Source organism: Ruditapes philippinarum, unplaced genomic scaffold (assembly GCF_026571515.1).
Source record: "Ruditapes philippinarum isolate M1 unplaced genomic scaffold, ASM2657151v2 ctg3707_1_1_1_1, whole genome shotgun sequence".
In the NCBI taxonomy this organism is placed as follows: Eukaryota; Metazoa; Mollusca; class Bivalvia; order Venerida; family Veneridae; genus Ruditapes; species Ruditapes philippinarum.
This window is the reverse complement of record NW_026862631.1, coordinates 119,292-263,470: the sequence shown is the minus strand read 5'-3', so window position 1 is coordinate 263,470 and position 144,179 is coordinate 119,292. Positions and strand designations below refer to the sequence as shown.

General features: G+C 32.8%; 4 protein-coding genes and 2 long non-coding RNA genes across 14 annotated transcripts; 3 read left to right on the top strand and 3 right to left on the bottom strand.

Annotated features, from left to right (window-relative positions):
* The first annotated feature begins 12,664 nt into the window (after nucleotides 1–12,664).
* Nucleotides 12,665–13,996, top strand: LOC132719650 (uncharacterized). Its single transcript, XR_009624254.1, has 3 exons — nucleotides 12,665–12,849; nucleotides 13,546–13,629; nucleotides 13,871–13,996. It is a non-coding gene; the product is annotated as an uncharacterized LOC132719650 (long non-coding RNA).
* An 8,649-nt stretch (nucleotides 13,997–22,645) lies between these two features.
* LOC132719649 (transcription factor Sox-17-beta.3-like) lies at nucleotides 22,646–42,820 on the bottom strand. Of its 4 annotated transcripts, none has more exons than XM_060703457.1 (3): nucleotides 42,629–42,820; nucleotides 29,569–29,826; nucleotides 22,646–27,133 (listed from the first exon to the last, which is right to left on the bottom strand). In XM_060703457.1, exons 2-3 carry the CDS (start codon nucleotides 29,780–29,782, stop codon nucleotides 26,043–26,045), a joined length of 1,305 nt encoding a protein of 434 aa, XP_060559440.1. In that variant the 5' UTR covers nucleotides 29,783–29,826; nucleotides 42,629–42,820; the 3' UTR covers nucleotides 22,646–26,042. The 4 variants fall into 4 exon arrangements, with proteins under 4 accessions (XP_060559440.1, XP_060559439.1, XP_060559441.1 ...); XM_060703456.1 differs by lacking the exon at nucleotides 42,629–42,820 and adding an exon at nucleotides 30,486–30,839; XM_060703458.1 differs by lacking the exon at nucleotides 42,629–42,820 and adding an exon at nucleotides 30,381–30,400.
* On the bottom strand, nucleotides 40,280–40,616 carry LOC132719639 (uncharacterized). The gene is made up of 2 exons (XR_009624252.1): nucleotides 40,489–40,616; nucleotides 40,280–40,438 (listed from the first exon to the last, which is right to left on the bottom strand). It is a non-coding gene; the product is annotated as an uncharacterized LOC132719639 (long non-coding RNA).
* A 5,469-nt stretch (nucleotides 42,821–48,289) lies between the features above and the next one.
* On the top strand, nucleotides 48,290–71,437 carry LOC132719648 (thimet oligopeptidase-like). Its single transcript, XM_060703453.1, has 17 exons — nucleotides 48,290–48,630; nucleotides 49,827–49,966; nucleotides 51,764–51,879; nucleotides 53,744–53,875; nucleotides 54,255–54,292; nucleotides 54,940–55,052; nucleotides 57,629–57,683; nucleotides 58,586–58,750; nucleotides 59,734–59,895; nucleotides 60,317–60,382; nucleotides 62,284–62,388; nucleotides 62,943–63,050; nucleotides 65,831–65,904; nucleotides 66,562–66,793; nucleotides 68,126–68,257; nucleotides 68,570–68,686; nucleotides 70,236–71,437. Exons 1-17 carry the CDS (start codon nucleotides 48,319–48,321, stop codon nucleotides 70,329–70,331), a joined length of 2,163 nt encoding a protein of 720 aa, XP_060559436.1. The 5' UTR covers nucleotides 48,290–48,318; the 3' UTR covers nucleotides 70,332–71,437.
* A 6,066-nt stretch (nucleotides 71,438–77,503) lies between these two features.
* Nucleotides 77,504–142,483, bottom strand: LOC132719645 (epidermal growth factor receptor substrate 15-like 1). 6 transcript variants are annotated; one of them, XM_060703448.1, is made up of 22 exons: nucleotides 142,411–142,483; nucleotides 132,278–132,322; nucleotides 131,059–131,148; nucleotides 128,729–128,872; nucleotides 126,882–126,947; nucleotides 125,742–125,825; nucleotides 123,881–123,982; nucleotides 121,623–121,829; nucleotides 121,035–121,192; nucleotides 117,620–117,797; nucleotides 115,535–115,632; nucleotides 96,175–96,346; nucleotides 95,352–95,414; nucleotides 94,605–94,652; nucleotides 93,075–93,224; nucleotides 92,612–92,755; nucleotides 91,821–91,959; nucleotides 90,643–90,743; nucleotides 89,000–89,113; nucleotides 87,651–87,971; nucleotides 81,265–81,319; nucleotides 77,695–77,833 (listed from the first exon to the last, which is right to left on the bottom strand). In XM_060703448.1, the coding sequence occupies exons 1-21, from the start codon at nucleotides 142,435–142,437 to the stop codon at nucleotides 81,290–81,292; spliced, it is 2,481 nt and encodes an 826-aa protein (XP_060559431.1). In that variant the 5' UTR covers nucleotides 142,438–142,483; the 3' UTR covers nucleotides 77,695–77,833; nucleotides 81,265–81,289. The 6 variants fall into 6 exon arrangements, with proteins under 6 accessions (XP_060559429.1, XP_060559430.1, XP_060559433.1 ...); XM_060703449.1 differs by having other exon boundaries at nucleotides 87,717–87,971; XM_060703446.1 differs by lacking the exon at nucleotides 81,265–81,319 and having other exon boundaries at nucleotides 77,504–77,833.
* Nucleotides 102,412–107,271, top strand: LOC132719647 (uncharacterized). Its single transcript, XM_060703452.1, has 2 exons — nucleotides 102,412–103,144; nucleotides 105,657–107,271. Exons 1-2 carry the CDS (start codon nucleotides 103,034–103,036, stop codon nucleotides 106,497–106,499), a joined length of 954 nt encoding a protein of 317 aa, XP_060559435.1. The 5' UTR covers nucleotides 102,412–103,033; the 3' UTR covers nucleotides 106,500–107,271.
* Nucleotides 142,484–144,179: the final 1,696 nt, after the last annotated feature.

Below are 144,179 nucleotides of genomic sequence, written 5' to 3'. Positions count from 1 at the left end.
TTTGTCATGTGTGCAACTCGACGTTTTTCTAGGACATTCCTATACTCGTCTTTTTCGTTTTCTAGGGCATTCCCTTACAAAACAAAACAAACCAAAACAACCCCGCAAGACTTGAAAAGACAGACAAGACAACAGGTATTAGCATAACGGACACAACAGGTTATAACAACACGGACAAAGCACCAAGTCTATACAAAACGGACCTAGTAACAACAAATCTATACAAAACGGACAAATGATCAGCAAATCTATACAAAACGGACAAAGCAACAATAAATCTATACAAAACGTAAAAGCAACGAGTCTATACACAACGGACAAATCAAAAAGTCTATACACAACGGACAAATCAACAACAAGTCTATAAACAACGGACAAAGCAAAACAGTCTATACACAACGGACAAATCAACAACAAGTCTATACACAACGGACAAATCAACAACAAATCTATACAAAACGGACAAATCAACAACAAGTCTATACAAAACGGACAATTCAACAGTCAGTATATACAAAACGGACAAAGCAACAGCAGAAATATACAAAACGGACCAAGCAACAACAAATCTTCACAAAACAGCCATAACAACTAGTCTATACAAAACGACCAAAGCAGCAGCAAATCTATACAAAAAGGACAAAGAAACACTAATCAATACAAAACGGACAAAGCAACAGGTCTTGACAAGGTAAACAAGGTAACAGGACTTAACAATCTGGAATATCAACACGAACTCTTTAAGATCAGCAAAACAATACTAATAGATCCTATTCAAACTGCGCGATAGATATTCACTTTTTAAGAAGGAATGTATTCCGCTATGGATTTTGTTCAAATTCAAATGTTTTTATCGTAGTTAGAGACTTGAGCTGAAATTGATTTTGAAATTGTCAGTACATGTATTCGCACGATTTAATGACAAAACAGTCATATGTGGTCATTAGAAGGGAAGTTTATGCGAAATATTTTTATTGAACCCCTCGTTTGATTTTACTCAAGGATCTTTAAATTACATATATATATAATTTATTAAAAAGGCTATCAAAGGCCAATATTACGCACGTGAAATAGATTCGGCATTAGACAGATTCGGGACATTTCCGTCTGTTTTTTTAAATAATCGATTCAAACGAATGTTCAATCAGAAGGTTTTGGTAAAAAAATTTAAGATGACTGACAAATTTGGGCATATGCAACATGTCATCCACCGTATATGACATGCATGTCTTCATTGAGGTTCAGATAGTTATTGTGACGAAATTTCGTCAAATAAAGTACAGAAACCTCTAGGTAGAAAACACTTTCGTCGCTTTTACTGACATTGAAAAATAGAAACTTTACATGAATCCAATTTAGATTTTTCGTCTTGCAAGCTGTCCAAAAATCACGTGGTTTCAACACACAAAAAATCCGTATTGCATGCAAAAGTACCATGTAAACATCACATGTGGCGTTTGAATATATTACATGTACATGTATCTACAATTCAAAAATGTACGAAAATACATGCATATACAATAATACGATCATTGTAAAAATATAACTTGAATTGGCTCGGTCGGATTTTGCTTAGCCATAATGGCACGAGGCGGGAAGCTGTTAAAATAATGCTATTGTGTTTGAACTAGTATACTTCACTTTTAAAATGTAATACTCCATTTATAAGGTCAGTGCTGCAATTATTCGTTTCAATATATGGAAATTATTGTACACTTCAAAGTAAGGACTTGAGTATTTAGTCTTATTAGTAAGTGGAAATTGCATTAAAGCAAGTTTCGATTTCAGATATGATTCACCTTTCAAACCATCCCCAAGTGCTTAAATGCTCTCAATACGAAAGTTGGACGCCGGGTTCATACACATAAAGCAATTTTAAGTCACGATATTTCATTCATGAATTTACTTTTGACTTGTTACTATATCTTAACCTTCTGTTTTTACCATAAATGATTCAGGTAATTAATTCTCAGCGGATGTAACCACTTTGTAGTATTTGTCCGCATTCTTTGACCTTAAAGTTGTACAGAATAAAGAACCTGAATGAGGTCAAATATTAATCAGCAGACGACACTGCTACTGTTGATGCATTTATCGTGTCACCACAGATGTACAACATAAGAAATAATGAAACAAAAAATGAAACAGTTTAAAGGAGCTCCACTGAGGTAAAAATACCCGTATTATAAATTTTGTAATTCTTACAGAAAGATCAAGTGATCGAACACTTAAAATGGAAAGATCTGCAAAAAATACTTAAGAAATATACCCAGACTTAAATTGAAAAACGAACTTTTTGCACGATTTTTGTCAAATCTGAGTGAAATGCGTTGCAACACTTTTTCTTTTTTCTGGTATTTTTTCAAAATGAAAATTATCTTGGGGGAAAACTGAGTGAGGGAATTGTTCACACAAGTATTCTGACAAGACCTAAATTAAATACTACACGCGTCTCGAGAAAATGTTTCCAGTTCTTTCATGTAAAAATAACTCTGGGGAGTCCCTTTAATAAAATATGAAAATACGAAACAGATGACATATTAGTTAATGAGTAAAGGGATCCCTTTTAAAAACACAAAAACACAGGGTAGTATCAGGGTGCGAGTCTTAATAAATGATGTCAAAGTATATACACAAGAAATATACGTTGATAATTTGCAAAGAATATAGGATGATATTGCAGAGAATAATCCTAGCTATATTGCAAAGAATGCAAAGAATTTTGGTTGATGCATTGCAAAGAATGCACTTTACACATTGAAAATAATGCACGTTGATACATTTCAATGAATGTATGTTTGGCATATTTCAAAGAATGTACGTTGATACATTTCAAAGAATGTAAGTTGATACATTGCAAAAAATCCATTGATACATTGCAAAGAAGGTACGGTTAAACATTGCAAAGAATGTAAGTGATCAAAATGCTCAATTTGAGTCGTTACTTTGTATCACATACTCATGGCCATCATCTTAACTTTGTATCACATACTCATGGCCATCATCTTAACTTTGTATCACATACTCCTGGTCATCATCTTAACTTTGTATCACATACCCATGGCCATCTTCTTAACTTTGTATCACATACTCATGGCCATCATCTTAACTTTGTATCACATACTCATGGCCATCATCTTAACTTTGTATCACATACTCATGGCCATCATCTTAACTTTGTATCACATACTCATGGCCATCATCTTAACTTTGTATCACATACTCATGGCCATCATCTTAACTAGACGAAGGTAATTTTGATAAAAAGACGAACACACTTAAGGCACTTATTTTTAATCGACGAAAGTGCATATTCACACTCACTTAAGTGCATTATCTTGGACTGGCAAGGGTGAACATAGACCGATATGTTTATGCCCAATGTCTTTATGAAACACTGCTGCATACACTTAAGGCAATTACATGCATCTTTCATTGACAAAACAAATGAAACCAACGTACTTAAGACAGTGGAAATTATTTAACAAAGGTAATTGTTAGGCATATAAACACTACACTTCATGTCATTATTTATAATAGACAAACTGTGTAATATCAAACATACTCGAACTTTTTAAAGTTTATGATAATTGCACGATAAGATTGTTTTTATTTCATTTCCTGTCCTTATGATTAAGTATGATAAACACAATAATTATTCAAGATTCCGCTCAACCGTTTTTTGTTGATGTTTATATTTTGTTGTTGCTGTTTTTGTTGTTGTTCTTGTTTTGTTGTTGTTGTTCTTTTTTTGTTGTTGTTGTTGATGTTGTTGTTTTGTAGTAACTCAAAGATAACGGCAAACTTTGTTATTTCACTTATCTCTAACACAGTACCAAACGTTTATGTATATGCCACAAGAGCAAAGACAAAAAAATCTCGGTTATCGGGTCCTGAGTTTTGCATCCATCTGAATAAGGCAGGGTTCGGGCGCTTACTATTGGTTGGCTGTAGTTGATGCACTGCGCATGCTCAGTTTCGGTTATCGTCAGATCTGTTGGAAGCATATGCTCGGCAAGAGTAAATTCGTGACGTCACTATAGTTTAACCAGTGTAAGTTGTTCGGTATACTGTGACAATAGTTAGCGCCCGAACCCTGCCTCAATAATGCTGATTTTACATATCTCATTGACTAATCACATTATTGTATAAAAAGTCGGTTTTTATCTTACTAATACTATTAGATATCGCAATGGCATTAATAAAGCTGGGGAAAAAATCTTAATTGCTCAACTTTAATGTTATAATCATAAGTTCAACTGAATGAATACTTCATTAAGTCGCAAAAGTAAAAATATTCTTAAAATTAACTATGCAAGTGTTTTAAATAGTATGTTTGAGTTTAAGTGTATAGAACTTGAGAAACAAATTAAGGACATTATTTCTTACCAGCTTTAAGGGTGATAATTAAATTTCCATGCTGAAGATTGTCTAGGATCGAGGACATTTGTTTTTCTAAGTATATTTAATTAATTGCTCAATGAATCAAAGTTTAACATAGGTATGTAGCTATATGTGTTTTACTAATCCCTTTTTATATTTCAGATGGACTGTGATTGAAGTCGCCATATTCATCTAAAATATAAAACAAGTGTGGCCTAATGGTGAAAGTGTCTGCCTCTCAACCCAGGGATCTTGAGTTCAATGCCTCATCGGTCACGACCATGTTTCTTCATATGACACCAGTACTGGTTGTTTCCAGGAAGCGGACTCGAAAGTGATTAATATAAATTCGCAACCGAGCTTATATAAATATGTTTAAACTCAACTAAAGCATAAAACAGACTCTGAATAATGAATAAAATCACATGTAGGCAGCATATTATCCGAGCAATGGTTGGTACCCGATCAAATAAAAACAATGGTGTCAATGGTGAAAATATGCAGTCTTCCACTAGTTCTATAAAATGAATTAAAATATATACCTGTATGTTTGTTGGTTTGTTTGTTTGGTTATACAGGGCACCAACACGGTATAGGTCATATGGTGCCGATAAATAAAAGATGGTTTTGGCTTACTTCATGGTGTAACAAGCTTCAAAACAACAACAGGGGTCAAAACCACCTCACCTGCTGCCACTAAGAGATGCATAGACTCAAGTTATTTAGATATAATTAATATGAGTCGCGTCATGACAAAACCAACATAATGGGTTTGCGACCAGCATGGATCCAGACCAGCCTGCGCATCCGCGCAGTCTGATCAGGATCCATGCTGTTCGCTATCAGTTTCTCTACTTGTAATAGGGTTTGTAAGCGAACAGCATGGATCCTGATCAGACTGCGCATATGCTCAGGCTGGTCTGGATCCATGCTGGTCGCAAACCCATTATGTTGGTTTTGTCATGACACGGCTCTATTATGCAGTCGCCTCTTACGATCACGCAGGGATAAACGATGGCTGCAATTCTTATACCTCAACCATTAAAGGCCACCCCGTCAGTCACAAGGGGCAAAATAGGGCAGGGAAAGGTAAATGTTACAGAGCATTGTGTCGATAAAGGTTACTCCTATATTTTGAAATATCTAAACAAAATTAAGCTTATTCTTTTCTCAGTCCACCGGATATTATGGGGGCAGTAAAAACTTTGGATTTAATCTGGCTTTTCCAAATTTTTGCGACAATGCCCACTCAATCGTTATTTCAAATTTTGTCACGAAATACACTATTTTGTCCAATTTTCTTAGAACCTAGGGTGTAGAAATCACATTTGATAATAGTTCGATTGTTGTTTTTTTTTACAATATACCAGATACCGGCAACGGGATTTCACTTTAACTATTGTAAAGAATACAATTTGATTTGAATATGTTTATTGTTCCTCAGGAAGTGAAGGATTCAAATATCCTTAATACAAGGTTGTCAATTAGGGTTTGATCTTGCATGTAAACAATTATAAACATTGCCATAAGTGATACTTATCGTTTAAAAAAATCGCAAATCGTGACAGATTTTGAAGGTCATTACATATATTTAGGCAATATAAAAAAACTAAAATCTAAGAAACAATTTTTGTTAAGTGTTTCGAAAGATCGTACGACCGTATTCCCACACAAATTTCGTCAGTTCGGATTTCCCGTTTGATTTTGGTAAATTTGAATATTGTTAATTCTGGGACTTATTGTTGGTTGTTTTTGTTTGTTTGTTTGTTTTTTAATTCGTTTTATCACGAATGTATGTAATGTTAAATCATTTGATGATATGATGTAACAATATGATGCATTTTACTTCCAACTTAAATAATCTTTTTACTTGGGTGAGATGTTGTCAGAATGTCATTTAGTTCTCTTCTTTGTTGTCATATGACAAAGATTTGATGTGTTAACATTGTCAGATAACTAGAAGATACATTAAATGAGCCGTGTCACGACAAAACCAACGTAATGTGTTTGCGACCAGCATGGGTCCAGACCAGATTCAGGATCCATGCTGTTCGCTTACCAACTCTATTACAAGTAGAGAAACTGATAGCGAACAGCATGGATCCTGATCAGACTGCGCGGATGCGCAGGCTGGTCTGGATCCATGCTGGTCGCAAACCCATTATGTTGGTTTTGTCATGACACGGCTCAAATTAACAGTGAGTTTAACGCAAAGTTCTATCAAACCCAATGCGGTGAAAATGATCAAAATAGCAACAGATGAACATGTCCAAGTTTTTAACTAGTTTTTTAACAAGTAATTTTATGTGTAATGATGTAAATTAACTTGAAACGCGTATGTATAAAATTATGAAAAGTACAAATCAATTGTTCACAAAAAGAATGGTAACCCTCACGAAAAAATTTGGATGAGAAATAACAAGAAGGAAAAACAATTTCCAAAACGGCCAAAGAAGTTCAACTTAGCATCAGCGATGAAGTTCTGGTCTGATGTACTAGATGATTTCATGAACAACATGAAATAATGAGTGAAGTTTTGAAGACAATTACTTCTTTTGTCTGGTTCAATCACTTCCCTGCTGGAACCCGGAATTGATCAAAAAATTTCTGCCAGTATAGAGCCAGACCAGCCGGTATAGGTTTCTTTCAACTGGTTTCAGGTTGTCCTTAACTGTTGATTTTCCTGCTTCTTTGCTTTATTCTGCAAAATCATGGAAAGCATGCATATTTGGTTCCGTTGGATCTAAATATTTTTTATAAATATTGACAAAAGGGCGTTTGTGTCTCCACTTTTCAGTTTATTTTTGTGACTTAGAAAGCAATGAAGTTACTTTGCAGTTATAGCTTATTCAAACTGAATCGAAATTATATACATGTATATGTATTTGGAAATATAAAGTGGGGTCTCTTGTATCTTTAATAGGTTTTTACTCGGGGGCAATTATCTTAAAAATACAAGAACTTCTTTCATTGTTTATACTATCGTCATTGTTTAACGTACTTTTGTGAACATACCAAACGCAACTTATCAGCTCTAGCAATTCTAGTTTAAAGGACCTCGAACACAATAGTAAGGATACACCGATCGGAAGCCGTTCAAACCTACACAACGAAAGATGAACATTTAAACAAGTACCAAGATATAACTGGGTATTGTTTATATTGTTATATGGACGATCATATTTTAATGTATTGTATTATGTAAAAGTAACAAAGTCTGCGTTTTTCAACTGTTAGTTTTTGATTATTTATTTGCTCTCGATGTATCTTCTCTTCCTTTCATTTAAGGGAATAAAGAAGATTTTCATAATATGTACCTTACGTACGTGTTGAATATAGATAGAAAAAGATGATGATGATGAAGAAGATGAAAAGTTTATTTCCATCTTGTAGTCTTAAGTACCTCGTCGTGTTGGCGCTAGCGACAACAGGACAAAGCGCCGAACGGCGCGTTGTCGGACTTTCGTCCTGTCATCCTATCGCTTACGATGTACACCAAGTAATAATATAGCAAAATCAACAAGGTCACAATATATGTACATATGTAAGCTTATTCAACATAGTTATAAGGAAGTGTTACAATTGTATAGAATGTATATACAATGTATAAATAATTTTAACAATTATTAACATTATTGAACTTTATCAAAATCTGCATTTGATACGTCGTAATCATCACATCTAACATAAGGCCAAAGTAAATACGACTTCATTGGTTAAATTTACTGACAATACTTAAAAATATTCATTCTTGTATTTAGTAATAAACTGATTCGTGTTGTTGTATAAAGAACAATGTTTGAATGCCTTCATAAATGGTTTCAAAACTTTGATTTGCTAAATCTTTTGCTGAAGACATGTTCTTTGTCTCGGTTTGAACAGTATAGTTGTACAACCATTGCCTCAATAAAATCTTATCAACTTTTTAATTTCTGCCTGATTTTTCTTAAAAACTTTTCTTTAATTCTTTAATCTTACTTTCGTAATAATACTATCGTAATAATACTGAAAATTGACAGTTTTGAAGACAGTACTATAGTTTAGTGTTTTTAAATATTTATTATATTTTTCTGGTCCTTCTGGATCATTTATTCCAGCACTTTTAAGTGTTTAAAATTGAGTACCGCTCAAGCCGGTGCTAGGGTGCGTGAGGGATGTTGCACTTTATCGTTATCCCTCATGTACAGAGTCAATTTAACCGAGTCTGCAATTTTCGTGTAATTTTGTTGTGATTAATGCTTCCGAGGGATCACACTTTATTCATATTTTTATTCACCACTATGGCACAACACTAGCTTCAATAAATCTTATTTGAGCCGCGTCACGGCAAAACCAACATAATGGGTTTGCGACCAGCATGGATCCAGACCAGCCTGCGCATCCGCGCAGTCTGATCAGGAACCATGCTGTTCGCTTACCAACTCTATTACAAGTGGAGAAACTGACAGAGAACAGCTTGGATCCTGATCAGACTGCGCGGATGCGCAGGCTGGTCTGGATCCATGCTGGTCGCAAACGCACTATGTTGGTTTTGTCGTGACGCGGCTCATTTACAAATGGATGTAGTATATTATGTTTACTATTGCTGTATCGAACGAACATGTTGGTAAATGTGTATTATACATACATATATTATTGTAAGAATGAAAGATAAAATCTTGCATCTGATGTAAATAGGAGAAAAAAATCAACCAAGAGCAAGTATATATTTATACAAACAAAACATTTTATGAAAATCATTCATTTATAAAAACATCTTTTGGTGAAATATTTGTCCCAAATAAATGTGTGAATAACGCAGGTTTGATATAAAAACGATTTGCTAAACTTCTGTTGAATCTGTTGAAACTCGAATACAAATAGATATAACTGAAAAAATATTCTATCTCAGCTTAATAAAAACAAGTGTTCCAAAATAAGTTTAAAAGTGAATAAGTACCAAGGAAAGACAGAAATATAACATAACGTTCATTCTGCTAAAACTTTCATTTTAAAGGACAGGCTGTAAAACGGACTCGTGTTAAAAACATTTGTATTTCAGATAAGAAAAAAATATTTAAAAAAACGCTTCAGTTTTGAATTTAAAACAGATGATAGCATAAACAACTTTATTATATAGACTTACCAGCACTTTTATGTGTTGAGAATTGAGTACCGCTCAAACCGGTGCTAGGGGCGTGAGAGATGTTGCACTTTTTCATTATCCCTCATGTACAGACTCAATCAAAACCGAGTCTCCAATTTTCATGTAATTTTGTTGTGATTAATGCTTCCAAAGGATTACACTTTCTCCAGATTGTTTTACCATAATAACAATGATATTAGCGTATTTTCAAAATGTCAAACAGAAAATAAATGAAAGAAAATAAATATATCTCGTACCTTCATTCATAACTTTTATAAATATGACGAATTGTAATTAATAAATATATCCTTTGACAGCGAGTAAATTCCTTTGCGACAAAATCATCGATTAACAGATAGAAGAGAAATGTAACTTTATACATAAAAGATTAATACACAATGAGATATATAATTATACAAGCATTGTTTGCATTTTTTCCAAATTATTTTTACTATGCCAATTATTAATATGGGAAATATTTAAAAACAATATATGTTTCTTTCTTATAAATAATATACAATAAACCTGGTATACTAGTATTCATAATATACAATAAACAACAGATAATGTACAGTGTATTTCATAGAATAAGGAATAAAACAAACAAACGGACACATTTAAGAACTTACAACACTGCATATAAATCGAAATCATAAAAAAAATGTTGCATGCTAACTTTGACTGAGCCTGTCCACCCTGTAATCAGTATTCAACATGTAAGATGAAATGGTATTTTTTTAATTAATAAACATCCACAGATGTGTTCATACGGTGGTTATCATGGAACCTTTAATGTGACTGTCATTCCATGAAAAGCAGTGTATGGTCCTCAAGTTTAAAAAAATGAGCGTGCCCTAAACGATAAAACAATTGGCGAAACTAAATGAAATAGAAATATTGATCAGAGGTTATGAAGCCTGCATATCACAGACAACCTGTCAAAAGACAATTTTTAAAATGCAGGCAGCACCATAACCTAAGAATGATTTTACAGCGTTCAAGGATAGGAAATATTATATATATCCTCCACACGACACAAACAACACTAACAGACGATAAAATTGAGAAAAAAGAAATCCGTTTTAGAATGCTTACGCGGGCAAAATTGAAAATGTTGCAGGCTTGGCTTCATTTAGCCTGTTCATGGTCTGTACATGAAAGTGCGAGATACCATCAACGCCCCCCCCCCCCCACCGATTTAGCAGAATTGAAAAATGGCGTTAAATTTAGGACGCAGAAACATCTGAATATGTTTTCATTTTATTTTAAATTGGCCTATATTATTTAATATTTTGTACCACCCTTCGTAAATCATTTGTAAGTATTTGTATAAGGTGATATGTCCATATTTTAAATATGACTTGACAACGAACAAGATTACCTCCTGGGCTTTTAAAAGATAAATAACAATAAATAAATAAATAAATAAATAAATAAATAAATAAATAAATAAATAAATAAATAAATAAAAATTGTTTTCAAACAGTATGGTATTAGAATTATTTGGGACAACAACAAAACGATATCATACTTTACCTAATTTTATTTTATAGTCATACATAGTGGCATATGTAATTTATCTCACTGAGTAATGTCTTAGTTAATCTTTGGCATTTTATGGGCACGACTCCATTAATAAAAGCCAAAAGGTTTGGATACCGGGCATACAAAACCCTGTTAGGGCATCCATAGCAAAGCAAACAAATGACACAAAATCAAAACAAGCAAATGGAACAAACTGTATAGCTTTTTGGAACAGTATGTTCTAGAAAATCATTGATCAAAGCTGTTCAAGCAATACTAGTCTTTCAATTCTTCATTCACAAAATAGTCAATTTTCACAAATGTATATGAGCAACAACACAGCATTGACACTGTTGCGCGAAATTGGTTCTGGGAAGCAGAAACCAGTATCGCCAGTATCACAAAATGTCTATTCGCCGGCCGCAAAATGCAAATTTAGCAGACACAACAAGTGAAATCTAGTATTTGAAAGTTCATAGAACACATCTCTGGAGTCGCACCGTTGTCGAATTCTCTCTGCTGGTGGTTTTGGCCCAAGCAGTTTTCCTAAAGATACCTCTTCCGTGGTATTTAGTAGGGCTAGCTGTCTTGAAACACGTCGCTTATGTTTGCTAATCTGAAAACATATCAAAAGAGGACAGAAACAACGAAACAAGCATGACGCTAGTATTAAATTTAAGCTCAAATCTTTGACACTTCACACTCATAATTGACCGAGGAGGGCGGGTGGGTTTTTTCAACAATTCATTTCTTCCATTGTTACAACATTCGACGCCAGCGTTAAAAGGATATGACGTAGATACAGTACCTACGTCATAACCAGGGCAGGGTATAAGTTGTTCCCCAAATAACAGAGACTATTCTATAGAAATAGTCATCATTATTTGGGACAACAACAAAACGATATCATACTTTACCTAATTTTATTTTATAGTCATACATAGTGGCATATGTAATTTATCTCACTGAGTAATGTCTTAGTTAATCTTTGGCATTTTATGGGCACGACTCCATTAATAAAAGCCAAAAGGTTTGGATACCGGGCATACAAAACCCTGTTAGGGCATCCATAGCAAAGCAAACAAATGACACAAAATCAAAACAAGCAAATGGAACAAACTGTATAGCTTTTTGGAACAGTATGTTCTAGAAAATCATTGATCAAAGCTGTTCAAGCAATCCCAGCAAACACATGACGTTAAAATAACGTCAGATAACCGTTAGATTTTAGTCACGACGTCGGCGACCAAAATACGACGTAAATCTGACGTCCAAAAACCGATGTCTATTAGACGTTTCTTTTTGACGTCGTACTAACGTCAGGTTCTGGTCGGTTTCCTGACAGTAGGTAAAAATTAACGAAAGGTTATCCTTATTCGCTGTTGTAATCATTTAAACTTTTTTTTAATGTTATTTGGCTTACAAATTAAGTGTATATATATATATACAAGTGCCTTTCGAAGACCACGTGCGCGGCGCTGCAACCTAATAAAACATAAAGGTGGCGCTGTATATAGGTTAATTACATGTGTTATTAGTATGAAATCTATTTATAGCAACAGATCTGTTAACGAGTTCCAATCATTTAACGTTATGTACAGTATTATAATTTGTGGTAAATTATATGTATCAAAATCGCGATTATTTTTAATAGTTCTTTAGTATTTAATCATAGTGACAGGAAAAGGAAAGAAAACATAATTATAATTCGAATCTACAGTCACGTGGATGGAAAATTCAAATTCGTAGGCGTTTCGTATGTCAGGAATCGGGATGCATGGATAAAGTGAATATTCCAGATTTTCTTGAACAAAAAGGTCAGTTCAATTTATGTAAATTTATTTCTACTTTGTATTTGAAAAATAATTGCATGCATTTCTAGATTTAATTATCATTATTTGAACAGTTGAAGCAAAATGTCACACAAATTCGCGATAATGTTTGATAATAAATCATTTCAAATTTGGCATGTTTTAACTCTGCTTGTGAAGAGTTTATAATGTGCCTTTCAGTATAACCAAAGAGAATGCTTAGTTTTCATATTCTTGTTAAACTATGATGTTTTTGTCACTTAAAATCTGAGAATTGAGAATGAATTGATACGATTTCGAGCATTTCGGACCAAGACGTTTCGGTCCTAAATAACCCAAGACGTTTCGGTTTCAGACATTTCGGCATTTTCCCAAACGGTCCAATTTTTGATCAGAATAAATCTTACCTTAATGTGTTTTACACCAGATTTTAATATCATTCTAATAAATGAACGGGAAATAAATGAAAGAGCGAATTGATTGATTATGTAATATAGAATGAGGCTTCATATAATCATTAGTAGGAAAAATGTAATCAAAACAACATAAACTTTTTAACAAAACGTAGTACATAAACATACATTTATTATCAACAATTTCTAAACACTCTTTAATTTGAAACTATGAAAAATTTAAGACTTGCGTAACTGTTATATTTTAAAAGTAGAATATACATAAGTTAGAATATAATTTTCTTTTCAGGTAGTTCAAGCGTTTGACATGCTCTCAAAGGTCGGAGGGGCAGAAATACGTGATAATGTAAAAAGAAACATGAATCATGGGAAAGTAAGATTTTGTAAATTCTATTACATACTATAATCCATACAAAACTGGAGTTTTAAAGCGTTTTTTTTTTTAATTTTTCAGTATTTATGTTTACTTTTAATTTTTGTTAAACCTCACTTCTGAAAAGCTAGCAAAGTTGTTCATTAATTTAAGATAACTTTCAAAATTTCATAAGGGCAGATAACCATGAAAAATTTTTGCTTGTAATTTTTCCAATTTTCATAAATTTCTTTTTTTTCAGTGAAAATGATATCACAAACGCCATTGGACATTAACATGTTACATCCTCCGGACAGACGAGGGGTGGTGAGAGAAGGTCATATATCTAAAGGCATCACACCTCCAAATTCGTGCTAATTCTCGTGGATATTTAAAAGTACATTTGTGTATAACTTTGTGAAGTAACTAAAAGGAATAATTTATACGTTAGTGACAATTATCAAAAGGAGGTCAAAATATGAAAAATACCACTAAATGTTTTAGTAATGCTGTAGAAATATAGTTAAAATACTGAATATTTGTCATTAATGAAACATTATTATCCGAATCTTTTAACTTTTCTTAAAATTATAATATTTTCATTATTTTGTTTGATAAGGCAACTTTGATAGAAATATACATACATTGTTTTGTTCATTAATATTTGTATATGATTTCTTAGTTTCATTTCTGTCATTGTTTTTGTAATACTTTTTGTTTTGTTATTAAGTTATTTTATGTTTTATTTGGTTTAGTTTATGAAAAGTATTTAGCCTCGCAGAATTAACTAAAACTTAAATTGCAACTTTTATCTTAAATAAAAAAAACCATAAAAACATATTTTTGCTTTTAGTTTTTTGTTAAATACATTTCATTGGAGTGAAAGTTACTTAAAAGAATGAGTTACATTACATTTGATCAAATCAGGATTGGCCAGAAAATATTTAAAACATTGTAAACAAGGAGGATTAGGGAAATGATCAGATTAAGGTCAGAAAATGGTCAGGTTTAGGGCAGAAAAAGGTTAAGATTTAGATCGGAAAATGGTCAGATTGAGGTCGGAAATTGATCAGAAACTGGTTAGATTTAGGTCGGAAAATGGTCAGATTGAGGTCGGAAAATGGTCAGAAACTGGTTAGATAACGGTCAGATTTTGGTCGGAAAATGGTTAGATTTTGGTCAGAAATAGTTAGATAATGGTTAGATCCTGACGTCTATCTGACGTCAGATTATTACGTCAAAAAAACTTTCAAATCCGACCGTTTTTCCGACCGTCATCCGACGTCAGAACCTGACTTAAATCTGACGTCAGTATGACGTCTTGTGTTTGCTGGGATACTAGTCTTTCAATTCTTCATTCACAAAATAGTCAATTTTCACAAATGTATATGAGCAACAACACAGCATTGACACTGTTGCGCGAAATTGGTTCTGGGAAGCAGAAACCAGTATCGCCAGTATCACAAAATGTCTATTCGCCGGCCGCCACTAGACTTCGGATGGTGAACGGGAGATTTCCCGTTTTCCAGTCGAAGGCTCCGCCAATAACATAAAATAATGGCTTCGCCAATATCATATTATTATTGGCTCCGGCGAATTGAATACTTAAAAAAAATTAGTCGTGCCCAGCCATTCTATGATTTATAATACAACACTGCCATGTAGGTAATTCAACTTTAGCAAATAAAGCAGCATTCCAACAAATATGCATATACTAGCGCTCATAAATCAAATATGACACTATCTGAAAGACAATAATTTGGGTAGTAACCATCAAGATCTCGAGTTCAGTGCCATTTCTCCTGACATGAATTTAGCAAAAACATTCAAACTGCTCCAAATATGTGCTAGCTAAATGTATATACATTTGACAGTGCATTTTTTCGAGATATTAATTTAGCAATAACGTTCAAACTGCTTCAAATATGTGCTAGATACATGTATACAATAAGTGCATTCAATCAACGTGAACTATAAATTATGCATCAACACGTCAACTTTTCAAATATACATTTCCTGAACCACCCTATGCCATAGGTGTTCGGCGCGCTGATCGGCCACCCACCCCACAACCCTCCCACCCCCCAAAACCATGTCAACTGCAGTATTTTTCATTTGAAACATGTTTTAATATTTGGTATATGCTTTTAATTCAATTACCTTCATTTCCCACAAAAAATTTAAAAAAATTGATTTATATATACATATTTAGTAAAGGTATGCAACTCGCTGCACATTTTTCAGCACTCATCTTAATATGAACTCCATAACTCCAACGTTTTTTAACCAATTTTCAATATTATAGTTCTGAAAGGTTGGAGGGCCGCAAAGTGGGCGAGGGGCCCCCGGGGGCAGCCACCAACCAACGCGCCGAAAACATATGCCCAATACAATAGTGACCATCAAGATCGTGAGACCTGCATGACTCTGAGGGCAGATACTTCCAATTGCACTCCATGGGTTCGAATCCTTCCAATTAAACCAACATGTTTAATAATGATACATTAATCAGGTTTCCATTTGTTTTTAAATCGCATGATGTAAACACTTACGCTCCATGCGTATAGAAAACTAGCAACAATTTAATGCATCATATATTCGACAAGGCAGAACACTGGTATTACATTTTAAGTTTTAGCAGCTATTATCATTGGAATAGCATGCAATATAAACGTGTTAGAAATTGTCCTATTTTTTAACCCCACAATTGTACATAGGTTGCCACAATTGTACATAGGTTCGAGCTATATTTTTCAATTTGCAGCATTTCACACCACCCATCCTGGTCAGTCCTGGACTGTCTTTCTTACAACTGTGTGAAGCGCTTATTTAAAATAGGTACTTATACTAATATACTTAACTGAGCTGTAAAAAGATTTGAAACAATTAATAGATTTCATGGAATATTTACTAATAAAACATCTTTATTGGCCAAAAACATACTAAATTCCCAAACTCCAGGAATAATGGTTTAAGCTTTGTGTTGGACATAAATTCTACTGCCAGTGTTATCAGCAATTACACAAAATATTCTTTCACTGGTCAGTTTGCAGCATCCAGCTATACTGTCAGTTAAAAGTTGTTTGATTCTGTATTGGTTATTAGTCAATTCAACCAATTAATAGACTTAAATAAACATTGATTATAATAATACACATGTATTTACATTTTATTTTAATTGAAAGCCACATTCATTAATCTATCTGCAATACAGAAAGCATTTGCTGATTATCAGCCAAGACATTTTTGATTATCAAATTAAGTAGCTGCTGAAAAAAATAATAGCCTAATAATATGGTAATTTAAATTTTGAACAAAGTGAAATCTTAGAACATTGCCAAAGTATTTGCATCATTTTATTTAAACATTGTAAAGTTAGTGTTTTTATGTGCCTTATTATGTTTATTGTTAATAAAATAATCCAGACAGAAATCAACAAAGTTTATTACCATGAAGATAAAAAGGCAATCATTTTAAGAACAAAAATTATATAAATATCAAGAGCTTAGATGGACTCTGAAGTGCATAATAATTTATTACAAAATTATGAAAATATTTGTACATTTAATTGACACTAATATAATGTAAACAGTATTAAACAGATATTTTTGACATAATGCATAATGCCCATCCAAGGCTTTAATTATAATGAGTGAACAGGTGAAAGTCAAATAAGTTTAAATCTTGCCATAATTCCTTTCAATTTTATAATGTACTTTCCATTTATGAACGATAAATCAATGCCATTGGAAATTACCCAAAATGTTCAATTTATAAAAAGTTTGGGACAGTCTTTTTATATTTTAGGCATACCTATATAATTATTCCTAAACATTTTAAAATATCAGCTGTAGGTCAATAACCTTTTTTCAGTCAATTATTTGAAACATAAAGTCAATTCAGCATAACTTGACCATGACAAAATAGGCACAATGTCATTTTAATATTATAAGCATGTTATTTTGAAATTTAATAGGGTGTACTTTTTCACAATAAAATATTGTTTCAACACCGAAATTAAAGTAAGACGATTTATATTAAGTTTTTAAATATCAAACCTCACATCCTCTATTAGTTTACATAAAAATTGGTTTTGCAATTTAACCAAAGTTGTTGGGTATTATACTAAAGCCAAGAGAAAACTGTCTTGAATGATTTTCCTTTGAACAACATTCAACAAAGAAAAGTTAAACGTTGAATGCATGATTTTGTGTAAATATTATCAACAGTGTTTAACACTAAAATTTAAGAAGCGTGTTCACTTTTATCACTAGTTTAGGGGAATGAGTACCTATCATATAGCATGAGATTATAAGAAATCCTAAAGAAATGGAAAACTTTTAACCTCTAAATTTAAAACTTCTAACCTCTAAATTAAAGTTTTAAGTTTAATTATGTGTAGATCTATTGTCAAACTATAAGAAAAAATAAAAAGTAAACGATATACTTTCAAATTTAAAGTTTTATATTTGGATGGTGTTCACTATGACTAAATCATCAAAAGAGGTTCACAATCATTTAATAAATTAGCTAGTGATGGAGAATCGGACCAAAAACACAATCGATAATCGAATTGAATCAAACATAAATAATCGATTAAAATCGGTAAATAATCGAAAACTATTTGTAAATATGCTGGTTCATCTACCAGTTGGCTATAATTAGAAATACACTAGTACACATCTTTTCAAATATCTATTCTTTTATTTGCTTATAATATATGATCATATATTAAAAACCACAGACTAGATTTACATATCCATTGTTTGAAAAACCTGAAAATGAAATGTTTAGACAAAGCATAAACTCCTTAACAATAGCAATTTAACTCTTTTTAACCATTTAAATTCAAAATAAACTTTAACTATCACTAAGCTTGAAGAAGCACAAATCTAACAATAAGAATCCATGTTCATTTAAAAAAAAAAATATTGCTTTCACTTTCTCTGGACTAAGGCAGGTCTGGGCTCCTTGTCGCTGGCTCTTGGTACTGGTTCGGGTGGGGGCTGCGTTCATTGAACGCCACCTTTCCTTGTTGATCTTGTTTATCATATTTTGGACTAGATACAGTATGACTAGTTTCATCAGTGTTACGGTGAGGTTTGTCGAAATGCTGCATTACCTAAAAAAAACCAAAAAATATAATTTTCTCAGTTCATACTTTCCATTTAAAAACCACTACTTAAATTTTTTTTCTTTTTTTTTTAAATCATATTTTGGACTGTGGCTTAGTTTTCAAAAAAAAATCATTTTTTTCATTTTAAATCAACCTTACATTGATACATAAAACGTTAAACATAATAATTTACAAAGCATGTTATCATGTTGACAATTGCCTACGACAAAAACTGGTACAAGAACTACATGTTCGGTAACAGGTTATATCCGAAAAATGGAAGAAATATATCACATTTGTTTGCATACAACTTTGTTTTCAAAAGTATTAATTTTTAATTAACCTTACCTGGATACATTACAAGTTATACATTATCATTTTATATAGCATTGAACACGTTCATTATTTCTTACAATAAAAACTTGTACACGAACCACATGTCCGCTAACAGGTTATATCCGAAAAAATGGAAGAAAATATTCACCTTTGTTTGCATACGACTTCATGTATTATCGGCAAATGACGGTCGTCATGTGAAGGTTGTGCTTGACTGGCGGGCCGTCAGAATGTTTTTTAAAACCAAAGACAACACCAAACTGACGAGCGTGTCTTCCCTGGGAAGTTGAAAATTTGCTCGTCCGACTTTACGATGAGAGTAACGTCCCTTTGTGATTTTCTTTTAACCCAAAGAAATGTAAGTAGCAACATCGATTTTACAGTAAAGAAATCGATTGTCGCTAACATAAGCGGCCAGCGACGATTATTCGATTCTACTCGATCATCGTGACATCACTAAAATTAGCTATCCATTTATTATATTAAAATATTTATCTTTTTAGGTTGTGTAAAGTAAATAAAAGGTGCAATGGAAAATGAATTTTACAATGAAAAGTGAACTACAACTTGTCAACTTAAAATTGCAATAAATTGTGTGACAAATATAATTTGTTATAGATCTGTACTGTAATGTAGCCTAGACCATGAATTATAAACAACATAGTCAGACAAAGACAAATATTTAAAATTATTATTATCATTATTAATTTATTATTATTAATAATTTATTATTATTTTTTTTAATTATGAATTCATGATTGTCTTATTATTATCATTAGATCACATCATCATTATTATTACTATTATCAATTCATTATTATTATTACTAATTTATTAACATTATTATCATCTTTAATAATTTATTATTATTATTATTATCATTATTATCATCAAGGCATTATTATTATTATTACTATTAATTTATTATTATTATTTTATTTTTATATAATGTTTATTAATTTACTATAATTATTATTATCTAATATCTTACTCATGTGACTGATGTTGCATTGAAGTCTGCATCTTTTAATTATTTGTGCATTATTAATTTATCAATTTCTATTTAATGTGATTTTAACCCCTTCTTATCTAACATATGATAATTTGCTTATTATGCATACTTAATTTTACCATTAAAACAATAGGCCCTAAAATAAGGCAATGTATTCACATCTATGATAACAAATACTGAAATATAACTGAATAATTAATTTGTTCAACATGTAGATCTAAACCTAGGTTCCACATTGTAAAATAATGTATAAAATAAACATTTAAACAGGAAATACCTCACCTAATACTGTAAGGAACTAAACTACTAGCTCTACTAACATCAGTCACCAATTTATCTCATACAACAATTCATCAAATGTCAGGAGTCATCACAAGACGCTGCTGATCACCATCGCATGCATTTCCACATTTCCCATACAGACCAGTAGTGTATTGTCTTTAATCACATTCTTCCAATCTCGTCCAACAAAAAGAAAATTATTTAAAAGCAAATAAAATGTATTTTAAAACTGATTAGCTAATAACAATTGATTTATTATGAACCTGTTAGATTAATAGACACATTTTTCCTAATTCAGGACAATTAGCACAAGTTAACAAAAATTTCTTGCTTCCACCATTCTTAACGCCATTGAAAATAGCAAAGTGCACCTACTGACCTAGCTAGATTATCGTATTATTTTTTTTAAAGGTTTTCATTACAATCATCATCGTTACCATCATAACTAATACACCGCGAATGATTTAACATATAGCGAAATACAGACATAGCTAAATGAATAGCCGTGGTGAGAGTAGATCCATGGATCGTCATAATAAAATTGTCAATTTACGGCAGCGGTCAGCATAAAGCTAGACAAAGTACAATTCACAAAACAATGAATATAAATAATTTAAATTTAAACTGTTCTCGACAACAATCTTTTGAAGATCTAAATCTGAATTGAATAAGAAAACTTCTCTGTCCATATAATATCCTGCTTGATTCAGTGTTCCATGTTCCCACCAAAGACATCAAGAACAAATCCGCTTCAATCGTGGAAAATATCAACAAAATTGCTGCTTATAGGGCACACAGAAAATCACCGACGTCTTATCGATTCATATCTAGAAGATATTACTATCGATTGCTGTTTTGATCAGCGATTTTTTCCATTTTTTTTTTCAACAATTCATTTCTTCCATTGTTACAACATTCGACGCCAGCGTTAAAAGGATATGACGTAGATACAGTACCTACGTCATAACCAGGGCAGGGTATAAGTTGTTCCCCAAATAACAGAGACTATTCTATAGAAATAGTCATCATTATATACCTTTTTAAACAAATAAACACCTCAATCGTGAAAATGAAAATATGTGTGTGTGTTCATTGAAAGTGCATATTCCTATCTGAACTATATTTCGTTTTTGTCTTTTCCTTTTCCTTTTTTTCATTAGAAGGTAATTGTATGTGCTGAAGAGGACATACACTGTCTCAAAGTTTCAAACTTAGAAAAAAATAGCAAAAAAAAAAAAAGAATAAAAAACCCATAGAAAACTGCATTTCAAAGACACAACATTGATTCGACAATAAATTCTGGTCGTAACGTCGATGAAACTCATTTCACCATACACATAACCTGTTAAAAATGATTATGATGATGATGATGATTATTATTATTATCATCATCATCATCATCATCATCATCATCATCATCATCATCGTTATCATCATTATTATTATTATTATTATTATTATTATGATGATGATGATCATCATCATCATCATTATCATCATCATTATTATTATTATTATTATTATTATTATTATTATTATTATTATTATTATTATTTTTATGATCATCATCATCATCATCATCATCATTATCATCATCATTATAATTATCATCATCATCATCATCATCATCATCATCATCATCATCTATCATTATTATTATTATTATTATTATAATGATCATCATCATCATCATCATTATTATTATTATCATAATTAACATTTTGGACAAGCAGGAGTTAACATAGAAAGATAAAAGGTCAAAGCATGAAAAATACAATTCACAATTCTATTTTTAATTTCGGCTTCTTATTGTCATTTTTTCTCTCGAATATTTCGAATATTTATTGTGACGCTGACGATGATTTCATTATTCTATTATTTCATTACTTTTTTGCTTTTTTAATCTTGTCTGTCTTATCTATATTAAAGCAAATCTGATTGCGTTCTTTTTTTTAATTGATAAGCATAGACAGACTAATATTTATACCTTACATACTAAAAAAAAATGTATGTATGTATGTATGTATGTATGGATGGATGTTAACCACAGCTATGACACATATTTTTGCAATGTCAGTTGATGTATAAAGAGATACATGTACCTAAATAGTTGAGTTGAATATAAATTTTTTTCGTCAGCAATTTAAAATTGGATCTTAAACTTGTTAATTTAAGACGGAATAAGAAAGTGATACTGAAATCGTTAGCTTTTCTGGAAGGACATCCCACTTCCATTTGTGGCTTCAAATGAAGGCTAAACAGCTTAACAAGGAAAACAAAGACATTCACAATTCTTTTTCATCATTTTTTTATTTCAAAGGAGCAAAAAATCATAAACATGACATAAGATATTTTTGTTTGTGTAAATAATTAAAATAAATATAAAACAAATCTCAATCTGAAATTACCTATGGCACTGTAAACGTTTCAATTCAAACGACGACAGTACACAAATTTTTGATACTTTTATGAAAAAGAAAATAACACAAAAATATTAATAGTAAATATTTCTTTTTTAGAAAATAATCATGATTGTATATTGTAGAATTTCAAAGAACTCATTTGCATATTATCGTTGCTTATAACTATTGTTTGATAGATGACATGGTTTTGCAAGTTAAGGTAAGTTAAAGTCATTTTCACTGTAAGCATTCAAAATTTACATATTCTTTAGTGTGTGTCATAAAAAATATAATATGTTTTTATATTTCATTGTCTCTTATGTACATGTATATCTTAAAAGTTAAAATCTATTTACATTATAAAATAAAGTTACAAATATAATCTCAAAAACAAAAACAAACAGACAAAAAAAGAAAACAGACAGTTCTTGTCAAATAAAGTAGGAACATGTTCAGATAATCTGTTCAATATAATATATACATGTATTAAACATATGACAAAGAGGGACTTTTTAACCAAAAATTCATTTTTTCTCCACTTATTAAAATTACTGATCTAAAAATATAAAAGTTTTATTTACTAGCGTTACAAATCGTAACCTATTGATATATATGTATAAAGCATTTTCCCAAAAAAAAAAATATATATGAAAAACCTATTAGTCAGGTACAAAAATAAATATATGTAGTTTGATAAATTATCAAGATAGCAAGAAACTTGTGAAAATATACAGATAGATAACAGAGATTACATAACTGCGTTGTATTTTTTCATAAGTGAAGTAACATGATATTTGTTTTAAAAAGTCAAATTAAAACATAATGTAGAAATTTATATTGAGTGAGTTAAACTGAAGTCAAAATGTCTGAAACATAAAATTTGAAATTCATACATTGATCAAATATAGCATTCAAAACGGAAATAATTTGCAAAGGATAATAAAAAGATATACTCAGAATTGAATATCGTTTTTTGTGGGATTCTGAACTCGATTTCGAGTGAAATGCATTGCAACGCTTTTAATTTTTGTAGTCATTTTGCACAATAAATTATTATTTTGGAAACATGGGATGGGGGAACGACCTAAAAATTTGCGCACAAGTTTTATCAAATGGTGTAATATTTCAAATCCCATCAAGTAAAAATCCTCAGATAAAAAGTCATCTATGTACAGTAACTGAAAGGTAGGGGAAAAAAAACATTATTGTTACAAAGTCAAATTTGTTTGAAACTCATATTACTGCGTTGTGAAATTTCTATATATAACTTACATGACATTATTACTATAAATAAAAGTCAAATTAAAACATAGCATAGAAAATTATCAAATTGTGCATATTATCATATTTTTCAAAATACAAAAATACATGCAAATGTATATGTATGTACAATAACTAAAACAAGAATGTGTTCGTTGCAAAGTCAATTTAGTATGCAGCAAAATAAATCAGATTTTTTATATAACAGATGATCTTGCAAAAGAAAGATTTTAATATCAAGTGATCTTAATACATGTATAATACAAAATCAAATTAATGAAATAACAATTAATGTGTAATGAACCGCATTACAGCTAACTCATTTCCAACTTTTTATACCTTTCTGAATATGTAATCAAAATAAAATAAAATAAAGTTCTATGTTGAAGAAAAAAATATCAACATTAAGTCAAATTAAAATTCAGAATTGAGTCAAATGAAAATTCATTGCAACAATAAGAAAGACACATTGACGTTTATACGCGTTTGTAACGTTGAAAGGTTTTTATGAAACAAGTGAAAAACTAAGCTGTAAAAACTGAACCCTGATAAACTCCGATATATTTGTTTTTACAATCCTGTAGCTTCGTTACAAGAGTTTCTTCAAAACAGATAAAGTAATAAATCTAAGGCTCTTAATGTAGAGTGTCAATGGTATATAAAGTTTGTCGAATAAAATATTGCTTTATACGACTTATAGGAAAGCAAATAACAATAAATAACATATATGTCAATTATAATCACTTTACAGATAATTTAAGCTGTTATTAAACCTAGTTGGGCTGATCGATGTATAAATCATGAACAAACATATACATATTGACTGTGGAGATTAAAAATGAGAACAAATAAATATATGTTAGTTTAACAGGTGCAAGATATAAAAACAAACTAAACACTGAACATGAGTATACTGTATGAAACTTAAATTAACATTTTATTGACGATTTCCTGATAAATTTTAACATTCAAGTGCTTTCATATGAGCTGGTGAAGAGGCCATTACTAAGTTTTGAGGAGCATATATAAGTTTATCAACATATAGACATAACGGCAATTGACTAATTGAAAGGTGGTTGACATTAAAGATTCATACACGGGACCCTTTTGCAAGAGTGAAAATCAACAATTTATGAATTAGAATACAGTTCTCTAGCTTTATAGCAGGTTTTATTATTATATTGTTGAATAAAGTAATACAAACAAATCACCCATGGTTCATGATGTTTCCTTTCATCAACATTATATTTGCTATGATTTTCATGAAAAAAAACTTAATGAACCCACTTTCAAAGTAAAACCAAAGGTGGATTTCTATTAAATCTGAACGCGGAAAATGGCAAATTCTATTAACAGGAAACAAAACAAGATTTGCAGAGATCATTTCACTAAAATGATATTATTGCCTGTTTCCACGCCCTGATTGGAAAGAACATGGCAAATTTCATTGCCGAACAAAAAAAAAACAACAAAGGTAAATGTATCTTTGTTTACTGTATATAACACGCGTGAGCGTATTTTATTGTAATGATTTAAAGACGTAAGGTAGATAGTTAATCAGAAATATGTGGAGAAACGTGCAGAAAGAATGCAGCTCGTAAAAATGTAGACTAAAAGTAAAACCGTATTATCTCTATAGGCAGTTTTCAAGAAGGGAAAACTGTGAACTAGAAAGCTTTTGCGATGCTTTTATTTCACCAGATCTATAATGATTTCTGATATTTATAAGTTTTATGTCTGCAATATTAGTTTGAATATTGTCTAATTCATTAGATGTATCAAACGTTTTATAGCAAAAAATGGTTACAAGAAGAACAGTATAATTACCAAAATCTCTATAAATTTTAGTCAAACCTCTGAACAAGCCAGTTTGACTTACTTAAAATGAGTAAAAGCCAATATAGAATGTTCATTTATGTGCCTGAAATTGCAATCTTTTGTATGTTTTACTTAGGAAATAATTTTCAAAAAATGTAATCTTACAATATTTATCAAAAGCATTCCTCACATACTTTCATTGTTCCATTTACCCGGTTTTATTCGTAATGGCGTTTATCATTGGTTGTGCATCAAATTCAAAATCATAACATACTACTGGAATATCTCTGCACTGCTCCGACTCGTGAACCATCGATGACGCTTCATCATAAACAGCAGTATTTTCATTTTTGTAGTCATTTTCATCATGAACGTCTTGGTATTCGCGTTTAATCTCACGGTACTTAACGTTACCTAAATCGGCACGAGCAGAAAGAGCGGGAAGGCATCTTTCAATGGCGTTCCTGTTCAGATCCAGCCGATTGTTTGGGTTGATGTATATTTCCATTTCTTCCGGTTTGATATCGATCACGTCATCAAACTGCTCTTCATTCTGATCGTAAAATTGAGATTTTACGTTTTCAGCGTAATTGCCGTACGTAAAACCCTGAGACGTGCGGACCAAATTGCCCTGCTGCAAAGACATGTCAGAAGCATACATTTCTGATTTTACCACCGTGTTGTTGAAACTTTTCCAGTAATTGTCATTATGATCAACTTTAATCCCGACGTTTTGTGGTTTTGGTATTTGTTGAGAGATCATTGTGTGGGGAGTGTACGTTTTAGAATATTCATAGTTCCGACCCAGCACTTGAGAGTCAGAAAACTGGCGAGATTGTTCGTAAGAATTCATTCCAGTCGCCTGATAATGACTGAATGAACAATGACCTGCGTATGCGACGTTGTCATGGCTTGCCTCCTCCGGGCTGCTTGGCGGAAGTGACTCTGGAGATACAGAAAGGCGAGTAGCACTTATAGGCACGCTGGAGCTCAGCCGCTGAAACTCGTTCTCGGATTGTCTGTTTGGAAAATCACTGTAGCTAAAACTGTTCGATCTTGGGAATCTCCCCATTGAATAGTGAGGGCTGCAACTGGATGCCCTGTCGTACGCTAAAGAGCCTGAAGAATGTTCAGTTGGTAGAGATGTGTTTGGGTTATTGTTGGCCTTTTTTGTGCCCTTCCGTCGGCGTGGACGGTATTTATAGTCGGGATATTGTTTCATATGATCCTGTCTGATCCTCTCCGCTTCGTCTATATATCGTCTCTTCTCGTCTGCTGGCAAATTCTTCCAATTAGTGCCTGAAGTAAACAAAGCAATTAAAAATAGATGTTTATGTTGACACAATTAAAAATGAATAACAACAAAAAGAGATAAAGAAAAAAACAACAAAAACAAAGAATAGAAAGAAAAGAAAAAACACATAGAAAATAATTTCTTTCTGTCATTTGAGAATTTTATTTTAAAGCATATTTTCTAATTTTAATGCAATGGCTTGATTTGAACTTAAAACCTCCTATTAAAAGTTAAAAATGAAAGAAATGGGGTAAAATAATTGTGTGCATATTTATTGAATATCCCATATCTTTTTTAATTAATTCATTCGTAATCTGATTTTTGTTTGAAGACATATGTAAATTGTGAAAATAAATATGATAAGATTACCATTTTTTTCAAAAGTGGGAAAAATGTCGGCAATTCAATCACCATAAAAATATTTTAAATTATTTTCATATTCCGGACTTTTATTCCAGATTTGAAATATCACCAATATGTATCCGTATGTATGTATCTTTTAAATAAAAAGTATACATGTAAATGACTTATTGCTACTGGTACAATATAAATCTATGACTATACACATCACAATTTTAACAGTTAAACATCAAACTATAGACTGAACGTAATTTTTAAAATGATTTAAAAAAATCCAAATAAATTAAATATTTATTCTGTTTCAAATTATTAGCAATAATTATGGGCGATGCTAGTATATTTTAATGTTCCAAATATCTACCGCAAGTTTAGGTTATAGGAAAATGTCCGGTAGAACTTATTTAGAGAAAATTAATATTATAATATTATTCGCGTAAAACCAAATTCATAGAATCCGTGCCGCACTTAACTGATTTCTAAAAAGTTACCACATCTACCTCTTAAACAAAAAATATAGAATTTAATTTCTTAATTCTTCAATGCACATTATTCCTCAGATATAAAATATTTTTTTTACATTTTTGGAAATGGCAAACATGAGTTTTATAATGTTTAAAAAGGGTTTCAGATTATGTTAGATGCTGGTCACTTGAGGAAAGTAGCATGTCCAAGTATTTGTTTATAAACATAGCAAAATGTAAATAAAGCAGTATTTTGACCTTCAAACAAAATACTTTAGAACTATAACTGAACCCATTGCTAAAAGGCAGCTAAAAATGGAAAACATTTTGAGAAATAAGAATAACAGTATAAGACTTTCACTTTAAGTTGATTATTTCAAGTTTCGGTCGTGAGTCATTTCATTAAAAAAAAGCCATCAAGGAATTTTGAAGTCTGCTTCCTAAGCAAAGCCGACTAATGAAATTTATCTTTGCCACCTGTAAGCCTCCACGTGCCGAGGTTACGTGCATTTCACAGGTTCAGATTAAAAACCATGTTTTTAGTTAATTAGGCTATATGGAGCTACTAATTGTCAACTACTATCAGATTAACAAATTAAAATTATCACCGCTTTTTTTACTACAACATAAGATAAACAGGTACTTTTAACTTAGCCTCAGAAAGCATTTTTTCTTCCTTTCGCTTCTTTTCGAGTTTAAGTTTAGTCATGTGTTTTATTCTTTTATTTTTCGTACAAAAAGACACATTTTTTTCAGATTTAGGGTACTGTTGTGTGCTGTTAGTCTAACAAAAAAGCATTTTGCACAGCGTTTAATTCAGATTAACCACAATACATTGTTGTAAAAAATACAAATCCAGTCATTTTTAAGTTATATTCAGTTACGATAATATAATATAATACAACAATTTTCATGGTATGATTTACGGACATACAAACTAATGGATAGTTTGCGTTTGTACTTGAAAGTTTTAGATTTTATCAAGATGTCTTATTATGCGTCCTGAATTATTTAGTCCAATATCATTAAAGGATGAGTGTAAATCCTGTATATCGTAATTTTTAGGGTTTTCTATTTTTCCCCAGAATTTCACTTTTGAAAATTTAATATCAGTACTATATATCAATAATAAATTAAAACTCTATGTTTATAAATTATGCATTCAAAATAATTTTTTATGAGTTTTACATTTTTTTTATCTAGGAAACAAAACCAATATTAATGAATAACAAATGGGTAGGATTTTATTGTAATTAAGTCTTCACGGGAAAGAATATTATATACCTGCACTCGGTGCACGGTGTATAGCAATATAACACCTTGTGTTAACAATGCATTAATATAACAACTATATGTCTAGCATCTCTGTACATATACTTAGACAAAATGAGAATGCCAACTGTTTTATTGATCTGTTAAGTCAGTAATTTTCAAGTTAATAACATCACGAAGGAAATTTTTTTCGTTTCAGATTACATCTTATTGCTTCTGAAAATGTTACACAGGTAAAAGTTAATTTAGGCAATCATATATTTACAGGTTATTTTCTACGCTTATTGTTCTTCTAAACGATTGTTATAATTAGACAAAAAAAAACAAAAAAAACAAAACCGACTTACCTAACATTTTACTCAGCTCTGCATTATGCACGTCTGGATTCTCGTCTGCTAGCCGTTTTCGCGCCGTTTTTGCCCAGACCATGAACGCGTTCATAGGTCGTCGAATACGCTGCTCCTTCTTCGGAATATTCATGGCAATGTGCTCTCTCATGGTTGCCGGATATGCCACTGAGGGTATCCACTGCTGGTAATTGTACCCACTAGAATGCGTCATAAAGGAGTTCGTCTGCTGTTCGTGAGGCGTGGATGTGGTATAACCTGGAATAACATTTCCATCCATATTTATTTTCTTGTTATCTTACGCTTCATTAGCAATTACACTTTTGTTGATTTCTAGCGAATTAGACATCTGTGAAACGCGATAATCAAAGCTAAAAAGATTGTGGGTTTTTTGTTTTGTTTTATTTTTAACAAAGTAATCTTAAAAATTCCAAGACTGTTGCTAACGCTTCACTTGCACAAATTAAAACCATACAGAACGCGCGTGCTGTTTTTATTACTTTGTTTGAAAAAAAAATCCCCAGTCACGTGAGTATCTTTTTTTAAATTTATTATTAAGTCGATTCGTAAAATTAGTCGTAATTAGTAACGTATATCTACCACATTAGATCACTATTTGATACTTTGATCAGGAAAATTATCAAATCACCGATAAAGTTCAGTTAACGTACGTATCTATCATCCGCGGTGATTGGCGAGGTTTTATGTACATTGAGCCTTTAATATTAATTGAATATGTATTCGATTAACGCGCAGAAAACAAAAGATATTTCTATAACAAACAAGCAAAGCCTGAGAAAAAATATATATACCGGCAAGCGAAGAAACTTATATCCCAGTTATCTATTATCAAGTTGAAATTTTACGCTCGCTAAGTGTCATATATCAAATTTATCGTGCGAACATGCAAACCTTACCTGCAAAAATGCACGGTACTTGACGATTTATTAATTTATTGCTTAACAATGCAAACTGAATTCTCTACTAACAGTTTGCCGACTAAAGAGATAATGCTTATCACGAATCGCTGTCCTCCAGTTTCGAGCTATTTGAAGACCCTCTTTCACTTTTTTAAGGAAGATAATTGGAAAAACCGGAAAGTACAGGTCGTGGAAAAATCGAAAAACGGAATTTTAATAAGCTGGGGGCGTAAACTAAGGGTGACCCATCTGTCCTATTGCTTTACCGCGAAATGATTGAATTATACATCATGCTAAACTTTCACTTTTGAAGAGACACTTCACTGAATCATTAACAATCATTTAGTAACCACTTATGTACAGATGCTTTGCAAAGATAAACGATTTTAAGTGACAAGTTTTAAATTGCTTAACAGTTGTATGTAAAGTTAGTTAATGATCTAGATTTGGACATGATGTGATTTATTATGGTTATACCTTATACTTATTTTTCAAGAATTGATATACAATGTATTGATATCAGGAAGAGATTCATTCGTTATCACTGGTTAATGTAATTTACAAATTTACAAACATTTTGTACAAGTGACTCTGTGTCAAATGATGATGATGATGTGTATAAATATGATGAATTATTGATAATGATAATAATAATATTTAAAAATGGAAAATGGTACTAACAATAGTAATGATGATGATGATGATGATGATGATCAGAGCTGCATTACTGGTACTGGTACTGCAGTACGTACTGCAGCGATTTTATAAGTACTGGTTCTGATACTGAATTACTGTCTTAAAAAGTGGTACTGCTACTGCATTACAATGCAGTACTTTTGGTTTTGATAAAAATAACATCATTTTTTTCTCATAAAATATCATTGATGATAATAATAATAATAATAATAATAATAATAATAATAATAATAATACCAATTCAATTCAAATCTAATTGCATTTTTCGGCAACCCATTAAATGCCTTTAGCAATACATACAAAACATACATAAATCACTTGAAATATGACATACATTCAATACAAACATACAATGTTCACATACAACGCAGAAACATAATAATAATGATAATAATAATAATAATAATAATAATAATAATAATAATAGTAATAGTAATAATAATAATTGATACTAAACTAATAATAATAATAATAATAATAATAATAATTATTATAATAATAATAGTAATAATAATAATAATAATAATAATAATGATAATAATAATCATAATGATAATAAGTTAATAATAATGATAATAAGTTAATGACGATGATGATTATTATTATAAGAATAGGAAGAGGAAAAGAAGAAGAAGTAGAAGAAGAAGAAGAAGAAGAAGAAGAAGAAGAAGAAAAAGAGTTATAAGAGTGATCAGAATAAGATAGAATAAAATGACAGATAAAATAAAAACAGAAAAGAAAATATATTAAATAAAATTACCAAGATTTACAATAATTATTATAAGGTTCGGTTTATATAGCACCAACAAGAAGCTTTTTAAAAAAGTAACCAGTAATATTTTAGTCATGGACAGAATCATTTCACATGTACAAGCGAACTGAAGTACAGTGTACTTGTTTTGTGGTCTGCGATTCTTAGTTTATACTAAATTTATCTAAGTTCGATTGTGTTGCAATCTATGAGCTTATTGAAACACTCTCCAGTTCCTGGAACAAACAAGTGCTAAGCAATGAGTGTACAGTTTCTTGCTCAAGGAAACAACAGAAGTCCGACCTATTTTCTCCTTTACATATCGATTTAAAGCGCACATCTGGAGCAACGGAAATTCACATATATTTTTTACCGATGCTTAATTTTTGGAATCCATATGGGGTTCTGCCCAGTGCTGTTGCAATGATTCAAACGGTTAAACATTACATAGCATAGCATAGCATAGCATAGCATAGCATAGCATAGCATAGCATAGCATAGCATAGCATAGCATAGCATAGCATAGCATAGCATAGCATAGCATAGCATAGCATAGCATAGCATAACATAACATAACATAACATAAGACAACATAACATAACATAACATAACACACACAACACCACACAACACCACACAACACCACGCAACATAATAGTTTCTTGCCAATGCTTTTATGACTTACGAGTATATCTGACTTTTAATTAAGTTTTGTTCGATATTATGCCACTATATCTTAAGGATTGTTTGAAAACCACAGCGCTTTTTATTAACATACGGTTACATTGAAGTGTCATGGCTAGATTGACCACATTCAGAAATCAGAGAGGGTTCACGTTTTCCCGCCTGCATTGAAAATGATAGAAAATCATTTCCATTCATTTTATAAGTAGCCGGCATTTATTATATAAGTAGATTATCAATTAGTTAGGAAATACTTGATTAATTTTCTGGATAATACTGAAAATGTACTGGTTTACTTCACTGTGCTCCTTTTAACCCTTACCACGCGGGCCTGTTCCACGAAATTACTAGTATTCATCATTTTAGGAAAAAAAAATCATATTAAGAATTGACTGAATATCGAACGGTGTCGTCTGGTCATGGCGTTGGTAGAATCAGTTACCCACCAGAAACTAAGGGTGAATTGATTACTTTTATCATGTACATGTTTATATTTGTTTAATTTGGTAACATTCCGGAACTGAATTGAAAACCGTTTATGAATATTACAGTAGAACTGTGTTAAGGAATTATCATTTGACTTATGAAACAACCTTATGAGTTTGTTTGAGATGTTTGTTTCATTGGGTTTTACGTCACACCAACACAGTAAAGGTCATTTGGCGACGTTCCAGCTTTACTGGTGGAGGAAGACCTCAGGTGCCCTTCCGTGCATTATTTCAGGCACGAACGGGAACCTGAGTAGAACCACCGACGTTCCGTAAGCTAGCTGGATAGCTTCCTCACATGAAAGAATCCAAAGTCCCTGTCGGGATTCGAACCCACAGCGGTGAGGGGCAAGTGGTTTGAAGTCAACGACCTTAACCACTCGGCCACGGACACCCCATTTGAGATGTAGTTTGAACCGATAACTCCTATTCACCATATGGAATAGTCTTGACGTGTTTTGTTACAGGTTGCAAACTGTTGCAAGTATTTCTATCAAGTATTTTTTACCGATGCTTAATTTTGGGATCCATATGCGGTTCCACCTCGTGATGTTGTAAGAAGACGAAAGCGGCTTCGACTTAATACGGATATTAAAACTGATATTATCGATATCTAGCGACTTCATTTCTACTTACACGCGGGCATGTTCACGAACCTTTCCATTTTGGAAAAAGAACTGATTCAATGAATTCGAAACGGTGTGACTGTCATGGCGTGGAGAATCAGTTACCAACTAGGAATACATACTTTGATCATGTATTTTGTTTTTATTAATTTGGTACATTCGAACTGAAATGTAATACTATGATATTACAGTAGAATGTGTTAAGAATTATCATCTTGACTTATGAAAAACTTGTTTTTTGAAGATGTTTGTTGATTGGGTTGTACGTCACACCGACACAGTATAGTCATTTGCGACGTTCGCTACTGGAGGAAACTCAGGTGCCCTTCCGTGCATTATTTCAGGCACGAACGGGAACCTGAGTAGAACCACCGACGTTCCGTAAGCTAGCTGGATAGCTTCCTCACATGAAAGAATCCAAAGTCCCTTGCTACTAAGTGTAACAATAAAATATTGCTATCGAAATATTGCCCTCGAAATATTGTCATCGAAGTATTGCTATCGAGTTTTACTAATGAGTATTACTATCAAGTATTGCTGTCAAGTATTGCTATCGGAAATTTGCTATCGAAGTATTGCTATTGAAGTATTGCTATCGAGTATTGCTATCGGATATTGCGACCAAATAATGCTACCAAGTTTAGCTATCTTGCTGTAAAGGATTTATATCTTGCAAAAGGATTGCTATAAAATATTGCGATAAAGTATTGCTATTAAGAATTGATCTCTTGCTATCAAGTATTGCTAACACGTATTGCTATCAAGGATTGCTACTTTGCAATCAAATTTTGCTATTTTGCATACAACTCGATGAAATAGATTCTGTATTTAAAGAAAAAATCTTGAATATTCTCTATGTATAAAAATATAAAGTGTATATTTTATGGCGGCTGATTTGGCACGCTTTTGTGCGTCTAGTTGGAGCTAGCGACAAAACGACAAAGCGCCAAACGGCACGTTGCCAGACTTTCGTCTGGTCGTCCTGTCTCTAGCGCGGCTCGCCAAACGGCGCGTTGTCGTGCGGCGCGTTGTCGAGATCTCGCCCTGTCGCTTGGCTTATAAGCCAATCCTTCAATTTGAACCAAGCGACATTGTGACATCGCGACAACACGTCGCACGACAACGCACCGTTTGGCGTGCCGCGCTAGAGACAGAGCGCGACAACGCGCCGTTTTGCGCTTTGTCGTGTTGGTGTTGTCGCCAGCGCCAACGCGACGCACAAAAGCGTACCAAATCAACCACCATACATTTTATTATATATTAATTCATATAAAATAACCGGAAAAACGGAACATTGCGAATATTCAGCTGAGTATCATTTAGTTTGTATTGTTTTTAGATGAATAAATATCGATATTTCTTAATGCTGTTGTTATTAATTATTGATTAACATTTACCACACTTTGCTTTTTTTTTTAAATCTATGGTTACATGAAGCCGACCATAAGTAATTGAAAGTAACAATCTTAAAGGCACATTGTGCCTCATAATTCAATATTTTCTTTTTTTTTTAGAAATCTCAAACATGTATTTTATAATGTTTTAATAATGCTTTTAGAGTATGTTAGAAGCTTAACAACTGAAGAAAGTAGGCTTGAAATGTGTTTGTTAAGGTAGCAAATTGTAAACAAAGTAGAATTTTGAATTCCATGTAAAATATTAATTCACTATAGTTATCCTAATTCCAAACTGAGCAAAATTAGCAAAAGCTAATTCATCTACGTAGCAAATCAGTTTTTTTTTTGGAAACTGTAAACATTATCAATACTTAAAACATTTTGAGAAATAAAAATAAAAGCCTTTCTGGGACATGATAAGCCTTAAATATCTTTAGTTTGAGTATATAACTACCGGGATATGTAAACACTTCCTCGTCTGTATGTAGAACTACGGGCATTACAAATTGATCTTTCTCGGAATTCAATATTTGGATCACTTTTAAAACCCACTTGTCTGAGTACTTCTTATTATGTCTTGCTACAAAATATTTGGACTACCTGACCCCAATTTTAAGGACGCACTTCGCCAATTATTTTCAAGAAGTTTGTATGTATAAATATTGCAAGTCAATGATTTGCATGGGTTTTTCAACAACTTTGGTGTTAAATAACGAGTTGACTGAGGCAAGTAAACAATATAAAATTGTTAATAAACGTTAAATACATGCAAAATAATAGTTTTTAATACACGGGGTTTTTATTTAAATTTTGGCAGCCATTTTGACGGCCATTTTGGATATCTTCTTTGCCAATTTTACACCTACATAAATGTTCATATTTCTGGAAATAATAAACCAATTTTCAAGAAAATTAGCATCATCAGTAGCATTATGATTTTGAAATAAACTCGGACTTTTATTTGCATTTTTTATCAGTTACATAGACAATAAAATTACTAACAATAAAAAATAAAAGTTGAATTTACCGAATTCACAAAATGCACGATTTCTACCAAATTCATATGGAAAGAAGTGTTATTATGGTCCAAAAAGATTTATTTCAAAGTATGCGTTAATGAAAATAATAGTAATATAGGATAAACGCACTTTTTTCCGTGTTAAAACATCTGCAGAATCCCGAGGAACGGTTGGTGCCAGAGCCCGGTAAAAAGAATCAAGCGCGCTCTGTGCTTCACGATGATTAAGTGCATCGATGACTTTGTTATAATCGTTATAATCAACTACACTTACATATATTTTAAATGGCTGGAATGTCTATTTTACACGGGGCACATGCCCCACGGTATGACTCAAGCCGGTCAAAAATATCACCCAGGAAAAAACAAATGATCATTATTATTGTATGATAAATGTTTGACTTCTGTGCTTGTCCTTGTACCTTTATTTTGAATTATAAAAAACATGAAATAGTGATACAATTTCCATTTCTGCGAGAGGCTCTATTGCGAACTTTTGAACAAAATTGTTTATTCAGTCTAATATACATTTAGTGCATAATTGTGATACTCTTAGAGACTTAGGATTTGGAATGCTACAATTATTTATGAGAAATGTATATGACTTGTTACCTTTTTAAGCATATGAAATATAAACAAAGATCAAAAGTATTTACAAATTCTTAAGAAAATTAACAGCCGGGGAACATGAAAACATTTTAAGTTTGCTTGACAATTGCTTTATTTCGATTGCATATTTCAATGACAGCCCCGCCATGATTGCTTTAATGAAACGGAGTCTGTTGAAGACAAGACCTTCATACAACTTAACCTTTTTTGTTTGTTTGTTTGTTTGTTTGATATTTCCAGCTGCATGTCAATATCTAGATACAGCATAAATCCTGTAGAAACCGTATGAATATGGATCTGTATCAGCTGTAGGTCAATATCTAGATACAGCATGGATCCTGGAGTAACCAAATAAACATTGATAGGCATCAGCTGTACATGTATGTCAATATCTAGATACCGCATATATCCTGGAAAAAAACGTATCGGTATATCTTTTCAAAACTATTTAGTGTCGGTTTTAGAATTACAATATAAATACTAGAAATCAATATCTATAAGTGTGTATCAAGTACTTGATGACGCTGAATTATAACGCATTATTAGCTTTTAATTATGCGGTCACTGCCCCATCGACCAATCAAATTAAAGACAAGTATCACTTCCGGTTTGCTAAATTCAGCATTTCTTTCTACAGCGCGGGTCACAATTGGCTTTAAGCATATTAAAATTATGTCTGAAAAAATGTTAATGTGAATTTATATTCAATGATTAAGTCATTTATCACATACCCGTACAGATTTTGCGACCCCGTAAAAATGGTATTGCACGGTCGTGCATATATGACCTGACATCATTTCAGTTACATAAATATAGCGGACGCGCTAAATGTTAGTGTTATACTATAGGCGCTGCAATGTAAAATGTTTCTTTATCACTTCAAACGGTCTTTGTTTTTGGTTTGTGATAAATAGAATATTAAATTCGCAGTCGTGTAAGTTCATTATTAAATTTATTGAACTCGTTGAATAAAATATTATGCTCGCATTTTTATTAAATTCAGTATTGAACTTACTCTCATTCAATACCCTCTATTTATGTAATCATAAAGCGGTAAAAAGCCTAAAATTTACAAGCAGTTGTACTAGAGGTTTAATTTTCTTTTCTTTTTTTTGTACAAGCTCATATTGATACAGTGAAATATTTATGATCTTGACTGTAGAAACAAAAACGCAAATTAAATGGATGCAATTCATAATTGTTTTATTTTTAAAACACTATGACATCGAATTGGTGTCATTTTTTATGTTACGTAATAATTTCTCGCAAAGTATTCGTGAATTTTGAAAATTTGCATACGCGGGAGTAAAAAGTAACACCAGCTATATTTCATCGTTGGATATCGTTCAGATTGACTAACTATATATATGTAAATGTAATTGAACTTGCGGATTGTGTTAAATTCAAATATCTAAACTAATTATGTATTAGTAATCTAGTAATATAAGATAAATGTGGAGCTCTATAGGGACATCATATCACATTGGCTTATGTTTTTGTCACATGAAAATACATAATTAAATTCGAGCCAAAGAAATAATAACAGATAGAACAAATCTACAACCAAGACAAAATTTCAAACGTATTACATTTTTATAGTGCAATACACATGCTGTTCAACTGTGAAACTATCTAGTGATTTAATTAACAGTACCATGAGTACAACAAAACTAAATAGGATCTGCTTCAGGTCATACAAGATCGATATTAGATTGACATCCTCCTAAGTATGAAAATTATTGAAAACTCATCATTAAGTTCAATATGAGGACATTTTCCAACATCTATCAATAATAATTAACTTTTTTTTGGAAAAGAAATGTATTAAAGTGACGTGATGCCCATCCAAGGTTATATAGTAAGTTAAAAGGTGAAAGTCAAAATAAGCTTTTATTTTGCCATAATTCCTTTTAATTTTATAATGTACTTTGCATGAACGATAAATAAATCACGTGGTTTAAGGAAATGTCTGTATATATCCATAGGAACGCATGTGTGGCGCCGTTATATGTCGCAACGACGCTAAATGTCGCACTTGCCGCCAAATTGCACTATTGTCGCTAAATGTCGCAAACGCCGCTAAATGTCTCAAATATTATGCCGTTAAATGTCGCAATGATGACATTAAATGTCGCACCATTTTCCCTTATCGTTACATGTCTAACACTACCATTAAATGTCGCAATATCTAAATTCGTGTTAAAGAACTCGTATTATGTCAATATAAACGTTATGTACTTGCTATCTATCAGATAGGAAGGTACAAAGTAATTGGATGAAATTAGTCGGTATTACAATCTGGAAACAAAGCGATCCCTCAAAAGCATTAATCACAACAATTACAAGAGAATTGCAGACTCGGTTTGATTGAGTCTGTACATGCGGGATAATGAATACGTGCAACATCCCCCATGCCCCCTAGCACCGGCTTGAGCGGTTCTCAACTCTCAACACTTAATAGTGCTGGCATCAACGATCCCGAAGTGTTACAAATTGACGATCACAATTTATGCCAAAAAGCCCATTGGTGTTTAAACACATTTGTATACATTTTTTATTCAGCAGCCCAGATGTCGTGGATTCGAGCTACGACATCAGCTTGAGATGAACATTTTAAAATCTGCCCTGTAAAAAAGGGGAGGACAACTCTTTGTTCATTTCTGGTAAGAGAAGGGGGAATCCTGTGATGCGTGTATCTGCCCACACTGTCACTATCCTGTGTATGCAAATGGTCGAAAATCTCTAATATATGAGCCGCGTCACGACAAAACCAACATAATGGGTTTGCGACCAGCATGGATCCAGACCAGCCTGCGCATCAGGATCCATGCTGTTCGCTTACAAACCCTATTACAATTAGAGAAACTGATAGCGAACAGCATGGATCCTGATCAGTCTGCGTAGGCTGGTCGCAAACCCATTATGTTGGTTTTGTCGTGACGCAGCTCAATTATTGACAACGTTTTTAAAGGAGTTTTGGTATGAGACCGTCCGGTGCAAAATCTTAATGTTCTTAAAAACTGTTGAAATCGTAATAAAAAGTTATAAAAACCTAATTAGGACTTTGTTACTTCTGTTAGGTGGTTTTTAAAGTCTAAGTTAAGGACTTTTTCAATGTTTAGAAACTATTAAGGACTTAATGAATAAAAAATTCTTATTTTTTCTTGGTATAAAAAACTCCAAAAAAAAAGAAAAGAAGTGAAAAAAGTGGCAATGAGGCTTTTAAAATCCTTATTACGATTTCAACTTTTTTTTAGAACATTTAGAACAGATTTTGCACAAGACGGTTCCATACCTAAACGCCATTGCATTCGTTTATATTTTTGTAATTTTCGACCATGCGACCACATACATGCATCGAGAACATATAAAGAAAGTGACCGTGCGACCACATACACGCATCACAGGATTCCCCTCCTCTTACGAGAAGGGACAAAGAGTTGTCCGCCCTTATGATAAAGGGCAGACTTTAAAATAATGCCAACGCCTTATTGCTATCGATAAGGTGGCTATTTTAACAAGTTTTTTTTTTTTTTTTTTTTTGAGGCGTTTATTTAAGGTCGCCGCCGGAAACCCATATGGGCGACCGTACACTCAAGTCGGGTCATCCTAGAGCGTCCCGCCGAGATTTTTCGTCGATTTTTTTCCAGCTTTATTGGTGGAGGAAGACCCCAGGTGCCCCTTCGGGCATTATTTCAGGCACGAGCGGGCACTTGGGTAGAACCACCGACCTTCCGTAAGCCAGCTGGATGGCTTCCTCACATGAAAGATTTCGACCCGAGTGAGGATCGAACCTACAGTGGTGAGGGACCTGTGATCTCAAGTCAACGACTTTAACCACTCGGCCACGGAGGCCCCTTTTTAACAAGTTTGTCTTGAAGTGGTTTATGTACGACAATAGTTATGCAAACCAAGCGGGGTATCAGTTTAAGTCCTTTTAAGTCCGTTTTGAAATGTTAAAAATATTATATTTGATTTATTGGGAAATTTTGAGTTTAAAGTTTTTTCTACTTTTAATTCTCTGTGTATGACACAATTATTTTAATTTTGCAAAACATGGACGTTTCAGAAACGTTTTATATTGCATTAAATATTGAAGGTATATTTCACACTTTGTTTTCAAATATGAACGCTTGACCTGGGGGGCATTTTTGCCAAAGTACACATTCCATTTCTATATTAGACTTATTCTACTTGTAATAAAAAGGTAATGTGATAGGCTGCAAGAAAAAATAGATTAAACTTGAGCAGCCGACAATTCTGAAACTGGTAAGACTGTATATATTTGCAAGTCTCACCTTCCCCGCTGAATTTTTAAAATTCACTTTTCAAAGCTCCCATTTTTCAGAACTGTCTATAAATCTGGCATATCAAGATAGAAAATTCATAAGTTAGCCATAAGTACAGAGCCGGTTGAGTCTGCATGGGTGATATACTGGTAAAATTATTTCGGTTCCAGAAGTGTAAAAGGTTCAGTGTTGATAACAGTGGTCATATTTACACAATTGAGCCGCGTCACGACAAAACCAACATAATGGGTTTGCGACCAGCATGGATCCAGACCAGCCTGCGCATCCGCGCAGTCTGATCAGGATCAATGCTGTTCGCTATCAGTTTCTCTACTTGTTATAGAGTTTGTAAGCGAACAGCATGGATCCTGATCAGACTTCGCGGATGCGCAGGCTGGTCTGGATCCATGCTGGTCGCAAACCCATTATGTTGGTTTTGTCGTGACGCGGCTCAATTATTCATTCAAAGTCCAAATTCAACTTTTTTGATACCGTTTTCAATCTGCTTTTATGCCTACGTAACTGTAGCTTATGCCTTTAAAATTTCATTTGTTATATTTTCTCAAGATGGAAAAGTAACCAATGCGATAATACAACACTTTTTAAGGACACACAGTAAACTTAATTTCAAATCACACGGACTCCATCAATTAAATGCCATTTCATATTACCTGAAAATATAACGAATGACCCAACGTCTATGAACTCAACACTGAGAGACCTAACATATAGGAAAATTTGATCGTACCGTAACTCCGTGTCAATAAAAAACTTTTTCGACATTTTCCTATTAACATTGTTTCTGTCATTAGGGATGTTTTAACATATGATAGTTTAAAGCCCCCATTATTAACAAAGGTACAATACGAATAAAATGAGCTTGATTTTCTGTCCGTATGTTAGCAAGTTAAAGAGCATTTTCCGTCATCATGGACAATCTCGAAAATACATAACTGCCTACAACGACAGTATTTTCACTTCCTACGCCTGTATCATTCTAAAGAACTCAAGAAAAGACACAGTTGGTTGATATTTTACATATTTGACCTTAAGTGATGATTGCATCAATGAAATTTATAAAATTGTAATCTTATTGTGACAAAATAATAACACATATGTTATAATACCTTTAATAACGTTAAAACCGCAGAAGGTGAAAGACCAACACAAAATAAAATAAAAATCTGATCTGAGATTGAATTTTTATTGAGTCTTTCTAAAATAAACTTCCCTGTGAGCCGGATCCATCTCAAGCTCGAATCCACGACATCTGGGCTGCTAAATGAAAAACGTAAATGTGTTTTATCACCAAGGGGCTCTTTGGCATAAAGTGTGCTCGTCAATTCATAATACCGACTACTTAAGATTATCTCAATTTCATTATTTTTATTATTATTATTATTATTATTATTATTATTATTATTATTATTATTATTATTATTATTATTATTACTTCTACTACTATTATTATTATTATTATTATTATTATTATTATTATTATTGTTATTAAATCTTAGGAACACGAAAGAAAGTAAAGAATCATAGAATTCTAATAGTATATAATATATTGATATATACTTACGAATTGTTGTGAAGTCAAACAACCTCAATACAGGATAAGTCACTTCCTGAATTACCAAATATAACACTGTAAAAATATACGAATATTTAGACTATACCTATTTTTAAAAAAATAAATACATTCATTAAAAGATGTTCACTGTTATTGACTTTGTAATTAAATTTTGTCATTTACGATATGAATATAATATATATACTAATATATAATTCTAACTCGAGACTGAAAGTAGAAGAAATAAAAATAGAAACATATTAAAAGGATCATATGATGAAGACTGGACAAAAATGCGCGTGATGAATAAAACTTTCCAACTTATTACATGATGAGAAAACCTTTAGAAATATAATTATATGGAAGATTGTAAAGGCTTAAATTTATTAAATACGCAAAAGGATCACTGATGAAATGAGGGCATATTAAGTGTTTAACACTCGTGGGAAGATGTCAGTGTGTTACTCATCCATTTTTGACGTTTTTTTCGTCAGTTCCGTTTTTAGTTGATGTTTTTACTATTAATTCCTTTATTTTGTAAAAGTGTTGATTTTTATGTATTTTTTTATCCATGATCCTTTACTAATTAGTTTTTTTAACATCCTCTAATTTTTTTAACATGTATATTTTCTTTCTGAAGAATGGATGTGAGAACTTAAGAAGAAAGGGCAGGGGGTCAGTCATATATATTAACACTTCTTTCACACTTTATTTTTGCTAAACTATTAATCACATACATGTATGTATACTAAGCAATATCTGATAATTAATCTGATAATTAATCGGACTGACGAGCGTGCATTCTACTTTCCCGCCAAATCATTGGACTTTATCAATTCTTCGGCCCTCTTCACAATTCGGTAAACTATAAACTACGCATAGGAGTCCCTTTAGTATATCTTAGTACATTTTTCGTAAAAATGATTTACTTGGAATTTTTCTGGCAGCTTAAAGACTGAGAAAGCAAATGTAAAGTTTTGTGTTGACACATGGGACACAAGTAAGAAAATGAGTAAGCGTATCAAAGTTGACTCTCAATAAGTCAAAATCGCTTTACTCAAAATTCCGCGTAAGTCGAAGAATTTCTTAAGTCCCGTCAAATTTCCTTCTTTATCTTTGTATTTTAACTCCGCTTAGGTCAAATTTTGACTTACCGCGATTCCTGTTTAGTCGAAAAGAAAATTCTTCGACTTACGCGGAATTTTGAGTTAAGCGATTTTGACTTATTGAGAGTCAACTGTATAAACATATTTAGCTCCATGAGCGTATAAAACTATTACTAAGAATAGCAAAAGTGTAGTTTACTAGACGCATGCAACTGTCATGAAGATCAGAAAAGTTTAGTTTGTGAAGACGCATTTATAAAATTACAACTTAAAAGAGAAAAAGTTTAGTTAGTGTAGACATATATTACCACTGAAAAGCAAAGATGTAGATTGTGTAGATACACCTGCTTTGATTTTTTATATGAAAATGACCATATTTTGTGTAGACCAAGACACTTACTGACTATATTTCTGCGGTTAATGTTCTGGCCAATAGAATGATTCGTTCGCGTTGAGAATATAAACCCGGCAATAAATATATAACCCATTATGGTTGAAGGGTTCCCTAAACAGGTTGAGATATCAGAATTGCAGTCACCGTTTAACGCTACCTGAGGTGACTTAATGAGCATCTCTTAGCTTCTGCAGGTCATATATACAATTGTGTACAGATCTAAAACATTATTGTTTTCCTTATTAACATGCCAGGTTTGGACAAAAGTGACTTTATGACTCTACTACATAAGTTTACATCAATAGATTCTGTGTGTCAACACAATCTAAACTTTTGCTCTTTAAAGTGTTGAGTATACACAAACTAGCCTTGCATTTTTCTTAATGGTAGTTGATGCATTTATGCATTTTCATATTTTTCCTTCTGAAGGTACGTTGTGAAATTTATGATAACTTAACTGAGTTGATTATATATAAAGAGTGAATTGGTGATTTTATCCTTTAAGTCAATGTGTCGTTTCCAACTTTGTCTTACACCATACGTGCCGAGTATGAAATTTACTTTCAACAATTTATCATCTTTCTGACTGTTTTAATGGGTTGTGAATACATGTAGTTTCAAAAGAAAACCCTCTAGGAAATGGCGTACAGACGCTATGTGTGTGTCCTTGTCACACATAATTTCAACTGTACTTTTAGAGTGAGTTTTACACTTGTTCATTCAAAGTGATTTTTTCGTACATCTCAGTATCCGGGTTAATGGTTGGTTTTTCTTAAGTGATATTTTACTTTCATTTTCTATTATTATTGCTAGTAGGGAGTTGTGAGTACATGTATTTGAAATGTTGCAATGACGTACATTTCTATAAACAATTGCACTGCGTGTGTAAAATTTCCAGACCAACTAGCTGTTTACTAACAAAACGTACTTGTACAAGGTTTGAAAGTAAAGATGGTTTTTGTTGAATTTATTATTGGGTGGTAATAAATATTTTTGAGAATTGCACTAAACAGTGCACGAGCTTCTCGTGTAGCCAATGAAAATAACTTTGCAGCATGTCATTTTTTTCATGTACCTTTGCTTCTTGGTGCTTTTGATATATACAAATGTATGTATACATAGTTATTTAAAAATTGAATCATACGGAATAACTTGTTTCCACCTTATTCCACATGTCTTAAGCTTATCGATCACTTTAATATACAAATATCAATAGGTCTCTTTAACACAAACAAAACAATGCTTTCCGGGTATCCAGTGTACTTAATAAGCACGGAAATTGGCGGTTTGTTTTCAATTGTATACTCCGTGTCAAGAGTCAAGGTGACTGCAGTCCAAGGTCATCAACTTATCTGTCTCTACTTGACAGCACACCTAAAGCCACATATCCTGGGATTCAAAAAGCACTGTCTGTATTTAGCGGCAACATATTGGCTCGGTTAGTTCTATGCGCCGTATCAAGCCGTACGATGACGGATAAAAGGCTCTCGGATATCGAACACAAAAAAAGATGTTGACGTTCATGTTATTAGAAACAAATTTACATTTGTTAAATGCAGAAACTTCGACTTAGTTTAACATTTAACAAGGTTTACGCATGCGCACTTAAGCTTACATCGAATCAAATTTCTAGTTTACAATAATTGTTTTGATAATTATCTGGAACGAGCATTTTGCTCTTTTTGATCACCACTCTATTGGCCTACCAGTTGAAAAATAGCTAACTACGCCCCTGCATATGCAAAGTGCTTTATTATTCCTTAAGATTTGGAAAACGGTCAGAGCGAATGAGCTTTCGATAATTAACAACATTACATGTGTAATTGAATATTTTCAACTTTTAAAACCACCTACGTATTCATCCCGATAACCTTGCAGATTACCAATAACCATTTATTTAATAACATTCATGATTTGTTTCAAATAATTTCATTTCAGCTCAAAAATCTCAGCCTCTACGCACTGTTAATAACTTTTTCTTGTTTGCTAATCATGTGACTTTTCTTGTTATTTGTCAGATGCCCGTATTGGTCTTGACTCTTTTTCCAATAAACTAAAAGATGTAAATTTTAGTTTGATGGAAAGGGCTTGCGTCGCAATAGGAATTCCGCAATTACTAAAATCACGTGGCTCATTTTCCGATGACAAGCAAATCTCGTGTGACTGAGTATTAAACGAGCAAAACAAAATTGGACGTCGAGCATCTTATGACATAGTGGTCGCTCAAAACACGTGTTGTTGTTTTTTTAATCATCTTAACATGGGTTTTGTTTTGTTGAACCGTTTTTAAAAACGTAAAAAATGTATGTTGCAGATATAAATATTTGTAGTACAGGTTACCTTTGTGAATACTAATATTTTAACGAATATGCATGAGCTTACAATAACTATATTGAACGAAATTATTTCGAATATCTAACTCATCTCATCAGTATTTAACCCTATGTAATTCTTTAAGGTATATCTGTTTGCGATATTAACCTTACACAGCCGAAATCAACTTCAAATTTTATAGTGATATCCCCAAATTAATAATGGACGGTTCCAAAAATAAAAAAAATGGAAAGCTGGACAAGTCTATTTGAAAGTCAATAGGTTAAATTTTAAACTTGTGCAAATTATTGAACTGACAAAGGATGATTATTCTCATGGGTGTACCGTGCCATAAAGAACGTATATAATGACATTTCATAATTGCAATTTCCCTTAAAATTGGGATAAACTTATCCGGAGTTTCCAACAAAAATCTGTGCATGTTTCTTTTGATTTTCTTGAAATTGAAAATTTATAACATTATTTTATTTTGCAAGAATACTGAAATTTCAAGTGACTAATATAACATGGATACAAATACGGAAAATAAATATTTACACAAAAATAAACATAAAAAAATGAATGAATGATTTAATAGCTGTAATGCTTTGATATTAAGTGCGTCCATCTTATTTTATCTAAGTACATTATTCACAAATAACCTTGGTATAATATATTTGAGCCGCGTCACGACAAAACCAACATAATGCGTTTGCGACCAGCATGGATCCAGACCAGCGTGTGCATCCGTGCAGTCTGATCAGGATCCATGCTGTTCGCTTACAAACCCTATTACAAGTAGAGAAACTGATAGCGAACAGCATGGATCCTGATCAGACTGCGTGGGTGCGCAGGCTGGTCTAGATCCATGCTGGTCGCAAACCCACTATATTGGTTTTGTTGTGACGCGGCTTATATATTTAATTTTGTAATACTCGTTAATTACGTAGGCGTATATATAGGCACGCGACTTTATGGTAATTTACTGTCCTAGATAGTATCTACCACTTGAGACGCTGGCCTATTAGCTTTCCAACAGTTTCTGTTTTGAAAAACAAATAATTATTCATTGATTAATATGGACCACGACCTTAACAAAGGTCATCACGCACGTTTTTTTTCTTTGAATTTCAATACTGTTTAATGTGCTTGTTTATTTTCATTTTCTAAAAAACTTGATCACGATATGAAACTGTATTTGAGACAAAAATAGTAAAAAAAACAACAACAACAAAAACAAGAACTATATATTTATTATAACAATGCATGAGAACGCAGACGGAATTTTAATATTATGTTCCTATGATATTATTCTATACGAGAAGATTTAGCAATTGAATTCGGATCAACAGACATTTAATTTAACATGTAATCCAAAATGAAATGAAAACCACCTGATAGAAAGGAATTGCTATCAGGACGAATGCAAATGTATATATAGTAGGGTATATCAATAATTCCTTAATCAACTGGGCCGGGATAGATATGTTAACACACAATTCATTTAAATGTCTAATGGCTTTCAAGGAAATCATGTGGATGTTTTATTTTAGGGAAGTGGTTATAAAACTTGAAATTGTTAAGTTAGGTTTCAAACTGTAGGCTATACTGTATGTAGGCATACAGAGCTCTTCAGAAAGTAGCACTTGATGGTTAAATTTTTCTCGCTTGCCTATCTAAAAAACTTTTGATTAATCCACAGTATCGGTATGAATAGTAAAACAAGATAGTTTAGTTTATTTTTTGAATAAAGAAGTGAAATCGGTATGATCTGAAAATTTGCGAAAATAGCTCTTTTCAAACTGAATGAGATTATGAAGTTTGTTCGATTAAGACACAGAACATACTTCCGCTGTTGTTGTTGTTTTAATCAAATATACCATCTTATGGCAACATCCATTCGGCGTCTCATTTCACACCGAAATTTACAGACTTTTTCGTCTGTCAGTCGTGTTAAGTTTTTCGGATCTCCTAAAAATTGTTTGTTTAGCAGACTTAATCAAATCGTTTCTAGAAATTTTCATTTATCGGCCAAATATTTGAGAATGACGACAGCATCCAGTAACCGGCTTAGTTGGAAAATCACCGCAGATAAGATCGAAAAGTCTGCCGAAGAACTCATTACAAAGAACAAAGCTATATACGACACCGTTGGTGCTGTCAGTGCCAATGATGCTTCGTATGAAAATGTTGTCAAGGTATCATTAAATGGCGTATTATACATTTGTTTCAATAATTAAATGCAGTGATTTCGGATAGTCCTATAAATATGACGTCGCTTTGAGATATTTCTGCTTCTGGGCAAAGCAACGTCATATCGAAATTGCTCAAAAACCCATAGCATGTTCCGCCAGAAAATCGGGCGGAACGAAAAACAATAAAAGACAGCGTGTATTTACATAATTTTTTGACCTATTTATGAACAAAACTAAAAAATAAATACCTTTTGTCAAAATAATTAAACTGTCACATCCGAAAAAATCATTATTAAATCCTCTCATGTATTTCAATTCCTTTTACAGCCGATAAACAAATGGCGGCCGTAAAGTGCGCGAAATCTGATTGGCTAATTCAAATGCAAGCGTTTCACTGAGTCAGAACAATCTAACGGAATATTTTTTAACGAAATAATTGCCCATGCACCGTCAGTGTGTTCGAATATATTTTTTTCCGTTCAAAAAAATTTGGAATCAATCTGTAAAGCACCTTGCTTAACCAGTATGGCTGATAGACAAAAATAGATTGATGTTTATATTTTATTTAAATTGATAAGTACATCGTTTGAAAGTTTTTTGTGTATGATTGAGCATGAAATTGAAAGAAAACATGATAAGCTTTTGAATAAAGCTTGAAAGGCAAGACAATAGACATTTTTGGAATTCTTTATGATGCTACGCGTTTTTGAGCAATAACTATTAGACGTCAGGCTTGACCGACAAAAACTATAACAAGCCTGTAACGTCTAATATATTGGACTATGATTTCGGATAGGGATTTGTTCGGATACTTCTAATGCAATTTTGATTAATATGCCTCTTTTCCAGCATTTACTTGTCCAATTTTGTTACGTGACAAAATAACATAAGGTAATCTAAGGTTTAATGCAACTGCTTTAATAACACTTTGAAATGAATTATAAAACAATTTATAATTGATAATTATAATTCAACATGAAAATAAAAGTCATTCTTTGAATATTAAAAAAATGACAAAAAAACTTATATATAACCTCATTTGGATTTAGAAAAAGAATGTGCAGTTGAAACTTGAAAGAAATAACATTGACTTTTAAATGAATAATAAATCAATTTAGAATTGATAGCTTAATTTCAACATTAAAATTAAAGTCATTCTGAAACATATTAATAAAATTACAGGAAAACTTATTTTTCAGCCTCTTTTGGATTTGGATAGAGAGTATGCAGTTGAAAGAAACAACATAGACTTTGTTCAACATGTTTATGCTGACAAAGCTCTCAGAGATTCAAGTGTGGCAGCTGACAAGAAACTATCCGAATTTGATGTAGAGATGAGGTAATGTGATGGGTATATAATTAAATACAATGTCATGTGATGAATATTTTTATTCACAAGACTATAAGGACTGATCTATAGCCTTACAAAGTCGACATGATGTAAAACTTATGGAAAATATACTTAGAGGTTAACAAATTTATAAATGTCCACAAATGACAATTGATTTGTCACATAAATGTCATTGTGACTTGTCTCTTGAAAAATGAGTGAATTCTTCTGACATACAGTTCTGAGGAGTGTCTGTTGTCCACTGTACCCCATCTGCTATCCCTTGTTAACCCAAAATTCTTAAATGGTTCCAATATTGTTCCTATAATATAGCTTTTGTAGTTTCTCCATCATGCTTGCAGAAATTATGACACAATGATTTCACATAATTTCATCAAAATTCTGCGGCATAGAGAAAAATATCTGCAAACATAAGAGGAAAGATTAAATAGCTATAACAGAAAGTTACATACCATTAGAATCTTGCCTTGTTTGCCTTGAACATGGTATTGTCTTTATTATTCAAATATTAAAATGATAAAACAAAAAAATCACCAAGTATCTTTAAGGTTATGGTTGCAGCCATTAGCCTTGTCTTAATTATTGTAAAACAATTAACAAATGATCATGCAGCCTGAGAATTGTGAAGATGGTTTGGACCTTTTTAATTTGATATTCTTAACTACATGTATGATTTTCAAATGTATTATGTCAATTTGTTTGCTTCAAAACATTGATGAAGGGTTTGCTGTATATTATATGTAGATGCAAATGTTTTAATAATGCAACTGGTATAAAGCTACAGTCTCACTTACATCCCGGCAGAGCCCCGGTAGACGTCCGGGGTGATCCGGGAACGACCGTGGTACGACCGGGAACAACCGGGGTACATCCGTAACTCTGCTGGCAACGTCCTGGATGATCCTGGATGATCCGGGAAGATCCGGCATTCGACCCCGGATGGAATAAAATATTTAATATCACCGGGGTGGTCCGGGATGATCCGGGAAGGTATAGCTTTGCCGGCATCATCCTTAGCTCTGCCGGGAACGACCAGGCTGATACCGGGAAAGCACCGTAGCTCTACCGGCACAAACCAGGGATGATCCGGGGTATGATATAGCCGGTAGAGCTACGATAGAGCTACGGTAGAGCCCCGGTATATGCCGGCAGAGCCCCGGTAACTACAGGCAGAGCCCCGGAGGATAAAGGTAGAGCTACGGTTGATCCCGGTAGAGCCCCGACAAAGCCCGGATCATTTAAAAAAATAAGGACAATTTTTGATGATTGAACTTGTTCTGATTAAAAGCCTTCCCATTTCCCTTCTATCCAGTATGGAATAAGGATTTTTCAGAAAATCATCATGAATTACTATTCTGGAACAATAAATATTATATTAAATAAAAATTACGTATCAAAGTTATCATTTTCGGGTGTTTTCAATCCACCGGGGTTCCACCGGGGCTCTGCCTAGATCGTCCTGGGCTCTGCCGGAGCTCTGCCTGGATCGACCGGGGATCTGCCTGGGTCAACCGGGGCTCTTCCGGTGTCATCCGGGAACGACCGGGGAAGCACCGGCATGAACCGTAGCTTCACCTGGGCTCTGCCTGGATGATCCAGAGCGCATCCTGGGTGGTTTGTAGGGAACTACCGTAGTGCTGCCGGGGTAAGTGTGACCGCTAAAATAATTTCATCCCGGATCGTCCCGGATCATCCCAGTAACTTACCGGGATGGTCCTGGGCTCTGCCGGGAGTAAGTGAGACCGAGGTTTTACAAACGTATATAATTATTGTTATTTCCAACAGCATGAGGAAAGATGTGTTTGATGCAATGGTTGCATTTGAGAAGAAAGGTACAGATGGACTATCAGCTGAGGTGAAACGCTATGTTGAAAGACAAATCAAATTGGGAAAGAGAAATGGTATGTATCAAACTAAATGTGAGACAGTTTTAACACATGAATTTTCTGAATTGAAAAAATATTGAAAATGCAGTGTTAAATCTTGAAACTTGTCAATATCGAGATTTCTTTACCTGCTTTTGTCTTTCTGGTACAGTTGTATCAGCATAATGAACATTACATGTATGCAAGTGTGTGTTTTTACTGATAAGTGAATATTTAGCTTATACCGTATTGTTTCTATTTATAGCCCCGCTTCTAATTAGCGCCCCCTGGGTGAAAAATGAAAAAAAAAAATCTTACCTGACTTGAAAATTTTAATATCCGAAGTGTATTTAAAAAAATAAACAGAAAAAAACTAACTGTTGTAACTTCCAAGTAACATTCAACTTCCAGTTTGAATGCATTCATGTACGTTTTCTTAGAAGTGCAACCTCCCATTGTGGTGTATTGATTAAATCATTAAATCAAGTTTTTTTACACACAGGTAAACTGATGTGTGTTACGTCATAATTTCCCGCCAGAGCAGGAAAAATCAATACTTGACAAACTTTATCTCGGTCAGCGGACTACCGTATTTTCTACAATAATTTTGTGCTGCTTATTTATCATACGTGAACAAGGGGTTTATAAATAGGACGAAAATAGTTGGGAGATTGTTAGATATTTTTAAACATAAAATTAATTTTCATTTTATGCAAATGTGCTTCTAATTAACGCCCCCGTTTCCGTTTTTGCAACGCCCCTGGGGGCGATAAATGGAAACAATACGGTAGGTTTTGTTTCGACATTTTGCACAATTTTTAACAGTTACAATACTAAATTTACCGTATTTGTTATGCAAAGCATAGGATGCTTGGAAATATAAGTGTGAAAAAAATCACAGAAAGTGAAAATTGTTTTGTCTTGATTTATAGCTGCAACATTCAACATGTTCAAAGTGTTATTACTTTTTAATATCTATTTCTGTTGTTTGAAATATGTAATATGTTTGAATATTGGCTTAATTATAAAAAAAGAAATCTTATAAAAAAACACTTGATTTACCAAAGTTTTTGTTGAACTTGAAATTGTAGAGAAAGTCTATCAAAAATTAAGTTCCTGTATTTTATAGGACACTTAGATTTATTTACCTTTTGGTTTGATTTCATATTTAACCTTTTGGATCTGAAAGTGACTATCCTTGGCATCCAATATAGAGCCAGGCCAGTCTGTACATCAACACAGTTTTGACTAGGCTCTGTACTGTCACTAGTTAAATTTTAGTTTTTATCTTTATTATTCAGAAAGTAGGGAGAGCCATTGTACTCGCCTAGGTGTTGGCAACAAACTTTGGTTAAGTAACTTAAGTTTTTACATGCAGCTTGGTGTCTCCAATGGGGAGCGGTGGCCTAGTAGTTAAGGTGTCTGCCTCTCAACACAGGAATCATGGGTTTGAGCCCTAATCAGGTCAGGGCCATGTTTCTTCATATGACACCAGAACTGGTTGTTTCCAGGAAGCGGACTCGAAAGTGATTAATATCAGATGTCAGAACTCGTTTTGCAATCAAGCTTAAATAAATATGTTTAAACTGTGTTTAAACTAAGTTGGTATCTCCAAAACTACTAAAATGAATGAATTGAAACTTCACATGTTTATTTCAGAGCATAATTGGAGGTCACACAGCTGTGTACATAACTCTAACATCAATTTTGAGAAAATTATTGCCCTTTTTGGACTAAGACATTCAGGCAGTTGTTTTACTATAGTGTAGCATGCTTTTCTACCAACAGCTCTTATTAAATACAGAAATCCCTCATATTTTGAATGAACTGTTCCAAATTCAAAATTGGGACAAATCATTCCATAAATTCAGCAGTTTTTGGATGAAATATTTACTTACAGGTTTACATTTACCTACGGATAAACAAGATAGAATCAAGGCAATTAAGAAGAGAATGAGTGATCTGTCGATTGACTTCAGTAAAAATCTGGGAGAAGAAAATACAATTCTAGAGTTCACAGAGGAAGAGTTGGGTAAAGAGAAAAAGTTTTATATCTGGATTAAACATGTAGGCTATGTTCTATTTGACTTTTCAAAGAATAATGGAACTATGGTATATTGCTTCTGCCAGCATTGTTTGTATACCAGTTACAGTTTCTGTTTGCATCTATATTTCTTGTTAACTGCTGAGGATATTCGTTAGAAACTTGAGACAGGTCTTTATGGTGATAAGTTTTGGCCATTGATCAAAACCTTTTCATAGTTGGTAGTTTAACAACCCTAAATAACTGAAGACACTTGTGTTTTTTAAAATAAGTTTCACATATGAAAGGTGTATTTATCACTCATTTAGAAAATAGAAATGCTAGACATGATTTAAAATAAAAGTTTTAATTTTTCTTCTTTTACTAGTTGGACTACCAGAGGACTTCATCAAAGCACTTGATAAGGTATGTACTTAATAATATATATTGTCAAAGACTAAACTTACCCGTTGTGTTGTTTTAAGCATACTTTTTCATATGAAAAAGTCATGTTTCTGTTCTTTCATCATTTGAGGTTTGACAATAAAGAAACCTTAACATGAAACAGAGGAATAATAATTGCAAATCTTTTTGTTGGGTCTAGTAAGGGTATTTCGTAATAACAACCCATGCCCTGCAAACTTTTAAGGTATGTAATAAACTTTCTGATTTTACATGTGGAACTATCCTTTGGTGATTATTTAAGGGATTTTAACCTTTAGCATTCTAGTGGCATCTGTTTTTACTTAAGTGTGCATGATGTCTGATAATAGTCTGCACTGTTTGCTATTCAGTCAGTGCATTTTTTATTTCTATTTTGCTTTAAAAATGTTGAATGGTTTGGTCCTGATTGAAAGAATGGCTAATTCGTTGAAGATATTTAGGACGGTAAGGGTAAAATATAAAAATAACCACACAATTTAGCAGCCAGTTGTATAGGGACTTGTAAGATTGAGATGTAGCACTTTCTGTCCTTACTCTATATTGTATTAGTGAACCAGGGGAAGTAACTATTGCTAGTGACTTTCAAAGAGTTTATGTAAATTTACATTCTTTCAATTTTTTTTTTTCAGACTGAAGATGGCAAGTGTAAAGTGTCCCTGAAATATCCACACTACTTCCCATGTATGAAGAAAGCTCGCAATCCTGAAACAAGGAGAAAACTTGAAACTGCTTTTAATTCCAGGTATAACTTGCTTTACATAATGTATATGTAACTTAGAGAGCCTTTAAGCTATAGATTTACATAAACAAGTTTCAGTCCTTGGAAATATTTACCTGTTTCACATATAAGAGGTTTAATGGCCAAATTGTATGCTTATTTAACCCATTGCAAGGGGTGGGTTATATCAAAGAACCATTATTGAATGGACAAAGGCTAATTATGCCTCAGAAATGCTATAGTTTTTCTCAAAAACATTTTATTTTTGTTATCTTTTTACAGTTTTCAAAAAAAAAACTAAACTCATTTGCCACATAGATGAACTGTCTGTTACTTCTTTTGTTCTCTTTGCAATCTGTATTATCATAGTGAATGAGTATTTTGTATGAAAGTAAAAATACTACTCAGTTGACATTTTGCTACCTTTACGACAAACTACTTTACATTCAGCGCAACTTCCTTTAGTTGTTAAACATCTAATATTCTCTAAATCCATTATTAAGACATTATTAAACACATGTCTCGCATTTTATAAAGAATATTAAAAAAATATGGATTTCTGAGGCATAATGTGCTTTAAACAGGTTATGGGTTAATTTTGTTGGACATATAAAATGGATTTAAAATGTACATGGCCTTTAATGAGCTTGTTAATGTATGAAGTGTATGATTCAGCATGTATAACTTATATTGACGGTTTTGAGGTTGAAACCTCTTTCAGGAACTTAAAGGAACTCTACTGAGGTTTAAAGGCCTATAAACATAAGATCTTATTATCCCCCGCCGATGGAATCGGGAGGGGGATATAGTTTTGGCGTTGTCCGTCCGTCCTTTTGTCCGTCCGTCTGTCCGTCCGTCCATCCGTCCGTCCGTCCGAATTTCGTTTCCGGAGTAGTTCTCTGCAACTAATGGCTGGAATTCAACGAAACTTTATGGGAATGTTGATCAGCATGTGAAGTTGTGCACCTGGGTATTTTCGTCAGGATATTTTTAGTATTTTTAGAGTTATTGCCCTTGACTCAGTAAAATTTTGTCCGAATTTCGTTTCCGGAGTAGTTCTCTGCAACTAATGGCTGGAATTCAACGAAACTTTATGGGAATGTTGATCAGCATGTGAAGTTGTGCACCTGGGTATTTTCGTCTGGATATTTTTAGTATTTTTAGAGTTATTGCCCTTGACTTAGTAAAATTTTGTAATTTTCAACTTGTGTCACATGTAACTCAAAAAGTATTTGACCTAGAGTCATGAAACTTTACAGGAATGTTGATCAGTATGTGTATTTGTGCACCTGGGTATTTTCGTCTGGATATTTTTAGTATTTTTAGAGTTATTGCCCTGGACTTAGTAAAATTTTGTAATTTTCAACTTGTGTCGCAAGTAACTCAAAAAGTATTTGACCTAGAGTCATGAAACTTTACAGGAATGTTGATCAGTATGTGTAGTTGTGCACCTCGGTATTTTCGTCAGGATATTTTTAGTATTTTTAGAGTTATTGCCCTTGACTCAGTAAAATTTTGTCCGAATTTCGTTTCCGGAGTAGTTCTCTGCAACTAATGGCTGGAATTCAACGAAACTTTATGGGAATGTTGATCAGCATGTGAAGTTGTGCACCTGGGTATTTTCGTCTGGATATTTTTAGTATTTTTAGAGTTATTGCCCTTGACTTAGTAAAATTTTGTAATTTACAACTTGTGTCGCATGTAACTCAAAAAGTATTTGACCTAGAGTCATGAAACTTTACAGGAATGTTGATCAGTATGTGTAGTTGTGCACCTGGGTATTTTCGTCTGGATATTTTTAGTATTTTTAGAGTTATTGCCCTTGACTTAGTAAAATTTTGTAATTTTCAATCACAATCATCAGTCACACGGGGCCAGAAAAGGAGTTTCAAAAATGCAAAAATAAAAAATCTTGTCTGACAGTACAAGGCCTAGAGCTTTGATATTTGGTATATGATATAACATATAGGTCCTCTGCCAAAATTGTTCAAATTTTAGCCCTGGGGTCAAAATTGGCCCCACTCCAGGGGGTCATAGATTTTCCTTATATGTATATAGTGAAAACTTAAAAACTCTTCTTGTTTGAAGGTACAAGGCTTCAAGTTCAAAGAATTTTACAGTTTATGCCATGATTAATATATAAATAAAGCCTTATGTCTTCAGTTGTTGTGTTAATAATAACCAGTACTCGGCGGGGGATATAAATTCAACGAATTTGCTTGTTTTCTTACATACACCACCTTGGGCACTTAAACAGAATGATAGGCAAAAGATAATTAAGAAATATACTCAGAAATAATTTGATAATTGTATTTTTGCGCTATTCTTAGCCCGATTTAATTTTTGGTCTTTTTCCACAATCAGAATGATTATTTTGGAAAACCGGAGTGAGCTAATGATCTGAGATTTTGCATACAAGTAATTACTCCAGACCTTTATTAAATGGAACATAAATTTTGAAAAATTATTTCCAGTACCGTCATGTCAAAATACCTCAGTAGAGTCGCTTTAACCATCAATATTTGGAAGTTTCATATGGATCTTTATCAAAATAGATTTGATGAAATTAAAGGAGTAACATGTAATTGTTTATTCTCCAGGTGTGTAAAAGAAAATACTGAGATTCTTGAAGAGTTAGTCAGGCTAAGACATGAGGTATAGTTTCTTTTTAATTGTTTAAATGTTAAATGGAAAGAAAATAAAGAATTCATTTCCATATGTATAAGTTAACGTATATGAAATAGTTGTTATAATGTTAAATTATGTGTGCCTGTCTTATTTAAAGGTAATTATAACACTATAAAGTTTTACTAGATGATTTATGAATACCAGTATACATAAAGTAACAATACCTTCTACATATATTCGATTTAAACTTCACTCGATCTGCATATACACGTAAACTATCAATATAAAGTAATTACAGAGGAAGGTAGTCTAGTACTGGTGTAACTCTCCAGGAACGATGGTTAGGAAAATACCCGCCTATATGACTGAAATACTGTTGGAAAAAGGCGTAAAATGAAACAAACAAACAAACAAAATAATTACAAGAGTTGTCAATGGCTAAGTGTTTATGTTAGGAAGCTATCCTGCTAGCTTACAGAATGTCAGTGGCTCTTCTCAGGTGCCCGTTTGTGCCGGAAATAATGCAAAAAAGGGCACCTGAGGTCTTCCTCCACCAGTAAAGCTTGAATGTCACCATATGACCTATTCTGTGTTGGTGCAACATAAAAGCTAACCAAAAAAAAAAAAACAAGAAAAAAAAACAACACTTTGTAGCTCTGACATATCCATCTTTTATGCTCTCTCTTATACATGTAAGAATGGGAATTTAGATTACCTTTATCAGTTTGCCCCACTGTCTGCCTGTAGAGTGACTGAACAGAAGAGGGTGGGGACATCCATAGCCTGTGGACACATTTTGAGTTTCATATAAGTTTACAGCATAAATTGTTTATAAATACATGCACAACATTTACATGAATTATTGTTAAGTCCAAAAAGCTGGGAAAGTTGAACAGTGTTTGTTATATCTTAATTCTTTCGCCTTCCAGAAAGCACAGATACTAGATTTTCCAACCCATGCTGCTTTTGTACTGGACATGAGAATGGCAAAAACAGCAGAGAAAGTTGGCTCCTTCTTGAAAGATTTAGGTCAGAAGTTGAAGCCTTTGAAAGACAAAGATATGGAACTATTCTTACAATACAAAAAAGAAGATGTAAGTGAAAAATTTATTTAACTGGTCATGTTTGAATATTTTGAAATGTTCATTGTAAAATTGTTATGTGTTTTAATTCTTCAAGGATTTGTGAAATTGACTTGGCCTGCTTTGAAGTCAGTTCTGTTAAATTATGAGTTATTCAGTATTGCTTATACCAAATTTTTTTAAGTTTTCAGCACAGAGCCGGATAAAAAAAGATTCATGAAATAAAATAATGTATGGAAATATGTTCTGCTGTTATTTTCTTCTTCAGTTTATAGGGTAAATAACTTAAGCCTATTGTCAGATTGCATAAAATGTGCAGACTGAAATGACTATATACTGGTCCCATACATATAGATAAATTATAATTGTTGATTGCACTCTAGAATTCTTGCATGTTTTGTTTTGTTCACAGTGTGATCAGTATGGTTATGAGTTTGACAACCAGATCAACATGTTTTGTTTTGTTTACAGTTATGAGTTTGACAACCAGATCAACATGTTTTGTTTTATTTACAGTACAATCAATATGGTTATGAGTTTGACAACCAGATCAACATGTTTTGTTTTGTTTACAGTTATGAGTTTGACAACCAGATCAACATGTTTTGTTTTGTTTACAGTACAATCAATATGGTTATGAGTTTGACAACCAGATCAACATGTTTTGTTTTGTTTACAGTTATGAGTTTGACAACCAGATAAACATGCTTTGTTTTGTTTACAGTGCAATCAGTATGGTTATTGAGGTTGACAACCAGATCAACATGTTTTGTTTTGTTTACAGTGTGATCAGTATGGTTATTGAGGTTGACAACCAGATTAACATGTTTTGTTTTGTTTACAGTTATGAGTTTGACAACCAGATAAACATGTTTTTTTTTTTTTTACAGTGCGATCAGTATGGTTATTGAGGTTGACAACCAGATAAACATGTTTTGTTTTGTTTACAGTTATGAGTTTGACAACCAGATAAACATGTTTTGTTTTTTTTATAGTGTGATCAGTATGGTTATGAGTTTGACAACCAGATAAACATGTGGGATTACCGTTACTATATGACTGTAGTTGAGGAGAAGAAATACACTGTTGATCAAAATAAACTGAAGGAATATTTCCCGATGAAAGTTGTAACTGAAGGATTACTGAATATATATCAGGTATATAGCTTGCTGTGATTTATCTTTCAACCTGCTTACCCCTTAGATATCTTTAATGGACTCGTCCATGTTTAAATCTGGACAAAGCCATTCATTATTTTTAAGGAAAATTAAAAAACAAGTACTTGCTGAATAGTGATCAGTGCAGACAATAATCAGATGGCATTCATGTGTTGGATAATCCTGGTCTTCACCGGTCGCATGGCTAGCATATTGAATTGTAAAGATTTGATTTGAAACTTCATTTACACCTTATAACAGTAAACACATTCAGAGATTAAATTTTTAGGATAGTTTTCTTGTATGATTGCTTAACTTGAAGTAAAGTAAAGGAACCTTGAGGATATGATACCTATTTTGTTATGTATGTTAACATATATATATAGTGAGACCTAAGTCAAATTATCTTCTTCAATTTCAGGAGTTACTGAGTTTAGAATTTGTTCTCATAAAAGATGCAGATGTCTGGCATGAAGATGTCACCATGGTAATATAGTCTTATTTCCTTCTTTTCAATTTTACCTAAAGTAACATTAAGATAAAAAAGTGTGCGTTTTAAAAGAAGTTGAAACCATAGCTTGCTATTTTAATAAAAACTGCCTTAGACAAGATATTTGATGATATTTATTATTGATTGGACTGAGTTTTATTCAGTCTACATCATAGATGACTCTCATGGTCATATAACCTGACAATTCTTTTAAGAAACATGTCAAAACAGTTCAAACGGTTTAAAAACATCAAAGAATTTGAATCTGTTTTATTATTTAGGCTGCTTTTGGGATTGTTAGGTTAAAATTTGAAAAAAAAGACGACTATTTTTTATGGGAATGGGGCCCTATATCAGTCCCTGGTGATAAGTTAAAACAACCAGAGACATGTCCTTTGGCAGGTCACTTATTTCTGTTAATATTTTAATAATTTTACAAAAAAAAATGAAAAAAAAGGTTTAGGATAAAATATAAAAAGGTCGCCCCACTCTTTTATCAATTAAAACCTATACATGCCATAGGTATTTATAGAATTTCCCACAAGGCCTGTGTGAGGTCGGGAGTGATGTAAGGTTATTGATTTTTCATGGGAAGTTCAATATCAAATTAAATACAAGTAGTAAGATTAGTTTGGTTTTTACCTAAACAATTACCATTTACACTTGCATGGGAATAATGTCGCTTTAAATATTATGTAGCTTTACCATTACTGATATTCACTATTAATCTCATCTGACTCAACTGGTTTAATAATACGCTATTAAGATACTTTTTGTGTCGCCTTGAAAAAGGCGACATATAGGGGTTACTTTTGTCGGCGGTGTCGGCGTCGGCGTCCCCTTAAGCTTGTCCGGAGCATAAGTCAGTCATTATAAGTTGGATTGACTTCAAACTTGGTATGTATGCTTCTTATAATGACCCAAAGTGCAGTGCATAAGAACTGGTACTCTGCACTTCTTAATTTTTGAGTTATTGTCCTTTGTTCATTTCATACTTTATTTTTGTCCTGGCCATTTCTCCTAACCTATTAAAGCTATGGACTTGAAACTTCATAGGATGAAAGATCTTATTCAGAAGAAGTGCAGTGCACAAAAACTGGTACTCTGCACTTTTTGTTTTTGAGTTATAGCCCTTTGTTAATCTTCATATTTTATTTTTGTCCGAGCCATTTCTCCTAAACTATAAAAGCTATGGACATGAAACTTCATTGGATTATAGGTCTCATTGAGATGAAGTGCAGTGCATAAAAACCGGAACTTCATGATTTTTGAGTTATTGCTCTTTGTTAATTTTCATATGTCATTTTTGTCCCGGCCATTTCAACTAAACTTTAAAAGCCATGAACTTGAAACCTCATAGGATGATAGATCTCAGTGAGAAGAAGTGCAGTGCATAAGAACCGCATGATTTTAGAGTTATTGTCCTTTGTTTATTATAATACTTTATTTTTGTCCAGGCCAATTTTCCTACACTTAAAAAGCTATTGACTTGAAACTTCATAGGATAATACATCTCATTGAGAAGAAGTGCAGTGCCCAAGAACTGGTACTCTGCATTTCTTATTTTTTGAGTTATTGTCCTTTGTTTATTTTCATACTTTATTTTTGTCCAGGCCATTTCTCAATAATTATAAAAGCTTTAGATATGAAACTTAATAGGATGATAGATCTTATTGATAAGAAGTGCAGTGCACAGAAACTGCTGCTCTGCATTTCTTATTTTTTGAGTTATTGCCCTGTGTTGATTTTCAAATTTCATTTGCCATTCCTGGCCATTTCTCCTAAACTACATTGTTCACAAGGCGACACATCTGACTCGCGGAGTTCTAGTTTAATATTTAAAACTTTTACCTGTTTTGGTTGTAAATGAAAATTAATGAAAATCTTACACTTTACAGTATAGTGTGACAGACAAAGAATCAAAGGATCTGTTAGGATATTTCTATCTAGATCTTTTCCCAAGGGAAGGAAAGTATGGGCACGCTGCTTGCTTTGGACTACAGGTATCTACCTTTCACATTGCTTACATGAATAAATGATGAAATTATTCAGACCAGATTCGGTTAGCAGTTAGTGAATTTACTTTCTACTTAACTTATTATTATCAGCACTAGAAAACATTTTAGACAACTAAATTTTCTGAAAAGTTTAAAATAAAAATTTGCAGCACTTCTGTAAGATGTAATGGCTGCAATAGTACAATTGTAAAAGTTTAAGACATGGGACTTGTTTCGGTCACAACATTGTTCCCTGAAATGACATTTGTTAATTCTAGGAAGTAGAGTTTTTAAAGTCTTGATAGTGATTAGTGTCATATTACCTTTTGCATAATCTGACTATAAATGCGTGAAGCCTCCAGGGAGTTTCAGTATAAAGATGTTGAAATAAGATGTGAAGAATATTGAGTTCTATATCAGTACTGATCAATTTATTGAATTTTGGCCAATTACAAATGTAATTTATTGTTTTTTTTTTTTTATTAATTGGTTTATTAATTTATTGGTTTGTAAATTGATTAATTTATGGATATATATGATTTATTTGATGACAATTATAGCCTGGATGTTTATATGGGGATGGTACAAGAATGGTCAGTGTGGCAGCCATGGTAGCCAACTTCACTAAACCCACAGCTGATAAACCATCCCTACTATCACATGATGAGGTAAGCAGATATATATATATCTTGTCATTTGTCCTTCCATTATAGAGCTAGTATATCCATGCAGTCTGCCAAGGTTCTACTCAGTCGGCTGACTCACTTAAAATTTTCAGCTTCATAATTCTGAAATTGGTAATGAAAATTGTGTCGGTGTTGGTAGTTTAACCTCCTGATCACAACAGTAAGCCACATTGAATTTACCAGTGTACAGTTCAGCCACCGCATGATAATGATGGTTCTAAAATTATAAGAAAGTTGACTTTGGAAGTTAAATAAATTCAACAGGTAAAGGGTTTATGAAGAATGGCAAGGAAATTACATTTTCATGCAAATAATTTTCTATATGCCCGAAAGGGCATATTATGTTATACGTCCGTCCGTCCGTCCGCACTCACAGGAGAGTAATTATGTGGCTAGAGGGACAATAGGTTCTCTTTGATGTCATTCATTCCGTAATGCTTTTATGTGGCTATTTTCTTTTGCGTGGCTAAAAAGAACAATAGAGAGAACAATAGAGTAGCCACATAATTATTGTCCTGTGAGAACGTCTGTCCGTCCGTCCGTCCGTCCAACCGTCCGTTAGCAATTTGTCCGTTAGCAATTCGGTTTCCGGAGCATAACTTAAGTTCCATTTGGCCCCCAATGTTCAAACTTCATAGGATGATTGTCCATATTGGGTAGATGACCCCTATTGATTTTAGGGGTCAAAAGGTCAAAGGTCAAGGTCACTATTACCTTGATACTGAAAACATGTTTTCCGTCCGTTAGCAAATTTGTCTGTTAGCAATTTGGTTTCCGGAGCGATTACTTTAAGTTCCATCTGGCCCACAATGTTCAAACTTCATAGGATGATTGTCCATATTAGGTAGAAGATCCCTATTGATTTTGGGGGTCAAAAGGTCAAAGGTCAAGGTCACTATTACCTTAAAACTAAAAAACAATTTGCGGAGCATAACTTAAGTTCCATTTGACCCACAATTATCAAACTTCATAGGATGATTGTCCATATTGGGTAGATGACCCCTATTTGATTTTGGGGTCAAAAGGTCAAAGGTCAAGGTCACTATTACCTTGATACTTAAAACAGTTTCCGTCCGTTAGCAAATTTGTCTGTTAGCAATTTGGTTTCGGAGCATTACTTAAGTTCCATCTGGCCCACAATGTTCAAACTTCATAGGATGATTGTCCATATTAGGTAGAAGATCCCTATTGATTTTGGGGTCAAAAGGCTCAAAGGTCAAGGTCACTATTACCTTAAAAATAAAAACAATTTGCGGAGCATAACTTAAGTTCCATTTTGACCCACAATTATCAAACTTCATAGGATGATTGTCCATATTGGTAGATGACCCCTATTGATTTTGGGGTCAAAAGGTCAAAGGTCAAGGTCACTATTACCTTGATACTGAAAACAGTTTTCCGGTCCGTTAGCAATTTTATCTGTTAGCAATTTTTGGTTTCCGGAGCATAACTTAAGTTCCATTTGGCCCACAATGTTTTCAAACTTCATAGGATGATTGTCCATATTGGGTAGAAGAACCCCTATTGATTTTGGGGTCAAAAGGTCAAAGGTCAAGGTCACTATTACCTTAAAACTGAAAACAGTTTCTGGGAGCATAACTAAAGTTCCATTTTGACCCACAATGTTCAAACTTTTCATAGGATCATTGTCCATGTTGGGTAGAAGACCCCTATTGATTTTGGGGTCACAAGGTCAAAGGTCAAGGTCACTATTACCTTGATACTGAAAACAGTTTCCGGAGCATAACTTAAGTCATTTGACCCACAATGTTCAAACTTCATAGGATGATTGTTCATATTGGGTAGAAGACCCCTATTGATTTTGGGGTCACAAGGTCAAAGGTCAAGGTCACTGTTACCTTGATACTGAAAACAGTTTCCGGAGCATAACTTAAGTTCCATTTGACCACCAATGTTCAAACTTCATAGGTTGATTTGTCCATATTAAGTAGAAGACCCCTTATTGATTTCTGGATCAAAAGGTTCAAAAGGTCAAGGTTCACTATTACCGTGATTACTGAAAACAGTTTTTCGGAGCATAACTTAAGTTCCATTTGACCCACATATTCAAAAACTTCATAGATGATTGTCCATATAAGGTAGAGAAGACCCCTATATTTTAGCGGTCACAAGGTCAAAGAAGGTCATTATTAATGACTTAAGTATTAATCAACCTACATCTGTAAAATTTTATAGGATGAACAGCTAATTCCCATGTCTAATGAATGCTTCATCCTTACTAAAAAAAAAACACTTTCGGGCATATAATGCTCCGCCTAGCGGTGCTCTTGTCAAATCATTTTATGGATTTGTTAAAATGAGTATATAATTATGTGTAAAGGGCAAATATGGTACAGTGAGTAACAATACAGGAGTTAAGTCGGATAAAAATTGAGTAAAGTGTATCATGAGAAAATTGAATGCACTTATTTGTTCTGAAAATCAAAAGTAGTCTTTATCTTGGACAAATCAGTATATTTTGAACATCTCCACTGTCCGGCCTTGATAGCTCCTTCACATGAAGTTTATTCAGAGTTTGTAACTTGATTTAAATATATTGAGAAGCAAGTGATATTAGGATTTTACCACCAAGTCATTTAGGCCCTGTTTGGCATCCTAACTTGCTACCATGTGTATTTAGGGAAGCTTTTGTCTTCATTGACAAGTTTGAATTTCCGCCTGATCATTTTTCGCACTACAACTTGTTATACACTACCAACACTGACACCATGTTCATTATTTGGTTGTCCTTTGTTTTCTAGGTAGAGACATATTTCCATGAGTTTGGTCATGTGATGCATCAAATTTGTGCTCAGACCGAGACAGCTTTCTTCAGGTAAGGTGCAAGAATAAATTCCCTTATCTAAGTAAATATGGTCAAGTTAAGGTGTAATTTTTAATCTTTTCATAATTTTGCATCATCTTTATAAAGTTGTAAAAGAAAAGCCTTAAATTTACTTTTTCAGTTTTTCTCAATAAATAGAGGATGTTGAGTGTAAGTTTAGTACTGAATGAAATTATATTATGTAGCCTCTGGCATGCTTTATATTGTTTTATTCAGAGTTCAATAAATTCAGGAATTAACCTACATGAATATAATACTCTTTTCATCATCCACTAAAAATAAAGACTTTCTAAATTGACAAAGAATCTTTTTACATTGACACGCCTATAGTGTAATGCACACATTTATCTCGTCTTTACACTATGTTAGTATAATGCAAATGAGATCCTTATGTCAAAATGCACTACCATTTTTACCAGGTTGCAAAAGTGGCATGGGTATGTGATAATGTTTGTAATTTAAACAGATCTAAGATAAAATAGTAAAATAGTAAAATATATGGCTCACCATGTTACATGACAAATGATATGGCACTTGTTCTTCACAAATCAAAATGTAATTGCTCCCATCTTAGTGGGACATACTCAGACTCTATAACCATGTCAATCAAACAAAAAGATCCCATCTATATCAATGCTTTATTTTTAGTGGTACACATGTTGAGAGAGACTTTGTTGAGGCCCCGTCACAGATGTTGGAGAACTGGTGCTGGGAGCGTGAACCCCTCAACAGGATGTCTAAACATTACGAGAACGGCAGCGCTATACCGGAAGATATCCTTGATAAGCTCATACAGAGTAGGAAGGCTAACGCTGGTGTGTTTAATACAAGACAGATTCTTCTAGGAACATTTGATCAGACCATTCACACTTGTGCTGAGGTTTGTGATAGTCTAGATCAATTTTAATGCATGTATATATATGTAATTAGATTTACGAATACAAACTGTTTAACATATAGAAAAGTTACTTACTTTTTGTGACGTTTTATTTTAAAGCTGCTTATGAAGGAAAAAATTAAATAATGTAAATAAAAAGATCTTAATTTGATCTTGATATTACAACCCTGATTTTAGACTAGGATTAAATGCATGCATCTCAATGATTAAACAAAAACTATGTATTTTTTCTTGAATTTAACAAAAACTATGGGTCAATTTTACATTCAAGCCTTAATTTAATCCATAGTATTTGTTAAGTTCAAGAAGGGTATACAGTCAAACGTGTATTAAGCGACCGCGCAAGGGAAACACCTAAAACGGTCGCTTAATGAAACGGTCTCTTAAGACAGTCAGCATGATATAAAAGTCAAAATTTATAAATGACATCTTTCTTATGACATGTATGAAGTGGGAATGTTTTTCAACTTCATTTTTATATAAATGTTGAATAATTTGAATAATTTGTACGCTCCGATAATCTAAATGGATGCAAATGTAAAACATAACTTTCTGATATTTATTGACAAATTACGTACAAGTTTGACATTTTTTCCAGAGTTTTTTAACTTCTCCGTTGTTTTTCCTTGTCCTCAACACGAAAACCCTATTAGAGAAGATGTTTTCTGTTGTGTTTTTTTTTCATTTGAAATAAACAAACTCCATCTAATTGTTACGATTAATTTAATTGCTGATCAAGTTCAAGGTCAATTCAATGCAGTCTAAATGTCAACAAGCGAAGCGTATACACCATCTCAGTAGGGGTGAAGCGTTGCATTGTTTATCCTATATTATTGGATAATACACGTCACAGGTATACTTAACTTCATTTGCATACGCTAAAATGGTTTGGGAAATAGAATTTTTCACACGTTTATTTGTTGTGTTTTGATTGTTGACACTTGTGACGTTACGAGGTGGCATTCTCTAAAAACACAATTACTTGACAGGTAAAAGTGGTCGTTTAACGAAAAGATTGATCTCAATTAGGTGACTAATTAGCGGTCGCTGGTCGCGTTGAGCAAAAGTCGCTTAATACATTAAAGATATAGAGAGAAAAAGATCGGGGGGAATTTAAAGTGGTCGTTTAAGACAAAAGTCGCTTAATACACATGGTCGCATGGGCAAGTTAGACTGTACATAGTTATTGTTTAATTTAAGAAAATTACAAAGTTTTTGTTTAATTAAGAAAACAACAGAAAGTTTTTGTTTAATTAAAGAAAACACACATGCCAGTAGTATTTGTTTAATTAAGAAAAAGAAATTGTATTACAGGCAGATACTGCAGCAACATTGTCAAGGTTGACAAAAGAGCTGATGGGATTTTCATCAACTCCAGGGACCAATATGGCGGCTTCCTTTGGCCATCTTGCTGGGGGATATGATGCCCAGTATTATGGTTATATGGTAATATCTGTATTTTCGTATATTTATCAACATTTAATTTGTAAGAAATGAGCTCTAGCTCCCCCGAATGCTGGTTATGTCAATAACTTGTTTGTGCCACTCAGTAGAAGTAACTAAATGTATATTGCTTCTGAGTAAGAAATGAATTTTAGATTTTTGAATGGTCATAAAGTATTACTAGCCTGTCCAGTATTGAGCTAGGTAAGGCAACAATTCCATTCAGTCAGGCCAGATATATGCAAAGCAGGAAGAGTTGATTGTACAAATTTAGTTTGTAAAAGCGTTAAATTTTTTATCAATCATTTACTTCAGTGGAGCGAAGTTTTCTGCATGGACATGTTTGCATCAAGATTTAAGAAAGAAGGGGTAATGAATGTGAAGACTGGAGCCGATTACAGAAGGTGCATCCTTCAACCTGGAGGGTCACTGGTAAGTTTGGAAAAGTATAAGTTTAAAATATAGGGATGGTATGTTTTTGTACTGGTTTTAAATTTCTGTGTAGTTTCTGAATGGGAGAGAATTTAGCAGTGGTCTACATATAATCTGTACCTGAAATATTGTACATGGGAAGCATGAGTAGGGTGGGGTAGATGTGTTTTACTCTAAGGTAAACTGGAGAAATTTAATTATCTTGAAATACTCCAGACAGTGTTAACAAATGAATACTGTACTATGTGGCTTAAAAGGGTGATATTTATTGTTTAATAGCATTAATTTTCTATACTAGATGGTACAAAAATTCTGTTGGGAGTGTTATGTGCCAGAATTTCATCTTTCTGAATAACATGTTAATTTGAATGAATATCTAATATCTTGTAAGAAGTGTCACATTATTCAATTATTGACTAATGAGCCATTGAATATGATGTGATATTCACAGCAGATGACATATTGACCGAGGCAATAGCCATGGTCAATATGACTTTCTGCCGGTGAATATCACATCATAATTCATGGCCCTCTAGTCAATAATTGTTTTATTATATCAATAGGCTAAGAATTTAAAAAAATCATAAAAAAGTACAACCTTATGTACATGTACAAATTTTGCCTCATTGAAGCGAGGGAAAAAAGACGCACGTGTTAGGCGTTCAACGACTACGCGAACGCTGCGCATACAAAAGTAATTCAAGTTTATACTCATAATTGCGGTTTAGCCTTTAAGTATAATAGTAAGTAATGATATGTCAATCAAGAAATATGCCATAAAGAACAAAACGCAACAATTATTTTTAAATTAATACGCATAATTAACAGTCTACGGTGTATGATTATTGAATATGAGTCTCAATCTATTTTTAGACTGGGAAAATCCAATTCAGTCAGTGAATATGATACTACACCCAGTGAATATTTTTAAAAAAGTTCTGTTGACTACTGTTTGGACTAATGAGATTGCAGCTATATTTAGATCATATAATAAAACAGATTATTCAGTATGACACAAACATAAAAAGTCATGTGACATAAACAGATAATACAGTATGAAACAAACGTCTAGTGACAAAAAGACAAAATATGTTGTGTGACATAAACATATAATACAATGGGACAAACAAATAAATCAGTTTGACAAATGTCGTCGTTCTGTATGACCTATGTAAGAAATAGAATTAATAAAAACATCACATGTTTTATTTTTAAGTTAAGAATATTTTGGGGCGTCCGTGGCCGAGTGGTTAAGGTCGTTGACTTCAAACCATTTGCCCTTCACCTCTGTGGGTTCGAATCCCAACTGGGACTTGGATTCTTTCATGTGAGGAAGCTATGCAGCTAGCTTAGGCAACGTTGATGGTTCTACTCAGGTGCCCGTTTGTGCCTGAAATAATTCACGGAAGGGCACCTGAGGTCTTCCTCCACCAGTAAAGTTGGAATGTAGCCATATGACCTACATGTATACTGTGTCGGTGCGAAGTAAAATCCAAACAAACAATAAGAATGTTTTTTTTTATTTTTTAAAGTTTTTCTTGTATTTCAGGACGCTGATGTGATGTTGCGCAACTTCTTAGGTCGTGACCCCATACAGGAACCATTCTTGATCAGCAAAGGCTTGCAGACAGACAGCAACTTGTGATCTTGATTAAAGCTGTGGCTAGACAATATGGCATCATTTGGAAAGTGATACATCATTTAATTAAATCCATTATAACATCTTCATTTCAGTTGGCATTAATTGTTTGCAAATTTTTAATTTCCAATTGTTCAATGTTGTGCAAGGTGCCTTGGTTGAAAATATTATGTAACATTTGTATCATGCTAAATTATCTAGTTGATTGATTTATATTCCGATTCTCAAATTAAAAAAGTGCTATTATGTATTGTACCCAGTACTCGTATTGTCAGTAAAAAAAAAGTGCTATTCATTATTGTACCCAGTACACATATAATCAGATATTTTTAAACTAGGGTGGTCATCTATAAAAGATATTGTAAGTTTAAATGATAGTTAATGTGTGCTATGCAAACAATAAGACTTATAAAAACAAATGTCAGTTTTCTTTAGAAAAGCATATCAACTGAAAAAAACCCAAAAAAACCCATTTTTTTGCAGTGAATAAAAGATTAAATTCTTAATCAACAGAAATAAGTTTTGTGCGCTTTTGCATTGTTTACATTTTTACTAGACTCGAACACTGGCTTCTTTCGCTCATGCCTTGCTTCAAATTGAAAATTTGCAGTTTTTATTCAACAAATTTCAATGTCAAAGTCCAAAAATTAAGTATTGAATCTGGTGTGACAGAATGCTGGTTCTATACTAAATATACAGCCAATTCATTTAAATCATTAGAATTTAGAGAATTAATAAACATTCCAAAAAATTCACACAATTGTAGTCTTACATCACAATTACTTGTGTTCAGTGGGTATTTATTGCTGTATCAGTATACATTTTGTATGAAATAATTTTTGTGGTTATGTGAAATTATGTTACAGAAATTTTATATTGAGCAAATAAAATCTAGAAGTGAATTACAGTAGAACCCCAACCTTACTACCTCCGAAAAAATTAAGACCACTCCACTATTAAGTCCATGGTTTTGGAAAAACTACAACTGGTCTTATTTGTAGAGTTCTACTGTATAATATTAAAATATCAACATTCTCTTGTTTTGATTAAAAATAAACATTGTTGTTTTGATTTTGTAAATTTAAAACTTGAAAATAAACATTTGAAGTCACTGTTTTCTGACCTTTTTTATTTAAACATTAAAATGATGTATGAAATTTAGACTTTAAATATTTTGATGAATCATGATTTTATTTTAAAACAAGAGGGCCATAATGGCCCTGAGGTCGCTCACCTGTATATAGCCCCCCCCCCCCCCCCAACGTTGCAGGGCCAATTTTGTGTGTATTTGCGTTTATTTATACTCGCCACCGGTTGCCCATATGGGCGAGCCCCCAGAAGAGTATTAGTCATTTTATTTTTCGGAGGATAGTGCAGGGCCAATTTTAACCCAAGGGCTTTTATTTGCACAAACTTGGTAGACACCCATAAGAAGATGTTTCATGCTAAACATCTAAGCTCTAGCTCATTGGGCTTTTTAAAAGAAGATTTTTTTTAATTTTTACTATACACATAGAATTAAAAACAATGACACCCCTTGGGTCGGGCCAGTTTTGACCCCAGGGCTTTTATTTGAACAAAATTTGTCGACACTTACTAGAAGATTTTTCATGCTTAATATCTAAACTCTAGCTATTTGGGTTTTTTCAAAGAAGATTTTAAGTTTTTGCTATACACATATAAAGAAAATCAATGACCCCCGGGGCGGGGCCAATTTTGACCCCAGGTCTTCTATTTGAACAAACTTTGTAGACACTCACTAAAAGATGTTTCATGCTTAATATCTTAACTCTAGCTATTTGGGTTTTTTAAAAGAAGATTATTTAAGTTTTTGCTATACACATATAAGGAAAATCAATGACCCCCGGGGCGGTGCCAATTTTGACCCCAGGGCTTTTATTTGAACAAACTTGGTAGACACCTATTAGAACATGTTTGATGCTAAATATCTTAGCCATAGCTCTTTGAGTTCTTTAAAAGAAGATTTTTTAAGTTTTTACTATATGCATACAGGGAAAATCAATGACCCCCCGGGGCGGGGCCAATTTTGACCACAGGGCTTTTATTTGAACAAACTTGGTAGACACCTATAAGAACATGTTTCATGCTAAATATCTTATCTCTAACTCTTTGGGTTCTTTAAAAGAAGATTTTTTAAGTTTTTACTATATGCATATAGGGAAAATCAATGACCCCCTTGGGCGGTGGGCCAATTTTGACCCCAGGGCTTTTATTTGAACAAACTTGGTAGACACCTATTAGAACATGTTTGATGCTCAATATCTTAGCCATAGCTCTTTGAGTTCTTTAAAAGAAGATTTTTTAAGTTTTTACTATATGCATATAGGGAAAATCAATGACCCCCTGGGGCGGGGCCAATTTTGACCCCAGGGCTTTTATTTGAACAAACTTGGTAGACACCCATTAGAACATGTTTCATGCTAAATATCTTAGCTCTAGCTTTTTGGGTTCTTTAAAAGAAGATTTTTTAAGTTTTTACTATATGCATATAGGGAAAATCAATGACCCCCCCAGGGCCGGGCCAATTTTGACCCCAGGGCTTTTATTTGAACAAACTTGGTAGACACCCATTAGAAGATGTTTCATGCCAAATATCTAAGCTCTAGCTCTTATGGTTTTTTAAAAGAAGATATTTAAAGTTTTTTCTTTCGGTTGCCATGGCAACCAGAGTTCTGCATGGAATTAAATTCTTTGAACAATTTTCAAAGGTGACCACCAAAGGAACATTCCTGTGAAGTTTGGATGAAATTGGCTTACTGGTTTATGAGGAGATGTCGTTTAAAGTAAAAGTTTACGGACGGACGATGGACGGACGGATGCCGGACGAAAAGCGATCACAAAAGCTCACCCTGTCACTTTGTGACAGGTGAGCTAAAAAGAGGACGAAAATTTTAAGATCACTAATATAAATAAAGTATCAGTTGTATACAAAAGATTCCAAAAAAGTTATTGGTGTACCTTTTGCCAGTGTTAAAACAGATGTTGATTCATATCAAGTTTGCAGTTGTTGATGTATGGAGAATACAACTTAATAAAATCCAAAATTGCATGTGGAAATGAATAATTACCAAAATGTACAATAAGGTGAACAATTTATCAGACCACACTGTTTACAGAAATTACCTGATAAAAAAACAGAAAAAAAATAAATAAAAAAATCAGTGCTTCAGAAACTGAGGAGGTATAAAGGAATGAACCACTCTATTTATGAAATCTAATCCACCAAAGATACATTCTAATACGCTTTTGACTAATTTAATGGTCAGTGTTGCGGCTCAGCAATTGCCCCCTCACAGTTCTGGGTTCAAATCCCTGCCCAGAAGGACGCACTCTTATAAGATGGAAGTTATGGAGGTACCTTGCAGTAGATTGAAGATTTAGATTTGTGTCCATGCCACTAGTGTTGCACACAAGGGTAATTGGGTGTTTCTCCACCAGGACAGCTTTCATACCATCAACACTGGTGTTGTATAATCCAATAAAAAAGGAACTCAAAAATATGACACGTCACTCACAATTGTTTTTCTATAATGACTTTCACTAGGGAAATAAGTACAACAAATACAAGATTTCAATATCTGAACATTTATTTACCAATAACATAGAGCAATATATAATGGAATACTGCTTATAAATAATCATAAATGGTGTAATACTATGTAAAATGTTTTCAACATGCAGTGTAATGAGGTATGACTTGAATGATCATGTGTGAATATATAATAAAATCATTTCTTTTATCAGGTACAACAGGCTAGCATACAATGAATATGAAAAAAAAATTATTCATTAATTTCAAAAACGTGGTGACCATACCATGCAATCCATGACATCATTTCACAAGAAGCGTAAGCAGAATAATATGCTTTTATTCTGTGAAAAAAACTGCTTCAAATATTAATAATATTGGTCATATTTTGTGGTTCGGATTGAAATAGTCGACCCTCAGGTACCTGTCCATTGGGCAGTAACGAGGCTTGTGATTGTTATCATGCATGCTATCATTAAAAGCACATTCACTCTGATAGTTTCCCAGAATGTTGAGAAATATTTTTTATCAAGAGGATTATAAGATGAGGTTATGCTTAGCATGCTCTTTAGACCAGTATAACTGATGAAAAAAATAAAATAATTACAGCTGTTTTCTCCATCAAAGGAGATATAAAGTGGTGCTTGCAATTATCTTCAGAATGATGTCATATAACACATTAGTCGAGGTATGGCCTCACTGACTAATTTAGCCGATGTAAACGTACATTTTTTGTAATATAAAACCATTAATACAACTTCTTATGTTCATTACGCTTGAAAATTTATTACAAATCATATTCATTAAACTAATGCACAGACATGACACATATTGGAGCAATAGCAATAGATAAAATTGATTTACTTACTAAGCAAAATATATGGATACAAAAGGATTATAAATAACAAAATTGTATACTGAATTCCATATAATAACCTTTGTCCTCTTAATAACTCATTACTTGCTGAATTAAGTGGACTAGTTTACCTGGGATTTTGAACAGTTGGACTTTATTGCGCAATTAAATATCACGTTAGTATTAATCAAGCCACCAACATAATTGTGTTCTGACTGGATTTACGGGATTTCCTGGCATGATGATGGTGCCATAGACAAGTCAGTAGTGTTAATAGAAATTCAAAGTGTTAATTAAGCTATTACTAAGTCAAAATAAGAAGAAATGGCTCAAATAATTTAAAAGGTAAGAATTGAAGAAAAAAAAACCCCAAACAACAAAGTCTGCATCAAAATACGCAACCAAACGTTGGCAATCTTTTAAAACAGAGAATATATTAAAGTACACTGCTATACTCATGTTACATGGATATACATACGTATAATATTTTAAATGCAATTATTTCTAGCTACATTCTTATAACATTCAAATAAAATATTTACCACATACATGTACTGTGTAAGTGCTATAAAACATGGAAGAAAACATTGTATCACATGACTAGCTGAGATTGTTCTATTTTTAGAACATACATGTATAAATGCAAGCTGCCAATCACTACTGTAAAATGCGTGCCAATAATTTATTTTTTATATCTTAAATAGGCACAGAATTAAAAAGGGATAACAACTAGCAACCCTTCTTGAAAATCTACCATTACCCCTACAATTTCATTCTTTCCATTAATCTGGAACATTGGTAAGTTCTATTATCGGATATTGTTTTAACTGTTGAAAATTTTAAAAAGCCCTAATGTCCTCAGAACTGTATATAATTTTGGCACGCTTTCGGAATTTCAGGCATTGAATTGTATTATGTCTCGACATGAACCTTTTATTCCATACCACAGCATAAAAACATGCAGCAGACTTTCACAGTGAAATATATTCTATATCACTCACTATGGATCATTAACAAGTGTAAAATTAAATTTGTTTTTATATTTCATACATTTTCAACATAATTATATCTGTCTTAAATTTATTAGTTTTTAAAATGTCATACATAAATATGGAATACATTTTTCTAAATTTTTGTTTATTTCATACACAAGTATGAAATATATCTTATTCAAAGTTAAATCTTTTATATATCTTATTTGTGCTACACATAGAAATATAAAAAAAAATATCATTTCTCAGTGAAATATAATTCATATTCCCTTAAAAACAAACATAATTCCTCTATATGCATATTTATATTTACAATTTATCATTTTTGCTAAAACAAATATATTACACACTTTGTATTTTGGTCGATAAAAAGCAACTCTACAATATGCCATCATGCATTTAAATATAATATTGCACATTTACATAATTTTTATTAAACATAACACTTACTGTACAACTACGGTGATACACTTAACATACACCAATCTTCAATATTGTTAACAATTTCTTTCAAATATCTCATCTTCAACTGCAATAACCACAGATGAAATACACAACAAATTCAGATAAACAGTCTATTGTTCTTACCACAGTAATATTCCCCAATTAGGAATAATGTAAACTTACTAGAGAGTATTAAATTAATAGTAAAATTCTGCAATCTAAATACATTTCTAAACTAGGAAATTGGAGGTATCAAATCCATTTTAAACAATATTAAGAGCAAATGGCATCAGGACCTTACACTGACTAACATTATATCATTCATTCCTGAATTACATTATCTAACAGACTTCACATTCATTTTCATCTCCACAAGCACCCATCAACTTCTCAACATGTTATATAATATTGTGAAATCATGAGACCTATCTTCAGACCACTTTGATTAAAATCATAATACATGTATTCTAAAAAAAGCCACTGTTATTACTTAAGGGAGATAATGTGTGTCACACTGACCTAGTTTTAATGTAAGGGTGTCAAATATCAAAATGTTAAAATTGAATATAGTTGGGCGACAGCCTACTAAAAATTCAGCCCGGACTCTTTCAAGGTCACATAGGTCTATCTATATTAAGGGTTGACCTCGGGGAGATAAAGAAATATCGTGACAGTATCATTACGAGAAAAATCAATTTTATTTTCTCAATTTGTTGAAATAAACTTTATTTTATAATTTGTTATAATAAACTTAATTATCACCAATAAACTGTTAGCCTATCTTCCAAACCACAACGCTATCGATTCAAAATTAATAATCCTGTGTAAAAAAAAACTAAAAATACAACCAACTAAATGCATTTTCACAAATATCAAAGTAATAAATTATTCCAGGGAAACATTTTCAGAAAATATTTTTTTTGCGGGTAAAATATCAATTTGCTGAAGTCCTTAAATCAAGCACACAGCTTGATATCGACAACACTGAAAGTTATCAAATTCATAAAAACTTCCAACACCCAAGCAGAGTATTGCTGTAAGAAGGTGAAATCTTTCAAGAATTTCAGATACATTTTTTTTTTGCTTTGATTAATTGTAGACCTGATGTGTACAAATAATTAAGCTATGATTCAAATCGATAAACTTGTAAAAAATTAAGGTTATGTTAGTTAAAATACATATTCAAGACCAAAATTTTTGTTTAATCTGTAGCATAATATATTTGTTGATTTTGAGACAAAAAATTCTGTTTCAACATGAAAAGAAAAATTCCTCAACAAAATTACCATACATCTGAGTGTGATGCTTAAACATGTAACAAATAAAAAAAAAAAAATTATCAAATTTATCAATTTTTCTTGTGGTCCATTTTAACATATTACAATTTTACAACAGTACTAAATTTATCAATTTTTGTTGGATTCATATTAACAATTTTAAAATTTCACAACTATCACTAGATTTCTCCGCGGCTCAATTTTAACGCTAACTGATAGTCGGCCTCTTCTTGTTCCTCCCGCGTCATTTTTTTAGATTTGCTACTCGATTTTGATTTAGATTTTGGCGATTTAACGCTCGATTTTTTACTAGAAGCTGATGACTGCGTAGGTGATGTAGATGATGTAAACGCCCAGGCTACTTCGTCGTCACTAAACGCACTTGATGTCTGGAAATACAATAATAGACAATCAAATAAAATAATTAAACAGTTCATCAAACAACATACTATAAATGATGATAATGCCTCATCCTGAATATAGTTTTGACAGATGTGTACTAGTCCAATATAATTCAGTATTGTACTCAGCAGTGTATAATAACCTCATTACATTATACAATTAAAATATAAATTCAAGAAAACAAAACAAATCAAATAGTTATGATTGGAATGCACACATATAAATACAGATTTATTTATTTTATCAAATAGTTCTGTTCTAAAACAATGCTAGTTTTGCATAATCTTTTGATTTCAAACATCAAATTAATTTTCATTTCTATCAAAGCAGACTAAAGTACATTGTATATGTAATTGTGGATTTGTGATGCAGCATACATTTATAAAATTTCTAATGGGCAGTAAGGACAGTAGTAATTTTCAGGTAGTTATATTTAATGCTATTTTTAGGGTAAATATAATACTGTATTATATTCTGCAGGTGCTAAAATAAGGTAATTTACTATGCAAATAAAGTTGATATACATGCATAGTAGTGGGTATAAAGGTTTATTCATAATTAAATGTAGTTTGCACAGGATTGAAAATTACAACAAACTGTATCTTTGTGCAAGAAAATATGGGATTTTTTTTTATAACTGCAAGTGCATGTTATCTTGAATTCACTTCTGATAAAAGGTTTAACTTAGTTCATTACCTTAATTAGTCTGCAAAGAGAGAGACCATGCAATCATTGAAACAATTTAACACACTTAAAATGCTTTCTAAAATCACTCAAGCATGAACTGTTCTTTCACACTAATTTGACCTTTAACCTTTGACCTACTAACCATATTGTCACCTTAGTGCAATAACTAGTTAACTCCTATTAAATTTAGAAGGACTTAACTCATTACTGCACTAAGGTGACAATATATAGATCATATAGAAACAGGCTTCAAACCGACTTTGGCAGACTCAAAACAATAAAACTCTTTCTAAGTTGCAAAAGACAGTGACCTTTACCTTTGACCTCTAAAACATCAGGGATACTGTGCCTGCTTTAGATCAATATCATTTTTTAAGTGTAATGACATTGTCTTTTGTTAATTATCTACAATAAAATTAAACTAAAGAATAATTATGTCTTTCTACCCAATGATGTAAAACCAAGGTGAAAGCTAACCCTTAACCAGCTAAGTTTATAAAATACCAACTTTGTAAATGTTCATTAACAATTTTGGAAATGTAAAGACGAAAGTTTAAAAGTTAGTCAGCCAATAGTATAAAGCCCTGGTCAGACTGCACTGTAGTGTAGGCTGGCCTGGCTTTTCACTGGTGGCAATTAGGCTGATCACCTTTGGTTCCAGCAGGTTAAGGATTGGCAAACACTTTTTTAACAAGTATTTTTATTGTTTCCATTTAACGCCCCCCTCTAATTAGTGCCCCCACCAATGATTTTGCAGAATTTGAAAAAATGCAAGCCCCCGGGGGCGTTAAATGGGAACAATATGGTTTTAGGTGAAACAAGCAAAGCGTTTAAGTTTTAGACTATAAAAGAAGCATACAATATCATTCTGACAACATTAGAACACTTTTATGTCACAAAAACCAAAGCTGAAATGAAACTGAAACTTGGATTTAAAAAATATTGCAATCCCAGCAGAAACTAAAAATAGACAAAGAGAAGGAATTATATCTACTGTCCATTCAAGGCAATCTGTCATTCTTGTAGATCAATATTATTCCATATATTTTGATACAGCACAGTTCAGGATATTCCATACACCCGGAGTTTTTCTTTGATCTTTTAGTAACCTTTACCACTTGGACTTAAACCCCCTTCAATCAGAAGCTGGCTTAGGATTATTATGTCCAAAATTAAATTATTACTATGCATAAAGATATAATAAAATTACACAAAGCAAAAATAAAATCAAAAGCTTATTTCAAGTTTTGTTCGTACAAAAAAAAAAAAAAATTAAAACCAATTTGCTTTGGATACTGGTTGGAGACCACCAAAACCGGACAACCATCAAACCCGGACGGCCCTGAAAATGCTTAATATAGTGTTTTTTCTTTGTTTAGTGGTTTACAATCTATCAGTCACTTTATTATCAACATGCATGTTTCTTTTATGATTAATAAAATTTATTTCAACTTCCGTAAACGGTTAAATACGTTAGTGTATATTTCAAGAATGTTGACACTGAAGATTGGGGCATCAAGAGTGCATCAAGTATTTTATTGTCTTCCATTTAACGCCCCCTCTAATTAGTGCCACCAAATTTTGCAGATTGAAAAAATGCAAGCCCCGGGTGCTAAATGGCGAACAATATGGTTTAGTGAAACAGCAATTTGCGTTTAAGTTTAGACTATAATAAGAGCATACAATATCATTCTGACAAATTAAGAAATTATGTACAAAACCAAAGTTGCTGAATGAAACTGAAACTTGGATTTAAAATATCTCCGCGAACAATGACAGGAGGCAATTATATCTATTGTCCATTCACAGGCCAATCGTCATTCTGTAGATCAATATTATTCCATATATTCGATATAGCAAATTAAGGATATCATACACCCGAGTTTTTTTGTCTTTTAGTAACCTTAACCTACTTAGACTTAAACCCTTTCATCAGAGTCTTTAGGATTGTCCAAATTAAATTATTATATGCATAGATATATAAAATTAACAAAGCAAAAAGTAAAAGCGAAGCTGAATTCAGTTGTTCATACAAAAAAAAAAAAAAAAAAAAAATAAAACCAATTTGCTTTGGATATTCTTTGCCTCATAACAAAACATTATTTCAACAATTTTCTCAAAAAAGTTTTTGTAATCAGGATGACCCATTAATGAAAATGAATGCCCTTAGAAAATTTGTTGACAATGCCTGACAGTTACCTCTAATGAACAATAAGATGCATGAACAGTAAGATGCAGACCAAGGCAAAACAAACATTAGATAAAGACTAAAGACAGCAAAGGAGAGTTGGCAAAGAGAACGAAAATTTCAACTAAAATTTATGAGTAAAGGACTTGAAAAATATGCATGTCAAAATTGTGCATTGCATTCTAAGGTGTTGACTGTATGTCAGAATATATGGCAATTGCCTCCATAGGGCTCAAACCCATAGTCCCTTGGTTAAGAGGCATTAAACCATATACACTAAGCTATCACTCCAGTAATGTTCTTTGCTTTTGCACACCAATACTGTATTGTTCTTTGAAACAACTAAAATGCAACCTTACCATATCAATTAAATTCTTGTTTAAAAAGTTTACATACTACAATTATATTGAAAAACTCATTCAATTAATACTTTTAATCATCATTTTTGGCCCATGCTGCACACCATACTTTACGATTTTTCAAGTCCTCGTAAGAAAGTGATTAAGAAATGAAAAAAGATGGAGAATAAGAAAGAGAACAGACCATGTTAAGATAAACTGTAAGAGAACTACTGGCCCCACGTCTTGTCATCCTCAAACTGAGACAGAAAAAATATATAAAACTCATTGTAAAATCATTTATATCACACAACCTTGCTTGTTTTTAAAGCCATATTTACCATTATTATCCTGTATTTTTTGTACAGATATTTCAAGATCCAATAATTAAAATATCAATCTGCCTATGCCACAAGCATAAAACCAGGCCAGCCTGTACATCTGTGCAGTTCAATTAGACTTTATTACATTTGCTACCCAATTTGCTGCATTTTGATAACAAAACCCCCTAACATAAACAATTGACAGTATCAAAACCCCCTTACATTAACAATGGACAGTGTCATTAACAATGGACAGTGCCAAAACCCTTGTATTAACATTGGACAGTGTCAACCCACCCTCACATTAATAATGGACAGTGCCAAAACCCCATCACATTAACAATTGACAGTATCAAAACCCCCTGACATTAACAATCAACAGTATCAAAACCCCCTTACATTAACAATGGACAGTGCCAAAACTCCTCACATGAACAATGGACAGAGCCAAAACCCTTGTATTTACATTGGACAGTGTAAAACCACCTCACATTAACAATGGACAGTGTCAAAATGCCTCACATTAATAATGGACAGTGCCAAAAAACCCTCACATTAACAATAGAAAGTGCCAAAACCCCTAACATTAACAATGGGCAGTGTCAAAACCCCTCACATAAACAATGGATAGTGTCAAAACCCCTCACATTAACAATGGACAGTGCCGAAACCCCTCATATTTACAATGGACAGTGTCAACCCCCCATCACAATAACAATAGACATAGCCAAAACCCCCCACATTCACTATGGACAGTGACAAAACACTCACACAGTGCCAAAACCTCTCACATTAACAATGGACATTGTGAAACTCCCTCACATTAACAATGGACAATGCCAAAAGTCTTACATTAACAAATGATGGTGCCAAAACCCCTCACATTAACCATGGACAATACTAAAACCCTTGTATCAACAATGCACAGTGTCAACCCACCCTCACATTAACAATGGACAGTGCCAAAACCCTTGTATAAACAATGGACAGTGTCAACCAATCCTCACATTAAATATGGACAGTGCCAAAACCCCCTCTCATTCACAATGGACAGTGCCAAAACACCCTGACATTAACAATGGACAGTGCCAAAAACCCTCACATTAACAATGGACAGTGCCAAAACCCCTCACATTAACAATGTGCAGTGTCAAAACCCCTCACATAAACAATGGATAGTGTCAAAACCCTCACATTAACAATGGGCAGTGTCAAAACCCCTCACATTAACAATGGATAGTGTCAAAACCTCTCACATTAACAAAGGACAGTGCCTAAACCCCTCACATTAACAATGGGCAGTGTCAAAACTAGAGTTGGGTACCGCCAGAAAGAAAATACCACAGTATACCACGGTTTTTTCCTAAAAACCACGGTATAAACCGCGGTATACCACGGATTTTCATTGTATGCTATAGGTTAATAATAAGTATCAATTAAGGTAGGCTGGTATAGAATTTCAAATATTAAATTTAAGCAGATCTAGAAAATACTGATTAATCAAAGCTTCATTTAACTTTTTTCAATCAGGTACGAACATTACTTTTAATCCAGTTTCTACCCCATTCTATAATTAGTTAATTTCCATGCGCATGCAGTATGTGCGTGACGTAAGGAAAACCCCTAGCCTGATTGGTCGCTATTTATATAAATACTTAAAATAGTAACACCCTAATTTTATGCAAGGAATGCCTTCATGAATTATCAATCTTTACGATTAGTTTTCGTATCAAATAAGCGATATTTGGACAAGTAAATGTAAGTCAACAATTCTTGCTTCTTCAACTGTGATCATGCCAGTCGACAATTCTGGCTTACATGCGGTAAACGATAAAGCATTCAATTTTTGCTAAGAACTATCGAAGAATGATAATAGTCGGCCAAAGTTGTTTGCAAAAAGGTTTACTCAAAGAAACATTAACATATACAACAGAAAAAGTTTTTAATTAAGTACATTTTACGGATCTGTAATTGCTTTAAATTAGAGCTAAAAGTACCGGTTTTCCAGGTCTGTACCGCGGTACGTATCGCAGATGTCTCAGACCGTGGTTTACCGGTATACCGTTTAAACCGCGCACCTCTAGTCAAAACCCCTCACATTAACAATGGGCAGTGCCTAAACCCCTCACATTAACAATGGGCAGTGTCAAAACCCCTCACATTAACAATGGATAGTGTCAAAACCCCTCACATTAACAAAGGACAGTGCCTAAACCCCTCATATTAACAATGGACAGTGTCAACCCCCCATCACAGTAACAATGGACATAGCCAAAAGGCCCAAAACCCCCTCACATTCACTATGGACAGTAACAAAACACTCACATTATTAACAGAACAGTGCCAAAACCCCTCACATTAACAATGGACATTGTGAAACTCACTCACATTAACAATGGACAGTGCCAAAAGTCTTACATTAACAATTGATGGTGCCAAAACACCTCTTATTAACAATGGACAGTGCTAAAACCCCTCACATTAACAATAATTATACACAGCCAATACCCCTCACAATTACAATGAACAGTGCCAAATTCAAAGTAGAACAAGTCTATTTTATAAATTTTATCAAGATTTTACAGGTTTTTACAACTTTTGTGAAGAACATAAATGTATATAAATGATTTTACAATCATTATGAAACAAGATTAGTACAAACAGGGGGAAACCAAATTTTATCAATTATTTTAATAATACATGTACGTGTTTAATATCAAAAAGATTTCCTGACTATTTGAAGAAAATCAGGGATCAAACTTGTTAAAAACATTTTTCTAGTATTATAATTTAGAAAACAAGAAATATATTTGACTCATAAATTTTCATTATAAGTGCTTTATGTTTTATTAAAGTTTGACTAATCTTTCAAAAGAAAACTTTCAAACAATGCTTCAAATGACCTTTAACAGTGTGACCCCTGAACAGAAAAACTACTTCTGTAGCAATTTCTTTATATTGACAAATGAAATATAAAAAGAAAGATATTATACCAAAACTATCGCTTTTTTTAAGACTGGCAACAACTTAAGTTTGCTTATAAATATAAATATCACACAAATCGTATTGCTTAACCTTTTATCTGCTAAATTTCTTAAATCATAAAATGGGACTGGCCCTGAGCTTCCATTTCTGGGACCATCCATTATCAATTTTGGGGATATCTAGATGAAAATCTTAAGTTAGTAAGCCAATAGTATAGAGCCTTATCTGACAGCACAGATGTGCAGGCTCAGTCTGGTTCTATACTGGTTGAAAGCTAATCACTTTTCGTTCCAGCAGGGTAAGTCAATAATAATATTCTATCAAAAATCTAATTAATCATGGTTGCTGAAAGATATGTTTTTGTCACACATCTCCAAGGCATTATGCACAAATGTTTTTTATGGCATTAATACGTGAGAAATTTAAATATCAGAGTTTTGGCAGAAAGCCTTTTACACATACTGTTGTGAGAAATCATTAATTATGAAAATATGACATTAAATTTTATGCTTTATAATTTTAAACTGAAAACTGTTCCATTTAAACATATATCAACAATCCTGTACATTTTACACAAAGAGTCTAAATTGATCAAAATATTTGAAATTACACCTAAGTCTCACAATACATTCATCCCATTCATTTTGTGTTCATCTTTGTTTAAAATGTTTGTTTGCTTGTTGTTCTTTTTCTTGTAACAGATTCAAAAAATTCAAATTTCAGATAGGGGGTCATAACAAATGTTATTTTGGGACGTAATATGAATACAGATATAAAAACATTTAACTATCGTAAATACTGACACGCTGGGAAAGAGGTTACCTCCCTTGCATCTGACTGGTGATTCATAAATGTTTACACTGTAAGTTACTACTAGATATACTTATTAAATATAATTTAAGCTTTTTGCACGCCCTCTGAGTATTATGTGCACTCTTAATAACTTACCATTCTGTCAAAAAACTGAAAAAATTAGCCAAATTGTCAAGGAACAATATTATATTTGATTCTAATATTCAAAAGAAAGTTTTAAGCCAAGCAAACTTCCAGATTATATCTTTCCTGAACTCAACAAATAAGGGTTTTTTCCATCCAATCCCAGGGAATAACAAACAAACTTTCACTGCTATAGAGCCTCACTATGCACTACCAAGGCGTGTGCTCGTTATTGGTATACATGTATTTATCAAGTTGTTACTGTAAAATTTTGTTTCTACCCACAGACAAGATAGGGAAAACCCACATTTGTCCAGTTCTCAAGTATTTCTATTAAGCCATACAAAATAACATTTTTCCAGAACAAAAAAATCGTTTTCATTATTTTAACAGTCATAATTATGCTGATCCCAAATTCTTTGAGTGATGTTACTTAATTCCTTAAAATGAAAATTACTTATTCCTTAATATGAAAATTCTTGTATCATAAAATATCTGAGCCTCAATTTTCTGAAAATTTCAACTGTTTTAAAATGCAGGTCTACTTGGAAACACTACATAAACTGTTCATTATTAAAAATTTTTATTCTACGAGCAAAGTGAATAATAATCATACAAGTGTCCTTACTATGTGCACGTTTGTAACGTCACTTTCATTGGACAACAAAGATATTTATATAGACTATGTACACAGCTGGTGTGAAATTATGAAGTGATTTCATGTTTTTCTCTAAAAAGAATATTTGCTGTTATTATAAATTTAATATAAAAATTCTTGAAAGGTTATAATAAAGGCGGTATGTAAGTTGTTATTTGCAATATAACCTGAGCAGCTACAAACAGCCATTTATATGGGGCCATACAACCTGTTAAAAAATCTTCATAACTAATATTATTCTTGTTATTTCAACTTATCTGAATTTTTCTATAAAAGTATAAGCAATTAATAAGCACAAATTTAGGCTCTTTGACGGTTACAGGATGATCAAATATATGTTTAAATGAAACAGTGCTTGTTTAATACAAATAACCTTTCCTCCAAAGCACTTTACCTAAAACTTAAACCTGCTCAATTTGTGTAATGGATTTTCCAGCTTAAAATTCTGGAATAGTTCATAGAAAAAAATATAGGTTTTTGAAGTCAAAATACAAAAATTTGAACTACCAGCAGCCAGACTGCACTGATGTGAAAGCCAACCTGTGGCTCTATACTGGACAGTGGTGAATCAATAAGCTTTTCAAAATCTTTTCCAAAATGCTTTTGCAACTTTTTTCTTAATCTTATTTAACTTTTCACATTGACTGTGAATATCATGGGTTTTTTAATTTACAGCAAATATTCAGAAATTGGTATTTACAAAACTGGTATACATGTAATTCTGGAATTAACTGAATTTGTTATCTTTTATAAATTGTTACGATGAAATGTTAATTTTGTGGAAAATTTCTGCTTGTATTAACCACCTCATGATCTCTCTAGCACAGAAGATAATCAAATGTATTAAGAATTTGTCATGAATTACGACACAACCTGTTAAACATTACATTTTGTATGAACTGAATAAATCAACCGACTTGACTTTACTTATAATCACTTTCATTCAGGTAATCAAAAACTCGATAAATCAATCTAAACTTACACCAACATCAGAATGCAGAAATGTACAGACACATTTCTGCTATAAATAAAATTATCCGACTCTCTGCTCAGACAAGGTCAAAACCATAAATAATATAAATGTGTATCACTTCTCGTTTAGTATTTTTTTAAACCTGACCTTTCTAAATTTCTTAAATGGACTTGTCTCTCTTCCAGAGTTGGAATTACCGGTAGATGTCCATTATCAATTTTGAGGACATCAAGATTAAAAAATTAAATTTCAGTTTTTCAGCCAACAGTATAAAGCAGTGTTTTAGGATAAAACAGAGAGCTTGACAGTTAATTCTTAACAACTCTGCAGTCTGACTGGACTCTTTACTGTTATTATTTTGGATAAAAAATCCTTTAAAACATAAGATCATTCCAAATTCAAAGCAAGATGTGAACATTACACAAATTCAGCAGTTTTACAGGTTAAGAAATATAACATACTTTCTACTTTATACATGTATATATATTTTGCTATGTTAAAGATTATGTATCTACAGTAATGTTAAAGATATATGCAATAAAAGAGACAACAAAAAGTGATCAGAGATGAGACAACTACATGTAAAAGAAGACTATATGAAGATATTACATACATATACATCATACATGTATATGATGACGTGTACAATAACTCTGTTATTGCCCCGAGATGGCATTCAATAACAATGATATTGCATCAAACTTAAGCCCACTCACCTTGCTAGGGCTAAAGTCTGCAAAATTAGAAGCGAAAGCATCTCCACCACCATGACCACCACTCACCCCTGTAGTAGATGATCCAGAAAACGGGTCCGAGCTTCCAAACGGGTCGTTAGGAAACGCACCTGCTCCAAATGGGTCTGGCTTCTTTGGCTTTGATGGACTTGATACCGGCGACTTTCCCTTCGGAGGGGCAGGCCGAGGTGGGGGAGCTTTCTTTTGTTTTGGGGGTAAAGCTGGTCGCGGGGATTCAGAACGTGTTTTGGCGGGTGGGGAAGGAGCAAAGGGATCACTACCAAATAAATCGCCACTAGATTTCTGTAATATAAACAGGCATTATATGAATGGGTAAACTGTCATGCATTCTGTTGGGTCATGAGCATAGGGGATTCAATACAACTTTGTCATCATTTCATTCTTTAATTCAATCTTTAATCAAGAAACAACAGGGTTGTATTGAACCCATTAGATTGTTATAAAGAGATGAAAGTATTCAAAAATGTCCCAGAAATAAATCTACTTTGTCAAAATACACTCTAGACAAGCAAAGTTTAATGTTAGTACAAGGTCATCTAAGGTAAACAAGCGATGTGTTTCTACAAGAAACTTTCAAATCTAATAAATATTTACATCCACCATATTTAGAAATAAGGTATAATACCTTTATAAATAAAAATAATTAAAAAAACACCCTCATGTGCTACCAGACACTGTTGCAATTATACAGACTTTAAAGATATAGATCTACTCTACAAATAATGAAATATTTAATCTACCAGATCTTCGAAAAATGTTAAAATGTGACTTTTACAAATATAGGATTATTCAAGATAAAAATAGGCTTTATGTTTATCCCACATTTTAACTTGTTTAAGCTGATAATGTTTGTATAAAGTAAAACATCCAACATTTATTTTCTATTTCACATTATATTGAATTTGGCCAAAAAATGTTCTCAAATTGATTTAAAGGCATCGTGTACATCATCTAGATATACCATATAATTTGTAACATACAACAAATGGTATTTCTGTAATAGCCTTGTTTATTGTACTGTGTTCCTTAAATCCCCAAAACATATCATTTTAAGTAATGCAACATTTTTCACTTCATTTCCCAAGTCACATACTTTTTCAAAAGGTGTTTATATCTAATAAATGAATGCCAAATCGCTATCCACATAAAAATCTTGCTGGGTGTCCTAAGCCTTTAGTTATCAAAACTTAACACAACTTTGAAGGCAAGGCTATTTAATTATTGAGCAAATTTTAAACAAGTTTTAGGCCAAGGCAATTCAAACATTAAGCTCAATCTGAAAGGTGTATGAAGCAAAAATTACAACTTACTTGAGGTTTACTAGATGAGGTACCAAAAGGATCGAAGGCATCCAATTGTTTACTAGTAGAACTAGATGATCCAAATGAACTGCCAAATGGATCTGAACTAGAAAATGGATCATCCTGTAACAAATAAAATAGAGTTCATTTGTGTAATGAAATATAGTAAATAGTTCATTTGTCTAAAACCAGGAAAATGGATCACACTGTAACAAATGTAATATAGTAAATAGTTCATTTGTCTAAAACTGGGAAAATGGATCACACTGTAAGAAATGAAATATGGTATAAATAGTTCAATCATCTAAAACCATAAAAAACCTTCATATTCATAATGGATAAAAAAATTAGTCATCTAGAAAAACATAATTCTTTGGGTGGATCAGACTATAGATAATCATCAAACAGATAAATAGTTCTTTGCTGATCATGAACGATAAAAGCATAAATCATCATGAACAAACTGATTCTTTTTATCATAAATCAAATGTAAAATGTAAATTGACGTAATTTCCATCTTTAAAATCATTTAAAACACGCATATATATAATAAAAGGGCTATTTTTTTTGTAATTTTCTTTTATTTTAATATTATTTCAATAAAGTGCTATGGTCCCTTATTCTATTGAAAAGGAATGAAGTCTACTGTTAGACTTTGTTCTGTCTGTTTATAATCAACCTTATCATTTCAGATTATTCTACCAAAGTAATCTACTGTCTCGGAAATTAATCTATAGATGGACAATAATGAGAAAACGAGTCAAGTTGGCCTAGAAATGACACAATATTCTGTGACTAAACTCCACAAAACAAAACTATAACCACCCTTAGCTGGTCCCTTTGGGATACATACAAATATGTCATTAATTCAGTATTTTTTCTATAAGAAAATTATGGAGCAATATGGAGAATTATATCCTACTTAGTTCATAAAGTACACCATAAAATCTGAAATAAAAAAATCCCAACTAAACAAAATAATAAAGCTACTATAATGTATAGTGTTTGTCACATATCCCTATACAATTGTAACACAGTTTGTAATTTTTTTTTTCACTAAACTTTAATCAATTTCAAGTCTTATAGCTAAAACCTTATTTAACCTTGGCATGACTTAAACATATTTTTTCTTAAAAATTGGTTTAAACTCAAACCAAAACAATTTGGTTCAGATGGGTGACCGTCCGGGTTTTTCTTGTAATGGAAGATAACCTAAGGGCAATTATTTCCAGCACGAACTTGAACAAAGACTGTACCATTGACTTTCCAAAGATGAGCTGGCTAAATTCTTAATATGTATGCATTTTACACCCATTATAAGATTCACACCCACAACAATGAGGGGTAACTGATTCTAATTGACATTAAATGCTTAACACTCGGTCAAGAATGCTCAAAAAGTGGGTGTAAATTATAAAAACAAGCAGTCACAAAAAATAACTTGATTTCAACTTAAATCAAATTAAGGTTCATTATAGACTTCATAGGCAGTTTGTTAAGTTCAATAAATTATCAAATGGTGAAGATAATGTAGCCATAGAAATAACTAAATTGTCAGTAACAAAAGCTTCCTTTACACACTAAAGCCAATTTAGAAAATGTATATAATTACCAATTGATATATAAGCAAAGTGTAAAGATAAAATACTTACTTTAGAAGTGTTAGTTGTGTTACTAGATGGAAAAGCATCTTTAAAGGGGTCATCTGAAGCAAAAGGGTCTGAAGTAAAACCTTCAGATTTAAATGGATCACCTGAAAATAACATATAACATCATAAGTAATACAAGTTTTGGAGTGGTTATATGATAATGGCCTTATTTAACTGGTTGTTTGTAATATATAAAGACTCAGGTTATATTGCCAATGACAGTTTATATAAGACCATATAACCTGTCAAGAATCTTTATTACGAATTTATAAAACCGCAAACTTTCTTTATAAGGGAAAAAAATGAAGTTAAGTCATAAATTGACTGCAGCGGTGTATATAGTTAAATAAATGTCAAGATTATCCAATGACAAACTACATTAAAAATGTGCAGTATTACAATATTAGTTATAGACTTTAGATGGGTTATATGATCCAGTATAAATTGTTGGAAACATAGCTAGCAGGTTTAACTATGAAATAACACAAGACGTGGTGACATGGCCGAGTAAAAACACATCAGACTAGTAATCTAAGGATCTCCAGCTCCATCTGGGGCAAGCAGTTCCTTGAGCAAAAAACTTTATACTCGTTGCTCAGTACTGGTTGGTTTCTGGAACAGATTTGAGTGTGTGTCTATAAGCACAATGGGACTAAAATAAATTATAAACCAAAACAAGATGATGACATTTAAGGTCTTTAAATTTATTCATATTCTGATTCAGTAATTTAGCAACTTGTGTTGTTACTCTTAAATGAAATCCAAAAATGAGTTAATTTCATTAAAATTAGCAGTTTGTAACGAGTGTAGGACAAAGCCCTCCCGGGTGGACAAAAGCCCTCCTGGACAAAAATGACAAGGCTGAAAAAAGCCCTCCCGTGAAAATGACAGGGCAGACGAAAGCCCTCCCGTAAAAATAACAGGGTGGACAAAAGCCCTCCCGTAAAAATAACAGGGCGGACCAAAACCCTTCCATAAAAATAACTGGGCGGACTTGTCATATTTGGACTAAGGGCTTTTGTCCGGGAGGGCTTTTGTCCATTTCCCTTTTGAAACATTTTGAAAACATTTTATTTACCAAATCAATTATTCCCTTAATATGATCACATAGCAAGTTTCATACTGCAAAAAAAAACACAATAAGCACCATTTATTTTGTAACAGTCCTCTTAAACACTTACTACTTTTAAATGGATCATCAGCAGCAAATGGATCTGGCTGACTTCCACCGCCTCCAAATGGATCTTTAGTTTTAAATGGGTCTTCATCAAATGCTGAGCCCATACTAAAATCACTTATAGTACTAACTGGGCTACCAACCTACAATTAATCAACCATATATATTTGGTTCATATAAATATAAGTGCTTTTTTTTCAATACATGAGGGTAAGAGTTCAAAACTGCTGAAAAAATCATTTAAGTGTAAGTAGCTGTAGTGTTAGGCCTTCGTCACCATTACAGAGCAAGAGCAGCCTACATTTCCATGCGTTCAGACCATGGTTGCGTAATTTTTAAGCCATTTGGCCAGGGCAACCTATATTTCCATGTGCTCTGATCAGGGCAGCCTAAATTTCCATGTGTTATGCTCAGGGCAGCCTTCGACAAAGGCAGCCCACTCTGTTGGCTCTTCAACCTTTGTTTTTTTTAACTTTCATAATTTCAGTATCTTTATGCAGTTTATATACTCATGTAATATCATATGGCAAGTTTTCACATTTTCAGGCCGGATTAAAATTCTACTTCAGTAGGGTTTTTATTAGAATAGAGTTACTGTTCACTTCTCTATATTTTTACTATGTCAGCAGATAGTTTCTTCAAAACATGCCATGCTTAAAAATGAAGCGCTATGATGGTGTTAAAACAATATTAAAAATAGTGAGTCCAAAACAAGATGATTTGACTTTAAGCGGGGAATGAAAAAATTTATGCGGGAAATGCAACAAGTACTGGTGCCTTTATTAGATGACTTACGGTAGCCCTCGTACTTGTCTGATCTTCACTATTATTTAAAGGTGTAGACATAAATGTCCCAGGATCAGGTGGTATTGAAAATTCTGTCACACCTTGTTGTATAGCTCTATATTGGTCTTGTAAATGTTGTACCCGTGTTTTTGTCTGTGAAAAAAAAAACAACAGATAAAAAACAACAATAAATAAACATGTTATGCTTTTAAAACACAATTCCCTACTCAAAATTTTTGAATAACTGACAAAATTTTGGGAAAATGACTGAATTTTTCAAAGTATTACCTCAATGGGCAAGAGTACCTAAGGGTAAATGTCATTTTACAATTTGACAAAACAAATCTGTTGTCTATAGAAATGTTAGTTAAAACGTATGAAGGCTCTAGGTTATAGAGTCACAATTCCTGCAATGGTTAAGGATTTGATACATCTATTCACAATCAATCTTTATCAAATCATGTTTATTTACCTGATTAACCTGCAATAACACATCTTTTTGTGATTTTGCCAGTTGTTCTAGTTGTGTTTTACCATTCTCGACTTTCTGTTCCAGCTTATTTTCCTCTTCTCTGAGGTTTCCAAGATCTATACGCAATTTATTCAACTCATCATCATATTCCTACAAATTATAACAGTGAAAAGTTATCCTTTTATCAACTACATTTCCCTTTTGGGGCCTCACACAGACAGAGCTAGCTGGTTTATATGTAATACTGGTTAGTGCAAATTTATCTGTAATTTACACATATCAATTTCAAGACATTGTAAGTAAATAAATCCATTTTAACTATTAAATAAAACTAATTAGATAGCCAGTTTATACTTGTCCAAAATTCATTTTGAAAATTTTGGGGCAAATATGTTGCTGAAACTGATAATGAAATTGGCATTGTTTTTTAAATATGCTACAAAATGTTTTTTTTTTCTTTATATAACTTTACTACCCTAAAACAGTACTGTTCCACCATTGAAAAATTTAAAATTAAAATTAATTTCCTTTTAAATTTTTTCCCAAATGGGCTCTTCCAAGAATTGTACTTTACTGAAACAAGGATGTACACTGAAATCAACATAAATCAGAAAAAAATTAATAAATAACCACTCAATGTGTGTCAACCGGTTACAGTGGAAGCTGTTTAGACTATCTTTACTTCTTGCAATGGATTAAATCTTTTTGGTATGTAAAAAATTTTTTAAAAAACTCCACAAAGGGTTCTAACTCCAAAAAACACATTTTTGCAATTCAGTCTTGGAGTTAGACGGCCCATTCCATGGTCAGTAGAGACAAAAAAAATCATCTATTAACTCATAATGACCTTTTCCACCTTTTCAATATGGATTGATAACTGCATTAAAGTGCAAATTTATCAATACACTTTTTTTTCATCATTAATCACAAATACAATCCTTTTTTTTTAAAAAACTTCAAAGAAATGTACAGACTAGATAGCAAAAAAGTGCAGACAATGATCAGATGGCATGGCTTGCCTTGGTCTGCACTGGTTGAATGGCTAGATTCAGTTGCCATAGTCGCCACCAGCTGGCTAAAGGGTAACAGACTGTTGTCGTAAATTCATGCGTTTTTTGCTTAGTTAAAGGCCTATTGTTATAAACTGTGAAAGATATTTAACATTCTGAATCAATGGCAGTTGAAATGATTTATTTATTTATTCATAATCTGCGTTTATCACTGCGTAACTAGCTCATAGTGTTAAACATTTTGCAGCATTCAACCTTGCAATTTGTCACAAGATTTCTATCTGAATGCACCATTTGTTTACAAGATAAATATAGTGACAGAGTAGAGAACTAATGTATATTGCATTGCTATTTATCATTTACTGCTTCCCAACATGCTGTAGACAGAGACAATAACTTTGTTATAGATGGTCTGACAGTGGTATATCAATTATTAACCAGGTGTGAAAATAAAACATAAATCAACAAAGAGTGTTGACTGATATTAATTCCCACACTCCGAAAACAACAAAAAAATTACCATTGCTGATTTTTGCTGATTTTGAATCTGGGCATTCAACATATCAATCTGTAATAAAGAAAATATTCTAAATCAGAAAATGTGAAAAAGAGATAAAAGTTACTCAGGTAAATCAAATATTCATTTTCTCAACTGTTTACATGAAATGTTATGTAATAAAAGTGTACTTCCACTCAACTGGTCATATTTTAGTGACAGTCCTTCATATATCAGGCTCACTATAGGCATTATAAGATTGCTCACCTGAGAACTTTTGGCAGACAAAGTCATTATTTCTACAATGTGAAAGAAGGTCACTGGATTATATTTAAGGTCAAAGGTTAACTAAAGTCAAATATCAAATTCACACACAAACATGTTCCAGCCAGTAACCCAAATTTGAAGATTGAAGCTAAAAAAATACAGTTATAGGTCACAAGATCATCATTGAGGTAGTCATAGGTCATAGTTCAATACAACCTTCAGAACTGTTCAAATTGTCAAAATTTGAAGGTCATAGCTTGAAAATTTATAATTAGTCACCAGGTGAACATTTGAAGGCTGTTCCTTGAAAAATGAACAGGAAAGTCATGGTTACATTCATTCAAGACAGAAGTTTATTTACGTGCACAAAACACATCCCAAGTTTAAATTTAATGAAAGATGCCAAGATGTCAAAAACTAGCATTTTTCATGTAATATATACAAAATTAAGGAATATATATTTACTATATGTTTAAAGACATGAATTCAATTATTTATACAAACCTGTCTTTGTTCATCATCGCATTTCATCTTGATTTCTCTCACACTTGTTTCAAGGTCCGATTTCTGCAGTAAAAAAACAGCAAACAAAATAAAACAGCAATCAATATTTAAATATTTACCGCTCCATGAATTCAATAAAAGGCTTAACAAATCAATGTAATTAAACTGAGCTATAACTTATATATATTTTACAGTTGATACAAATTTAATATAGTTTGATTGTGTTGGAAGCTATAGGCTTATTTAAACATTCTTGAATCCGTTCCTGGAACCAACCAGTACTAAGCAATGAAAGTAAAGTTTCTTGCTCAAGGCAACAACAGCTTGCCCCTGACAGGGTATGAACCCACGTGGTCAGCAATCCTTAGACTACTAGTCTGACGCATTAACAACTCAGCCACGCAGCCACTCATAACTAAAGCTATAACTTAAAGCTTTTAACCCTAAACTGTTAATGGCAACTGAATGTAGTTGGTTCTACTCAGGTGCCAGTTAATGGTGGGTAGTGACCAATCAACATGCCAAACAGTCCTGTGGTGCAGACCAAAATCAGCCAGAATGTCTGTGCCATCTGATCATGGTCTACACTGTTTGCCATTCAGTCAGTATATTACATTTTCAAAAATTTCCCTAAAAAAATTGAATAGTCTTGTTCAGATTTACCGAAGACAAGTCCATTCAAGATATCTACTTGACTAAGGGTATAATTAAAGCCTTTTATGTAATCAGCAAAATTTATAGTAAAAGTACTTCCTTCTTAAAGCAAAATCGCAACTTATAATTGAAGTGTAATAATTCATCATAACATGATGTAACAACAAACCTTTTCATCAAGTTCATCAAGAACTTTTTGTGCCTCTATTTTCTGACTCTCTAATTGATGTAGTGTGCTTGTTATACTGTTTAATTCCTTCTCTAACATCTGTACCTCTCCTTGACATATCCGGATATCTGCCGTCTGCTGTTGCTGGTCTGCTTCCAGTTTCAATTTCTCCCTGAAAATATACAAAGCTTCCAGTTTCAATTTCTCCCTCATAATATACAAAGCTTCTAGTTTTAATTGCTCCCTGAAAATTTACAAAGCTTCTAGTTTGGTGCCCTGTAAAACCAAACCAAACCAACCAACCAACCAACCAACCAACCAGCCAACCAACCAACCAACCAACCAAACAAACAAACAAACCCAGAAACAGAACCTTCTGGCAAGCATGTTTTATCCTGGAGCCTGCTGGAAGTGGCTAAACTTTCCTATACAACCAGTGCAGACCAAGATCAGCGGGCATATCTGTACCATTTAATCATGGTATGCAGTGTTAACTATTCAGTCAGTAAAAGTTTTGAAATGATGAATAGTTTTGTTTAGATTGAAAAATTGAACATGTCAAGATAAAGATATTTATATAAGTTAGGTTTAAAGCGGATAGTGGTACAGTGTGTATTTGTACTCCATACAGTCTTGAGTCTTTTTAGTATCTAAAACAATATTAAATGGACTCAATCTAGGTTTTTCTGACATGACAGGGATGAAATATTTTTCCGAGATTTGTGTTTGAATTGATTGAGGTCATATCCAATAACTTGTGTGCAAATTTTTAGCTCATTTCCTCATCCTATTTTTCTATATGTATCATTTTTATTGTGAACAATATCCAAAAATGATAAGTATTTTTTGCAACGCTTTTCTATGAAATTTGGCTAATAATCACATATAAAATTGATTTTCAATTACATATAGTGTAGGGTCTTTTTTCCATTTTAAGTGCTTCACATGATATTAAGATTTTCAAGTTTTATATTTTTATGTCTTTAGACCTTAGTGGAGTTCCTTTAAGTTTCCTGTTATACTTAAAAATCAAAATATCTTGGAAAAGCTATAAAATTACAAAACTTCATCAGTTATTAAAATTATGCGCCAGTCATTCTAATGAGAAAGACATCTCTAGAAACTAATAGCTGATAAAATTTCTTAGTTTATATTAAAATTTTATAATCTCCAAAGCATGACATTCACCAAAATAATGTTTTAATTTAAGCAAAGTCTTGTTTTGTTTTTATTGTAAAATTCAGTCCTGAACTTTCTTAACTATATAAAATGTTTCACTTAATTAGCACATTTAATACTAAATTACCATAAACATCAATAAAGATCACTACAAATATCTACTTTAAACTATACTATTTCTGAGTCCCAAAATATTCAAGTTTACAATAATGAAGTCAGAAAAACAACAATTTTACCCCTGGAAATTAAGTATGACAGGCTCTATAAACTATTCACATGGTCTCAACACAGAACCGAATCTTCTGTGTTAAAAATAGATTCTCTTTGTCAACAAACCATCAATATTTTTCTCCTAGCTCAATTTCATCTATGAGTAAATTTAATAATTCACAAAAAACTCGCAAAAATACACACTTGCTGGGCTGTTTTTCCTATTTGGCCAATTTGCTAAGTCAATGATCTTTAGAAAAGCCATAAGACATTTACACCAATAGATGCTTGCAGCATTTCCATTGAAGTGCTCTAGCTTTTGTAGAAATGTCTTTATATAATTATATATTTCCCACTAAATTGTAACATTTAGGATTATTTTGCATAGTTTGACATGTAATTTTAATTACCGGTATGTAATTTTAACATAATATTTAATTATGTAATTTTAACATAACTATAGTCATTCAAACTTAATTAATTGTGCTTAAATTATAAATAACAAATTCATAAGTAATAGACTGTTTAACAAGTATTGTCCCTTGAACAAATCCCCAGTCAGGGGCTTTACTTATTATTTAATAAACAACCTTTGATCATTAACTTTACCAAGCCTCTGTAAAAACTTAGTTATATTACTGTGACTATTTTCTAACTTCTATTTGCTTGACATGCATGGATAGATTCCTCGAATGAAAGAATCAAAAGTCTCTGATGGGATTTGAACCTACAGCCGTGAGGGACAAGTGGTGCATACATTCTAAAAAAGAAACTAATATTAGTACACTCAAGACAGCACAGGAAATTTCACAAAGTACACAATGTCAACATTACATAATCAATAGGTTCCCTTAATTAATTAGACCTTCTAAGCAAATTTCATTGAACTAATGAAAATTAACAATACAGATCACTGGCACACTTCTTTTGCCAAAAATAAACCAATAATCACACTTGTTACATGAAAAATTGTCTCAATATGGTTTATACAAGTTCAGTCAATCTCATTGGGGAATTTTCACATGCCCGTAATTACATGTGATTGTGCATACAATATTAGGTCAATTATTTACTACCCTGGGCACTTGTAACAGTGTACCAAGTACAACATCTACTAATTCTGTAAGGTCAACTCAGTGTCATTTAAAGTGACGCATGTATAATTTGTTTCTATTAGAATTATTACCTAACTTTGTTATTTTCATAATGATATAATATCACTAATATTACAGAGTCTTAGAAGCAGCCCACAGACCCTGCAAGACATTGTTCTGCCTCCATGTTTTTTGCAAGTCTAACTATGGCACCATTATTAATAAAACATGTTGGCTTGTGTACAAAGTGCTTTAACCTTGCCCAATGCAGTTTCTGTATTTAGAAATTAATAAATAAATAAATAAACAAATATAAAATGCTTAATTGTGCAGAATTGCACTATTCTGTAAGTAATAATTATAATGCAAAGTAAGTTTTCCATGCCTTGTGAATATTTACCATATCTGTTTTTTAACCCTGCTGGTGGAAACGGGTTCTACCCATGCGACCAGTACAGACAATTATATAAAGATCAATGTCTAGTCATGGTCTGCACTGACAGCTATCAGTGACTGTACATATTTTGAAATTTAATTTCCCTAAAACTGATGAGTGGTTTTGCCCAGATTCAAAGATGGACAAGTCTATTTAAGATATTAAGAGTGATACTGTTAAGCTACAATCATATTTTTCTTCAATTTAATATTTTGAAAATTATTTTATTCATGTATACAGGACCAAACAGGTTTCATACAGTAATTTGATATTTTGAAAATTATTTTATTTATGTATACAGGGACAAGCAGCTTTAATACAGAATTTTTTTTCTTCAAAGTACATGTATCATCATGTAAAAGAAATATTATTATAATTCAGAACTCTTTCATTACAAGCATAATTTTCTTTAATTTGATATTTTGAAAATAATTTCATTCATCTGCAGGCAAGCAGCTTTCAAATACAATCATTTTTTCAAAGTATTGTCATGTAAAACAAGAGCTGTCTGTAGGACAGCATGCTCGACTATTCTAAGTGCTTGATAGTAAAAGAGCCTTGATATTGTTAAATTTTTTAAGTTCACAAAAGGGCTAATTTTTTTTTTTATAAATTCATGTTATAGGCCTTAGAGAGAGTCTAATTATACAGAATTGGCTTGACTATTCGGAAGGTAATGTCACAAGGGTTTTTTATTGAGTATAATAATACTAATTACCTATGAATACATAAATTTGACAAAAAAGGTACAAAGGTTTCTTATTAAGATGTTTTATCAAGTAAATCACTGCTTTATTATAATGAATGCATAAAATTGTCCCAAAAAAGGCACAAACCCTTCAGTAGTTATTGAGATAACAGCTTACAAGCAAAACTGTACCATGAATTTCTAAGTTGAAAAAGGGGAGAAAAATCAGCCTAAATGCAAGATAGAATTATGGATCTTTGTCAGTGACCTACAATTATGACCCTAAATGCATATGTGAAGTTTTAAATAAATATCTTTAATAGTTATTGAGATATGTAAAACTTGCATGTAAACATTAACCAAGAAACTAAGTAGAAAAGGGGATATGAATCAGCCTTAATGCAAGATAGAGTTATGGAACTTGGTCAGTGACATACAATTATGACCCTCCAATTATGACCCTAAGTGCATGTGTAAAGTTTCAAGTAAATATCTTTGAAGACCGTTAACCTTAAACCAAAATTTCTAAGTTTCAAAGGGGCAAATAATTCTGCAAATATTGCAGACAGTTATGCAATTTTGCAAACTGATGTACATTGTTACCTTAAATAAGTATTTTAAATTTCAATTGAATATCTCAAGCAATAAATGAGATATTTGACTTTTCAAAAAAACTTTAACCAAAATTTCTAAGTTCCAAAGGGGCATAATTCTGTCAATATGGTAGGCAGAGTTATCCAACTTGTCAATCTGATGTACATTGTTACTATAAATAAGTATTGTAAGTTCCAATTGAATATCTCAAGCAATAATTGAGATATTTGACTTTACAAAAAACTTTAACCAAAATTTCTAAGTTAAAAAGGGGCATTTTTCTGTCAATATTGTAGGCAGAGTTATCCAACTTGTCAATCTGATGTACCTTGTTACTATAAATAAGTATTGTAAGTTTCAATTGAATATCTCAAGCAATAATTGAGATATTTGACTTTACAAAAAACTTTAACCAAAATTTCTAAGTTAAAAAGGGGCATAATTCTGTCAATATTGTAGGCAGAGTTATCCAACTTGTCAATCTGATGTACCTTGTTACTATAAATAAGTATTGTAAGTTTCAATTGAATATCTCAAGTAATAATTGAGATATTTGACTTTACAAAAAACTTTAACCAACGCAGACGCCGACGCGGATGCTGACGCGGACGCCGGGGCGACTACAATAGCTCTCATATTCTTCGAATAGTCGAGCTAAAAAATAATTTGCTTCAAACACTCTTTAAATACAATCAGACAATCAATTTCTGTTGTAGCCAATTTCAGCTTTCCATTTTAATCAGTACATAGTCGCGTAGTGTAAATAAATACCATCGGTTTCCCTCTTTATTCTGGTTTGTTTCCCTTTAATTTGATAAATAATTTAATCTAAGGCCAAAAGAAAAGAGTTCTGTTTTAGGTCTCCCTAGTACCTGCTTTCTATTTAGCTACCTATTCAGGCCTGTCTCTGTCTAGGCTTCCATTAAGTTAAAAAATTTGGGAGTCAGAGACTCAGTGTAAAATGTCTGTGTTGGAAGTCTAATTATAACCATGAATTTCCATGGAATTCCATGCATTTCCATGGTTATCCAGGGTTAACCAGCTCTTCCAAGCTACCCTGGAAAATCTACACCCGGGATAGGTTAAGAAGAAAATAAAAGTATCTATCACACTGGCCAAAAACTGGTGCAAATGAGTCAAAAACTTCCATGGAAGACCTGCCAGACATTCCAGGACTTTTACTAACCCTTTTGATTTCTTTAAAATCTTTTTTTTTGACCAGATAAAATTATATGAAATTTATATATTATAGAAAAAAATCCTTTATATATCTACCTACATTTTGTGACCAGTTATCAGAAACAAAACTTTTTTTTAGGCCTTATACTGCACTCAAATTTGTACGCTGCTTCCTGGAAATTCATGATAAATCAATGCAATTGTATGTAATGGTATTCTTCACAGTCAAGATAAACAATGAAATTTGTCAATGAAATTGTAACTTATTTCCGTTAAAAGCCGAAATACTAGTCGAAAGAAAAATCTTTGTGTCATTACATGTAAAGCTATTCAACCATAGTTGGATCAAAATTATTCAAAAAAATTTAAAATTTTAAAAAATTGAGAGATATAAAATAAGCTGCTTTAATGACAAAAAGCCATTTGTACAGTCAAATATAATTTTTCATGAATTATATGTCATAATCTTCTGCAAAGTTACAAGAAAAACAAGCAAAGTTGAAGAGTTAAAAAAATTACACATAGCATTTGTATCAAATCCTACTTAAGTCACAATGTTGTCTTTTTTTGTCTGTTTGAAAGCAGTCTTAAAATTTACAATTATATACATGTATAATAAATGCCCGAAAATACAAACATAAAGCCTATTATCAGAGACTGAGATGAATTGTTTATGATTAAATTATAACTTTTTGATTAAATAAAAATTCTTCATGAAATGTACCATACATAATTCGAACCCCCTGGCCTCGTGTATGACATATCAATGCCCGATTTCCCTCAGTCTCCTAATAATAAGTGATTGCAATAACACGAGGGGGTACGCTTAATTCTCCCTGATGACAGATTCAGTCAATTAACAGTTTTTACGACAAGCCAATTCCCATATGGTAGTATGACGGTACTGGAAAACCTATCATGTATAATTAAGGAAGCCTTGATGGTATATGTTATGTATTATTAATACAACATCACAGAGTTTGTCATACGAGCACACAGAAGACCACAGAAAATATCAATTATTAATTAGAACAATAACACACAGAACAGAGAACCGATGAAGACTGATGAAAAGATTATAGGATAACAAACAAATAAGAGAAAAAGATTAGAAAAATGAACAAAAGAAAAATAAACCAAATAAGTTAAATTTCTCAGTGATTTTTTTTTTTCCTGAAAACTTTTTTTTTCAGGGAAAAAACTCGAAAAACGAATTTCCATTCGAACCAAGGGAATTCAAAAAAAGGACCAATGTTACTTTGTATGCGTACACTAAAGTGAATAAATTTCAACATGGAAATGTCATACCTCTACAAACAGGATAGGATGTTTGTTACAAGATAGAAAATGGAACTAACTTAAAAGATTCTCTGTGATCTCAAAGGCTCAAAATACTGAATAATGTAAAAGCTTTACAATACGTTTTAAAGTATAAGGTGACACTGGGCGTAACACTGTGGAAATAATATTCTGATAAAAATGCACGAAAATTTGGATAGAAAAATGGATACTGAAGGTAGAAATAATATATCGAATGAAACCCTGACTGAACATGATCAAATTTTCGTGAGCGACGGAGAAAAAATCGAGGTAGGTGAAAAAAGTTAACAAATAATAAATCAATTTTACATTTTTTTTAATTCTTTTTTTTCTTCTTCTTTTTATACAATATGGATCAGTTTGCATTTATATTATATTCCAATCAATATAATGATCAATGTCTTTTAAATGCTTGATATCAATGAATTTGGTTATTTACAATATAAATGTACCTTTAAATCAATATCAATTTTCCATTTTTGTTTCCGGTTATATGGCTTTACAAACAATAAAATGTAGTATTAAAGTTTTGAATATAATTATATCAAGTTAATATCATACAAAAAATGAAATGTAATCTTTTTTTCAGTCAATGCATTATGTAACATTGAATAAAATTTGTTTCTTATTTTTAATATTTAACCCAGTTGAAATAGAAAGTAATTTATAGCAGTATAGAGCCAGGCTAACCGGAATATCTGTACAATCAGACCAGGCTACCATATTGTTAGTAGCACAATTTTTATATTTCAATATTGAAATCCCATCAACTTTGAATTGGAATGTCTCAAATTTAAAGGCACAACAGAGAATGGACTCTTTTATCTACAGAACAGTTCATGTGCAAATCCATCAAACTCACTAGGCTTTGGGTTAAACGTGTTTTCAAAATTAAGCATGGGTTGAAGGCCTGTATACCTAATGTACAATAAGAGGAAAAGAAACTGCAAAAGACTTTTTTGCTTACAATAGAAGGTGCCATTTATAGCCTGATTCCCCTCAGGGAAATTCTTTAAAGTCATGCCTTTTCCCCCTAAAATTCAATTTACACCCATTTTTTTCTTCCCCCTTTTCCATAAAATACATGTTATTTCCCCACAATTTTAAGGGTAGGGCCCTTTCCGTTACTTTTGAAAAAAAGCCCTGCACGCTGAATTATAGGATTAAAGCCCACATTTTATGGATAAGATACAATTGTATTGGTATTTATTTCTAGGAGATTGTTCCGACAAAAAATATCTAAAAATCTATCTTGTAAAATAATGATCTCCCAGAGTGAAACGCTTCCAAACATTTTTTTTGTACATAAAATAAAATTAAGTGACTCGGCATATTAGAACATAAACAAGTATTTAGAATTTTTTTTTAGAGAAAATAAGTCAATATTATTTCCATAAAGAAAGCATTTTTTTTTTTAGTGCGAGCAGTTTCCTTTCTCAATTTTTCTCAATTTTGGTGTCTTAGACTCTTACAATTTACTGTGAAAAGTAGACGTAAAATTTGTCATTTAGAATGAACAGTACACTTGCCGTTCAGAGAGCCGTTTGGTTTAAAATTTAATTTTTTTTGGAAAACCCGTTTTAAAATTGTCATCTGATATTGCATAATTTCCCCCCTGTGTTACTATTAATCTAGTTAAAGGAAAGAAATTTGGATAATCGGGACATTACCCAAGAAAGGTTTTCCTTTTAACCCCTTTAAACCAAACCCAAATTTCAAATTTTTGGCCTGCCAAAGATTAAATTTTTTTCATTTTTTCCTTTTTTGGACTGTCCATTATAAATTTTTTAGGGTTTATAAAAATAAAAATTAATTTAAATTTCCGGGTAAAAGAAATATAGAGTCTGTCTGCAGTTTGGGCCCGGGCTTTCTTTTAATTACATTTTCGGGGGGAATAAAATTTTTGTGGTTTTAAATTCTCACAAATTTATTTTTTGTGAGTTTTTAAAAAATTTGCGTTTAGTCTTTTTTTTGGGGCCAAAAAGTTTTGATATTTAAAAGCAGACTAAAATCAATATAATTTAATTGGATCTTAAGCTTTTATTTTTTGTTGGAAAAACAATTCAGTGTTGTTTCAAAATAAGTATTTCAATAATTTTGTCTTGAAAAAGTGCATCATACCACTGTTAAGCCTTCTTCAAAACAGCGTCCTGAGAGCTATTTATAGCGCGTCAGTGACATTTTTTCTAAAAATAGGAGATCGGGAAACGAATCGTCCCCTTTACTAATTTACATAGAGAGAGTAGACAGTGTAGATTATATATAGCGACATCGAGGGGTTTCCTTATTGTTTATGTATTTTAGCAACGGCTAATTTAATTTTCTGCTTTTATTCTTGTGATTTGACAATGCTATGAAACAATTTATCTAAAAATAACATCATTAACATTTAGAAAAGCTGACATTGTAGAATATTTATGTCTTTTAAGCAATCCTTTTCGATCAGGGTTTTTGATGGAACTGAGGCAAAAAGTTCTCCAAGTGAATTAACTTGATAAAATCTATCAGCAACCTGTGAAATATTACTGCATTCAAGAAGGAAATGTTTGACAGTGAAATATTCAGTGCAGAGCATCTTCTTGAGTTAAAAGAATAGAATGTGTAACTCTAGTATGTCAAAATAAACATTTGAGAAGATCTACATGATGATGGAGCATGAATTTAGGGGCCTCTCATATCTTAGTATGTAATACTCATATTCCTACAGGTATAATATAAAATTATCTAAATCATACTGACAGTATTTAATTTATTCTAATATAATATGTTTCTTTTCTTGCAGACTGCTAACACTTTCAAAAATGTCTTTGAGTCTTCGATTTTTACGGGAAACAACATTTACTTCCTGCTTTTTGCAAGTTTTGCCATGATTATAACAGCTATCGTCACCTTTATCAGGCATCGTCAGCAAAAACATGCTGCTGAACAGAAAGAACTAGAATACCTGCGATACTTTCACTCTATCTTACCTCACAGTCAAATCTACGGTAATTTAAATGAAAAATTTTCAAAACTCGATCGACGTAGCAACTCAAAGAAAAGTAAACGGAAACGGACAGATAAAGTCGAGGATATATCAGATGTTGATATTAAACTGAACGGATTGTCATCGATATACAAAAAATTCAGGTACTCGCAGTACTCTGCCAGAACGATTTCAAAAGATTCCAGCTGTGATAACGACGAGTCCAAATCTTTTGATGAAACCGAACTTATGAACATAGAACTAGCGCCGGCCACAGTTGTTGAAATACACGAAAACGGCCGGGTATCTGCTGAATCTGACACTCCTAACTCAAGAAACATCTGTCAGAAATACAGGTTCACTGTAAAACCTGATGACATGCTAGAAAATATCAAACAGACTGATGGAATAGACAAAGAAATGGTCAGGAAACACCTTTTTGGAGGTAAATTTCTTGAAAAAGTTGTGCAAAAGAGTAAAAGTGAAAGCTCAAATCACAGAGTTCATTTCAGTTTGGAATGTGATGAAAAAATTCAGGATAATAAACAGGAAGTTATTTCTTCTCAAAATCGACATATAGCTGTAATTGAGAACAACGAAAAGGGCCTAAAAAAATTGCTTTTGGAAGAAATGGATGATATGCAAGTAACTGCATTATAGCATGACAGGAAAAGTGCTATTTCTGGTGTTAAGTCTTGAATTTTTATTAATTTTTTTGGGGGTACCAATCTAATATGCAAAAGCAATATGTGTTATTTATAAAACAAAGACATGGAATCGAGAGCTTTCCACTGTGGTAAATTATGCAATGTACTTCACATTTTTTATTTTTTAACAGACAAATTAGCAAAAGTTAAAAAACATATTGAGAGAGTAATTCTTGAACACGTGTTATGGAATTAAATTTGCTGCAGGATTAAACATATAGTTGTGTGCAGATTAGGTGTGTTCAGAGATTGTGAAAAGGAAAGTTTTGTTTTCTAAACATGCTGAAAGAAAATTAGAGTTTGATAAATCAATGTAACAAGTGTCACAAAAAAAAACAACAACATGACAACAGAAAAAAACTCTCAGAGAAAACTCTCTCACTACTGGAGACATTAGTAGTGAAAATATGCTCATTTTTTACAGCAACTGTAACAAAGTACATGCTCATTTAATATTTTAATCTCTAACAGAGATTGAAACATGCTCATTTTATACAAGTGATGGAATTTCACTCACACAAAATGCTCATTCTAGAAAAATGTAACTGAATTCATGTGTCTTTAACAGAGAACACATGCTTATACAAAGAACACATTTTTCTATTCATTTGGAGTACATTATACCCAGGACACATGCTCATTTGGTGTCAATTACAAAGAACAAAGAACACATTCTATTTAGTGTGTCTTACAAAGAACACATGACCATTAATTCAGAGTCTAAAACAGAGAACACACAGGAATTTGGAGACCATTATAAAGAACACAATTTATACTTGTTCAGTTGATAAACCAAACAAGGATATTTTTGTCCATTACAAAGAACATGTGTCTATTCAGTATCTTCAACAAAAAATAACACGATGTTATGCAACAGAGAGTACAAAATTATTATAAAGCTTCTGCAGAGTGACGTTTACTTAGGGGAGTTAAAGATTTTGGTTACTCCTGAGGGGTGTTTAGCTTTGGAGGTTTACTTAAATAAATGGTGTTAGAAGAAAAAATACTGTTGTGGTAAAGAGGAAAATCGCTCTACAATGGGGTCACTCTGTACAGGTTATACTGTAATGTAGTACCTATATGGAAAACTTGAACACAAAACTTGCATGTGGTTTTTTATGTAGAGCTTTGTCAATCTTGCATGGATGATAATTGAATTGAATTACTTGTCAGGGAGTGATTGGAATATAGTGCTACAAAGTCAAACCAAATTGAGTGCAAAATAATGGAATTTAAAAACTGTGTTATATATGAGAAGACAAACTTATAATAATAGCAAAGAAAATTAATTGACTTTATTTAATACATTAGGCTGATTAATTAAGAAAAATTGCAAACAACGAATGGATACGCGCAAAATGACGTATGAAATCTCAAATAACAATTATGCAAATGTGTGTCTTAAAATCAACTTTTAAATTTCATGATGCAACATAATATGACCTTTTGTTTCTTAATTTACAGACTGTAAAAAGCATATTTTTTCCTTCCTACAATTTAAAGTTACAGATTTTTCATTGTAAATTTTTGTTGATGAAAATTTCCCCTTGCCCTATGATCCACCAAAATTTATTCTGTTGGAGAACCGATTGTATAAAATATCCAACTTTATTTACAATACAGTATAATCTCTGCATGCAGTGCAACATCCTTTGGAAGACAAATATTTTGGTTGTTGTCAAGACTTAATTTTGTGTTGCACTACAGAAGTTCACCTTATTGTGAAGTCTTATTTTATAAAAAAAATTGATACTGTTGTTGTAAGGATCGAGGTGGTTGTTATACAGAGGGTCAATCTGCAGAGGTTGTACTGAACTTATACCTTTCAATTCTTTATCACTCTTGATAGTTATCAACACATTTCTTTCACTTTTGTAAGTTCTGTTTTAAGAAACTTAGTAAATATTAAGTTTTAAATGTGCTCTCTAAGATTAACCCTTTTATACCTGCTAATATATTTCTATTATGGATTTGTCCAGCTTTTAATATGGAAGAGTCAATTCAAATTTTAAGGGATTTCAACATCAAAATACAAAAATAAAGCTTACCAACAGTGTAGAGCCTGGTCAGATTGCACGGATGTGCAGACTGGCATGGCTCTATACTGGTGGCAAAGACTGATCTTTTTCGGTTCAAGCAGGCTTGGGGTTTTAAGGGTATTTGTAAAGTCAGTATAATGAATTTTGTTCTATAAATGAGACACACAAAATTAGTTCCCTTTAAATTATGTTGTAATTATTTAATACATAGTATTCACATCAACGATTTTATTTATATGATATTAAAAAATATTGAAATACAAATAATGTTTTAAATTCCTATTTCATTTACTACAGAACAATTTATTTCTGTTACATTTCTGTTTTTATGTCTGGAAAAGACTATATTTGGCTCAGCTGTAAACATTCACAGAGTCTGGCACCTGAAACAAGTGGTTACAATTCACCTCTAAAGCCCGGAGAAACATTCATTGAAGAGAATATTATCTGAAGTCAGAAGTCAAACGTTTTTGTTTAATATCCATTCAAAGATGAATTTAGGTTTTCCCAACTTTAGAGCATTGATCCAATTTCCAATTTTAACGCAGCCACCATTTCAATTCTCAAATACCAGTATAACTAACAATTAGTTTATACAGAATTTTATTTTAGCCCCATCGTGTTAGAAGCTATAAGTTAATTGCACCACTCTTGAATCTGTTCCTCAGGACCCAACTAAGCAGTTAGTGTAAAGTTTCTTGCTAAAGCAAACAACTGCTTGCCTCTGACAGGGTTTGAACCCACAGAACTAGCAATCTGAGATTACTAGTCTGACACATTCACCACTTGACCTGTGAGTTGCCCCACAAATGACTAACAGTTACTTCTAAACATGATCTTGCTGAATTTAGGGTGTGCATGCCCTGCTTTGTAGCCAATATTTCATTGTTTATTGTTATTATCTTACAGGTTTCAGGGCCAAAATTCTAAAATTAGCTAGCCAACCTACACTAAGTAGAGTTTGTTTGTTGGACCTGACCTGGTTCTACGGAACTTACTAGTACTTAGATTGTGTAGCACTAGCTTTAAGCTTATAATCCAGTCCTTCGGTTTAATTAGGAACTAACCAGTACGTAACAATTATTAAAAAATTTCTCTTCCGTCAGGAAAGGACGACTTACCCCTGGCATTTTTTAAACCAATGCGACCAGCAATCCTTAGATTACTATAGTCTGACATTTCAACCATTCCCGTAACATTGGCACATAAAGTCGATAAAGTTTGCGAGATAGATTAGACATTTTTTCAATAAAATATGATATATGATATGCCAGCGACACCCTGAACATAGTCAGTGTTTACAGCTTGCCCATACAATCAGTATAAAACAAGGCAACTTCATCCATTATGCAGTCAGTTCTGACTCTATGCTCTTCTGACTGCTTGATTAAAATCTACAATACTTTTTTTCTGTTGGGTTTTACGTCGCACCAACACAATAGAGGTCATATATAGCCACTTTCAAGCTTTACTGGTGGATGTCTGCAAGATCTCAGGTGCCTGGCCTCCTTGCATTATTTCAGGCACAAATCTGAGTAAAGAACCACAGTCATTCTATAAGCTAGCTTGATAGCATCCTCACATTAAAGAATACAAAGCCCCTGGCATAATTTGAACCTTAGTTAAACAGCGGTGAGAAGCAGGTGGCTTGAAGTCAGCGCCCTTAACCACTCGGCCTTTGATCACCCCACACACACACCTGCAACAACCCCTACAGACTCTACAATACAAAGTTCGTATAGAAATGATAACAAGGAGCTTGACAATTTATTTAAGAAAATTCAGAAGGTTAAATGATTATAGTACAAATTTAGAAATGGCAAAATGGCAAAACCTTTAAGAACCAATCTAATCAATTGTTTCAATAAACAATGCACATGTACTATAAAACTAAAGGTCCTGTTATAAATGTCAAATGATCAAATTGAACTACACAATGATTTATATTCTGTTTTTTTCCCCTTGATCTCATTTTCAATTTCACAATCAATATGTCATTCAAACAGACAAATAATTCAAACTGGCTTTTCATCATTCTTGCACATTATAAACAGAAGGCTAGGCACGCATGGATGGATTAAATATGCATAAAGAATTATATGCTTTTATTGTTTCAAAAATGCATACATTATTCATAAAGATAATATTGATTATAGTAACTAAAGATACATATTGATTGTATTATAATATTATGATCTTTTCTTACCTGACCTAGATTACATCAACGGCTTTATTGAGTGTCACAAGTAAAGATTCAGGTCAGCATGAAAAAATAAGCCAAAATCCACAAGCTGTTGGAGTGGACTCGGCAATTATGACCTGAGTGCGCTGTGTGTCACCTGTAAGGCCGCAGCGTACAAATTCTGTTGGACTGGACTCGGCTATTATGAGTGTCACCCGAGTTTAGAGTCGGGTCAGCGTACAGATCAATACAGCAACAACATACTAAACACTGAGCTGGCAACTTTAGTTTAAACCCATTAACCTACAGAATTCATGTAATTGAATAGCCCTGCTTTGAATTTGGAAAATCCCATTCGAAATATAAGGGATTTCAATATCAAAACACACAAAGGTACAAACAGTATAGAGCCTGGTCGCAGACTGCAGGCCATATTGTGCTAACCAGTGATAATTATGTCAGATTGGTTCCTTGCTTGATGACCATCTGATTCGTCATTAATATTTCATAGATTAAAGTATACTGAAAGTTCATTCAGTAAATGAATTACATTAATTGTAACTGTAAGATACTGATGTTGGAGCAAGCCTTTGCATGAACCAGATTTATAACTCAATTGTCATTTGTTGATAAATACAAGCATCTATTAACCATGAGTGAATTACCTGATTGGATAAGTACAAATTTCTTAACCAATCACAGTAAAAAAAAAAATTCAATGAAGCTAAATCTTTCAAATATTGGAAGTGTGAATGACTTACATTAAGGCTATAAGTATCTCAATGTCTGCTGGTAGCTTAAAGAGCCAAAACAACCTCACCTGCTGGAGCTAAGAGATGCATAGACTCCAGTAATCCAAACCCTTTTAGTCGCCTCTTACGTTAAAAAATAAACAGTGGGCCTCAACCTTTAAGACATCCTCTCAGCCACAAGGTGGACAAACCACACGTAAATTCAGAGTGATGAATAGATCAATAGATGATCATGACTCTATCTACCTCATAATGTTAAACTGAATCATAATCAAAACATCTAATTCGTATTCAAATGGCTAATGGCTATAATAACTTTAAGCACGCCGATTTCAGATTCTAACTTTAATCTTAACCTGCTGGAACTTTTTTATGTAGCGGAACAATTTTAGCCACGTCTTTTTCATTCATTGCTAGGGTAACTGCACAAACATAACCACATGTTCTTTTGTGACCAGTGACTATGTTTTAACTCAGTGTAGCGTTAGCCAATTTACATAAAACTGTAAATGCTGGAAACCCTTCTGAGCAGTCTCACTGCCACGGGCCAAACACAATACTGTTGGTAGTTATAAGCTTAAGTTTTTGCAGGTTTTCTTTATAATAAAAAAATCTGGAAACAAAGTGATCCCTCGGAAGCACCACAACAAAATTACATGAAAATTGCAAACTCGGTTTGATCGAGTCTGTAAAATCCCTTACACTTGGAATGGACTGTTGAGCAAACTGAGCAAACTATGGGGAAATAGCCGTCAAATCAAATTATCAGCGAAACGATATATTTACATGTTGTAATTTTCTTGTAATGCGGCAATCTAAATCAAATTTTAGATTTTAAAGGGAAAAAGAACTCATTTAGCAGATCAAAGGAGCCATAAATTAGCAAAAGTTATTCCCTTTTGGGTATTAAGTGATTGCTTAACAAGATTACACTTTTCTTTTGTATCTCTTTAAGTATATAAAGACATGTTTATTCAACTATAAAAAAATTATGAGCCCTAAGAGAAAAACTGCCCTACCTTCCTGAAGGCCAACAAATATACTAAATACTGCATATACATCTTTGTAGCAAATTTTTATTGTTCAAGAAAACCTGACTTTTCTTTTAAAAGAAAGAACATTCATATCCTTGCAAAAATAAGTGTCCAATTATCAAATATGGATATATATATTATAAAGAGATTATTTAGTGTTCATCAAAGCCCTATCTACAAAAGAATGCTGGGACATTTCAACTTCATGAATTCCTGATTTCATCTTGGTGAATTCACAATTTTAACTTTGTGAATTCACGTATTCAACATACGGAATTCACAAATTCATAATTTCAGCTTCATGAATTCATGATTTCAACTTCACATATTCACAATAACTAACTTCATGAATTCACAATAAAGTCAATGAAATTGCGAATTCATAAGATGAAATCGTGAATTCATGAAAATGCAATCATGAATTCACGAAATTGAAATTGGGACTTTGTGAAGTTGACAAATGTCCCCAGTGGTACATCTTTTGTACAGATCAGACGTCTACACAAATGTACCGGCCGACATCGGCTCTTTACATTCAATGGCAGCAAAGTCTTAATACATTTGGTTACACCAGAAAAAAGGGTTTTCTTTGTATATTTTCATCAATAAAAAAACAAAAAAAGCAAAGTATGACCTTACAAACTTTTTTGGCGAGAAAAGAAGAAATTATTACCATCTGGCCTAAATCCTTTGAAATAATGAGTAATAAAATAAATTATTTCAGCAGATTGTTCCCAATGAGTTATTCATGGACATAACAGAGCCTGGGTTGCTGGTCACAATCAAAAATGGTAATTCAATCATTCCCAGATAGCTTTTGAGGTTAGTGTCACTCACATCAAAGGTCATTTACTTCATAAATTCTTTATAATACCACACTTTCATAGCAGATTTTTTATGCACACATTATTTCCATGTTCAAAATTGTTTTGCATTATCTGTAAGAAACTTCAAAATTTGAAAATATTGAAAGCAGACAAAGGAAGCATACAATATAAATTACCAGTATATTTTCACTGCTCTTCACTGTCATACAATTTGGATGAAGCTTAGTTTAAAATCTGGCTAATGAACCCATAACCCCTCTGGAACAGAAAGTGATTTACCTTTGTCACCAGTATAGAGCCAGGCCGGCCAACACATCCTAGAAGTCTTAAACCAGGCTCTATAATACTGGTTTCTCACATTTTTGCTCTGGTATTTCGATAATTATATATCTTTTTTAATTTTTATGATTTTTTTTTTCAAATTCAAAGAAGGGCAAAGACAGCAGATTAAAGGTTAGGATAAAAAACTTCATAGAATCCTAAAACAGACAAACAGTGCAATGATTTTGAAGGGCTAGTTCAATCTAATTCCAGATTTGCTGAATGGAATTGTCCTGTTTTGAATTTGGAAAAGAACAGAACAATCTATTCATAGTCTTTAGGGATTTCAATATTCATCAAAGCTACAGAGTTTGGTAAGCTGGTCTGGCTTTGTTCTGGTTTCAAAGGCTATCACTTTTTGTTCAAGCATGTTCAGGGTTAACTTTGAATAGATTCAAATTAAGAATTTTATAAACTCTTGTTCATTTCACAATTATCTAAAACTGACATCTTGCTGTTTTTATCAATTATTACTTCCATCTATTCTCACACCATCTCTGTTATACTATATATCAAATTTCAAATGCAGGATTGTCGTTAAGTTAATGGATTGAAAAGAATAATTTATGACAATTTTGTGACAAATTCCATGACAGGCTCCTGAACGAGGCAGATTTTTTTCTCTCTCTCTTTTCCTAAATCAATAAGGATGAGCGCTTCAACAATACATATATAGATATATATATTGTCAGAACTTTTTCTACCCCTTAGGCAATCCTGACTTATTTATAGACCTCCAGTCTAACTCTTTACATCTTCAAGCTAAATTGAATGACACTCTGTCAGTCTGTTTCTAGGCAAAAAAACACACAAAAAACCAACGACAAGAACAATAACCATGGTACAATATTGTGTTATTTGATCTCATTTTTCAGTAATAGTAAAAACTCTTTTGATACCATTTAAATGGAGGCAGCTGTTCAGCTGTGATGCTTTTGCCACATACACCAAAATGCACTGACTTACATTTGTTAAAACAACATTTTAGAAGTGAAGGATATGGTATTCCCTCAGGAGGTGATCTATGAAATATCAACAATAATATCTAGATCTAACTGGCTAAATATAAACTACTGATCCAAAAAAAAGTCTATACAATTGTAAATGAGAGGATATCAAAAGATGCTGAAAGTCTAAGAATGTTGTGAATACTAATATTTTCAATTTCTTTTGTTTACCATTGTTCTGTTTTCAAAAGTGATGATGATGATGTTGATGACAATGGTGATAATGACAGTGATGATGATAATAATGACAATGAGGATGGTGATGATAATGAAAAACAATGTAATGATAATGGTATGGTAATCATGATGACATAACTGATGATGATGGTGATGATGATAATGATATTGGATGATTTTGATGATTACACTGATGATAATTCAACTAGATACATAAATGATGAAGACAATGTTGGTAATAATGATGAGGATTTTTTTACTGTGTTTTCATTGCACCAACACAGCAAATGTCGTATTTCAACTTTCAAGCTTGACTGAAACGTTTTTCATGAATAATATTACATACATAAAAACAAGAACTGTCAGCTGGACAGCATGCTAGACTTCTGTCATTGCTTGATGTAGAATTTTCTTATAATTAACAAATGGCTTTCATTCTGTCAAAACCAATGTTTAGAGATATGGGCCTTGAACTATGACATCCTAATATGATCTTAAACAAGTGTTTGAAATTTCAAAAACTTAACCAAAGTGTTATGGCGACGCTGATGTGATTACAATAGCTCTCCCAATTCTTTAAACGGTCAAGCTAAACATCATATGTACATATAGCTCAGTTCCTTAAAACACAAATATGAGAACTACTTACTTTTTAATCTCATCTATTTCTTTCTGAATCATATCAAGCTCTTTGATGGCCGAGAAATCTGCAACATGTCCATAAGGTCCAGCACTGGTCACTCCATCCTGTAAAGGATACATTGACATTCTATACATATTATTTATCGAACTTCAAACTTTCTTTTTAAACACAGCATTTTTTTACCCCTTCTTTAGATTGGTCTAGGACTCAGTATCAGGCCTTGCCAGACTTAAAAGCATAACATCCTTTAGGTCATGAATAAGTGATGTAACAAAAAGAAAAATCTAAAAAATAAACGAATGTCTACCAATATTTTAAGAGATTACCACAAAACTTACATATTTGTACAAGTTATACACCAAAGAGCAACACCGACAATCTCTAGATCCCTAAAATTCAACCTACACTGATTTCTTTCCAGTTTTTCAAAGTTGTATGTAAAGTATCATGGCAGATTTCTAAAGCTGTAAGATTTCTTTCCTGTTTTCTTTAGCTATATGATGCCAGATTTCTTAAGATGTATATAAAATTTCTTTCCTGTTTTCTAAAGCTATATGATGCCAGATTTCTTTAGCTGTATATAAGGTTTCTTTCCTGTTTTCTAAAGTTATATGATGCCAGATTTCTTAAAATGCATATAAGGTTTCTTTCCTGTTTTCTAAAGTTATATGATGCCAGATTTCTTAAAATGTATATATAAAGTTTCTATTCTGTTTTCAAAAGCAATATGATGCCAGATTTCTTAAGCTTTCTTTCCAGTTTTCTAAAGCCATTTCAGTTATTTATTAATAATCTATTTAGCTTACAAACTTTTCCTATTTCAGAAGTGACAGAGTAAAACAAAACTTTCCTATTTCAGAAGTGACCAGTTCATAATGAACAATCAAAATTCCATTTAGAGAATTATGGTAAGTGCAAAATGGACATTCTGAATCATTTGTTTGATATTGTAATGTTCTTTTTTGTTAAATCATTCACTGGATAAGAGATGTGTGTTGACTTTCTAAAACAACAAAGACTTCTCACTTACAAAATGTGACAGACTACAGAAAACTAATGTACTTTGTTCAAAATTCTGCTCAGAAATGTCAATACTGGTACAGGTTTCTTTCACCAAACCATAGACAATTTGGTGTGAAACAGATACAAAAATAGTAAAAACTTTGGCAGGCTTCTCACAGAAATTCTGTTACCCCAGCATGCATACTTCATGACAGTTAACTTCTGCAATCCATATTCCAGTAATAAGTGGGGGCATAAAAATCTCAAATGCTTAAGTCCCATTCTCAATGGAAATGGTTGTATATTAATAATATCGGTCATACACTGCGGTTCAGATCGGAATATCCGTCCCTAGGAACCGATATTCCCATCCGAACAGCAAACATGATTGTGTCAGATATTTTTTTCTTGCATATTCTACCATATTCCATTATATTTCAAATTCTTTACTTTAATAAAACAATTTTGAAAATTTGGTTTATTACACCCGTAACTAATTTCATACAACAGTGTATGAAAATTGATTTCATGACATTAAAATTACATCATCCTAAGCGTGCCTTAGTACAGCACGTGTCTCATCTGGCACCCCCCATGCATTAGCAAGATGAAATTTCAGGCATGGGTAAAACTAACAGAAACCCCAGCCTGATAAGCAAGAGTATACAGTTCAGCTTGCTTGATTTACTAGTATATCTTTGTTTCATTTTGCGTGTGTGTTGTTAATTCAACTTCCAAACAACTTCAAATATAAACAATTAACAGCTCTATATTTTTATCCAAATTGGACAGGACATGGTGGAATTCCCAAATGATGAATAAAAGGCTTGGAAAAAAAACATCAATGAATAATATAAAAACAATGAGATGTGTACAAAATCCATTGACTCAGACAATAATAAAGGTTTCTGTCACATTATCACCATTTTTTTTTTGTAAATAGCGAAAATGGTGTAAAAATAAATCAAGTCTATATACTGAATTATAATACTGTGTGATATTCTTAAACTTGTGTTATAATTATTGGCAAAAACTTGTTCATTTAATTGAACTGAGTTATCTGCCTTTAAACTTAAAGAAGACACTTACAGCAACGCCAAAAGCAGCCGTGTCTGCAGCACCACCGGCCCTCATGCTTGGAGGGACAAGGTCAGGGGTCAATTGTGGAGGTGGGTCTATACCTTTCAGTTTCTGTTGCATTAGGTGCATGGCCAGAGCGAACTGGTCCGAATTCAACTTGCCTATACTTTTCATGTCACACAGGTTCCTGTAAATAACAATGAACAATTCTTTAATATCAAGACTTCCTTTGCAGTGTACTATGTGCAAACTTGGAAGTTAGCTTATATTTTGATTTTCTTTTTCCCTAATACATAAAACCTGTCTCTCCTCCCAAAAAAAATCATGCAAGAAAAGTGTTTACCAGAAATCACACCAGTGGTGAAAATCTCATCACTAATGGGGGTTTACACCCATGACCTGTACTATGTAATTAGAAGTTCAATGCCCTATCAAAACACCAGTCTTCCTACTTGGGATAAGAATGACAAAATATGCTAAAAATCAATAGAACAGAGAAACAAAAATAAAAAAAGAAATTTAATTTCATACAGACAAACTCTTATTGGCAAAAATGCATGTCCCAGAATCTGTCAGTATAAAGCACTTAGAAAAACATGTCTGAAACTTCGACAATAATTAATATTGGCAAACTGCCAAAAGATTAAAGAAAATCAAATTATATATGGTGCGTTATCCTCAGTAAATCGTATATTATGGCAACTGGAATGCAAGCCAAGGGTCAGACAGATGGATGTCGTCAATAATTCATAGGAACATCAATTCATGAAATGAAGTACAGCTCCATCTTTACAAATTGGCAGACGGCTTTTCATTTCCATTCCTGTGATTCTATTTTTAGTAACATAAATGAAATAACGAGAGGAAAGATTTATCAGTGGTTGCTGTGAACTAAAAGTTATAAAAAAATCTCTTATGTAACTTAAAGTAAAGTACTGTAAACCCTTTAAATTTAACCAGTAATTAATTTCATATTTTTGTAATTTTTTTTTTTGGGGGGCTTATTTGTTGTAATTGGATACTGTGAATACGATTAATTTTGTGGGCATGAAATTTTGTGGTTATGTCACAAATTTTTTTGAGGGTACTTAAATTTGTGGTAAAATGTTTATAATGTGATACAAAATAATCTTACAGCAGACAAAATGAAATTTTGTTGGATCTTAATTTCATAGGTTGACCTATCCACGAAAACCACGAAAAAGATTTGTGTCCCACAAATAATAATGATTTTGCAGTAAAATGGAATTTTCAAAGAAATTGTCCTTAATGTTTGTACATTAAAATTTTGTATATCTCTTGAGCAAAATTTTTTATTTAAGCCTGATCCTGCTGAATTAATACAATGGACTAGCCCTACTTTGATTTTAGAACAGTCTATTGTTTTTTTCAGGGGTATAAATACTATAAAGCTAAAAACAGAGTAGCCAGAAGGATACAGTCTCGTCAAGTGGTAATATATTTGCCAGCAATCCTGGCTCTATACTGCTGGAATAGGTAAACCATAATCCAAAAACAGTTTTTAAAGAGATAAACCTCAGATTGCTTCATTTACCCTGTGGAGCAGTTCGTTCAAAGTTTATGGGATTTCAATATCAAATTTGTAAATATAAATCATTCATAATGTTAAAATTATGTTATTCTAAGCATGCCATTTGATAGCATGTGACTCATCTGGCATCCCCATGCAGGAAAACCTGGTCCCATGTTCACTACATGTAAGAATTAAGGATCAGGATCAAATTTCAAAAATTCTCATAGATTTAATTAAATGTTTAATATAAATGTAATGAAACTTGATTTGAAAAAAGCGTAATAATGAAATTTTATGGGGGAAAAAATAATAAAACTTTAAATAAAAAATTTAACAGATGATCCAAATAAGGATCATAAAATTGATCCTTATTTCAATCATGTAATTCTTGTATTCTGTAATGCTATTTCATCTTTATAATCCAAAAATAGACTTTGTTTTATTTGTAAATCAGCAATATTTTACAATTTGTTTATGTACCATTTCATTATTTCATCTTGATTCTGATCTTTTCTTTGTGAACACAGGGCCAGGTTGGACTGCAAAAGTTGTACAAGCTGGCCAGTGGTTCTATACTGGCAGCAAAAACCTAATCAGTTTGAGAGGTTTATAATTAATACACAAGTCATTTGTTACACTACTTGGCCCCAAAAACAGTGGGGACCTTGATTTTAGGACTTACAAATCCCTAGCAAAATCTCTGCCCTGCAGAAGACAACTTGAAACTTTTCAAGTCCACAACTATGCAGGAATAGCTAAATCCCCTGCTATTTTTGGTGCAAAAATAAAACCGGTACATTGACTTAGCAGTGCAAGGTAGACTTACACATGAATGTTTCATAACTACATCATTTCATACCATATTTTGTTTCTTTAGTTTAAACATATTTATTTCCCGAATATTTACATGATATACATAATACAATACAATCAGAATACAAATATAAAATATATTCAAAGAAAAGGATGAGAACGAAAGACTAAGTCTTATAAAATTCTTCTCCTTTTGTTTCTTTAACTTTATATTCCATGATACATAATCTGTTTTGTTATAATTTTTTTTAAAAACCATTTTTTATCACCACATTTTTAAATTTATTCAAGTTAATTTATAACATTTTTACACACACAAAAACTTACCAATTACAAGTTAATGTGGCAAATGGCAACATACAATTTACAATACAATAAGAATCAATACAATTAAACAATAGGAAAAAGATGTTTTGTATTTCCTGAGAGAGGTTATTGTGTTTGGTATGTTAAAATTTATATTAATTTATCATGAAGAAATAAATTATAAAAATGACATTATGCTCATGATTTTGTTGTTTGGGCGAGCAAAAATGGCTCTGTAAGTAAAAAGATTTATTTTTTAATGATCGTTGACCAATAACTGATAATTAAATATAATTAGGGTAAAATTTAACACATGCTTGAAATATATCATGACTGCCCCACTCTTTTTATTAACGTAATGTTAATAATACATTCCCAAGGATATTTATAGATTTTTTACTCAGTCAACTGGGTCATTGATTATTCATATGAACTAGACTGTAAAAATTAAATTTAAAAATAATTACGGTAAAATCTAAAGTTATTTTGACTTTGACTTGTACACTTGCCATTAACACTTGGATTTGCATAATGTCACTTAAAAAGAAATCAAAAATCCTTGTTTGTATGCTCTTATTTAGTCATATGGTGATGTCCTGGATCAAGTGGTTAAGGTAATTTACTTCAAACCAATTGCCCCTCACTGCTATGGGTTTGATGGTTTCTTTCATGTGACAAAGCTATCCAGCTAGCTTACAGATTGTTGGTGATTCCAAAGGGCACCCAAGGTAATCCTCGACCAGTTAACATTTTTTTTGTAGTGACACTTACCAGATATGTGCTAGAACGTTATTCTGTAACCCACTTTGTAGAAATATATCCCTTATCTCCTGTCCGGAAACAAAGCCATCCATGTCAAGGTCGGCCTTACGGAACATGATGTCATAATTACTTTTCTCCGCCGGCGTCACCACCCATATATCTTTACCCTGGATGCCAAAACATTACAAGAGTATAACAGGAAGATTATTTACTAAAGTAAATCAACATAAGTTTGCAAGTTATAAAATAAGATAAATTGATACATATTTCCTTGAAATTGTACTTATATGAAATTTAGCTTTGTATACCGGTAATATGAAATATTTTTAATCTAAATCATCAACTTCAAAAAGAAAAAACTTTAAAAATTCTAATTTGCTTATTGTTCTTGTTTCAATTTAATTTTTCCTGAAATTGGAAAACTTACACACAATATATAACTAGCAGAGGTAACAAGAATTCAGGAGTTACCTTTTCCTGAAGGAAAGGGACTTCAATCACAATGGAAAAAAAAGCAAGTATTAAACAGTAATCTCCCCTTAAACACACATACATAATAAAAGAGAAGCAGAAATCTAAAATTTAATTTTAACTCACCCTCAATGATGGGGAGTCAGACCTCATTGTTGGTGTGTTGCGGCCACTCCCTGGGCCCCCTAGACCGGCTAGTACCGGCACAGCTCCAGGCAACACTGGCATACCACCTACTGGTACTCCCTTTCTTTTAGATGGTGGTACTAAGTTAGGGGGTAGAGCAGGGGGTATTGTCTCTTTAGCCATCCCTTTATGTACTAAATGCATTGCCTGAAAAAATTATATGAGCCATGTCACAACAAAACCAACATAGTGCGTTTGTGACCAGCATGGATCCAGACCAGCCTGCCCATCTGTGCAGTCTGATCAGGATCCATGCTGTTCGCTTACAAACCCTATAACAAGTAGAGAAACTGATAGCGAACAGCATGGATCCTGATCAGACTGTGTGGATGCACAGGCTGGTCTGGATCCATGCTGGTCGCAAATCCATTATGATGGTTTTGTTATGATGCAGCTCATATGTTAAAAAGCTTTGAGTAAATTAAATAAATAGTCATTTTCACAATTTTCTTACTAAGTAATAACAGAACAACATAAATCATTGATGTTGAAGGAATACTTCCTCATTCAGGGCTTCCCTCAGTAGAAGTCTGGGAGTCATTTACTCCTTGATTTTGGCTTGTGACTTCCAAAATGTAATACCATTCCTTCTTTACCTATATAATGTAACTTCCAATGTATGAAATGTTGCAGTCTCTCACTTCAAAATTGTGAAACCTTATGGAAGCCCTACTCATTTCTATTAATTTAATCACAGTAGTGTTCCAATATAGTAAACAGCTTTACAAAGCAAACTGACCCGCTTCTTTGCAAACAAGAATTCAATACCCAGGTAGGATCTGAAACAGTAGTGGCAAGATTAGAGCAAATGAAGGTCAAATACTTTGACCACTCTGCCATGAACACTTTAAACTGTACTTATTCTGCTACCAAGCACAATGACTGTTTAAGGTAACCATGAGAACCAGGCTCAACCATGTACACATATAGTCATTTTGATTACTTCACAAAACAAGAGCTGTTGGTAGGACAGCATGCTCGACTATTCTCAGTGTCTGATAGTAAAAAGAATAGCCCGGATAATATAAACAAATTTGAGTTCAAAAAGGGCCATAATTCTGTCAAAATCCATGTAAGTGTTCTAGGACTTGAACAGTGACCTCCTCTTATGCTCTCAAACAAGCGTGTGAAGTTTCAACCAATCCCCTTCATGTAGTTTTGGAGATACAAACTGACATGCAAAAACTGAACTGAAGTGTGAAGCCAACACCTGGGTGAGTACATAAACTCTCCCTGTTCTTGGAAAAGTGGAACTTAAAAAAAATTAGCCTTTTATTGTGAGTGGTGGCCTAGTGGTATCGGGTTTCTGCCTCTTAACCACAAGATTATAGGCTTGAGGCTGACTTCAACCATCTACATGATTTTAAATAACTATCATAATCAGTACTGATTAGTCAAGGATTCATCTTCATTATGATGAATATAAACTGCCGAACTTCTTTCACAATAAAAATAAACATATTTAAGCAAAAGATGAAATGAAACTAGCTGTTATCGAGTAAATCTAAGATAAGTTCCAAATTATCATTTAATATGGAGTTCCAAATTGTAACTTTTTAAAAATGAATACACTTGCTCAAACAATACTTCTGTTTTGAATTCTGTGTGGTCGAGCAATAGCTAGTTACTTCCTTTACAAAATTCTTTCGTGTCAGGGACATACCTGGATTTTGAGGATATACACCAATCATAAGGGTCCAGGGACATGCAACCTCCTCCCCTGAGATTTACATGCATTTAAATGCTATAGATATATGAGCCGTGTCATGACAAAACCAACATAATGGGTTTGCGACCAGCATGGATCCAGACCAGCCTGCGCATCCGCGCAGTCTGATCAGGATCCATGCTGTTCGCAATCAGTTTCTCTACTTGTAATAGAGTTGGTAAGCGAACAGCATGGATCCTGATCAGACTGCGCGGATGTGCAGGCTGGTCTGGATCCATGCTGGTCGCAAACCCATCATGTTGGTTTTGTCGTGACGTGGCTCATATATTGGAGGGTTTGTAGATTCCGAAGTCAGTTTAAAAATTATAGTTTTTTTTAGAGAACACCCAACCAACCAGCAAACACAATTCTTAGACTACATATTGCTGAAAACCATTACACAACAAATAAAAAACTATGCATGTAGTAAAATAATAACACAAAATATAAGTATGAAGTATCTCATAACAAATACAGTAAATATTGTTACCAAAGCAAATTCGTCTCTATCTAAGTAACCATCTTTGTCTATGTCACTTAGTTCCCAGATACGTCCCAGGACATCCACTGGTAACTTTGAGTTCATCAGTACCTGAAATGCAAATGGTTAATCATTCATATAACTTGACATGTAGCTGAACAAGTTAGTTCTTAATTTCATAAACCAACTAAAATTTGGGAAATAATGATTAAAGGCTGTAAGTGTAAGAATTAAAACTGAAACTGAACAATAGTGTTTAAAGAAGCATAATTATGCTTTTTTTTTTAAATTTGAAAATGAATTTAAAGGTAAAATATTGTCAAGTGAACAATGAAAGTAATTGACACATTACAAACAACACTTTCAATCCACAATTATTACCAAATAAAGGTTGAACGATGCAAAAATAGCCCTTACTGCATTAGTTACAAAGTAGAAATATGGTGATAACAATTGCAAAATCAGTCATTAATTGCATACAAAATGTAAATCATTACTTGAATTGTGAATAGTTTTTCTTTTTGAAGATCTTAGTACAATTTTTTTTTAATATTTTGACTTATCTGGAGGCATGCAGCTTTAACAACAAAGTCTGTCCTACTTAAGGCATTCTGATTCAAGGGCAATATAAAGTGATCAAATTATCAGCATACCTGAATGTAGTTAAAATAAGAACTACTAAATTATGCAGAATTCATTCAAGAATATGGCAATATGATCCAAAAACAACTTCTGGCATACTGTACGAGCATCAGTATGATTACAAAATGAACTTCGTTTTCAATGGCATAGCATATACTATAAAGCCTATGTTTACCATATTAAATCACTTATAATATTGTCATTTTTTTTTTCTTTTCAATTTACAAACTTATACTAAACACTGTCTGTTGTAAGTATAACACTGTCTGTTGTAAGTATAACACTGTCTATTCTAAGTATATCATTAAAATACTGAGAAAAATATAATGAGAGATAAAGCAAAATACTGCAAACTTAAATGTTGAATTTAGACTACCTGTGCAAACAATCTGTGTTACAGACAAGTTAATTTGTTTGTTTTCTAGTATTTGGATAATTTTTAATGCATTTTTGATCACATCTTAGCATTCAAACCAACAAACTGGCTTTCCTGGATAAGTTAATAGTTACAATAATTCCTCATATCAAAGAGCAAAATGGCACAAACATATAAGATGCCCACTCTAATATGCTACACCAAAAGCAACAAAAGTATAAATTCACACTTGTATCATAGTTTTGAGTTTTTTTCTATTGAAAATGTGTCAGAGTTGAAATTGTATACCAGTATAACTGCACAGTGCGTTAACTGGAGAGTGCACTCCAATTACCACACTGTCTGTCGGGATAAAAATTAAACGGTCTATATTTTTTTTTCTGGGGTTTACTTATAATGATGACAGGGAAGGGGATAATGATAGAAAAATCATATTCAGATCAGCTCATACATTGGTTCATTTTGTGAGACGACATGACAAGTGTTTTTATTTTTGCCTAAGATTCAAAAGAGAAAAAGAGTATCTTTCTACGCACTTCTTGTACAAATCAGATAGCCTCTTTGTATTACTTACAGCACCTTATGTAACATCAATATTTGAGCCGCGTCATGACAAAACCAACATAATGGTTTTGCGACCAGCATGGATCCAGACCAGCCTGCGCATCCGCGCAGTCTGATCAGGATCCATGCTGTTCGCTATCAGTTTCTTTACTTGTTATAGGGTTTGTAAGCGAACAGCATGGACCCTGATCAGACTGCGCGGATGCGCAGGCTGGTCTGGATCCATGCTGGTCGCAAACCCATTATGTTGGTTTTGTCATGATGCGGCTCATTTCTTTTTTCACTTACAGGTTTTACTTTGTCACCAGCAAGAAGATTGTTAACTGGCTGAAGACTGTCAAACACTTGATCATACTTGACTTTCTCATTAGCCTGAAATACATACAGGCAGATGTCTTTGTCAAGTTCAAATGTAGTAAAACAAAGATACACATGTTTTAAATCAATATATAAATAACTAAATGTTACAGCTATATCCTGAATGTTGATAAGTTGACCTTGTAGGCAAAGGTCAAGCTTCAAAGTCATTAAGAGGGAAAAGAGAAACAAACTTGTTTGTAAAAGACAAATACCCCATACAAATTCCACATATAAAATAACTTGAATTTTCTTTTGACATTTTAAACATTTGACATTAAAGGTCATTTAGGGGTCAAGGTCATAATTATAATATGTGAATATCTCATCAGATCCATGTATCAAAGTTTTTGCTTACAGTAAAACGATGTTATGGCCAAGCTAAAAACTTTTTCTGTCTGCTGACATAATGACAGGACAATATAACAAGAGCTGTCGGTAGGACAGCAACGCTCGACTATTCTTAGTGCTTGATAGTAAAAAAAAATGCTTGATACAGTTACCTCCTCCTGTTTACAGGTTGGGGTCATGATGGTGAACAAGTGTGCAAAGTTTCAAAGCCATATGTCTATGGACTTAGAAAATATTTGAACTATTACAAAAACTTTAACATAAGTGGTTACGCCGACGCCGACGCTCGGGTGACTGCAATAGCTCTACTTATTCTTATCGAATAGTCGAGCTAAAAATCTAAACACCCCCCCGCCTCTCAATCCTATCCTTAGTTACACTATACATTAAACTCCAATTATAACAATATACTGCTTACAACAATGCTGTTGATGCAGTCCAGACTGTTCTTACCAAATTAGTTGCCTTTTGGATATAATGATATCTGGATATAACGATATAAATTCAGGGATCCCCTGAATATCATTATAAGTGGAGTTTACTGTATGTATCTGTAAATATGAGCCAGAGGACGTTTAAAGTCATGTACATATTTCAATCATCACACAAAGCAATTACCACATCTTCTTATTTGTCGACCAAGTTCTCCATAAAAGAAGATTTAAACAACATGTAATTCAGTAATTATGACAGTAGAATCTTATATAAAAACAATCTTACCGATAAAGCCCATGGTGCTCCGGTAGTACCAGCTGGTTCCACTTCAGGTGCTATTTGATACGGTCCCTGAAAAAAAACAACAATATCTTCCGTTTTTTACAAAACCAATGACATCTAATTCAAACCAATGACATATCATTCTATGACATTGGTTAAAACATGAAGAGATTACAAGAGGACCATGATGGCACTGACTTGTTCACCTGAGACACATTGCTAGAAAAGGTCACTATTCTTCAATGCAGACATAAGGATGCCACATTAGGTGAGTCAACCTAGACCAACTTAATGAATTAAGATGATTAATTCATAATGAAGACATGGGTGTAAGTTCAAAATGTCAGAAACTCTGATTTTAGCATTATTTTGATTAACTTTATAAAAGAAAGATTTCAAAAAGCCTTACTATTGAGGTATATGCATGAAAACTTGTACACATATGAATAAAATGTTAGAAGATGTTTGCTAGTAAATACTGCTTGTTGAAAGAATAACTTGAAAAGTATTAATGAAGTGCACTGACTAAGAACTGTAATGCTACCTTGCTTGACTTCTTCATTTTCTCCCTTAACTAATAATGCTTGTTACAAATAATCAAGTGCATATTAAGCCTTTATTCATTGCCTTATGCCTTTTATATTTGGTACAAACATACGGGTGTCTTCTTACTTTAGGTATAGTAATTGGTCACTTGGGTCAAACTCAAGGCCATTGATGCTTAAAAATAGATTTTGACATGTTTGCTAACACAAATTTTGTTTATTGACTGATACTTTTCATACTTGGTACACATAGGTAAATATCTTTGGTGGTCCTCTTAAATTGAGTGGAATTAGGGAACACTAAGATCAAGGTCACCAATGCTAAATATAGATTTTTATACTTTTGCCTTAATATTCTTTCATATTTGGTAAGTTAATATCTTGAGTGGTCCTATTTCTTTGGGAGGAGGAAATAGCCACTTGGGTCAAGGTTATAACATTTTTGCTCCTTCAGTCTTTGTTTACTGACTGATGTATTTTATATCTGGTGCGTACATACGCTTATCCTCTAGCTTTGGGGCAAAAGGTCAAGGTCACCAGTGTTGGAATTGATTTTTAAACTTTTGCTGTAACTGCCTATATTAACTGATTGATGTGCATTGAATTTGAAGTACATAGACAAATATGCAGGTTCAGAAAGCATACATTGCCTACATGATATTTTTTGCTGGGTCTATCTTTCCTATAGCCACATAAACCCAATTGATCCACATAAATCGTTTACTGAACAGTTGCACAAATAAAATTGATGTTCCCATAGCCATTAAATTACCAATTTCTTTAGAGCAGATAGACTGACAATTTCAAACTTTCCTTTATAATACCATCCTTTTGGGATAACAAGTTATTTTTGTAAGGGTAACATATACTACATATACTGACTACATGTACATGGTAGGTTGAACAATATTTTTTTTACTTTATTAAACACATCTGATAAAAGTGTTGTTCATTTTGAAAAATGTTGATAAAATTTAACTGCAAATGAATAATTGTGTTGTAATTGTTCACTCTATAAGGTCACCTCAAGGCGTTTTTTAAAAACAGGTCACGGGTATGTGACACAAATTGATAGTTTTCATTGTTTATGTATTTTTATTTGGCATAAACTTAATTTCAGCTATATGCCAATAATATATACAACACATTTAACTGTAACTATTAAGCCCTGTTCAAATGCACCCTGTAGGGTGATGTATTTTGCTAAAAGCATATTTTGAATATTTTTCACTTATTTCCTTTTAAAATCCCTCTAAATACAGAAAATATTATTGTTCAATGAAAATAAAGGCAGCAGGTACATACAAGGTTAGGCTGTGGTGCATCTACTGTAAGCTTGGCAGGACTAGGATCTTGTCCGCTCTGTCCTAAAGCAATCAGCTTAAGTGCCACAAAGAAACCGGTCTTTTCCAAGTACCCCTTACCATGAGGGTCTGACATATCCCATATCTGAAATCAAAGAGAGTAACTGGCATCATGTTCACTTCAATTAACAACTTTTTTTTTTCAAACAAAAACTGGAGTAGTAATCGAAATAAAGTATATGTACATGTAATGTTATTCTTTTTTCCAAGAGATTTAAGGATTGTGTTTTTAATTAGTTTATGAGTAATATTGTAAATTTGGACTTTCTACTTTGGCAAATAAAAGTCAAAAAGGGTAGAGTGTTTATTTGAAACTATTTTGTACAAACAAATTTTTGCATTTTTTTTGTCTGCAGTCTGGGCCCCTATGTTAACTAACAAAAGATCAGGATCTGAATCAAATGCTCCTGATTTTATTTGCATTGTTTTATAAAACTAGAAGTGATCGTATTTTCATTGAATTGTCTGGTACATACCATTAACAAAATGTAAAAAAATTGCTTATTTGTATAGAAAAACAGGCCTACAAAATTAGTTGAACAAGCAATTATCATAGTATTGCAAGCAATCCATAAGTCCCCTACCGGTACGAGCCCAAGCAACATTCTATGGGCCATTGGCCATTCACTTAGGTTCCTATTTAAAGTAAATTTGTTGAAAAAGTTCTTTAAAAGTGATCACAGGAAATAGTTTTTATGTACAGACAGACTGAAAGACACTCTAAAGTTATTTTTTAAACATCCCTGTTATCAAAATATAACATTTTTAAAATCCTATCATGATTGAAGAAGTTGGAGTAAAAATTACCAATTTCTCAAAAAAAAGTCTAAGTTCAAAAGGGGCATAATTCTGGAAATAGTCTTGCTAGAGTATTGAACACTCACAAATGTTGAGTGACAATAAGAAACATTTATATGAAGTTTGAAGTAGATATATTCAGAAAAAGAAGTTATTAAAAAAAACAATGTTTTTTCCATGAAAATTTCAAGTTCAAGGGAGGTAATTCTGATAAATTTTGTGCTAGAGTTGTAAACCTTGTCACATATGATGTGGTTGATGACAAGCAACTTATATTTAAAGTTTGAAGAAAATACCTTAAGAAATAAAGAACTTATAGTGAAAAAACTTAAAAACTAGAATCAGAAATCTTGAAATTCAGTCTATTTGTTGCCATAGCAACCAGAATTTTCAACATAGGAAGATAAGAAAAGGATGTGAATAATTTCCATACTGCAATCTACCCATATGTCAAGTTTCATAAACATATTTTCAGTACTTTTTGTGTTATCACTGGATCCAGGTTATGTGTAAAATTTGCCATATTTTCAGTCTATTTGTTGCCATAGCAACCAGAATTTTCAACATAGGAAGAAAAGAAAAAGACGTGCATAATCTCCATACTGCCATCTATCCATATATCAAGTTTCATAAAAATATTTTCAGTACTTTTTGCGTTCTCGCGGGATCCAGTTTATGTGTAAAATTTGTCATATTTTCAGTCTATTTGTTGCCATAGTAACCAGAATTTTCAACATAGGAAGAAAAGAAAAAGACGTGCATAATCTCCATACTGCCATCTATCCATATATCAATTGTCATTAAAATATTTTCAGTACTTTTTGCGTTATTGCGGGATCCAGTTTTGTGGACGGACGGACTGACGGACGGACAGACGGACTGACAGACGGACGGAGGGTAAACCTAAAGTCCCCTCCGGTAAACCGGTAGGGGACTAATAAAAAAAAGGATCAATTTTTAGGATCAGGATCAATATTTCGATCAACTGTAAAACGCCTATATCTTGTTAAGTTACAATAAATTCAGATCAACATGCTATTTCAATCCAATTCTATTAACTTAATATCAAATATTAATTCAATGAGGATAAAAAATGGAGAGAACATGAGTTTTTAAATTTGACCCTGATGTGAACAGGCTGCTTTGAATTAAAAACCTGTAAAAAATATAGACTTGCCCAAGTTACACATTTCTGAATAAATCAATAAAGAAAATTTTGTGACATCAGCTAGTGTTTCTTCTTCTAGCATTCTTTAGCTGTCTTTTCCTATATATATCAAATAGGGAGCTGATGCCCCCAGACTGTATCAAACCGGCTTCCTTCATCCAGCACCCACCCTTTTACCAAGTCTTGATAAAACACACTTAACTGTTAAAATAAGTAATTTAAACCTTGACTTGATTCAAAAGGTAATTTTCATAGTAAGAATCAATACAACATACATGTGTATCAGCAAAAACATGCATATTTACCTGTGAGAGAACATTGTCTTTCAGTCCAGATTTCTTCATAAATGTTGCAGCATCAAGAGCTCCCAGACTGCCAGTATTATTTGGGTCAGCCTGAAGTCATAAAAGGTTCAAGTTAACTAGTCTGATAAATGTCACAGTTTACTGCATTTTTTCAAGAATATAGAAATTATCATGTCATTACATTGATTACTGTTGATAAAGTGCATGCCTGATAATTTTAGCTATATCAGTCACCTTCAGCTTTATCAGACACCTCATCAATATATGAGCCGCGTCATGACAAAACCAACGTAATGCATTTGCGACCAGCATGGATCCAGACCAGCCTGCGCATCCGCGCAGTCTGATCAGGATCCATGCTGTTCGCTTACAAACCCTATTACAAGTAGAGAAACTGATAGCGAACAGCATGGATCCTGATCAGACTGCACAGATGCGCAGGCTGGTCTGGATCCATGCTGGTCGCAAACGCATTATGTTGGTTTTGTTGTGACGTGGCTCACATATTGAAATAATACGAAGAGAATGGAACACTTTAACCTTTTAGTATTTTAAAAATATTAAACTGATAAACTTTGAAACAAACAGTACTTTTGAAAATCAAAGTCTATCTTACATTGGACAAAAAAAAATTGGGACTATTTCATATAGATATGAACCTTGGCATAAATGTATAACTGTGTGTGACATGAACTTGAGATGTTCTTGACAGTTTTTTGTTTCATTTGAAATTAATAGAAAGAAACTCATACTAAAATTGAAACCATGATAAATAGAATACAAAAACAAAATTTCCGATAAAAGCCATAAAATTATCTTTGTTTCCCCTCCTGCGACTCCTGCCAGTTTGGGTACAGTAGGTACATGTAGGTTGCTAAAATATTATCTTTTTATCCAAAATGATTTTTTTTCTATCAAAATTATATGGAGTTCAAACAAATTGTGAATGTTTAGCATTTGTTTATTAAAAGATTAGAACCATATTTTCAGTTTTATTCAACATATACAATGTATGTATATCCCAGTATGTATATTTACAATTAACATGAGGCAGATTCTTATTGACATTCTCTGCTGCCATGTTAAGTAAAAACAAAAAAAATTTTTCTTAGGCAATGAAATTTTTTGGGTAGCTCAGCCTTAGCTGTGATTTTTATGGGCAGTTAGTCACAGGGAAAACAAACAATATCTGATTTTATGCCTTGGCATATAAACTGACCTGTCTGTAGTAGGCTTCATAAACAGGTCCATGCTTGCCAACAATCTGAAAGGTATAAATAATAGTTATCAATATGAGTGAGACTATAATAGGTGTTCATCAATTATGTAAAGCATATCTTGTGATTTTTTTTTTCTTAAATAAATAATATTAATTTAAAAAAAAACAAGTGCCACCGCCGGGCGGGGGCAACGCTTGACTTTTTACTTTCTCTAAAAGCAAACAAAGAAATGTTTGAACAAAATATTAACGTTTCCTTTTTATAAAATGAATCATTCTGTCTTGTCACATTAGTTTTGTCTATATATTTTTTATATATAAATTTACTAATTTATATATATATAAATAGAGACACGCAATTCTATAAATAGAAAATTCTATCAATAGAAACACAAAATTCTATAAATAGATACACGTGGTGGAGTCACGTGGTGGAGACACTTGGTGGAGATACGTGTTGAAGACAAGTGGTGAAGTCACATGGTGGTGTCACGTGGTGGAGTCACGTTGTGGAGACACGTGGTGGAGTCACGTGGCGGAGTCACATGGTGAAGTCACGATAAACAACAAGGTCTTGTCTTTAAGTATGTTCTGTTATAATATGAAGTTGATCCCTTCAATAATAGCAAAGTAACAGCCAGTTACAGCCAAAACAAAGTCAAGGTCATTAATGAGTGAAATTCAAGGTCTGTCGGGTTACTTTTAAGGGTTATCCTTGAAGATTATTATGTTCAAGTTTGAAGACAATCCATTCAAAAATAACAAAGTTACAGCCAATAATAGCCAAAAACATGAAAATTTCAATAATTTGAACTTCAAAGTCAAGGTCATTTATGAGTGAAGGTCAAGGTCTGTTGAATTATTTTTAAGGGTTATCCTTGAAAATTATTATGTTCAAGTTTGAAGACAATCCATTCAAAAATAACAAAGTTACAGCCAATAATAGCCAAAACATGAAAATTTCAATAATTTGACCTTCAAAGTCAAGGTCATTTATGAGTGAAGGTCAAGGTCTGTCGGGTTATTTTTAAGGGTTATCCTTGAAGATTATTATGTTCAAGTTTGAAGACAATCCATTCAAAAATAACAAGTTACAGACAATAATAGCCAAAAACATGAAAATTTCAATAATTTGACCTTCAAAGTCAAGGTCATTTATGAGTGAAGGTCAAGGTCTGTCAGGTGATTTTTAAGGGATATCCTTGAAGATTATTATGTTCAAGTTTGAAGACAATCCATTCAAAAATAACAAAGTTACAGCCAATAACAGCATGTCAAGCAAAATTTGGACTTTTAACCTTGAAGGTCAATGTCATTTATGGATGAAGGTCAAGGTTAGTGTGGTCTACTGAAAGGTCTTGTTGTTGTGGCCAAGTATGAAGACAATTCATCAAGAAATAAAAAAGTTATGATCCAGGTACAAGTTTGCGGACGGCAACGGCAACGCCGCTGCGACTATAACAATACCTCTACTTTTTTTTTCAAAAAAAAAAAAGTCGAGCTAAAAATTTATATGCATTAACTTATGCTACGTTGTGTATTAAAAAAACTTTTGTTTTTAAGGCATACAATAAATCCTTTATAAATATTGTGATTTCTGCATTTAAAGTATATTTCAATCTTAAGTTTAAATCATTATAAAAGTCATTACATAAATTATAATCAAATATTTTAATGTTTCATTTGCTCAAAATTACGACAAATATCAACACAATACAGTTTTAATATGAAATTAGGCAAAGCCTATGAACGGGGAAGTCGTAAAACAAATTCCTTTCATTCTATCCGTTTTAAAGGTGTCATTTGGTATTTCATGCAACGCTTCTGTTTTCACTCGGAACACTCGACGATTATTATTAATCCGAAAAAGTTGAGATTTGCTCTGTTATCGGAATACCCCACCTATTATCATTGAGTTTCATTGTAAATGGCGGCGCCTGACTAGAACTGGCACTGAAAATTTCATTGATAGGTATAGAATTCTATATATTTTTAATTTGATTTCTTTTAAATATACATGTGTAGTCTTTAGCCGGGGAAGTCAAAGACCGGGCCATTATTAGTTTTCCATATAAATCAAATACAAGACTAGAACTCCGTGAGTCGGATGTGTCGCCTTGTGAACAATGTAGTTTAGGGGAAATGGCCAGGACAAAAATGAAATATGAAAAATAACAAAGGGCAATAACTAAAAAAATAATAAGTGCAGAGCAGCAGTTTCTGTACACTGCACTTCTTATCAATAAGATATATCATTCTATGATGTTTCAAGTCCATAGCTTTCATACTTGAGGAGAAATGACCAGGACAAAAATAAAGTAAGAAAATCAACAAAGGGCAATAACTCAAAAAATAAGAAATGCAGAGTATCAGTTCTTATGCACTGCACTTCTTCTTAATGAGATCTATCATCCTATGAAGTTTCAAGTCCATAACTTTTATACTTTCGGAGAAATGGCCTGGACAAAAATTAAGTATGAAAATTAACAAAGGGCCATAACTCAAAAATTAAGAAATGCAGAGTACCGATTCTTGTGCACTGCACTTCTTCTTAATGAGATCTATCATCCTATGAAGTTTCAAGTCCATAGCTTTTATACTTAAGGAGAAATGGCCCGGACAAAATTAAAGTATGAAAATAAACAAAGGGCAATAACTCAAAAAATAAGAAATGCAGAGTACCAGTTCTTGTGCACTGCACTTCTTCTTAATGAGACCTATCATCCTATGAAGTTTCAAGTCCATGGCTTTTATACATTAGGAGAAATAGCCCGGACAAAAATAAAGTATGAAAATTAACAAAGGGCAATAACTCAAAAATTAGGAAGTGCAGAGTACTGGTTCTTGTGCACTGCACTTCTTAATAATGAGATCTATCATCCTATGAAGTTTCAAGTCCATAGCTTTTTTAGTTGAAGAGAAATGGACCGGACAAAATTAAAGTATGAAAATTAACAAAGGGCAATAACTCAAAAAATAAGAACTGCAGAGTACCAGTCCTTGTGCACTGCACTTCGGGTTATTGAAAGAAGCATGCATACCAAGTTTGAAGTCAATCAGACTTATAGTGACTGAGTTATGCTCCGGACAAGCTTTAGGGGACGCCGACAACGACGCCGACAATGACGCCGACACAGACGCCGCCGCCGCCGACAAAAGTAACCCCTATATGTCACCTTTTCAAGGCGACACAAAAAGCATTGATGCAAAGCATCAAAGGGCGTCCAAGCAAGAAATGCAGCAAGTGAAGATGAACTAGTCGATATATGATGACAAGATATTCTTATAAACTACCAGTATTGTATATCACTTATGAATGAGCGGACGAAAGACATTGTTCATTATGAACTTTGATTGGCATGCTAGAGATTAGAATATTACTTGTTATTTCTTTATGATCGTGGTTATTAATAGCAACGGATATACATGTATACAATTATTTATAATCCATATGTGTAACGCATGATCAACACGTACCACACTTGTGTAATTGTCCCTTATTATGTTATCGCTATTAGCGAAGACCCCCTCTTAGAATTTTTGTTCACACTTAGTTAAAATATGACACAGGTTATATTACCATGTTGATCATAATTGTTTATTATACAATAATTGTAATATCTATTAATTTTAATAAAAAAAAACAAAAAAAAAACAAGATTGCATTTGAGAAAAATGCTATGCCACCGCATTAATACAACACTAAATAGTAGTGTAGGAACAGATTTTTTTTTGTTTCTATACAATTGAAGATTGTCATAATGCATAGATCCCTGACCTATCTAATTCTTATTATCAGATTAGTGGTTAAATCTATTGTTAATCCAATAAAAGATCTGAGTAGGAATATATCAATGCACTTGAGTCTGGTGACTTTGGTGGTGAATGTCATATTTCACACAGCCTAAATATCATGACTACATCAAAGGACAACACAGTAAGACACTTTGTTAAAATCTAGGTCAGCTGATATCAAAGTTCACTTTACAACTTAAACTGTGCACATGGTCAAAATTCCATTGCTGTACATCAAAGGACAAGAAAGTAGGTCACTTTCCCCTTGGGCAAGGCAAAATTTTGACCCAAGGGTTTAATTCAAAACAATCTTGATACAGGTCCACCAAACAACATTTCAAGTCAAATATCTAAGCTGTAGCTTTCTCCCATTCAGAAAACATTTGTTTTATTTTCTGTTTTTACAATGTGTACATAATGAGAATCACTGCCCCCTGGCAGGGCCAATTTTGACACCAAGGGAAAATTTGAACAACTTTGGTAGAGGACCTATAGATGATATTATATAGCAAACATCAAAGCTCTATGCCTTGTACCTTCAGACAAAATATTTTTTATTTTTTTTACTATGTGTACATAGTGAAAAATCAATGACCCCTGGGGTGGGGCCAATTTTGACCCAGGGCTATAATTTGTACAATCTTGCTAGAGGTTCACTACATAATGTTTCATGCAAAATATCTTAACTCTAGTCTTTGTAAATTTAAAGAAGATGATTTTTTAAGTTTTTACTTTATACATATAAGAAAACCTATGGCCCCCGGAGCGGGGCTAATTTTGACACTAGAGGCAAAATTTGAACAACTTTGGTAGAGTTCCTATAGATGATATCATTTAACAAATATTAAAGCTCTAAGCCTTGTACCTTCAGACAATAAGATTTTTTACTATAATATATTTAAAATCAATGACCCCTGGGGCGGGGCAATTTTGACACCAGGGCTATAATTCAACAACAATCTTGCTAGAAGTTCACTTCACAATGTTTCATGCAAAATATCTAACCTCTAGCATTTGTCAATTGCTAGAAGAAAATTTTTTAAAGTTTTAACTATAAGTTTTTACTATATACATATAAGGAAAACCAATGACCCCCCGGGCGGGGCCGATTTTGACCCCAGGGCTATAATTTGAACAATCTTGGTAAGGGTCTACCAGACAATGCCTTATGCAAAATATCTAAGCTCAAGGCCTTTTGGGTCATTACAAGAAGGTATTTTAAGTTTTTATTATATGTACATATAGAGAAAGTCAATGACCCCCGGGGCAGGGGCAATTTTGACCCTAGGGCTATAATTTGAACAATCTTGGTAGAGGTCTACCAGACAATGCCTTCTGCAAAAATATCTAAGCTCTAGGCCTTTTGGGTCTTTACAAGAAGGTATTTTAAGTTTTTACTATATGTACATATAGTGAAAATCAATGACCCCCGGGGCGGGGCCGATTTTGACCCCAGGGCTATAATTTGAACAATCTTGGTAGAGGTCTACCAGACAATGCCTTATGCAAAATATCTAAGCTCTAGGCCTTTTGGGTCTTTACAAGAAGATTTTTTAAATTTATTCTTTTAATTCCTTTTGGTTGCCATGGCAACCAGATTTCTGCATGGAATGAAATTCTTTGAACAACTTTGGAACCCCTTCACCCAAGGATCAATCCTGCCAAGTTTGGTTGAAATTGGACTAGTGGTTTTTCACAAGAAGATTTTTTAAGTTCACTATATAATCTATATAACACACACACACACACAAACAAACAAACACACGCACACACATACACACAGGTGAATCGCTATATGCCACCGCATCGCAGATGCTGCGGTGGCATAAAAACTATCATTTGTTAACATAAATTCCAAGATCAAGGGGAATAATTCTAGAAATAGTCATGCTAGAGTTATGAACCTTGTCACACAACATGTGTATAATGATAAGAAATATATATTTGAAGTTTGAAGTATTAATACCTTAAAAAGTAAAGAAGTTATAATATTTCTTAAAGAAAATCCTAAGTTCAAAGAAAGATAAATCTGTAAATATTGCTTCAAGAGTTACAAACATTGTCACATGAAATGTAATTGATGATAAGGAATAAGTATTTTAAGTTTGAGGCTGATACCTTTAAAACTAAAAAAGTTATATTAAAAAAATAACATTTTTCTAGTAAAAAAATCTAAGTTTATGGGGAGAAAATTCTTGCAATATTAGTGCTAGAGTTATGAACCTTGTCACATAAGATGTAGATGATGATAAGGTACTGTACATATATTTGAAGTATGAAGTTGATCCCTTTAAAAATAAATAAGTAACAGTAAAAAATAATATTTTTTAAGGAAAATTCTAAGTTCAAGGGGAGATTAATCTAAAAATATTGGTGCTAGAGTTATGAACCTTGTCACATAAGATGGGGATGATGATAAGGTACAAATATTTGAAGAATGAGGTTGATCCCTAAAGAAATAAAGAAGTAACAGTAAAAAATAGTACTTTTTAAGGAAAACTCTAAGTTCAAGGAAGATAAATCTGAAAATATTGGTACTACAGTTATGAACCTTGTCACATAAGATGTGGTTAATGATAAGGAACATATATTTGAAGTTTGAAGTCGATACCTTAAGAAACGACAAAGTTATAGTGAAAAATATTTTACTGCACCAAAACTTTAATAATAATTGAAATCTGGACGCGGATGCCGGGGCGAGTAGGACAGCTCTCCATATACTTCGTATAGTCGAGCTAAAAAATCATATTTCTAGAAAAACAATGAAGAGATTTCTTTTAAACTTTGCTTGTTTATTGAGCATAATGTATAACATCAACAGAAAGAAAAATATTTGGTACCTGTCACTTTTGTGAGAATTATTTCCCCTTTTTCATACACCAACACCTGTCAGCATACATTTCATTCAGTTTTCAAAGGAAACTTCAAAGTATAATGTTCAGTGTCAAAGAATTGTCAGAGTATTTATGCCATTCATTCAGTTTTCAAAGGAAACTTCAAAGTATAATGTTCAGTGTCAAAGAATTGTCAAAGTATTTATGCCAGAAACAGAATATTAAATCCAAATATAGAGAATAAGGGTACTGGCGCAATAATTTAGAGCAAAATGAAGGTGTTGGACACATTTCTGTTAAGAATTTTACATTTCAACATATTTTTTAAGGACTTCAAAAATTATGTGTCATAGCAAGCTTGAAGAGCTGGCCTGAAGGGCCTGCTTGCAAAGCGAGCTTTACGGTAACGGGAGTACCTGCTAGATAGTGATGGTTTTAAAAACTTTTGTCAGAAGCACTGAATTGACACATAGCAACTTTTCAAATTACAAGATAATCAGGGCTCTCGATTGACACGGGGATCCGGGTTTTGACTCGTGAACATCGGGAAATGCACAAATTTGACACGTGATAAAATCTGCTCAAGAGTCAATTTGCCACATCATGACATGGGATTTTCAGCTATGCAATAATAATTACCTTTAATCCACCCCTAATTACCTATCAAATCCTACATATGTTCAAATCTCACTCATTAAAAACGTCAGCAGGCAGTATAAGCCGTGTATAAAAGGCTTTACACACGGCAATTGTTTATACCCTGTGCACTGAAGCGCGACAATTCAGTGGCTGCAATTTGACAGTGCTAAATATAGCTCTACACAACTGATAAGAATTACATACTTGAGGTGTCAAATATTGATTGCTTTTGAAGGTTTATAATTATAGGTCTTTGATTTACTTGGAGTACCTGTGCATTTGTTATTTCTTTTTCCATTAAATATTCCAAGGTACATTTTGGTATTTAAAATTAATATGACATAGCATACCAGTAAAGATAATTTTTTTATATCTTATACATTTAATCAGATAAGCTGCTGCTTATTTTATTCTTTCACAGCAATTCATTTTTTGTTTTATTTGTGTTTTTTAGGTGGAGGAGGGGGGGATTATGGATTTTTTCTGTCAATTTAGACTTTGGAATCTCCAAAAATGACCTCCAATACAGTCATTTTTGTAACATAAAAATGATTCATGTAGTCAGATGACACTAGAAAAAAATGATTTGACTCATGAAAATTTTGGCCAAAGAGTCTTTGACTCGTGAAATTCTGACCCTACTGAGAGCCCTGATAATGATAAAAGCCGAGGTATTCTGATTGAAAACGGAAGCATAGACTGGTGTCCTGCGCACTTGTATGGGAACCATAATAGGACAGGGAACCAGAATAAACAGAAGCAGTGTATAAAGTACCAAATGACAGTTTTAAAACGGAAATAATGTAAAATAAAAATGAATGATTATTTTATACCATTTCACCGTAAAAGTAAATCGAGCTTGCTTCGAGGCCTTTCCTTTTTCATACGGGGAAGTCAAAGGCCGGGACCGCAAAGCGGGCCCGGGCTTTGACTTGCCCGACTATAGACTACATGTGTATATTTAAAAGGAAATCAAATGAAAATCAATTAAAAAATATATAGAATTCTATACCTATCAATGAAATTTTCAGTGTCAGTTCTACATGGGCGCCGCCATTTTCAATGTAACTCAATGATAAAAGGTGAGGTATGCCAATAACGGACAGTCGCAACTTTTCGTATTAATAATAATCATCGAGTGCTCTGAGTGAAAACGGAAGTAGTACATGAAATACCGAATGACATATTTTAAACGGAAAAATAAATGATTTTTTAACTGACTTCCCCGTTCATAGGCTTTGCCTAATTTCATATTATTATAAACATGAAAAAGGAGAAATAATTCTCACTATAGTGACAGTAACCAATAATTTTTCTTTCTGTTTATGTCATATATTTCGGGGAAGTCAAAGACCGGGCCCGCGAAGCAGGTTCAGGCTTTGGCTTGCCCGGCTATAGTCTACACGTGTATATTTAAAAGGAAATCAAATAAAAAACATTTAAAAAATATATAGAATTCTATACCTATCTATGAAATTTTCAGTGTAAGTTCTAGTCGGGCGCCGCCATTTACAATGTAACTCAATGATAAAAGGCGGGTTATTCCGATAATGGAACAAATCTCAACTTTTCGGATAAATAATAAACGTCGAGTGTTCCGAGTAAAAACGGAAGCGGTGCATGTAATACCGAATGACAATTTTAAAACGGAATGAATGAAAGGAATTTTAAACAACTTCCCCGTTCATAGGCTTTGCTAATTTCATATTAACAAATAAACAAAAAAGGTGTAAAAGAAATATCTTTATTATTTTTCTAGAAATAGAGCTATGTTTACTGTCATTAGTCCTATAAATATGACGTCGCTTTGAGATATTTTTGCTTCTGGGCAAAGCAACGTCATATCGAAATTGCTCAAAAACCCATAGCATGTTCCGCCAGAAAATCGGGCGGAACGAAAAACAATGAAGACAGCGTGTATTTACATAATTTTTGACCTATTTATGAACAAAACTAAAAAATAAATACCTTTTGTCAAAATAATTAAACTGTCACATCCGAAAAATCATGAATAAATCCTCTAATGTATTTCAATTCCTTTTACAGCCGATAAACAAATGGCGGCCGTAAAGTGCGCGAAATCTGATTGGCTAATTCAAATGCAAGCGTTTAACTGAGTCAGAACAATCTAACGGAATATTTTTTTAACGAAATAATTGCCCATGCACCGTCAGTGTGTTCGAATATATTTTTCCGTTCAAAAATTTGGAATCAATCTGTAAAGCACCTTGCTTAACCAGTATGGCTGATAGACAAAAATAGATTGATGTTTATATTTTATTTTAAATTGATTAGTACATCGTTTGAAAGTTTTTGTGTATGATTGAGCATGAAATTGAAAGAAAATATGATAAGCTTTTGAATAAAGCTTGAAAGGCAAGACAATAGACATTTTTGGAATTTATTATGATGCTATGCGTTTTTGAGCAATAACTATTAGACGTCAGGCTTGACCGACAAAAACTATAACAAGCCTGTAACGTCTAATATATTGGACTATACTGTCATAAGCCCGATGGGGCTTAATTTTTCACCAGCCTGTTAACATTTTCATCATAAACATAAATAGATAAACTGCATTATAAGAAGAATCATTTATTTAAAATATTCATAAAACATCAAAGTTGAAAGAAAATAGTTTTAAAAACAAGTTTTAGAATTTATTATGAAAAACATAAATCAGCCTCCCGACAACTTCCGGTTGTCAAAATAATTAAAGTTTTCATTTTTCCATGCAAGTACGTTACTTATCAAGCTCGTGCAGCTGTGTATTGTTGCACATTTATATTTCGGTCATGTTTACAACGAGTTTATGTCATAATACTAGAGTCTGTTGCAATGAAACAGGAATTAATTCGGTCAAACCTGAGGGATTGGTGGAAAGGCAGCCATCTTGAATTTTAGTGCTTATTCTTTTTCAAAATTTGTAAGAATTGCAAACCTGTGAAGCAGAACACTAAATTTTAGTCTATCGACACGGCACAGGAGGTTAATTAATTGATTTTATGTCATCGGTGGCCCATGATTTGTAAATAAAATAATTATATTCTTTTCCGTTTATTACATAGCAAGCAGTCTATAGATTCCTAGATAAAATAATTAAATGTATAACTTCAGTCATTTACAATTTAAAGATACTGTATTAATTATTTTCGAAGCACGGTGAATTTGTTAGGTGAAAGTTGTTTCGTCGAACTAACGGGTCGTCGAACTTATCTTATATGATAAAACATGTTGTAGTTTCAGTGAACTTAATTACAGGGGTACAATGCGAATGACTTTAGAAATGATCAATCACAATGAAAGTGACCTGCACCACCCGGGACGCCCGACGCACAGGCAAAAACTATTCCAATTGAGTTTACCAGACGATGCTTGAATAGAATTAACATACATATTGAAAATATATTATTGAAAATCGATGTCTTATAATATAAAAAGAACATAATATAAAAATGAGCAAAGGTAAAGGGCATTAAAAATTCTTGGAAATAACACTATTTTTAATATCAGATTTTAAAAGTTTCTCAGTCTATGGGAGGACACACCCTTCCAACCCCCCTCCCCCATCCTTCGCAGGGAAGATGTACAACTTTCCGCTCCATTTAATGTCGAAAATACGTGACACCCTACCCTGGGATTCAGGCGTTGATATTTTTTGCTTATTCCTAGCATACGCGCTATTTCATACTCGATCGTCAGAGATAACACAACACCTCTGGTTTTGATGGTGGATATGCCGAACAGAAGCACATAAAAATCGACAGACTGGAACCCAGGCTAGTGACACCCCTGATAACACACACAAGTACACGCCGTTAAATGTGTATTTTTTCGTACAAATTGGCGATGATTTACATCAGTGCAAATTCCATAGATTCTTAGCCAAATAAATAAATTTTGAGCCGGAAATAGGTCTCGGTAAAGCGGTCAATGAACAGCTAAATGTAGAGTAACCTAAGACAATGGTGATAAGGTGAGGTAACCCTCAAAAGGGCTGCTGTTGCCAAGAAAAGTGTCTGTCTCTAATCCGTCAATATGTATCCTGGTACCATTCCTCGTCGTCCCTGCCTACTTCCCTTGGAAACAGATATGACTTCGATAGCTGGTTCGCCGAAGTAAGAGATATTTTCCGTATTTCTATATAAGCTGTTTGTCCTCTACGGTCTTCCATCTATGTGTATGTAGAAGTGTACAAAGCTCGATGGATACGACCTCATCTTTAAGACTTCTCCCGATGTCATGTGTCTCTAAACGATATGCACGTATCGAGGAAAAGAGAGGGAAAATTTAGGTTTTTTTGTGCTTGTTTGTTGTTGTTGTTGGTTTGTTGTTTGTTTTTGTTGCAAAATCATGTTCAAGGACAGATAACTCAAATCTGTAGCAAGAAACAACCAGTTTGATTTAAAGTTTATGTTTGTTAGTTAATTCCCAATAATGGTGCAGCTATTTTTTTCTGAAATTCTATACGCATATTTTATATTATTTTTTTTACATGCAAAATGATGCAAATTTTCTTCGAATTATACCCTCTTTTTAAGAAAAATGCAATATGTCTACTCATCAAAGCGTAGCAATGAAAAATAGTTTGTAAAAATGTTACGCATTTTATCAATATTTCAATAATAATTGTT

What these genes read in the sequence shown, in the direction of transcription:
- LOC132719649 (XM_060703455.1), bottom strand. Translation starts at nt 29,848, where the DNA reads ATGGATGGAAATGTTATTCCAGGTTATACCACATCCACGCCTCACGAA. An exon ending in AGAGCTGAGTAAAATGTTAG is followed by an intron (nt 27,134 to 29,568) that starts GTAAGTCGGTTT and finishes TGTTTACTTCAG; the next exon opens with GCACTAATTGGAAGAATTTG.
- LOC132719648 (XM_060703453.1), top strand. Translation starts at nt 48,319, where the DNA reads ATGGCAACATCCATTCGGCGTCTCATTTCACACCGAAATTTACAGACT. An exon ending in TACAATACAAAAAAGAAGAT is followed by an intron (nt 58,751 to 59,733) that starts GTAAGTGAAAAA and finishes TTTTTTTTATAG; the next exon opens with TGTGATCAGTATGGTTATGA. An exon ending in TTCAACCTGGAGGGTCACTG is followed by an intron (nt 68,687 to 70,235) that starts GTAAGTTTGGAA and finishes CTTGTATTTCAG; the next exon opens with GACGCTGATGTGATGTTGCG.
- LOC132719645 (XM_060703446.1), bottom strand. Translation starts at nt 142,437, where the DNA reads ATGGCTGCCTTTCCACCAATCCCTCAG. An exon ending in AAGACAATGTTCTCTCACAG is followed by an intron (nt 128,873 to 131,058) that starts GTAAATATGCAT and finishes CTTTGATTTCAG; the next exon opens with ATATGGGATATGTCAGACCC. An exon ending in CCTCATCTAGTAAACCTCAA is followed by an intron (nt 87,972 to 88,999) that starts GTAAGTTGTAAT and finishes TTTATATTACAG; the next exon opens with AAATCTAGTGGCGATTTATT.
- LOC132719647 (XM_060703452.1), top strand. Translation starts at nt 103,034, where the DNA reads ATGCACGAAAATTTGGATAGAAAAATGGATACTGAAGGTAGAAATAAT. An exon ending in GCGACGGAGAAAAAATCGAG is followed by an intron (nt 103,145 to 105,656) that starts GTAGGTGAAAAA and finishes CTTTTCTTGCAG; the next exon opens with ACTGCTAACACTTTCAAAAA.